Below are 144,179 nucleotides of genomic sequence, written 5' to 3' on the forward strand. Positions count from 1 at the left end.
CGCTTAATTAAAACACGAAGACAAGATTCTTTTATGAAATGAAATTCTAATGATTTGTAAGAAAGTTTAAGATCTATAGAAATTGCATTTTTTTACATGTTGGACTAAATTTCCTCAAACTATAATCTAATTACGATGTGTAAAAATATGAGCGATTAGCGCCGATATATGTGTATAATTTTTATATTTTTAGTGCACGCAAATGTACGAAGAATGCAAAAGAAGCAATTCATCAGCAATAATTCCTCTTCGATTCTTTTTGTTAGTACATATATATGTCTTTAAAATTTTTCTTTTTACAGACTAGTATGTTGAAAAAATTGAACGGATCGAATGCCATTTTAATTTCTCGATATAATTTTTTGACTATTCAAAAGAAATAGAAAAAAAGGCAATCACCCAAATAATTTGATAATTCGTTTAATTTTACGAATAATCAAATAACGTGAAACAATTTCAATTTATAAAGTCTACGAAGTGGTCTGACTTTCTTTCAATATTGTACGAACATGCCACATAATTATACAGTTTAAATCATTTCGCTAACAGAAACTTAACATGTCAATCCCATTATACAAAAGCAGCAATTTTGTGCGCGAGTACGTACATTAAAAATAGATATAATGAAGAATACTGGGTTGTCCAGAAAGTTGGTACCGATCTTTTAAACAAAATTAAAGATGAGTGAATGTGTTAAAGATATGTGAATGAGTGAAAGAAAAAACGAAAATAAGAAATAAAGAAAGAAAGAAAGAAAGAAACAAAGAAAGGTAGGGCGAAGGGAGATCTTTCTTATATATCTTTCTTCGATCATAAAACAATATCACATAATAATTGCCTAAAAAATACATCACCTTGTCCCTATGCTAAAAAGATACAACTTCTTTATCTCATAAAAATTTAGATAATACTATTTTATTACATTTCATTTGCCGAATTTTACTCATTAAAAGATTAAATACTACAAAAAAAAATACATTATCTAAATATCTGCGGAAGGCAAAAAATTTCTCCAATTTAATCCGAAAAAATCGCAGTATATATCCAAAATAATTATTATGAGGCATTATGTATACATAACGTGTCATTTCATAATGCTTTTATCCTTTTTTATCCTTTGCGCAATTTAAATTGAGTTGTACTACCGAATTTTTCTTTCGCTTTTTTTACTTATAATTCGGGAAATCTTTTGGAAATCGATTATTTAAAAAAATATTTAACGACAGTTATTAAATTCACTTCTAGTCTCAATAAAAAATAAAAGATCACAATATTTTAAAATCTTGCTCTCTCGTCGGCTTTTTTCATCTTCTTAAAGAAAATAAAAGTGCTTTCTAGAAGTGAAAGTGGGAAAGGAAAGAATCTCAATCAATAATTCGGTTTACACATAGGACGAGTGGAAGAAAGAATAAAGCATGGTACTGCATTTCGTGAGAAATGGATATCTATTGAAGGAATAATTCTCCAGACAACCCGATACACGTAGGAAAATTAGTGAAAAGTAATTAAATTGATAAGAGGCCAGAGACAGAAAGAGACTCAGCGGCAACGTTCAGCTGGTGGACGTGACTTGGGAAACAGTGAACGGCGTCACTTGGTATAAGAAACACCTGTTGCACACTCTGACGGGCTTCGTATGTCCATAACGCGGCAATGGAACATTGTTGCTGCTGCAACGGCCGCAAAACACTTTGCCACAGTTTCGGCAGTGATGCCTGCGTCGCACTACCGTAAATCCAGCTTGGCAGGCCATACATCTCGGAGCATCGTTGTCCGGTACCCAGGCGGGTGCCCTCTCCACACATTCCTCTCCTCTTTCGGTGACGGGAGAAACTGTAAAAGATAATAATAATAAAATAATAATAAGGTAATAACAAAAATATATTAAAATTTGAATTATATGTACATTATTATCACTATACCATACACTATCTAAAAATTTCCGTTTTAATAGTTTACTTAGACTTTGACAACTTTACTCGTTAAGTACGAGAATCTTAGATATATTGCTGGCTAATATATATTAAATCATATTTTATCTCGACATATGTTCACACATTTCTCGAAAAGAATTTAATAAATAAATTTACATACTTCGTTCATGCGTTGATATGGTTTCTTCCATATCCTCCTCGTATTCCGGTAAAGACTCTTGTTGCCGATCGTGATTATCTCCCGTCTCCATCGTCGTCTCGCTTAACGTATTGTCCATCGCCGGTTGATTCGTCGTGGCTGGACTCTGATCTTTCGCTTCTGAGTCTTCTATTATCTGACTACTGTTCATAAGAAAAACGCACTTTAAGATATTCCGCAGATCGGACGCGAAATTTGTTTGCAACTGATCCGCCACACCGGCTATGCAAACGAAAAGGCGGTGCACCAAATCTTCCGAGGACCTGGAGAAAACAAAGCACATTCATCATTTATTGTCATCGTCGCTTTTCTACAAATAACTGAAATATTAACTGAATAATACGCTAGCGTGAAACAACAAAATGTGTCTTACCGAAACTTTGCTCTGATCTGATTTCTATTTGCAATCTCGGCGGCCTGCATCGCTAGTGCAATCTCCTCATCGTCCTGGCAATCGCTGTGAAACTCACTGGTTTCCGAACTAGAGTCGCCGTAACAGCTCGAGCAGCTGGAGCTCGAAGCCACGTCGGTCTTATTGTAGTTCAGCGATTGTTCAGAATTTAAAGTTGTCACGCCGTGTGATATTGGGGGCGCGTTGACTAGTCTTGCGGATCGCGTAGATCTCCGTGAATTACTGCCCCGTGCAGAATTAGCAAACTCACGTCGAACATTCCGCGGTGGCGTAGTTGTGCAGGAAGCGGAAGTTTCCGTCACTAGACCGCTCTTGTCCGTTCTCGGACCCAATCCGTCGTTCATAAGATTATTATTAGAACTTGTATTCCCTAACTTTCTCTTCGTATGCGCGCTCACTCTTTCATATTTGTCTTTTTTCTCAACGACGTCCTTTCTCTTCATTTTAACGATCTGCTCGGACTTGGATCTTCTGTGATCTAACAACTTCTTGCTCTGAGGCGACGCGGAGCTCCTATTCACCTGTGTTCCGACGTTACAACAACGTTGCCCGGCTGCATTGCTACGCGGTGCCTCAAAGTGATGAAGTCTAGGACTCATGTGCGGACTGTGACTTCCGAAGTTTGGCATCTGTCTGGTGTTTTGACCAAGATGCAGGCTAGCGCCAAAGCTAGTTAATCGAGATGGATTCAAGCAACGATCTGTCGAATTTGACCTAGAACCAAGCACGAAAAGTATTCAACCTTTTGCCATGGAAAAGTCGACTTGAAATTATTTAAAAAAGCAGCCGTTCAAAAGATTGGAAATATTTTGGAGTCTGAGTTAGATTGAGGTTCATAAAGGGAAAATCGAAGTAATGTTTTGTTACTTTTTGTTTTGTAACCCAAAATCTAATCTAATTCAGATAGAAACACATATTTTCGGAAATATTTAATAGAGATTTCTAAAATCTCAGGTTTAATTAATCATTCTGAGAATCAAATGGAACTGAGAATTATGCAAATTTACTTTGATGAACTATGAAAAATTGTCCTTGCTATATCTCTCAGACTTCACAAGATTGTGTAATAATAAATGTTTTTATATTTGGTCCTTTGTTTTTAAATAACACGAGGCAACCACCTTCGGCGGGCCGTTGCAGGAATATGACACCCGATTGTCGATTATTTTCGGTTTCGAGGATTGGCAGCGTTGCGAAAATCCGACAAGTCTCTCACGAACAATTTAAAACAAACGATTTGCGACAAGAGATTCTCTATTTTCTAAGTCCCGTACTCAATGCTGCGTTATTGTAGGACTTGATATATCCCTAATAAATTAGATACATCTTTCACCCTCAATCATAATAATATTGAAGACAATTCGAACCTTTGTGGTGATATGTCATGATATTATCAGAGTTCGAAATTTCATATAATCAGAGTTCGAAATTCGAATATTTGATTGCTTCAAATGATATCTGAATATTCGGATAATATCCGCAAATTTGAGTACCAAATAGAATACCTGTGTATTAGGATATAGGAAACTTTCTGTTTCAAACTATCAGCATTATTTCATATAATACGATTGCTCAATGAAGGATTCTACAACGGGACTTTAAACGACTACTACCTAGAACTTTCAGTACTCGTAGCTGACCGCACGATCTGCACATTTTGCCTCTTTTCTCCTTGATGTCGGCTGTGATGAATTCTCTGTGCGTTTCGATCCAGCTTGTGCTGGTGGTGTCGCCGTCGCTGTCTCTCGTCTCTCGTTTTCTTCTTATCCTGCGCGTACTTCTCAATTGTATTGCCTATCTTGTCTATATTCTGCGAAGTAGACGGGCAGTTTTCGCACTTGAGGTCGCCCCAGAATTCTTTTCTCGAGCTCGATGCGTCGATGTTCAAATTGAGATTTTCCCAGTTCTCAGAGTAATTGATCTGAAAGGTAGACTGATTGGAGTCACAAAGCGTCACGTGGCCATTACCGTATGCCACGCCTATAAACTCTTCATTAGTGCCGTCGAAATTCGACGATATTCGTGGAATGTTCTTGTCGGGCGTCTCTCCGGCATTTGCATGCAAATTGGATACCTCGATCGAATGATCTAATGGCACGTTCGAGCTTTTGTTGTTGCCTCTCGTGCCGCAGACACATTTCTCTGAAACAGCAGTGGAGTTTCTCCGCTTAGTGGGCGAGTTCAGGTTCGAACACGAGTAGCTGGTGTTCTCCTGCGTGTCCTCCTCCTCGTCAGACACGCGTCCCCCTTCTTCATCTTGTTGAATCTCGTTGGCGAAAGTCTTCTTCTCTTCTGGACTTTTGTCGTACAGACTCGTGTTTTCAGACGAGATTACCGTACATATCCCGGAGTCCGTTTGCTCCGAGATCTCGTTCTGGCACTCGCCAGCGACGTCCAACAGAAAGTTCGAGAGAGTCTTATTCGCTTCCGAGATGAGTTTCTTGGAATCCAGATCGGGCAGAGAATTCTGCATGTGCGCAGTTGCGCTGTCATTCATGATGGATGTGTTATCGCGGGATACCTGATTAAGCAGATACTGAGTAGTTTGAGGAATTTCAATGTTGTTGGTGTCCTCGAACATCTGAGTCACGTTAGAAGTAATGAAGTTTTCCTCATTTTCTCGTACGTTGCTTATCGTATCTTGGATGATGTTTGGAACGTTATTTTCAGCTACGTCCAATCTTGTCACTATGTTACTATCATCTGCCGTTGAATCAAAACTCCTGTCACTGTTGTTGTTTTCGTATGTTACATCGCAATCGGAATCGCGATTACAGGGAAATTGTCTGTCGTTGCGCAAACAAATGGTCGGGAGTTTCTCGCGCCTATATGGTCCCTCCTCATCAACATTTTCTTCGTCACTTTGCGTCTTTTCGCTGCTATTACAGGTTATGTTATTATCACATCTGTCTAAGGATACATTTAAGTCTTCGTGCCTACTTTCTGTATCTGTGTTTTTTTCTTCTTTAGAATCCTCTTCTTCTTGTTCGCGATCCTCCATCGTCACTGGTTGATCGGTTATTTTACCGCTTCCTTCGCCTAACGACTGAACTGCGTCGCTCGCTATCTCATCCATATTGTTGCCTGCGTTTCTCGTTACGGTGTAAAAATCCACGATAAATTCTTTACAGTTCGGATAACCAGTATAAAAATTATGAACAAACTCCTCCAAATCAGGTATATCCTGACACGCCGATTTGCTTGACTGCGTAATCGAGCTTGATGGCTCCTCATTCGAGCACAATAACTTCTCCAACATGTACAATTCGCGATTGTTTAATGTCCACAGTAGTTCTCTTATCTTAAGGAGAAGGGTCTGAAAAGAAATCATTTGATACATTTATTATATATAGTATGTCGAAATTCGCGGTTAAAAATATTGCAACGGAAAATGTCGTTAGAAATCAAGTAGTAAAAAAGGCTCACATGATTTTAGGATTTCTGATATAATGAATTAAATTTTTAATAATTTACAAAATTTAATATATATAAGTTATTGTAGAAGATTATATGTGAAGAAGTATAAAGAAATGCATTGTGTATGTGTGTGCTATAGGATTTTTTCTCTTACCCTAAACGGCCTAAACATCTCGCTTATAGTATCAGGTGAATTGAGGCACAACGGTCCTCCAGGCGGTGCTAAAAGTCCGGAGACAATGGCCAGACGAGGAATGGTGAACATCAAAGCTGGCTCATAATTATCCACGTCCGCTTGGTCCAACAATCCACGCTCGAGCGCTCTTTGTAAAGTTTCCGAGAACAGTACACATACGAGCTCCTGCTGTTCATATTCCTTCGTTGATTTTACTGGTACCATAGCGCCGACATAGCATAGTTCAAAATCGGCGAAGAGTCGATCAAAGATCTTCAAAGATTCCACAAGCTTCTCCAGAGATGGTTCAAGCGGGTTTTGCGTCTGAAAAAGATACTGTTAATACACACAATTATTTACAAAGCTGTGAAATTTATAGCTTTTGTTGATATATCACATTCCCATACCTTCAAGTTCATGTGGCCTTTGAGCGCATGTTCTCTTAACAGATTCCTGACAATTTCCAGCGACTTGGTGAGAGCTTTTGCTAGCGGTCTCATAGCTAAGCTTTCAGCCTCTCTGTTCATAATTGATGAACCAGCAGCTAGACACTCCGCACCGAACCACAACTGTCCGGCCAGATTTTCCTGCATGACATCATCAGGAAACTTCACTCTGAAATCTCGGTTGGCTCTACTTTCTGGGATCAGATCGTCCATTATTTGATTACAGATTGTCAACACCTTGTCCTGACAGTGTCGCAACTGATTCACCAATGACGTGCATCTCTCTGGCTCCTGACGACCATCAAAGGAGTCCAACTCGCAGGCAACCGCGTTCAATGATTCATCGGCATAAAAGAATTGAGCCAGTAGACTTGTGTCATCCCTCTGTAACGAAAATTAAATATCCATTTATCCGAATGCGACTGATAAAATATTTTACATGTAGATCAAATATAAAGATCAAGATATGTATGAGTGTCAAAAATATTATTTTTTTCCTGACAATATAAATCTTCAAGAAATATTTTGGGGGTGTTCTGGAGATGTCCTTAGGATGTACGACGTCCTCTGTTTTTCGGACATCCCTTGGAGATTTATGCTGTCTGGGTTATTTCTTCGTCATAAAAATTAATTAATATTGTCTTAAAGTACAGTATTAAAGTAGTTAACTAAACTATTCAGGATAGAATATTGCGCGCGATTTTCTCAATCTTTAAAAAGGGTAAGTCTGTACACACGATATTTATAAACGAACGATAAAGCACTCGTATGTCTGAACAATGACACTGATAGCATCTACGTCATAATGAAAGGGGGCGATCACGTCACAATTAAAGGGTAGTGGTGATCAAATCTATCATATTCTTCCTCCCGAATGGGTCTGTTACTGTCAATACAGCCTTGAATGTAACGGTAAAAGGTGGAGTCTTTTTAATCGTTTGTGAAAGATCTAACTTTTTTCACCGGCTTGACGATCGCTTTATTCAAAGCGTGTTTTATAATATATATCATGCAACACATATATCACGATGTAAAATCAGTTCTTATCGATATTATAATTAAGACTATTTTCGTAAAGCATAATTTGTCAAGAAAGTATATCGTTTATTAAAATCACATATTGTTGAAGCGGTAATTATCGAATAGTTATATACTGATGAAAATATGAATATTATTAAATATTGATGAATTGTTAAATTAATTTCAACATAATTTATCTTGCCTTCTCTTTATTGATGAATTAAAAAAATTGCAACTATATATATATATATATACAGTATAATATTTTAAGAATTATTTTATATCGCAATTCCAAAAAAAGAAAAACAAGAATTTATTTAAGAAAGAAAAGTTGAACTAATCATGAGATCGCACGACATATTATTCACGGATCATCGATTGTGCAAAGTTCAAACATGGATATATTCTTATCTTATCGATGAAAAAGTACATTTTTTATCTTACAGAAAATGTTTATAATAAAAAAAATACTCATGCGTGTGTGATAATTTTTATATAAAATTAATGATGATATATATTTTAATATTATAAATCGTGCTTTATGCAAAAAAAGACTTTAAATATTGTTTCAGGTAGAAGTGATTCAACTCTTCAATATCCGATGCTACTAATATTTGAATATATCTTATTCAAGTGTCGGACTTTGAGATTGAAGTCATATTTCACACCAGTGATATCGGTACTCATAATAATAGATAAAAAATGTGTACACGGATTTTCTATTAATTACATATATATAACATGCTTTTCTAGTAATTCTAATTTTTTGCTTTCTATCAGGTTTTGACATTTCTTATCTCACTCTGTACCGTGTACACGCAATTGTGTAGTCTCTCACAACCGCAATGCATCGTGTGAAATTTTCACCAAACAAGTGGCAACAGCGCGTGAAGAGTTCACAGAGAGTGATGACGCAGGAGGAAGGAGGAAAGGAGGGAGAAAAAGAACAAGTGCACACGTTCGATTAGCACAGTGACGTGCGAGCAAAAAAAGAAGAAAATGGGATTTTTATAATTTATTTGCGACTTTGTTATGTTATTACAAAGGTATAAACATTTATATTTGGATTCAAGCTCAAACTGAAGAATTTGCTTTCAAACCGCCTTACATGCATATATTTAAAAAAATAGCAATATTATATACATGTGCTTGCGAGATTATAAGGAACTTTTTACAGCTCTGTACAATGTGTAATTTTTACGTAATTAAAAATAAATATTGTTGACGGCTTCAAAGTAAACTCCACAATTGGTATTTTATCCATCTTAGATTGAGTTCTCTCACCACATTAAGCGATTAGGGATCACCAGATTCATGAAAATCATAATCCTGATTAGAATATGAATGTATTATATATGTATTATTAGCAAGAAATTCTCCTTGGAAGTTATTGTTATCAGAGGTATTTTGCATTAAATATTAAATATACAGTTGGAATTTGCAGAGTGATATTCTCATGTTGTAATAAAGTTTTCTAAAGTTTTTGAATTAATTGATCAACCATCACCAACACCATCACCATCATTACTAATGCAGATGATCATGTAAGCTTTCTTTTTAGTAAATGTACGAGGTAAATATAGAGATTTTGTTTTTTCATACAAAACTTGAGATTTATGTCCAAAAATTAAAACCATTCATCATTACTCAATTTAATCTTACACTATTTTTCATAAGCAAGTTTCTTCGTGTTAAAAATTTAGTATCCTGAGGACAACAAAAACATCGGTAATTTTTATATTTGATCGTATTTGATAATATATAAGGAAAAAGTTTCGTAAATATATTCAGTGAACAAAATATTAGTAGTCTGCCGGCAGATTCAAGTAGAATCTGACAGGAGAATATTCGACATTTGTGTTCACATCTGATTCGTGTTTTGTCGACAGGCTCTATTAACAGAATCTGATAACAGATTGTCAGCAAAAAGCAAGCAGAATGTGCAGTATGTTCCACTCAAATACATTGGAACAATAGACCCTGATCAGTTTTTGCAGTTAGTCTGTTATCGTATTTTGTCATTAGATTCTATTATATTTCTGCTAACAAGCTACTGACAGGATTTATAGCAGATACTTTACTAAGTCAGCTTCTGCAGATTTGGTTATCTGCGTAACATTTTGATCTTTTTCTTCCTATCGTCTTTGTAATTTTACATATTCATATATTACATATTTATTACGTTACTTTGCATTACATACTCATAAAGTCCTAAAAGTTAGTATTAGGATTGAAAGGTATACAGAAAAATTATATATAGATCAGATAAAATTAGCAAAACAAAGGAACGGAGATGAGAAGAAATGGGGCTAAAAAGAACGGTAATGAAACAGATAAGGAAAAACAACGAGAGTGAACAAAGACAACAGAGCACCGAGAATAGGGGGAGTGTGAGCAACAGCGAAAAGAACAAAAAGCTCTTTGAGGAATATAAAACATACTCTAGTTTCGGTAAAGTATAAAAGAGAAAAGCGATAACTTTTGCTTTGTTGCTTCTTGGAACTTATAGTGGTATATAATTTCGAGTTCACTTATATTTTTAGCACTTTATACAAAGAATTAGAGGGAGGAAAAAGGGATGAGAGGGTCATAGAATGTACAGGGGCACAAGAATGCAAGAGCATTAAAAATAGTTATCTCTTTTTTCAACCATAATTAATGCAGTATTCTGATGCTGGATCTATAACCTGTATTTATTATAAATGAATATATGACGTGGGAAAAGATAATGTTTATAATGGAAAAACCTAAATATCTTTAAACTCGTGCTTGAGATTGAGTCGGAGAAGGAGGGCGTAAGCTAAACGGGAGACACACAGCAAAGCGTGAAGTATTATTCACCTTAGGTCTGTAAAACCATTTTCTGATGGACTCCATATCGTGAGACGGCAGCTGACGTCATCGATGGCGACGAAGCGTGTATGCTGCACTGACGAAATCGTCGTCACTGTGCCCGCCGCGATCGAACCACTACTCGCGGTGGCCACGATGACATGTCCTTTATTCTAAGGATTTATCAAATGACAACTAATTTAGTGTCGACAAGCAATGATGAAAACAACAAAAACGACAGCGGCGACGATGATGATTGCAATAACGATGTGACGATAAAGAGAACGACAAGGACGACGACGACGACTACGATGACGACGATGACAATCACAACGACAATGAAGACAATGATGATGATAATGATGGTAATGATGACGATGACAACTACGACAACAGTAACGACGACGTCGACGACGATGATGACAACGACGACGACGACGACGACGACGACGACGACGACGACGACGACGACGACGACGACGACGACGACGACGACGACGACGACGACGACGACGACGACGACGACGACGACGACGACGACGACGACGACGACGACGACGACGGCGGCGACGACGACGACGACGACGACGACGACGGCGGCGACGACGACGACGACGACGACGACGACGACGACGGCGGCGACGGCGACGACGACGACGGCGGCGGCGACGACGACGGCGACGACGACGACGACGACGACGACGGCGGCGACAGCGACGACGACGACGGCGACGACGACGACAACGACAACGACAACGACAACGACGACGACGACGAGGACAATACGACGTAAGTTGTGCTTACGTGCACCGCGATGGTCAAAAACGTTACGAACATCGACAACAATCTGCGATCTGTCTGCCTACGTTGCGTTACTCATTTCACTCGCGGAAACGCATGTTGACCGAATCACGCGTTCGTAAAAGTGAGCTGACAAGAGCCCAAGTCAATCTGGAAACGTAGTCATTCAATGCGCATGTGCGTACATTACAGTAATAGAACGCGACAAACTTGTTCTATTTAGATACAGCTTGTTAAACTTTCTATACGTTAAAATAAAACAGCAAATTTATATATAGTCGTTTATATTATTCTGCATTGATATGCGCACTATGGATTATTATAAACATGTAATTACATTTCTCAATGTTGTGTAACGTGATTTTTTAATAAAATATATTTATAATTTCACAATTAGATATTTTATCTATGCTAAGGTGTTTACATTATACTATGTTTTTGTGATTATGATATTTCGGGCTGGAGTACATTCAGAATATTTTATATATCACACATTAAATATATTTTTCAATAAAACCCATCAGTTATCTTAACCATATAAGTTAAGATAACTGATGAGCAAAGAACTAAAAAGGAAATTTCTAAGATCTCTATTTTCAACTGCACTTTCTGCACTTTCTTGCAAACTTTCATTTTCCTACTCCTTTTCTCAAGTTTTCTTGGACATATACACATTCCATTTTAACCTCAAGAAGTGTAACATAGTGCAGTAGGACAATTTCTAGGGAATATAGGAATACAATGTTTTCTTCCCATTTAAGAATATCTGATATCTTTACATTATTCAAAGAGAAACATGCGCGTTTAAAATCATACAAAAAATAATATTGCTTATATCTATAGAAATAAACTAAAGAAAAAATCAAAGGCATAATTCAATTCAATGTAAATTTAGGATCACGCAAATTCATGAAATAAGTCTTTATTGTTGCGCGCCTGTAATTGCCTAATAATTCAAAATAATTAACTTGGCCTAATAAGCCATGTAGCATAGATGCTCGCTTGTCCAACAAACTTGTATATAGAACCAATTTTCGCACAATATCAACTAATATTAATTGCTGGTAATAACCGGTTTTATCATCAACGCCGACGACTAAGAACATGGTCATGTCTCCTTCCCACATATACATTACTACAGAATAGTACCTCTTGAAGGATTATATAAAGCATCCCGTCGAATGACGAACCGTGGCATTTCATCGGTAGGACATTCTACAGAAACATACCGCTATCCAAGTAGCGTGAACGTAAACCCGGTGTGTTAAGGTGCGTACACATCATACTGTGCTTAAAGTTATACTTTCCTAACTCAATATAAAACACCAAAATTTGTGTGTACATGTGAATTATTAATCTTTTATTTAAAAAGGATAGAAAAATTTATCTTATTTAAACTTTTAATATTTTAATTGTATTATAAATGTATATTATGTATATAATACATTTGTATATAATATTACTTTTGATCTAATCTATTTTCTACTTCAAAAAACTAGAATGTCTTTTTTCTGCGGAAGATTTCAAGTCGATATTCTAATTTATCTACTACAGTTTATCGACTGTTAAAATTACGTGTCGCGTTAGAAATCTCTTCCTTACCGAATATTGATATAACAGTGCGGAATAGAGAAACTGCTAGAATACTAGGATAAGAGATGAAAATACGAACATCCAAAAGTGCACTATGTGTTAAAGATGGTGCGGTATTTGAGATCCTATTTTAAAGTTTAAGAACAATAAATATAGAGTCAAACTAATGAGAAGAAATTTGTTCAGAAAAGGTATACCTTTAGTAATTTATACAGTCCGATATAGAATATTTAAAATGTTTCTTGGAAAATTAAAATTTAAAATAATTTAGAAAAAAGAAAATATTATTACTCATTATTATTATGTACATTATGTGCATAAAAAAAGCAGCATTTGTATGTCTATTTGTAATAATTTTATATTAGAGACGAAAAATATTACTACACAAAGAATCATGTATATCAGATAGTAAAATATGTCCTAATATATATCTTAAAATCATTCTGGATATGTTTAGGATATTCTAAGTCTAGCGATGTTTCATTATACAAAAATATCTCATAAAATAATAGAATGTGCAAACACTTCTTATATTCGTTGGAGTTTCATTTTCTAATTGAAAAGTCAGTTTTATTTTGCAAACAAAATCATTTGATGAAAGAATTCAGCCAATCGCCACTATTACAAATTACAAATCCTTATGCCGTGGAAAATAATCATATGCACTAATCGAAATATCAATACAGACATCAATAATATATGATAGGCATAGACATAGATATGGACTTACGGGAAATGTAAAAACGGAACAATCCGGTTATAAAGCTAATGGATTACAAAACACGTAACAAATTGGTCGTCAACAATTGGTGATCAACAAAGTGTAAAATGGAAAATTCACGACCGTACATACATTCGACCGTAATATACATCGCGAGATAAATTGTTTCCCTGACATTTTTTAATCCCGTTTCACCAAACGGTATATGTATGTGTACATGCGCGCGTACACGTTTAAACGTACATTTTATACAGATAACAAAAGCTGAAAGATACATCGCGAACGCTTCAAAAGATTTAATTAATTAATTTTTAATATAATACTAATTTCATAAATACAATGATACGCTTCGCATGAATCAACGTATCTATTCAACATAAATTGCACTGCATATAATACAACGATACCTGTGCTTCCTTTTGTCTTAACTTAAATCCGAACGTTATCTTCCTCATTTCGCTACAAATTAAATAGCGATTGATATTATTGGCACACTCGGTGCACCGCGTGTTTGTTGGAGTTCCAGCGGCAACTCGAAGGCGAAGAGACGCTTCATCTCTATGCAACGGAGATGCCGGTCACGTCGCTTATCTGTTCGGACACTTAGTAGCACTTACCCTTATCTTAATGACCCGGAGGACGCTCGTAGCGTTAATGGTCCTCTTAAAATTAGCGCGCAGAACAGGCATGCCGAGAGCATACGCTGAAAATTGTCGAAAAATGTCATTCACTTTGTACAAATAATAGACGTGTTAACTGTATTCTTTCTTCACTTTTCAATAACTATCAAAATGTGGATACCCGAACGGATTAAAGGCTTGTGCAACTTGAATATGAATATAATAATTAGAAATATGAATATAATAATTAGAAAACGGGTTTTATATGCTTACAAGTTTATTATGAATTTTCTAAATATAATTTTTGTAACGCACTATTATTTTTTAAAACTATATATTTATAAAATATATATAATATTTATACACCATTACATTGTGAAATATTTTTGGCAAATTGATCACAAACAGTATATAATAGTACTATAAATGTAGCTCAGAATAACTTTACTTTCTCTATAAAATATTTATTTTTTGTAGATGACCAGTTGCAAATGTATCTTCGTCTTTTTGATCTTATCGTTGGTTATGAGTGCCGTTTTTGGCCAAACATTTCAATATAGCCGCGGATGGACCAACGGAAAAAGATCGGAGTTTCCAAACTCCGCGGAGATATCGAATTCAATCTCAGACGAGGGTTTCACCAGCAATGAGCTTAAAAGACTGAAGATGTTGGTACACGGAAATGTCGATGAACAAGTAAACTCTTTTACATATAAACACATACACGCACATCTATAATAATTGTCTCGTCTTATGTCTAATCTTGGTGATGATAGTCCTGCTTACTGCAGGAAGATGCAACAGATTTGAATGAGATGCCACTAAATATGTCAATATCTTCTTTCCAGCCGCTGCTGATCAATTGTGATTTTATGGATAGACTGAGAAAACTGGCTCATACGGGTAATTACGCTCCTCAGCTACGCCATGAAAAAGGACAAAATGATAATAATTACTGAAATAAATATTCGTCGTGATAATCGTCGCAAACTAATTCGTTCTATTGATGTAAACTACTTGGATAATGGATTTTGTTGTTTAGTTTCAGTCACACTAAAATAAATTATTATTGCCCCATGAATCTCTATTTTTCTATTTATACCCATAAATATGCCATGTAAACTATATCATATTATATCATTTCTTTTCCAAAAATGCTTAAATCGCAATTAGGCAATTTTACTATGTAGTATATGAAAACGGTTATATTAGTTTATTTGGAATTTTATGATTCAACCACTTAAATAATTTAAATTTTTTTTGCTTGAAAGTACATCTGAATATTTATTGACGTTATATATTATAAAAAAAAATACAAATAAAATCTGCTATTCTGCCAGAAATCTGCCAAAAATCAAGCATTAGCTTCATTTAAAATCGTTCAAATAAAATCTCCAACGTATTCCTGTTTCATACTATGTACACGCACAGTCTGATCGCACAATTCGTTCATCTATTTTTTGAACCTTAGTATCGACAGAATATTTTCGCAATTACTGACTGACTCACGATATAAGGACCCCCAACGACGAATATTACGCATCGTTTTATACATAGAAAATCGATCGAGGTCACGAGTCATGAGCAAGTCGCAAGCAGATACCAGTCGAAGAACGATTTAATGCTCAGCAAATGGAGGTCTTGGGAAATTGACGCCGCAGATACGATGAAACAACGTGAGATTGTGCAGAATGAAGCAAGTACAGGCAAGGGAAGGGCGATGGTAGGAGACAGACATAGACGAACATTATGATAATAGAAGAGGGAAAGGAAGGAATAGAACCCATGTCGTGATCAACTTGTTTTGTCTTTAAACGCCTCGTGAAAAAACAGCTGGACACGATTTACGTTTTGATTACAGCTCCGCGGAGCGTAGGTCAAAAGTCGTAGGAACGAAATGACTATCGATACCGATGGGAGCGATAGGACCAAGTGGAGAGATTATAGGTAACGACTAATAATGCAGTCTCGATCTCCGTCGGTATACATATAAGAACGAGCCACTCTTCTAAAGGCTGCTTGAAACACTCGATCACCATACCAGCTCTTCTCCTTCCTTTTGCCGCCCACCGCGCTATATTCGATTCCCGTTAATCCTTTCGTTTATGCGGATGTACCTTCTCACACGCACACATATTTGCGTACTCGTCCTTGTGCTCGTATACTTTATATACATCTATATATACATACATATTATATGTAAGAATTAATCCTAATTTCTCTTTTTCTCTCTTTCTCTCTCTCTCTCTCTCTCTCTCTCTCTCTCTCTCTCTCTCTCTCTCTCTCATATCCCTTTTTAAAATCCACAAACTAGGTCCTTTTCTGCTCAAATTTACGAAATATTGCAAAGTCAATATCAAATAAAAATGTACGGATACGAGTACAGTTAAAAATATAGCAAGAAAGGAAGAAAAGAAAAGAATGGAAAAAATAAAATACTATTCGAAAAAGAATAAGAGAGTGTGGGAGAGAAGGAAAAGATAGGAAGAAAAGAAGGGAGAGAGGATGACTGAGTGGAAAGAGGGAAAGAAAGAGAAGAGACGGGTGGGAGAATAAAGGAGAGAGAAAGAAGGAGAAAAAGGGAAGGCACTCGTACACGTTCAAATTGCCCAGCCATTAACGATACTATGTTATTACGCTTATCCTTTTTTGCTATCCACGGCCTCCATTCGCGCGCACGTTCACAAGCACTTGGCGTATAAGCGTCGGCCATCTTGGAATATGGAATTGAGAAAGGAAAAGGGCGAGAGAGAAAGAGGGGGAAGGGAGGGAGAGACGAACGAGAGCGTTGTCGTCACGCCGCACCGATGTTCTCTCATCGCACCGATGAAATTGATCCGACGACTACGATGCTGCGAATCGATCGATTAGCAAACCGCGGAAGGTAATATATGAGAACAGTTTATTTCAGGAATTGAAACAGATATAATTTCGGGTGTATTATTTTTTCGGCGCATACAATACGATACATGTGTAATATGAGGTATTTCGCGCCCAATTACCGCTTTATTTCACACTGTTATCAATAAACATAGTCATTATTGCCACGTATAAGCTTTAAATCAAAACTTTAGCTCATAAAAATTATGTGCAAGGAATTATGCACAATGAGTTTTGAAATTTGATTTATTTTCTAATACTACGAATTATTATTTTGATCAGATATTAAAGCGACAATTAATTAATCTTGAATTAATCATCAATTTTATTATAATAATCTTATAATGATTCCCACACACACAGTTTAAACTTATTACTAATTAATTTACTTTCGTCACTTGAAAAAGAATATTTTTTATTAACGGTATAAACGGTATAAACGGCATCTGCAACTGAAAGTATTCTACTATATGTTTTCTAAAGTTTTCTATGTGTAAATATGTTACGTAAATTTATCAAATATACGTGTTCACTTCTATAGCAGCAGAATTATTTTTATCGACTCGGAATTTGCGTTCTGTTAAAGAGAAAAAGAATAACACGCACATACACACATAGAAAGAGAGTCTAAAATTCGAATTGCTTTTATAAATGTATAATGAACAGTACGCATAATGTATGCATCGTGCCGCGTTCTGTTGCCGTGCTTTAAAACACAAAAAAAATACAATCGATACCCACCGCCGAATACGAATGGTCATAGAGATGTAAAAAAACCGTATTCTCCTCAATTATTCAGTTAAATCGTTAAATATTGGCAAATCAATGACTAGCGAGTGACCGAATTTCTTTTTGTTATTTGATCGGTGGCGCGTATTCGCGCGCATTTTCTCTCTTCGTGACAAACGCGAACGCAGTTATCGACATACGAGACACACAACGTACACTAGTACATTTTACGGGACGTCAAATATTTCGCCGTCCGTAAATTGGAAATGCAATTAACACCCGGCGCAGCATTAGTCGCGTTGCGAATCCGTTCTCGTGTTTTTTCATTATCTTTTATTTAGCACCAATGTGTAGTGTAACATATTTTGGGAACTTTGTACTGAGCGACAAAACAGACATTTCATGTACTGACTTTTTATGGTGAATTCATTTATTTACGTCAAATGTACGGCGCTTCGGCAAAATGAAAAAGTGATAAAATTAGCGATGGATACACATCGCTAGAAAATCGCAAAATCACATTTGTTAGCTTTGAACTTTTAGTCAATCTATTTCTGTATCGTTTTACTTTGTATACTTGGTACCTCAAATAGATTTATTAGTAACTCAATGATATCTTGTCAAACTTCATCTTTTCCTACAATTTCTCTTGAAAATCTGAAGCTTGCCAAAGTCGGACTAGAGAATCAATATTAAAAGTCCCTCAAATCTTGCTTCACTTGCTTTTCGAGTATTGACATCCATGAATCTCATTGGAGTACGGCAAGATTTAGTTGCGCAATCGAAAATCGTCAACAATGGACCGGTCTCAAGTTATTTCAGAGTACCGAAAATCCTCAATGTCGCCGCAGCGAGCTGTAAATTATACTCTTTGCCAAAGTTGTTAACTTCTAAATTATGACGGAAAGAATTCTGTATACATGTAATACTTGGGCGCGGTGCAGAGATTAAACGGTGCACTGCGCTTCAGTGCGCGATTACGATCCAGCAGTATGCGATTGGTCGGCGCTTCGTCGAACGGCAGGGGCGGAGCGACCGTAATGAGTTTCTAGCTTAGTACTCTCTCTCCAGCTTCGTATCGCACGCGTTGCAGCGCTTTTGCTGTCTGCTTTCATTCTAGTTTGCTTCGTTTCTTTCTCTCGCTTGTTCTTACACTCACATCCGCGCTGTCATAAGATCTACGTGTGCTCTCTCACTGCTTATATAATACAATATAATCTAATATTAATATATTTTCTTTGTATGCTACGCAGAATTTTGCACATTTCTTCTTTCTACTCTCCATCACTCTGCATGTTGCTCGTTCTGTCACGACACTTTGAGAGACCACCATTGTCGGAAGATTTCCTGATTGTTTAATTGCTCAAATGTCTTATTTTTATGAGAAGATGAAAAAATGTCCAATGTAAGAGATTCATATTTATATAGTGTCCTCGTTGAGATTGTACGTTATTCGAACTATAAGTGTTTGAAAACATGAGGTCGAATTTCTTTCAGGAAAAATGTCGAAATGTATGTAAAAGCGATTTATATAGTAATTTTGCAGTTTAACATTTATAAAAAATAAAATATTGCTTACTCAGTTTTTATACATATTTATTTATTCATACACACACATATACGCATCGCACTAGCTCATGTACGCCATCATCACAACAGATTGCATATGCGGAATAACGCAGCGTTAATTATGGTTGATTGCGAATCGTTGACTGCTATGATTTTACGAGATAAAACTTCAATCCTCGCCACTTACACCACAGCAATTTGTGAACCCGTGCATGAACATCGGGTTTGCTCATTTCTTGATATGCAGCCTACACGTAATCGGCCATGCTGTGCGTCGCTATTAAATCCTTCATTTGTTGTTCCTTTTATGATCTGCCGAGAGGGTTGCTGCTGGTCAAACCTTGCACGGAATAAACATCATATTTGTTTCATCGAACGAGGATGAATACAGCCTTCATTCTGGGATAATATGGGAAATAATTGTTAACAATGGATCGATATACACAAGAAGATAAATAAATATTACTCGCTTAAAATTAACTCTTGTTTCCTGTAAAATCTAACAAATTTAAAAAAAATTTTCCAGGTTAAATGGAAGTGGAGAAGGAGCATGTCAATCAAAGGTACTAGCCGAGAAACGGCTATTTTAAATTATGATTCGAGGACTAAATTCTGAAAAATTAATCCTGACTAATAAAAATATATTTTTTTAACATATCTTTCATTGTACGTTTATTCAATCCTCTTCAATTAACAAGTATTTCTCAATCATTTGCGAATTGTTTTATATAAAAAATAACATTTTATTCCGAATAGTCGTTTGCGCAAGTGACTTTCGAAAATCAATGTCGACACGACGAATTCTTGAAACATTGAGAAGTTCGTTGGTGCGCCTGCATCGTTGGCCTAATACGAATGCTAGTCAGTATCTTTGTCGACACTGCATTTTTCATGAGAAGAATAGTATTTCCTTCGAAACGAACGCAAACGTTCAATATTCTGCGTTAAAAATATTCAAGCCGAAGATGAGTGGCACTTTTTGTGTCCATAGGTTTCATTGAAATTTAAAAGAGCAGTATGTAGAAATCTTTTAAAAAATAATTATATATATATATATATATATATCAACTATAATTATATATAATATTATTAATATATAAAATTAATTACATACATACGTACACATCTATTTCCAGAAATAATCGTAAATATATTGGATAGTTCGTTAAATTCGTACGCACATTATTTCTGTGATATTTCTCAACTATTTGTAGGGAATATTGTATGTCTCTAAATTCGCAACCCTTCTTTTATTCGTCCTGTATCATTATGCGTCGTTATATGACTTATGAATCTGATTGAGTTTCGTGAATCTATTAACCCAAGCGTTAAGAGGAATCGGTAATTAGGGTAGTTGTAGAAGGGGATGCAAGCTCCCGCCAACTAAACCCATCCATCTATTTATAGCGATGCGACTGATTTTAGCTTAATAATTATTTCGACGATGCAAGCAATATGCATTAAAGTTGATTTGTTTTCCTCTGCCTTAAACCTCTTCTGTGGTGGCCCTCCGTGCTCGCAATGGTAGTGGTAGTATCGCATCCAATCTCGGACGACCGCGATCTTCCGAAGCAAAGCTCTCTCTTCTGCTCCCGACTGTTGTAAGAGAAAAGAAAACGTTAGGGGTCTAATCGCGTTAGGTGCTCGGCTCGCCATGTTGCTTTCTGGTCACGTATCGCCGTAAAACAAAGGAACATTGAGCGAGAAACCTCACGCAGGATACGCCTTAATATTTAATCCCTCATTATTGGGCGGAGGCTGAGCTTTTGAGACAATTGGCAGTTTTACTAGCCAATAAGGTATAGAGCGCGCGCGCCCAAATGTACCGATCCAGCGGAAACATTACGATCATGCGTGCTCATCACACCAATTTTTCCAGGCTGGTTCTAACTTCGAAGGGCGAAGAATAGCGATACTGTTGCTCTCTGCGGCTCTCTGCAGTTGCTATGGTAGGACATTACATCGAAACATCGTTCGATGAATAAATCGTTGATCTCGAAAATCAGCCCTCTTCGGGAAAAACGAGGAAATTGTTCTCCAATTTCGATTTATTGGAATCACCTACTTTTCTATTGTGTTCTAGATCTACGTATGGGTATGCCGGATACTACGCATCTTGGATACTGGGCATCTTACGCATGAACCTTGGAAATTAATTTCTAAAAGGCCAAAATCACTTTAACATGATATTAATTGGTTGGGAGCTAGCGTAATAATAATGGAGCTAGAAGCTGATTAGTTTTTCAATCTAAGGCGTCTCCTGAGCGAAAAGAAGTTGGAAGCATGAACCATAGGGGGCGACTACGTTATCCCCATAGCGCGGTTACTACAGCACTGTTCCTCACCCGAGAGACCTGCCATAATGAAATTAGAGTTCTCGTTGACTGAGGCGAGGCCCACAACACACCGAGAGCGCGCAGCTGTTGAAATATCACTGCTTTTGCAAAAGGTGGAGCAGCCACTCGAACTGTGCGGTCGGAGAAAGGGAGCTAGGAAGGTATAGACCGAGGAAGGGAAAAAGAGGAAACAGAAGAAAGAGGCAGAGAGAGAGAGAGAGAGAGAGAGAGAGAGAGAGAGAGAGAGAGAGAGAGAGAGAGAGAGAAAGGGGGAAGGCGAGGGGGCAGAATTCGCTAGGAGACACTGTGATCGAGCACCGGACATAGCGTGGTATAATGAAAACATGGCCGCCACCTGAAAATCCCGGATGGCTTTAAACGGAAGTCTGGTTTAAGTTTCTCCCTTAACAGCGTAAGCCGTCATTTCTTCAAGCAAACGCTTTGTTATTTTACAGTCTATTATCCATTTATAATCTCCATGACCATCTCCAACGGCCATCCGTCATTAAAACACAATATTGATTGAAAATTAGTGAATGGACAAACGACAACGTTTTTGGATCGGTAGTTGTCTACATTTTTCATCGTCGTAATAAACACAATATAAAAGATGTATATTTATATTATATACATATGGCAGAATGCGAATTTTACATGTTATATATTTACGACTAGTTCATCGATCAAGGTGAGAATTTCGCGAGTTGTTTCTCCAGCCGTCCTGGAGCATGTTTATCCGATTTTTCGCTTAGAAACGATGACTTGTTTCCGAAGCTCGAGCTCTATTTCGTATATAGAGTGCGAAATTAAGTAGAATTTAATCTCGGAACGCACATTCGTATAAGCCAGAATACACACACGAGTCTGCTTTACATCATCCGTAACCACTTAGCGTATTGGAGTTTGATTTATTTTCCAGGCCAAACTACTGTCTGGGGAGGGCAGCCACCCTCTCAAAGTAGTCTATTGTATTTCTATTAAGTTTCGGGTACATTCTTTCGCCCCGCGTGCACGATCGTGCCGCAGCGCAGTCGACGGTTCTCTCTCCTGATGTCTATTTCCACCCTCCTGTATGACGAGATCGTCGGTGCCACAACGGCACGTGTTTTTTAAACGCCTTTGCGTTCAGAATTGCGTTGCCAATTGAGGAGTCAAGGAAAGAAACCAAGTCAATCTGGGAACATAAATTCTTAGAATGAGACATGAACTGTTCTAGAATCAAAAAGAAATTATTAATGCCGCTGAATGAATTGATATTTTGTGCGACCATGAGTTGCGTATTAAAAAATAAAGAATTAAAGGGATTTATTCTAAAGAACTATACAGTATATTTATACGTGCTCGACCAATAAATGTGCGATACTTTACACATTTATACGAAACAATTTGCGCTTTGCATTCGACAACTGGGAGATTGTAAGTTTTTATACAACTGATTTCGCCGATGAAATCAACATGTATCAACTTTTTATAATTAATGAAGAATTTGCACATCGACAGTAACGAGCTTATCACCAACACTGAAGGTGAGGCTGAATAATTTTTTCTCGTTTACTTTTCATTTTCCTTATTTTTTTTATCTCTTAAAGGACATATACGACATTAAAACTCTTTTTACGAGGATACGTGAGACGAAGTTCGAGGTACTCCACACGAAATCGAGTGGACGTAATATTGAATTAAAACACAAGTAACTCTGAAAATGTTATACAAATTAGGAATTTAATTAATAAATTAATTAAATAACTTAATAACGGGTAGAACGCCAGTGAGGCTTTCGGACGGTAATCTAGATAAGAATGTCGCCACGCGACGCTTTGAGGGGGCCGACTGAGATATATTATAAATCCACCGGAACGGATTCATTACACCGTACCTTAAGAGCAATGTATACGTACTTAATGATACTTGTAACGTAATGCTAGTTGGGCATAATATTCACACGCTTCTTGATTTCATTCATGACACGAATAAGTTAACATAATAATGTATATAGTTTCCACGCACCTTGTAGCGTTAATAATCAAATTTCCGCGCCAGCGGAATTAATAAAATTGACAACGACGTAATTAATTTTAAACAATTACCGTTATCTTCGGTCTCTGCTATCAGTAATGATTAAAAATTGACGTTTGAATTGAATTGAAATGAAAATTTAATTGAAAATTTATCAAGACCGGTTTATTAGATACAATATTTTTTCCGAAGGTATGTAAGAATAATCTCGGTTGATGGACGAGCATTTCATAATGATTAAAGGGATGAATGTGAGGAATTTGTATTTAATCGATTTAGTCGCTCAGCTTTCTGCCAGTGGAAATTAAGCATTCTTTTATCTTCTCACAACGTTCTACGCTCGTCTCAGCTTGGAGTTGCTTTTAATCAATCAAAAAGACCATGAAGAAATGAATTAAGTGGCAACTCTTGGAAGGATATTCTGTGAAGAAAAACAAACTGACGGACTTCCTTCATTTTGTCTGATCTTCTGACCGGAAAAGTCTGGAACGCATTTCGACATACCGATTTCATTTCTCGTTTATCAAGATAGATATTACTTAATATGTAAGCAGCATTTAAAATTGATTATGTGACTCTTACACGTAGTCTGTCGCGCATAATCGTTATATCTAATCAACTGTTAAGTTGGTAATTACACATGAGATGAAAAACGTGTTGACGTTTTGTCGAACATTACCCGGTTAATGTCGAATGAATTGCGAAAGAAGGAAATTGGCACGCAGCACGCAAAGTCCCTTTTCTAACACGTGGAGAACGAAAATTCCTTGTCGATAACAATGGTTGGAAAAAACAAGTCGAGGACGGACAGAGGAAAGAGAATGCGCTCATGGTGATAAACTCCTCGGTAGACAGAATACAGATCGAAAGTCTGCCGGCTAACCGAGTTATCGTGGCCTCCGCCGAATTACTGCACACCCGCCGCTTTCCCTCCATTTGGAAAATCCCCTTGGTACTAAATAAATGTTTCACTCTGGCCGACTTGCTCGGTATATTTATATGCGGTGTTGCGGCGGCGGCGGCGGCGGCGGCGGCAGCGGCGGCAGCGGCGGCAACAACGACGGCGCGATGTTACCCTCTGCCACCCACTACACCTTCACCCTCTGCGCGTAACCATATGTACTTCCCGACGAGAGAAGGTCTCGGACCGGCATCGGTAGTTTCACGTAGCCGCAACAACGGCGGGAACAAGTGGGGTGGATATAGATGCTCGCAAGACGTATGGGACTATCGTTTTCCTCGCGTAAAACTTTTCCATCCTGGCGTGAATGTTTCAGGCAAACGAGCGTTGGTGATTCTCTCGCAAAAGGGGTAACACGCGGCTTCTCGTTTAGGTACTTTCCTCTCATATGTAGGCGATATAAATCCTTCATAAATATAGATATATATATATATATGTATATCATTTTCTTTTATTCTTCTCTATATTATTTTTCACATTGTATGGTGGATCGTGGAAAGAAGAAAACGCGATCGAGCAGTGAATCGGAGCAACACAATGGAAAAGAAATAATCCAAAGTTTTCTATTTGTTCTACTATGCTGGAGATATCGTGTTGGATATGTGTAACTAGAAAAAGAGAGAGAGAGAGAGAGAGAGAGAGAGAGAGAGGGGGGGAGGGAGCGGCAGATTTATTTTTCTATTCGTTTATGTCTATAAACTAATTCTTAAACATCGCAAATAACGATTGCCTTCATATTGCCTTTACATATCGACTCGAATCGATGGTTTATCACACCGTGATGGGCACAAACATTTTTCCCTTTTTCTTTAATGTTGCGGATACATATTCGCCGACCGTCGCCGTCGCAAACTCGTAGGATCTTTTCAGTGGCCCCTTCAGGGGCCGATTCTCGGTCGGCCACCGAAGTTTAAAGTTCCGCAGTCGCGCGCGCGCACTGCAGCGCAAATCGGGGAAAGCCCGTGGGGAGACAGAAAGTTTCGTTCCATCCGCCGCATCGTATAGTCTGCACCGAGGGTAATTCGGAGATACGTCGATTTTCCATTCCCGACTCTCCGGTGTCCGCGTGACTGTCCCGCGCATGAATGTTTTAGAGGAGATAAAGCTGTTCCAAAGTGACTTCCGATCGGTCCACTCGAAAGGCTCCGCGATCCGTCCTGCTGTTTCGCCGAATAAAATTAATTTCACTGTCTTGACAAATATTATAAAGTTTTATTATCGACTGCTATTTGATTGAGGCTATCTCGTTTATTTTCTTCTCGTGATAGGGTTATTTAAACTTCAAGTATTATCTCGTGGTTGTATCTGTACGTTTGTTATTTTGGTTTCACAAAATGTTTTCAGTAGTTTTATATTTCTGGCAGCATGTCATTGAATTTCGTATATAACTGCTCTTGTGCGGCTTCTAAACGAGTGTAGTTAGGAGTAAACATTCTCTAACAATTGTATGTTACTTCAGAAATAGATTGTCGAAAATATAAAAATGTTAGCAATGTTGTGCAATATTGATATGCATAACGAATGCAAAAAGCAACGCAAAAAACGAAGCAAAAAAGAACGAATACGCATTTTGACGCATTTTAACATAATAAAATTACCGGCTGTTGAAATTGATTTTGCCAAGTTATTCTGTATGTCAGGAAGTATGTGCTTATTGTCTAAGAAAGGAAACAATTTCTCGAACCTACTTCTTGCACTTTTATATCCGTCGTCAACGAACGTTGCTACCTAAGTAACGATAACCTCGTAAAAATGCGAACTTTAAAAATAGATTATCCGTAAAGCAAAAGTATCTATTAGCGGTGGAGTCTCCCTTTTTCTCTTTCCCTTAACCTTTCTCTCTCTCTCTCTCTCTCTGTCTCTCAACCTTTACAAATATCACCACGTACAACGAGAGATATTGCGTGTTGCTGCCCGTATAATGTCGACGTTTCCGCGAGTTTAGTGCACAAATTGCACCGGGCAGAAATTAAATTGCAGACATTTGAAATAGGGCGTAAATTGCTGTAAAGGCAATTTTATTTCCCTTTCAGGCAAAGTGCCTTTACAGCCTTCTCTTATTTTGCGGAAGAGTTTCCATCAGTAACCGTAAGCCAAGTACCAAATACCATCAACGGAGTGATGTTCGTTCAGATTACAATAAATTTCGAGAGTCAGTTGATCGATATAGTGTGTCGTCGCGGTAATAATTGGGATCCTAAAACAGAACGATAACCACTTGTTTGCGTATAAATATCCATGAATCGTCGGTTTCTCCATACGTACGGCATATGATCACGTATTAAGCTAATTGAGGTCAATCATCCCTTTGAAGCGAAGCTCCTTCGTTTCCTTCACATGAGAACCTAATAAAAAATTTGTATGGATGATGCGAATATGATAAATCGAATTATCTGGTATTATCATCAACGATAATTAGACATGTACAATTGTATTATGTATTTGTTTCACTTCTTTTTGACGTAGCGAGAGAGCCGAACGTAAGATTATAAACTCTTAAGAGGAGGAAGTAGGGGTTCAGATGCACCTTCCTAGGCTGTGATCGTGGGTACGATCCCTCGGCAACGAACTTCGCACACAAAAGACTCGGGGATCAATGGAGGAGGGGTTACGAGAGACCCCCCGTGGATACGCTCGCACGAGCCAGTTCCTCTGGGATATACAGGCCGGGGAATTATAACAATTTGGGGCACGGCACGTTGGGTAGGTGTCGCGTGGTCACGGTTCTCACATGGGTGCGCCGTATAACGAAATTGATGTCTCTGTTTCGTATCACGTTCCACTCGTGAGCCACGAACGTAGAATGCAGAGAAAAAGAAAGAGAGAGGGAAGGGCTAAGAGGGGACAGCATTTATTATTGTTCCAAGATAAATTTCCATTTATGCGCATGTGACTCTTTCGTGCAGATTATTATGGAATGAAGAGAACGCATGGATTACATAAATTTCTACTGTTATTTCTGTGCTCTCTCTCTCTCTCTCTCTCTCTCTCTCTCTCTCTCTAACACGCATTTGATGAAAAACAATGTTTCTTTATGGAATATTTACTAGCGAGATATAAAACACACGCAGGAGGACTTATCGTTTCGCCATGTCCAGCATGCACCACCAATGCCGGGAGTCGTTTTTCGTTGCTTTCCACCCCTTTCCGTCTCACCCCATAGAACGGTGGCGCTTGGTGTAACAACCCACCCCCTCTCCTTTGCTCTAATCAATTATTTAGCATTGCCACTGTGCTCTGTTACGAGATAAATATTCTGTCCGCGTAATGCGAAACTACTCGAACAGCGGCAGGGGGTTGATGCAACGAACGTTCCGACGATTGCGCGAGCGACAGTATCCAATCGCATCGCCAGAGACCAATCTCCAAACGACCGACACCGGATTGCCATTCGATTGACTCTTTTTACGAGGAAATTGTTGCCGTTTATTGCACACAGTGAGAAAGGACAAATTACCTTTGTGTCGATATTTTTTCACTAAGAAAAGATGTCGATGTTGATCGACGAGCGTGGCGCAATTCATTAACAACACATCTGGGCCGATTAAGTTCAGCTTGTTTTCTCGCGCGAAAGTCACTAAAAAGTAAGTTATTTTTTCAACGTGTCAGCGACATAACGATTTCGCAAGGCAGTCGCGAGATGCGAGTGCTGATAAAAGACAGAAAGTTTTAAATAAAAAATGTTCGCTACCTTTCGAGGACCACACTCATATGCTTGGCTTTTTCACGTCAGCGCGTCTTCCTTCCCCCCTGTTGCCCCATTTGTTGCCAGCGAACGGTCAACCCGGCTTTTTTCTTGTATATCGTACCTTTTTCCACCTCTTGTTTCTTGTCTTTCTCTCTTTTCCTCTCCTTCTCTTTCCCTTTTCCTCACCAGCACTTTATTCGTGCTCCTCGTGTGGGGTTTAGCACCAGTTCTCCAAAGGGTAGCATAAATTATTCGTGCGTCGGTGAAAACGTCTAAGTGACACATGGATGCCTGACACCCGAATTGATCCTCGATCGGGACGCACGGATCGCGTCGGAGAGGGCGGCCAATTTTACAGTTCCTGTTGCAGGAAGGACGGTGGAAGGAGGCATATGAACCTGGCTCGTTCAAGGGTAAGACCTCGTGCATAATTCCTCGAGTTCTTGTGGGATCATGTTAATATACGCTGAATGGATCATTTTGAGACGGAGAGTGCTTTAACTGTAACTCGGCCCGTAATATTTAGAAAGTGCTCATAACATAAAGCATAACTATTTCGAAAGGAAAATAAAATCCTTCGCCTAATCCAATCTGACTTCTTTGCTTCCAAACCGCGTGTATATTTTCCTACTGTTCACTTTTATAAATATTTTATATGTCTAAGGTAACTATTATATGAAACGTTAAAACTGAAGCAAATTTTATAAAATATAAATATATGTAAAATCTGGTCGAGTAATTCAATGACTATTCAATGAAAAAAGATTCTATTTGCGATAATTGCACGTTTAAGAACTAATGGAATTGGATCCAAGTGCCTTCGACGGCCGCACGTTCGAGAGAAAATGCGAACAAATGGCAGGAGCGACCATATAAGAGAGGGCTTTTTTTCCACGAAGTAAGTATTACTTTGCGGCATTAACGTCTGTGGTCGGTCTTACATGCCCGTGATGATATTTTTAACGTTCGCATTGCAGTAGCCATATCTCAGGTGTAACTACTGCAGGTTATCGGTTCCAAGTATGGACGTCAAAAAATACTTGTTTTCTTTCTTTTGTTTCTCCTTTTTTGTCGATGCACTTGGATCGAAAAGATATTTTTATAAGCATAGGAATCACACACATTTCGTAACTAGTTGAAAAAAGGGTCTTGAAAATCAGGCTAAGCCTGATGAACAGCCTGATGAAAGCAGTTGTAGCGGTCAACTATTACGATAATCAGTTTGAATATCTGTTGTATCATTTGCAACTACGTGATTGGAAGACAATTTGTATCTCACATAAAACTTTCGACACGCAACTATCAACTGTCACGAATAATAGTCGCCGAGGTATCGATCTTCTTTCCTGAGGCATCCAGTACTGCGTACACCATAATGCTCAGCGACTCGTCTAGAGCTTAAATCGCGCGTCTGGAGAACTGTGCAATAATACGTGCCTCGGCCATTAAAAAAGTCCGCGTGGCGGTATAATGCAAAAGGCGAAAGAACCTGAACCTGAATCGCGCCACTCGCCGTTCGCCGCTCACTACTCTACGTGTACGGCGAATCATTTTGCAGTTATTACGACAGCAGCAGCAGCAGCAGCAGATACCGCAATGTTTATTGCGCAAACACAGCACGGTAGATTGCTCTCAAATGAATCGACAATCGAAATATTCTTGCGCAATATGGCGCATAAGTTCCTGGTTTATTCGTTTCTCTGCCGAATCGAATATATCACGAGCAACAGCGAAGAACATGACAATTATTTTTCAATCTTTATAATGTGCCAAGGAATTCGTCCCTTCTACAAGTAATATACTGCAGTATTCCAGTTAGACACTTTTCTTCACTTGCAAATAATCAGAATCCTGAAATTGAAAACTAATCCCATATTTATATTATCAATATCATATTATTTATAATATCAAGAAATAAAAAAGCAGATGTTTAATTAAGTTCCAGAAACATCTTATTCATCCACTTCACCTTTAACCGAAGAGCTTCAGTATCAAATCATTTTAAATTCATGTTAAAAAGTAAAGATTAAATGTTGCGCCAAGCTATGGGAAACTGGTGATAAATTTATACGTGCAGTACAGTAAAATCCTTCATAACTTAGAGAACGCAGGAATAAACTATAAACACTACCTCGTTGAATTAAGGGAAAAGGAATATATGTCTTCCCGATAGGACGTGGAAAATGGCGGGTCGAGTCTGTCGACAGTCACCATTTTAAACTCATAGCTCGTATAAAAGGACGCGCCCGCGCATTTACGCGGTCGAGACAACCACCCCTAAAGGGGTGGTGCGACTAATCGATCGGTCATAAGGAATTTCCCGGCAAGAGATATCGATCCACTCCTCCCGAGAAGAATCACCAGTTAGTATCCGATTTGCACGATAATTAGATGAGGATGAGACAGTTGGACAATAATGGAACAACGAGGGAATTTATTAGATAATGGGTCATCATCATGACTTGTTGTCGGTTCTTAGAGCCCTTATTTTTGTTAAATTTAAGGTCAATATATATTGATTCTTAACTGAAACGGCAGAGACATATTGCACAACCGATGTCATTTATTCATTGCTTCAATCTAAGATTCATTTCATGTTTAAAATTGCAAATTTGTTACAAGTAAGTTTACGGAAGTTTATGACAGTTCACGACAACGATAAATATATTTTAGAGAAACAGAATCAGAGATATGTTTGCTAACAGAGCGGCATAATTGCCCTGACACATGAAGATATATTATTCTACAGTATAAATCTACACTACGCTCTGGAATTATATAATTTCATTTCTGTTAAGGCAATTATGCCAGTCAGAATGTTTCGAAAAGAAAAAAATAATACACATTTCTGCATTTTGCACAATTAAAGAAATCTGAAAATTTGCACAAATTTTGAAATTTGTGACAGACTTTTTCTAAGATCAATTGTTCACTTTTTAATTATAAAAATATTAGTTTTTTAAACCAATCAATATATTTTAGGAGTACGATCTCAAAATGTTTATTGTTAAAATTACTAAGATGTCCAAAAATTGGAAACACTATGTTATAAAAGTTAAATTTAACAAATTTCCGCTTAAGAATCAATGAACTAACGTTATATTTATTAATCGTTTCACTCATATGTTTAAAAGCTAGGAGAAAGGAAATAGCGCAGCTTCATGCATTTGTTCATACAGTACGATAACTTGGGAGGGTGAGTGGACGAACAAAACGAGAGAGAGAGAGAGAGAGAGAGAGAGAGAGAGAGAGAGAGAGAGAGAGAAGAGAAGGGGAAAGAGGCGGGGTGGAGAAGGGACAAGAAGGGGAGAGACCAGAGTGAGAATATTCTCCGTAATTAAGTCTCGTCGCTTCCTTGACTCAATGCGGCGCGACGCGACGATCGGCGTCGAAGAAAATAAGAAAGAGAGAGAAAGCCGAAAGAACAAGAGAGGACTGTATAAGGATAGCCAGAAGAAGAAACGGTGCAAAGAAAAAAATAACAGAGAAAGGGAGAAGGAGAAGGAGAGGGAGAGAGAGGGAGAGGGAGAGGGAGAGAGAGAGAGAGAGAGAGAGAGAGAGACAGACAGAGAGAGAGAGAGAGAGAAGAGAAGGAGGTGGAAAAGGAGGCAGGAGACGATCGAGCGATAAATAATACAGGGGAAAAAGCGAGCGATCGTGGCTGCAACATTCTGCTCAAATGTTAAATAGGTATCAATTTAACAAGCGGACCAATGCGCGCGCCCGTGGGCGTATAACGCCATGGTCGGATTGGTCGAACGGCGAACGGTGGGCTGGTTTTGAGGGCGTCTAGATGCTATGTGAATCGCTGGTTCTCATCGCTACGCGCCGCGTTGTACAGCGTTGAGTAGTTAGGTAGGGATGAACCACCTGGTTTCTTCGCCTGATACTTTCATATACGTCCCCGCCGTCTTTCTCGACGCGACCGATTCGGGATTCACGCACTCGCTGGTGGTGCTCAGATTAGTTAGTCGATGAAACTTGGAGTTTCGCCGGACCGGAGAACGTGGGTTCCCTATTGTCTACGAATGAATCTCCTTCGGAAATTGATTTTTGAAGACTGGTGGAATTAGTGCGATCGCGTGAGCGAGCAAGCAACCTGTTACGTTTTGCATGAGGTGCGGAATTTCCCTATCGTGCGCGCGTTCCTGCCCAGTGCTCTCATTAATCTGTAGTTTTAAACCTCGGCGCAACTGAGACCTAGTGTGAACAATAGAGTTTTTTGTGTTCGGAGTTTATAAGATTTCCTCAAAGAGATCGAAGGATATTTTCAATGGCAGTTTAAAACAATTGCACAGTGAAGTGGTCAGTTTGGTCCTCGAAGAAATCCAAAAATTCCAAAGCCCAAAATGACAATAAGACCAACCTCGAGAGACTGTTTATCCAAAGCCCTAATGTGCTCAATGGAACAGGCACAAAAGTCGAGAATGGATTCTCCGAAAGATCGTTTCTGAAGACAAAATTTATCTGACGAAATTTACGTTATAATAAGTAGAATTGTGTTGTTTCCATGCCAAAAAATCAATGACTGACTGAACCAATGAATGAAAGTGACAGAGTTCGCGTCAGAGAGTTGTTTTAGATTGGCTGAAGGCGTGGCGTAAATTCGTAAGATACTTTGCAGAAAAATGGATGTTCGGTGTGATTCTTGTCTGAGATAAAAATGATACCAGTTGTAGCGTACGCATATAGAAACAAAATGGCCGCCGCTCAGGGGGAAATTCATGAGGTGGTCGGTATGATAACCCTTATCGAATAGGTCGTGCAACAAATCAAGACACTGAGCGTATCGAAGTTGACTTCGTTATAATCCACAACCTAGTCCTTGTCTCTGCGACTTCATCGCTATTGATGTCTCTCTACCGGGATTAAACGTCCCCTTCGCAATGTCGCTTTGCGGATTATTAACAAGGATATCCGCAGTCTGAAGTGCATTGTTACGTGGAGATCGATTCCGAGCAGCGAGTTTTTGCGAGGAAAAAGTGGAGGTGGAGGTTAGATAGTACATTATGTCGGAGCACGGCGACAGCGACGTAGATGCGACGGAGGAGATCAATGTGGACGACTCCGACTCCCAAAGTTGCAGTCCACGGAATTACACGAGCCACGATGGCGGTGACCGTCACCACGTGTCTCAGGAGACCTCCGAATGCTCCACTTCGCCACCTCCCAGTCAGACCGCGAGTACGAGGACGCTACCGAATGATTCTCCTCGCAGCCACCCGTTCAGCATAAGCCGTTTATTGGGTGAGAGCGGCGTACAAAATCTCAAAAGCCCATCACCGTCGGAAGAGCCAGATAGCGACAGAGAGAGGAAGTGGTCTTGGGAGGAAGGTAACAACAACAACAATAACAACAACAACCGGAGCGGTGTTGCGGATGACGGCAGGCGATCTTGGGGAGACCACGACGTCGAAGAGAAGCTGTCGGAGAGGGATGATGACGATACCGGCGGCAGCACACCAGACACCCAACGTGCGAACTCCTCCTCTTCGTCCTCCGTTCACTGCGTCTCGGCGACGGCGGCGGCGGCGGCAGTGGCAGCGGCAGATCTACTCGCCCCCTTCAGACTCTTCCCTACCGGTACCACCGCTGGTCTTATCTACACCGGCGGTGGCGTTATACGGGTACCGGCACACAGACCACCACCGAATGGCGCGCCGACCGGCAGTGCCTTGACACAAGCTGCGCTTATGTCTGCACCCTGGAGTCTGCAAGCTCTTCAACATAGCCAACAGCAGCAGCAGCAAGCGGCGGCGGCAGCCGGTCTTCATCGGGCGAGTCTCCTGGCGAACCTCGCGGCACATCCACTGCAAGCGCATCCGCATCTCAAGGACAGACTAGCAGGTAGATATTTATTGTTACTCCCTCCCTCCCCATCTTTCACTCTGTCTGCCTTAATCGACTACTTATGATTAAAATCGTGATTTCGACATTACGTACGAGCACATCACAGATAAAATAAAATTGAATAATTTTATTCACAGATTTGTATATTTTAATACAACTAATTTCAATACAATTTACAATTTCTTTTGGCTCTCTCGCAGAGAAAAGAATTTTTCTTAAATTTTTATCTAAAGCGCAACATAATGATTCTTTGTTTCAATAAAATTTTATATCTTCACAATGTAATTATATGTAATACTTTTTTATATTGGGTTTCGTTAATTCATTAGGACAATAAAAATATTATAAAATACAATTCCATTTAAATGTAATTTTATGAAACACCTTTATTGAATTTTCGTTAGATAATTAAAAAAGAATCGAACATTGGATGGTTTAGAAATATAAGTTGGATGTGACCAATATCTAATAAAAGCAACATATCTCAGTATCAACAGTAGTCACTTAAATGTTGCGTCGCCACAATTTACATAATTATTTTTCTTCCGAAAAGAGGAAAAGAGCGTTATCTATTAAGCATTGCTTGAAATATTAATTACTCGTCCTTCTTGCCATCGCGGATCATTATTAGAGCATTTCTCTGCAGCGAGATAACAATCGTACATGAAAAGTATATGTTCCGTGTAAGACGATTAGATTATACGTGTCTCCGCATACTACTTAACGCTAACACGATGCAGGAAGAACAGATGATTCATGCAATTAGCGAGAGAGATTGTCAGATATTATTAATTCCACGTTATACCGGCGAAGATTGGAGCGACGACCGAGCGGCACGGCCGCGTTTGCTCGCTCGATAGAATCGAGTGACGAAATATAAAGCGAGTGTCGACGAGAGGTGTTCTCTTAGTGTAGGTCGGTGTCGGTGATCCTACCAGTATCACTGTCTCTAATTGGGATAGGTACATCTTTAGATGTCAACGATAATGGCAACCGTAACGCATGAGTGTTAAAATATCTGTCCCGAAAATTCTCGGATAATTAAGTTCATTCAGCAAGATAGACTTGTCAGATAGTAGATAGAAGATAGTCCTGGCAGTATAAGTAGAAGATGTTCCTATATTTAAATATATTGGTATCTACCATTTAAATAAGTACACTTACTTATACTACCCGAGTCCTCTCGAACAAAAGTCATGGAAACCAAGGACCAGCTATCTGTTCTTTTATCTTCAGCATCAGCTGATTTTGTCTTCCGTTTCTTTAAGGTATTATGTGTACCAACTGGAAGAATCCCTTTAACATGTAGTCTAATTGGGTTACTAATGTTTTATAATTGTATATATTTGTTTCTGGATATTAATGTAAAGATATCACAATAACAGTCTAACTTGATGCATTGTTTTCGCTCCTTTGAACAATCGATAAATAGTAAATCATATACAGTTAGAAAATCCTAATAATCTGGTTATGCGTGTCAAGTCTATCTTGCCGAGTGTAAGATAATTGGATATTGGAGAAATATTCCAATGACTCGGCATTTTTTTTATGCCTCGGACACATCAAAAATTTTCAAAATCGTCAAGATCTTCGAGATTTTGTTGAATCTCCGGTTTTTCAGTTTCAAGCAATAATCGAAACGCGACAAGATTTACATTATACATCCCGAATAATTTGATGCGCTTTCAGCTCGTCACTAGACGTGAATTTCTGTCTTGATGTTATCATTACTGCACTTTGCGACTACTGCAACGTCGCTGCTAACCGTATATAGTAGAGCATTGTCAATAATGTATTAGGAGCGAATTATTCACTCGCGCCGTCGTCGCGCGATCAGACCTGCACGTACGAAATCGTCGAAGACGGCGAGTGACACTTTAATGGTGTGCGGACAAGTCGAAGTCGTCACGTTACATTAGCTCGCCAGCTCGCGCCGTTCGCTCGATAACCCTTTTTGTTCTCTTAGACTTAGAAGCACGGTTCTTCACTCCCCTCTCCCCATTCCCTCTTTCTCTCCCTCTTTTGTTAAGAATGTACATGAAATGTGTGTCAAATACATCTTAATATTTTTTAAATACTCAACTATTGGGTGCTTTCAAGTTGCACGCATCATCAAATAGAGTGAGCAAAGAACGAAGTAGCCAGAGTATGTTCGAAATCTGTAGAAAAGTTTATAAACTTATTTCCATTTACTTATAAATTCTTATTCTTATATTATTTTATTTACTTATAAAACTTATAAATTCGTTTCCGGATGCATCGTTCCGAAATATTCATTCTGTTAGCCAGTGCCCGTTTGGCTTCATCGCCCGCCCGTCCGCGTTTCCTCAAAAGAAAAGTTTGTAAAAGCAATTCTGACACCATATTTGTCTCCTTTTCTGAGAAGGTATAATTTTAATTTGCTTTAATCGGGGGGAGATACAGGTACGAAAAATATTGCTGTTGTGAGGGATCATTACGGAACGTGGTCATCGTTGTGCGCGGGAAAAAGGACGTAAAGGCAAAACGTTAAAATACAGGTACGTGCAAAATACATAATTAACGTCCACGTACTGCTGCATTCCCGAAGAGCCGAAGAGCCAAGACTTTTTCGTGCGGGTAATGAAACCGGCTATTACTCGCGTGACGTGAGTGAAATGTATTTATGCGTACGAGCAATATTACTCCTTGTGATTATTTTGTTCGAAGTACGCTTAATGCCCCAAAGAGAAGAGCGCCGACACGCTATAGCTTCGATGAAACAAAGTAATCGTTAAAATGACCGATCGTTTCCATGTGACATTATTCCATGCAGCAATTGTCGATTGTAATATAATAAGACACATGAAGAAAGAATGTTCTTCAGATGTCGTGCACTTTCTCCTAATTGTAGATCTGAAGATCAATTGGTGTTATATTTAAAATGTCAATCAGAAAGCTGTATGCGTACGTGTGTCGAGTAATATGGCACTCGGTTAATGATTTATCGTTATTAAAGAGACACAGATGTTTTAAAATATATCTCAAGAAATTACAGCGGAGAGAAAACACGTGATGGATGTGTCTATAATGCATAATGCGAGTCAATTATTTTTTTCTACAATTGTATATTCTTACTCGCAGAAGAGAAAAGGTCACGTTGATACGTGAAGCATTGTAATTAACATAATGAGCGATATTTACTTTGCATAATTAAAGCACACACGACTATTTTCATTGTGATTATCGAGTGAACGGACGGGGCGGAAATGCAAATTGCGTTTGCTGCTATTTATTTAGCATATCACGGCAATTGGAACGGCCATCGTGCAGCATTAGTCGTATCGATTGCGCGACGCATTATCCGACAACAATTAAATTCGCATAAAACATATAAAACCGTAGCGACGCGTGTTGCTTGGCGAGCTTAGGTAGTAACCATTGTTATTTGTTTCGTATCTCTTTTGCTTATGTAACGCCGCCACCTGCCATCTTTGACAGCGATATGACAAGCGACATACTCGATTAGAGCCGAGGGCGCCGGCTCAACCGGAACCGAAAACGCCACCGCATTACGAAGACGAGTTCTTGCGATTGCATGCATAATTACTTTTACTTCGCCCGTGTTTCGATTTTTTTTTTAATTTTATTCCTTATATCACTACTTTCACACTTTTGAGGATAACCTGAACCTGAACGCTGTCGGTTATCGAGATAGAAATCACCCTCTTTACATCGTCAAAGTCAAACATGCATATACGACACGATATCGTCGGTGAGAAAAGAAGCAAACAGATTCATATACTTCCGCAACATCCTTACCACATTGGAATTTATACGAAATGCAATGAAAGCTATGTTCCTTACTGATAGTAATTTTTGTCAATATTCAAAGTTACGTTCGTAATCCCGGCATGTTGCAGACTAGTATCGAGGCTAGTAGAATATTAAGAAAGCTTTGAACGTCACAATACGCCACAGAATAGTTGGGAAATATTTGGATTTGGATTTGAGGTTATTTTTCATAAATATTGCATTTAAAAATCTGTTATTGTTTAATGACTCAAAGTTATTTGACGGTTCAAAATTCAGCGTGTGAAACAAGCGAAGGAAACCTACTGGAAAGCTTTCCAATCAATTAGATGTTACAAAACTAGCGCTATAAAATTCAGGCGTAACTACTATACGAAACTAGGCTGCAGTTTATGTTCAGAGAAACAATTTTGCCGATTCCGGTCACAATGGTCTCCCTCTGATCACAAGCCAAAACATTCTGACTCATTTAAGTCAATAGCGTAGGGAAGCGAAGTTTTAGGACATTCCTGTTATACAAATAAGGATGCAATCCATCTCTTCTCATGTCCAATATCTATCTCAATTTTCATAACTTTGGATGCTATATGTACAATTGCTGAAGCGAGAGGGGAGAACGTATTTGACACCCATCTTGATATTAAAGAATACTTGTTGATATCGGCATACACTTTTGTACATGATTGATCTCTGGAAAAAAAAGGGAATTGCTCTCATGGAACGCATAAAAAAGGGAACAGCATGCGATGCTACGCCAATGCGACTGGTAGAATGCGCTCGTCGTTAAAAGTGGGCTCGAACGATTCTACGAATGCTTTGAAACCTGCGACTAACACACTTTTCAATGTTTCTCGTCGTACACTCTGGTAGGAGAATGCATTTTGAAAATTACGATAGCTAAACAGAAGTCGTGAGGGAAAAGAGAAATCTTAAATTATAGCAACAAAATTTTCGATGATTTCTTCAACATTTATAAAGAAAGAATCTGGAATTAAAGCAAATTTTACTCTGCAACTATTTTATGTCGCCGATTCATTTTTATATACTAAAGTGACACTTACCGAGATCTTTTTAAAAATAGTTATTTTGAAAGAATGTGTCTATTTCCGGCAAATCGACATTTTATTCACTAGAAATCAATCGAAGCGAAAAGTCGAGAATAGATCGCGTGCTGTTAAGGAGTTTTATTAAAACTGAAACCAAATGTCAAAAATCAAGCTTATGAATTTCAACATTTTCTCTGAGGCACAATCATTCATTGCTTGTTATCGGTATTCTTTTTCCTATTATCGATCTTTTCTTCTTTTCCTTATTCTTTCTTTTTTTCTCACTTCTTTGTATCTTTTCGTTCTTCCAGTTATTATAGTGGGTATTTGTTACAGTCGCCTCTTTTTTCCGCGCGTATTCGTATGTGTGTGCGTGTCGTGCGCGTCCTATGTGCATGCGTGTGTGTGTGTGTGTGTGTAGGGGGGAGGATACTTCTAGGAATAATAAAGCCGAGTGATTGGATAGTTTTACAATGACACCAGCTCGTCTCAGCGAATGCGAGCTAGCAGATCCTACTATTGTTTTCGTCTTCACAATTGTTTAGCTCTCGGCACTTGGACCGACCGGTTTCTAATTGAACTGTTTCAATTGTACCACGCAACACGCGGCGAAGAACGGGTCCAATGATCCTCGGGCGATGCGCCGGGACGAGAGTCTGAAGGCCCCCGCTTCGAGAACGTTATTGAGCCGCAACAGTAATTTTCTACAATGTACGCTCCTCTCGCGGAGGTATTCAATAATAATTAGGCCTTCGCACTTTTACGTCCGCATATTACTCCTTTGATTTGCGCCCTTCTGGGAAACGGCGGTTACGACACAAACGGCATATGGGAGCAACGTTGCACGAAAGCTAAACGATTCGTTAATTTGCGTCATTTCTGTCGAACGCATTACGAGTACGTATCTAACTTCTAGATCCCAGACAAAGGATCTGAACGAGATATACGTCGGACAGCTCGAAATGTCGGAGTATGTTTTTGAAATATTCCTCGAGTAATTCAGACAGAGTTCCAAGATTTGTTCCTAAAAATTAGAAATATCCGAATTGTTTAACCTGAAAATGTTCCACAATATCAACGTTATGAAAGATATTCGAGACAACGTGACATCAGGAGAAACGGATATTCATTATGTCGTCTTGCAAAGCGGAGGGGCACATAAGATGAAATAATAATTTATATATTTCTTGTAGAAAAGAAAACTTATCTTCTAACTGCCTAAGTGTGACGTTCATACATAGCCCTACTATACTTGACTTATATTTACTTGCGCGAGAATCCTATAGTCGTTTGCACCACTGACTTCCCTTTGCGTACGATTCATTATTTTAAGGTTGCACACATTATTTCGAAATGCAAGTTGATCAGCAGAGTAATCGCTAAGCGAACATAAAACTCGCAGTATCAGCAGCTCCTCCACAGTACGATTACAATTCTCCTGAACTGCGCGATCTGTGAGTTAAATATAATAAATATAATAAATCCGAGTCGTTCGATTTTTCTGTGAAGAGTCGCGATCAACTCGAATCCATCTAGATCTCGGCGCAGCGCAGTGGAAAGCGTTATCGAGGGAAGGACGAGCTTTCCGAGTTAACTTATTTACAGCCAGCAGCACGAAAAAGGTACGGAAACAGAACGGTGCGGCTATGTGTCGATGCGCCGCGCTGAAACGCCTTGGGCCCAAAGATAACCGGGTACCGGGAACAGAGAAAAAAGGCATCGCGTGACCGAAAGCTGAAAAAACCAGAATCCGCTGTAGCTGGCGCCGCCGCCGCTACCTCGCCAATGAAATTGTCCACGTGTATATGTACTCGTATGTATCTCGACGTGCGTCAGCATACATACAAATGGTTAAATGTGCCATCCAACCCGCAATTTGTATTATTTCAGTTTGGCCCGTGGCCATACTCGCCAAACTGCTCACAGGTTTTCCTCGTTTGAATGAAATATCAGAAATTACGGGGTAGGCACCTGTGGCATGACTTAACCAGTCGTTTTGCTTTGATTTGCTAATCCAGTGGCCGCAAACGGTAGCGCGGTGGGATACGTCGAATTACGGTGTCTTTTCAGCTACCGAATCGGAAATTTAAGGGTCGGATATCGGGACACCGCGGGAAGGCGGGTTCAAGGTCAGATTGCCAATTGTAGGGGTCGAGACCGAGAATCTTCTTGCCTTGAGACATGAATAGTGGAAAGTACATCGCAAGACAAGCTATGTCTAACATCGTGAGACAAAAGCTGTATTCCCGTTGTGAAGCAGAATGAAGAGCGATGGTCGCGATGTGGTTTAATGTGTAAGATGGAATGAATTTTAGGGTAGGTGTGTTGCCGCGCGTCTCACTAATTTACCTATAAAACGCAACCAACTATATATAACAAATTAGACATATAGCCGACAGAAAAACGAGCTAACAATGCACCGCGAATTGCATTTATCTGTCGTACCTTTGGTCATTTAAATTTGACTCGATCAAGTTATACATCTAAAATACATTTTAGTAGCATCAGTTTGCAAGCCAGTCTCTCTCCCATAATTTTTACCATACATATAATCTCATAATTTTTCACATGACCGCTTACGACAGTTGCCCCTATTTGAAATTTCTTGCGCCAATATCCCGTGAACGACTGAAATAAAGCGAAGCGAGTAAAGTGAGGTGAGACCAGGCGAGGCGAGGCGAAGTGCGGGAAAACGTTTCTCGGTATCCGCGGCGTGTGTAATTTGCACTTGTAGCTCTGGTTACGCCATGTTATTAGTGTTAGACTAGCGCATTTCATTTTTCAGATCGCTTGGCGGAAATGCAATTGAGAGGCGATTGACCCACACGTACTATAGTAGTACCAATACTCAGGTGCCTCAGATATTACCGAGATATTCAAGTCTCTCGGGTACTTTCCCGGGTATTATCTGCATGCCCTGGTACAATGGCTAATGTATATAGTACGCGAAACAAACGAGAGACAAAATCAGTCGATGTAAATTCAACTGCTGGGAAAATCAACCAGCACATGTCAGCCTGGTGCTGCCGGCAATTTTTGTTTCCCATTGCTCAGGTACTACTTCGCGTAGACATATTTACCTGGCTACAAATAATGCATGTAAATTCAAGACGGATATAAATTTGAGTGGAAGATATCCTTTGGTGCGGAGATTATCATGTTTATACCGACGATAACTAATATTATTAGGGGTACTGGAAAGTCTTTTCGTTTTTCCGTGTTCTTCACTTGGTTCCAACGCTGCCGTTCTCCAAGAGTAAGCTCGATCTTAATGAAAGCGGATGTACACAATAAAGAAATGTTGCTAACCTGGAATTTAAATTAATTCTAAATTAAGTGAGGAAGAGAACATAGAAGGGAAATTGGTTAGAAGAGAGAAGGAAGTTCAAAGGCAAATAGAGGAAGAGCAAATAAAAGAGGCGAGGTATAATAGAAAATATAAAGAAATAAACGAAACAGGGGAATGGCCGAAATATTTAGAGGGGAGGGGACGAAATAGAAAGGAAAGAAGGAATGGCAATTAGGGCAATGATGAGGTTAAGGTGTGGAAATATGGAGGAGGAGAATAAATATTGGGTAAAGAAAGAGGATAGGAAGTGCGTGTTTTGTAAGCAAGGTAGGGATAATATAGATCATTTTATAGGAGAATGTGAAATTACGAAAGAATGGTTTAAGGAATTAGATAACAGTAAGGAGGAAAGAGTGAAAAAGTTATGGAAAGATGATTTAAATAAGGTGAAAACAGAAATTTTGAAGAAGTTATGGAAGGAAAAAGAAAAAAAGGAAAAAGAAAGAAGAGAAGAAAAGGCAGGTTGTGATATAGACTGTGATATAGGCTGTGTGACAGAAACTAGTAGGTAAGATAGTCGATAGGTAATAGGTTATAGATATTAAGATAGTTAAGATAAGGTAGGATAGGAGTAAGGTAGAGGGTAGAGTAGAGTGTGTAGAGTGTGCAAGTGAATGTAGGAATGAGTGAAATAAGGATTATTGTAAACCAAGTCCCGCTTCTTGGCAATGTATGCTGAAGTGAATAAAGTTTATATATATATTAATTAATTCTGAATTAAAATTAAGAATCCGTACTATAATCACGGAAATTGGAAGCTTTAAAATACGAAAAGACTTTCCGGTGACACATGATGTATAGAATCATCATGTATAGAAGCACATGCGATCGTCATAACAATAAACCTAATGCGGAGTTGAAAAATATCACCATTGGCTCACCCATTCGCTCGCTCATAACTGTCCGGATCAAATAGAATGTAATATAATTAACTCTCAGGTGTGTACGTACAGATGTTTATGCGGAGGAGATGAGAGGAGGAAGAGTAACAGAAGCACAGAAATGCCGCAACCACTCACGTGTGCGAATATATCAGGGGCGCGGGCGGGTTTCCGTAGAAACGATAATTATTCAGACTGGCATTACGTAGTAATTAATCTGGAGGCAGATTAGAGCCGAGCTACGTGGCGTTGCGGGCCACGGTGGGCGTTGACTGATTGAGTTAACGTTAAGTTAGGGATTTCACTGGGCGAGCTTGGCAGCCCCCGTAAGGTCAGGCGCGCTCGTCCATCATCACCCTGTTGTTGCTCGCGTTTGGTGCTGGCACAGGCCGTACAACGTAGCCCTGTGCCGAACAATGGCGCGAGCGATGCAGAGAGTTGTATTATTAACGTAACTTTCATTACACAGTCAACCGTGTTTGATTTTTCTCACGACGAAGCTACAAAGTCGCAGATCTTGTCACGACAGTCCGTTGATCTCGACGCGATCGCTCGCTACGATTGTTGCAAAATACCGCAGCCGAGGAGCAAATTGCGCGGGTTGTACATACGATATTCTCGCGAGCTGGTCAATCGACTGGCCGGCGATCACTCGAAATGAGTGTTCTCGCTCGTGTGAGATACACGAGAAATCGGTCGAATCCACCACCCCTATCTCACACCGATCGAATATCCCCCCGAGACTATGGAAAAACACGGGGGCGCGCGGCGAATCTTTTGACCGGCGGGGCGTACGGTCGACGTCGCATGTCGAAAAAACGCAGAGCTGCCACGATGACGATATTTTATCGCGCGTTGGAACGTTATATGGTTTCCAGCATATCATTCGCGATTTTTTTCGGGTCCCCGGAGAAATCGGCGGGATTTGCCGGGGCGGCTGGTCTTCGGCACGGACGTCAGGGCAAATTTCGCTAGACCTTGATCGCGCCGCGCTCTCTCCCTCTCTCCCTCTCTCTCTCTCTCTCTCTCTCTCTCTCTCTCTCTCTCTCTCTCTCTCTCATCATAACGTATGGATGACTGGGTGAATCTGCTGCCGGACGAATCTGGTATTTCCTCGAGTGGCAAGTCGTTGTGATAGCACATACCACAATACATTACGTAGCACAGTACATTAGTTACGATTAACGCTGGAACGCATTGGTACATTATGTACACCTGTCACGTTTGAAATAGTTTTGTGTGAGGAGTGCTTGGAAAATACACATTTCTTATCTATCCTCTTCTTGTATCGTCTCTGAAAGCTAAACTTGGAAGAGGGAACGTATATATTGCGATTTACGATGCATTTAGAATACATACGATGAACGTACGTTTCGAGGGGATAATATTGACTGATGCAGCGAGTTCGGTCACACTCGAAGCGGCAATGAAAACGAAAGTAGCTATTCGTCGTTCGCATATGATAATGAGAAAAAAGATCCTTGTCGATAAAAGGAATACAAATAGAATGATAAACGTGTCTTTGAGAGCTAGGCAGCTTTAAGATAAGCTAAGAATTTTAAGGAGAAAATATTTTATCGTCTTGCATTTCATGGCTTAAAGAAAACGAGTTTAAGCGATTAAAGGTTAATTCTGCTTCGATGGTTTAATTTGTCGTGCGATGCGCTTGGCTATATAGCAGTATCGCTGTTAAAGCTCGTAACGACGCTCTAAAGATATTTGCCGACGCGATTAAACGCTCGTTAATCGCGGAAAAGCGAGAACATGAGAACCACTGTCGCGGGAACCCACTAGGCTAAAGGTATTGAATTTTATCGTGAACACGTGCGAACTTGCTTAATTTTATGCGATTTTTTATCGACGCCTCGTAATATCGATAATGTAAGACACCGCTGCTTCACCTCGTCTTGCTGCCCCCTTCCCCCTCTTCCTTTACCCGCAAGACAGCGCCCAGGTCGCGAGGGTCTATATCGAGTTATGAAGTTTGAGAAATGATCGCTGCTCGCGACTCTCACATTTCCCTCTCTTACTCTCTCGATCGACTTAGATGCGAGAAATGCCCTTCTCCCTATTGGGTTCTTCGATCGTTCGTATGCTTTAAAGTTTTTGATATTAACGCAACACGATGGGTTAAATTAAATATTAAAATACTCTACTACTAGCAAGTAGAATGTCTTTTATAAGCACTATATATACACACAGATCATATAATTCATGCGTCAGTATAAAAAGATTAAAAATTATTGATTAAAAATAATGTTACAGAATTAATTATCATGTACTACGCTATAAATATTAGCCATAATGGACGACTACACCGCTTAAGCACGTGTTGTTATTTTGTTACGTAGATTTGTTAAAATAATTGGTAAAGTGGTATCGAGGTGTTGCTAATGATCATGTTAATATTCTGGTACTCGAATATTTGAGTTTCCTCGGGTACTCGGATATCATAAATAATGTACTTCCAAGAGACCAAAGAGATCAAATCAGTTGACGTGAAATCAGTTGCTGTGGAAATCAATAACAGATAACAGATTGGTATTATTTGAACATTAGCCGTGATTTTTGGCTTCGGGTGCTCGAATGCTCAGTTGTGACTCCGTGAATTTGGGTACCAGGCTCGAAATACTCGAGTATCGGGAGGTTGTAGACATTATACTTGCGTTATTTTAAAGTAACAACATAGTAGTTGCTAAAGGCAGGTTGTTTCGCTAGGATTACGTGAGATGAAAAATCCAGCGGGCTGATCGTTGAAGTTTCTTCGTCAATCTCACGATTAGTTGGCTACAATCGGCAGGAAACAAGCCACACCTTTTATAATTTTTCTTTCCATGAAATTCATTTCTTTAATTTTCTCGGAAGAGAGTCAAAGTAAAATTTAAGGACTGTAACACTCCCGCTTTCCTTACGACTTGAGGCTTGAGCAATTTTCTCGATTGGAACTGCATCGGCTTTACATTCCTGGAAACATTTAGTTTTCATTTCCCTAGTTAAGTACTAACAAAGCACCATCCAACTGCCATTATCGTAACAACACGAAGCGCAGTTATCCTTGCACGTTTGTATCTAATGTAATGTACACCCGCGTACGGGTGTAACGCTCCGTCGCGATTCCTCGAAATACTTTAATTACAGGAAAGATGATCAATTTTAAGTGAGTTACGGTAATACACGCAACCTATTACATCTTACTTATTCTCTCAGTCTCTCTCAGTCTGTTTTTACATAACATACAAATTGTGAAAGGGAATAGCATATTTTACAAAAAAATTCAATAATAGAGAAGGAGTAAGTTGTAAGTTTTAGTGATCGACGAAAATTATAAAAAGTGACCAAAGAGTCGTTAATTTTGTTACGTTTACCGCTAAAAAACACAACTTGGTATAGTGATCGAACTTGTATCGATATGTATTAACCGCAAAAGAGGATATTTCCAAGGAAAAAGAAGGATCAACCGAGAAGTATTGAACGAAGATTAAAGCTGCTGGCAAACGTTTCGGCTGTGCCGAATATACGGAACATACCTAAGCGTGAACATACGGAAAGCGTGCCTAAGATGACGAAATTAGAGGCGAAGAGTAGCGGGCTAGAGAACGTAATTTTATAGAAAGGTATATGCTTTCTACGAATCCATTTAGTGGCATTTAACTGTCTGCCTATGTCGGTTCAATTGCACCGTAGAGAAATACATGAGCGTGTGTATGCGTTTGGCAATTATGTTGGCGTTACTAGGTGTTATTTTCTAAATAAGTCCATAAATCTGAGATGATGAGAGGTGGGTAATTTTTTTTAGCGTACGGTTTCTTGTAAGAATTTAGCTACAAATAGTATTACACGGCTTTGAAATTGAGTTTCCAGAAGCATTAATGTAACAGAGTACCTCAGTGTAATATTGTTCGAGTTAACAACTCATCCTGACGACCTCAATATATTTTCACTGAGGATATATGGCTCGAAATAACGAGTACTTTGAATTAGAAAAATGATTATCTTATTTTTTTCCTATAATTGAACATTACCTCACTACTTTATTTCTTTTCCTTTAATCGGGCATGCCATATCGATACAAATCGGGACAGAAAATTTAAAAATCAAGGTCGACAGTTTTCCACAACGGCTGGGTGTTGGTTTCGTCCTCGGTGACCTACTGAGCTTGAAACGTAACCTTTGCAGCGGTGCGATGATGATGACGATTCTTCCCCCTCGACCGAGAGAACGAGTCAGGCTAGAATCATCTGGTGACGCAACATCGCCAACTAGCTGCGACAGCAGCGCACACTCTGCTAGAGAAAGTCATTACTTTGAGCACGTTCCACGTGGTAATGGAGTTTGTGGCCTTCAAAGTAAATTGTTTTCTGCGCACAGTGAATTCCTCGACGACGACAACCGCCGGCATAACCGCGGTCGTTGAATAGTCGAGGGAGAAGATTCACGCGGTTTCTTTCTAAATTTCGCACTCCGCCTCTTATGTTCGTTCGTGGCGCAGAACAAACGTCCTGTTCACACTAAATCGTTTCTGAAATTTCTCAAAATATGAATGAAAACTTAAAAGAACTTGAAGCTAAAAGAACTTGTAGGGTTGTAGGGTCTAAGTGGACAGCAAAAATAATAACTGAGATATCCATAACTAAGATGGATCAAGAGGGAAGAAAAGTTTAATACGTCACAATGTAACATATAAGTGCTTTTCCAACTGATATACCGTTATGATTTATTTCGCCATTAGTGGAAAATAAACACGTACAAATATTGCTCTAATATATTAAAACCTTTTATCAACAGATAGTCGTACATAAATTTTAACTAAAGTAGAAAATAAAAGTCGACGGCTTTTGCTTAAGACGAGACTGTGCGCGCGCGTTGGACCGTTTATTTACGTCGACCATTTTGTGGCGACGACGTGCGGCCATGTTGTTTTTACGATCATTCCACAAGCATACCCTTGCCGTGGTCTTTTGTGGCGAACAAACTTTCTCGTTTGTACTCCAACTCGGCGAGGTGAATCTTCACTGATGTTGGATATTTCTGTTATGTTACTGAGAATACGTCCAACCCTTAAAATCTAAAACTTCCCTGAAAAGAAATCGATCGTAAATTTTATCTTTCAGTCATTTAGATATTAGTAGATCATTGTAAATAACATGATATACATGTTATATCTTGGAATATCTACAAATTTCATGATTTTATAATTGGGGACTAAAGAAAGGAAATATTAACTTTCTTCTTGTACAAACAGATATTAGCTCTTTTTCTCGCAGGATAGCGATATTTGCATCTTTTTCAGATATCTCTACGATAGTGATTCTTAGCGTTACGTCGAGGATTGTTGATGGAGTTAAACGCTTCGACCACAAAGACTCGCGACCGAAGTATCCTGACCGAAATGGCGCGCGGTAACGACCTCTTCCACAATGCCGAAGTCGCTTTAACCATCCGGCACATCACGGCGACTAAACTGTTGTTAAACACGCTAGCGACACTAACGATGGCAACCAAGCTGCCATACAACGATCATACTTTCTGGACACGAAAGTTTGATAGAGCACAAACTAACTTCATCTAGACAAATGGATATGCACAAATGGATATCGCGAAAGATCACACGAGGAAGAACAAAAAATGTTAGAAGAAAGAAAAGGATACTTTAAATTTCTCTCTTAATTATTATGATGTTTCGTTACATGACGATCTAAAGTGACACTAGGCTACTGCGATTTATTTAATCTATTCCCTCGGCAAGTAGGAAATTAATTTTGAATATGATGTGAGCTTTTTCGTTACAATGTGTAGGCTAATTATGCTTACATCCTCGTTTAAATATCAGACCAGGGAAATAACCGGCATCTTGGGCGCAGTTAATTAACAGAAATCAAGAGCGTTATCGTCGAACGCTGAGTTATGGCTGGCAACCCAAACCCTAATTGGTCTTACGACTATCCTTTCCCTTTCCCTTTCTGGGTATCAAAAGCTCTGGTCACAGTTTGGCCGTCGGGAATTGTCTCGCTTCATCTCACATAACACCGATAATTTGCTATCGAGGCTACTTGAGATATTACTGTTGATTTATCTTGATTTTACATGCTTTTCACTTATTAAAGCTTATATATTGAAAATTCGGTCATGAGTTTTGCAAAGTCCGGATCCTTGTTTTGCGTATATGTGTGTGTGTGTGTGTGTGTGTATGTCTGACCATTCCGCGAAGGTAATTACGCGGCGGATTACAAGAGAAAGAAACCACGTAGGTCGGTAGAGGCGGTACAGTTGCTAGAGTAGTACGCCGCGACAATATAACGAAGTATAATAGCTACGCTACGCGATTATCGTCCTAATAAGTACAACGCGCACACGATGATGCAAGAACGCGTCTCTCTCACGAGCGAAAACGGAATAAGAATGTGAGAGACCGACGTAAAGCCCAAGCTCGCGCAAATTACGCGATTGGTCGAAGACCACAAACGGGAATTGGCGAAATATGGTGCTTGGTTTGTCCTTTCACGATGTTTGTCCTCTCTCTCTCTCTCTCTCTCTCTCTCTCTCTCTCTCTCTCTCTCTCTCTCTCTCTCTCTCTCTCTGCCTCCCCCCCTTTCTCTCTTAGTTGGGTCCCATAATGATGCACCACTCTGTGTCATTCGACATCGCTGTTTCGTCAGTGTTGCGCATTGCACTTGTAAGAGATCAATCGTGATTATTTGCACAGTGTAATGTCATTTAAGCATCGTCGTAGGAATTATATACCGGCACCCGTGCAATCAGTTGTTAATTACGAGTATTTTTGGCACAAGATATTGCGGTTCACTCAATACACATTTTGACATTTATGGATTACGGATAAGGAATCGCAAATGAACGCGTAATGCGATTATTATTTGGATCGCTCGCGATTACCGCGGACGATGGGATCTATTTCTGGACGCGAGGTGAAGCGATAAAGGACGGGCGTTTGGGATGGGAAAAAGGGGGTGCGTAATGGGATAATATCCGCTCGCGATGGCCCTTTTACCCTTTAACGATGATTCCTCGGTTTCCAGCAAATTGCGCGGGAGAGGGGCCCGACTGATGGGCGACGAGACGAAGAGTTACTCGGTCCAATCTCATTTCGGGTAGAAATACATCAGATCATTCTTTAGTACATTCACGATAAATGAAGAGGATTGACTTGTGTTTCTGATTCTTTCTTCTATACGAGGAGATGACCAACTGAAACCGAACTTATATCTACCGCAATAACCAGTTTCACCGATTGAACACATATTTCAGACATTTTGTCCTAAATCTGGCAGATAATAGTGATGATAAACATAGATCTCGCATAAATCTCACATATATAAATTTGCGTGTTTCGACTATAAGTGCTCCCTCCGTTCCTTTAGTGAATTTTCATGCTATTTTCTATACGGAGAAACTGTGTCTCGGCCGGTGTAACCGACGTACACGTTGCACGACGTCCGTGCGTTCGTGCAAACATCGCTCAAATACACGCGATCCTTCAATCGGATTCATGCGAGGCGTAATAAGAGGGCCCCTCGTAAATGTATTACTCGCGTTATTTAACAGTGAATCAAAGTTAGAAATGTAGACGATTATTATAAGCTTGTAATATATCTCTCCATCGCTTATTTCAAAATTGCGTATGTTCGAACAAAGATTCGCGTTGGATTACGCTAATAAGTAAGTCGACTATTATGCTTCTCGTATTTATCCGCAGGCTTGCCATGATGTAGTTCCACGATTCATGAAGGAAAGGGAAAGTTAGGTAATCTGGTCGAGATTAAATTAATCAGAAATGAATCTTGAAAAATGCGCAACCACGTTGAGACCACAAATACACACACACACACGATTGGAAGAGCAAGGTTCGCGGCGATTTGTTGTCGCTAGACGCAAGACCGCAAAGGGTTAGTTAATCCATTAGCGAAATCGTCGCATGAGAGTTGAGGGCGGCGCGGTTTGCTTTTGCGATACTTACCCGCTATACAGGTTGCGTATCTAGCGGCCGGTTCTCTCTCTGCTCCTTTATTGGTCTCGTGAAATTGATAATATCGTGTACTTTCTCGTTACATATGCAAATCAATGCTCGTATGCGGCATTTAGTGTGATTTTGTGTTACTTGCGCGCTATTACTACGCGCAGATAAATGCTTAATGACTCTGATAGCCGCCGATCGACCGTAATAGAAGGCGGAACAACGAAGGGTATCGAGCGGATGGATATGAAACGATGTCCGACGAGCATAAATTACATACAAATTACGAGATATCGTCCTTCGAAAACTTTAGCCATCTGTCGCGGGTTCCGATTATGTCATTAACGTTACAGCGACACGGATACATGAATAATGAAGATCGATGAAATTTAACTACCACCACCACCACCACTCTTCTTTGGATTTCGCATGTATTATAGATTTCACGCGATGGTCATCGCGGTGCTATTGCGGTATTATGTATTAAACAAAATAATTTAATTGGCATGTCGAAATCGATTCTTACAATAGTGAAGTAATAAGTCAAAATAGTATATACAACGGTTTGCTCCACATAAAGCAAGCTTCGAGTCCCCGGCGATGTACAGAGTGCGTTCTATTTTTTATACATATTTAGCTACGATGTTAATAATGTCAGTACTTTATTTAATTTAATCGCTCCTACCTTCGGAATACGTACAATGGGTGATGCGTTAACGTGGTGCGCGACAGAATGTTCAAAAGTGTCGGCAGTGTCTGAAGCATCATTTATCAGTGTTCCTCTATTTGTCTATCGTCTTCTTCTTTTTCTATGCAGTGGCTGGAGCATTTCCGAGGAGGATCGGTCATCCTTATCAGAACCGGACACCACCGAAGAGAAAGAAGCCGAGGACAAGTTTCACGAGGCTGCAAATCGCGGAGTTGGAAAAGCGCTTTCATAAACAGAAATACTTAGCCTCCGCCGAACGGGCGGCGTTGGCGAAGTCGTTGAAGATGACAGATGCCCAAGTGAAGACTTGGTTTCAAAACAGGCGGACGAAATGGAGGTGAGCTTATTAAAGATATCTCAGTATTGAATTAGAGCAGTGAGATGCTACTGATATGGCCAGAGTGTCTAGTTATTCAGTCGTCCTGATGTATATATCATACATCATTAGCAGCGGTGTTGCTAAACAGTGGTAGCGTTTATAAAAGGACAACGACTCGTCGTCGTCGGAAATCGTTGTCTCTTCAGGGCAACTCATTTCTCGAAAGAAGGGAAGAAAATGTAAGCTAGAAACTGCGCCCGGAATGTTAATAGCGGGTTAGTCGCAGGCTGACGCGTATATCTGTAAACTCATTGGCAGTCAAATGTATTGGAGTCTCTTCAAGATAAGAAAGGACGAAAACACGTCATTTAGATAAAAAGGGGGGGGCTCGTTCTCCGTGGCGCGCGGAATCCCCCGATATCGCGGCGTCTCGACGGCGACGAGACGGACTCTGGCGACGACATTCTCCAAGGAGTGTACGATATACACACTTGCCGTACCCTGTCCTCGCCACTCTTCTTTTCCGTTCCACTTTACGTTCCTCAAAGTTTTTAAAATCGTCGTCGCGTTATATGGAGTCCTTGGATTCGTTCTACGAAGCATCGCGATAGAGCGATAAACTCGCGAAGGAGTTTGGGATGGAACGATGATAGTTTCGGGACGAAACAAGCGATCGGTCGGCAGCCTCGTGTCCGAAGTTGTGCTCGTTCTGTGCGCCTCCAATTCGCTTCTCTGCATCAGCGAAGAAACGATTTATCGAAGGTTATTCCTTGATTCGGTATCAATACATTGTAGATTTATCGTTTGTACAGCAAATTATCCAATTTTGCGGTCGACGCAGAGTATTCGTGTGGATTTTGGAGAAACCACCTATATAAATATAAATATATAAATATAAATATTTGTTTGTTGAAGTTGCCTCGCACACCTATAGAGATTACCGAGCAGCTTCTCGTCGTCGCGAAAAAGAGCAGATGGAAAATTCAATTTGCTATCCGACGACACGCGTTATCTATCTCGCGATATGCTTGGAAATGTTATCGCTCTGACAGATACATTTGTCTCTAGAACGTTCCGACGAGTTAACTTCATGCCGGAGTGACAAGTACATCATTTTTAATTAAAGATACACGCACGACAGGGTAATCATGTGCGCGATCAATAACGCGTCACCGCGCGCGCGACAAACTTTTTCTTTTTCGAGTTACGGTACACGCTACGAGGAAATAGGAATCGGGAATGAACGAAGAGCTTCCATTCTTTCGGGATTTTGTCCACCGATAAGTTTCACTCGAGCGTAACGTCTCTCGCATTCTTTCAATATATCACCACTTTAGATTCAAACGGTTCAAGTTTCGGACGAGTTTCAACCTTGAAAATATTCGAATCTCCACAGGACTTCGAACTGTATTCAATTAACATTGTTTGAACCGCGAACCTCCCTCATTCGAGTCTAAGCAAATTCGACGTAACAAAGTATCACGTATGGACGAGCACGCGAATTGGAGCATGTATAATCGTCGTAACGTACACTCGTGTGTGTATGACGCAGTGCGGTCCACCCGCGTGCAGCTGCGTTTAAAATAACGAGATGACTGGTAGGCACAGATGAGATAACTCGGACTCAATAATTCAGGTACCTAACAGCTTAGCTCTGTCCCCGTACATAATGTAGTCTCTACCCAACCGTCGCCCGCGTACCCATCCCCGCCTCTCTCGGTCCCCAACTACCCTCTGCTTTGACTGCCAATCCTCCGCGCCCCGTCACCTCTTTCAGTCTCTAAACCTTCTCCTTCGCAAGAGAGAGCTTCTTGGCTTTTAAACTGTCAAACGTTCGAATCCGTTGGCTGAATCGTTCCGATCTCTGCCGTCGAGGCCGGGTCGGGCCAACCCCACCGATTCGCCTCGTTAAACATTCATCTGTTACAGTGTGTAGGACCAAGTGGGTAACCGTTCGAACACGATTCGGCAGGCAAACGATATATCGCGCGGGGGCGCGTAATATAGCAGCGGATAGTATAAAAAATCAATCGGTATTACGCGGTACCACACGAGTCGCAAATTGGTTAGAGTTTCATCGAGGATCGAATGCTAACAATGAATACACACCATTGTGACCAGCAGAGACGTGACGTTGGTGCAAGTAAACATTTGGGTTACATAAATAAATAAACAGGAACGATATATTAAATACTCGGAACGTTTGAAATGACGTTAAAGAAGAGACGTACTCTCTGCAATTCAACGATTGGTACATAAAGTGTCCCATAATAATTGGAATGTAGAAACCAATCACCGTATCGAACTAATAGAGTACCCGAATCAAAACTTTTATAACTTTTTTCGTTTCGTAGAAATTGAGATGACGCATCGTTCTTGAATTATACAATGTTGTAGCAGACGAAATTCGGCTAATGAGAGATGATCAGATCGGAACATGTATGCGTTGGTCCAGCGAAACGATGCATGTATCCCGATCGCCTCGATTATTGGTCGAATTTCCTTCGCTAAAAAATTTCGTAACTCAAAAATGGCGTGTCGTCTAAATTTGTGCAAAAGCAAAAATTGCTCCGGTTGGTCCAGAAAGACCGTGTGGCGGAACTTTCAAGTGATCGTTACAAGATTCTCCGTGTACATAGAGCAGCTACCGCAAACAAATTTCGTTGGTAAACGAAATATAACGGATTAATTAAACAGAAAGAGTCACAATTTTCGCTCTTACTCCTGGGCCGGACGAACTCTATACCGAGATGTAAAGCGTGCGCTAAAGTATAAAGATAAGAGTAATGTGTCCCAGGTTGCGAGAGAATATGGTTATATGCCGGCCGCAGCGAATGGGGCGAGGCTGGCTGCGTCGGGGCTGCAAAATGTAATCGGCACGGTGTCGTCAATTATTAATCGCTAACCGCGTTAATTACTTGCAACGGCGTAGGTGCACCTGTCACTGGCGCAATGGCGTAGCCGCAGTGGATTTCAGAGCGGTGGGGGAACGTGAGTGAAATTCAATTGCGCGGTGCTAATAAAAGCGTCGTCAACGCGCGCTAAATCTTGCCCGTTTCACTTTGGATAGTGTTGCTCTTTCGAACTGGTGCTTGTTGATAAACGATTCATGCTGTGCAGACGACGTAATTTAACTTAGAACTTATTCAGAATTCTGTCTGTGATTTGTATACGAAATGCGTTACAGTAACGCACGATAATCAACTGACCCAAACTGGTTAGATTAAACCTTGATTATCAGACCAAGCTTCTTCTTAAAAAGGAAAAGAAAAGAAAGAGAAGGTAAACGCCGATATGAATTATATTTTTGTTCATCGCACCCATGTCGTTTTGACGTTGCAAAAGTTGCATTACGTATTAGTACAGTGTGTCTAGAAAAACGTATGAAAGTTGAAGAGACAAAACGGTGGGAATTACGGTGAAGTAGGTCAAAGTTGTTCACTAAAAGGTGACTTTTGGGAATCAGAAAGTAAATTTCGAAGGCAGCGAGTAGTTGTCGCTGTCGGTACCATTGGGTACAATCGTTCTCTCGTTATGTCCAGGTATTGAGTGAAGAAAATTACAGGAAGTTCGAATCAAATCGTCTTGCTCAACTCGTAACCAAAAAGGTAGGCAAAAAGAGGGTCAACGGGATGGTACCTGCGTCGCGATAGGCCGGAACGCGGTGTAATTCGTGAGGAGACACGAGACGAGCGCCACCGGTCTTTAGAGAGACGTTCACAGGAGATATACAGAGAAAAACCAGTTTCAGGAAATTATAACAATCACCGCCGTTATCGGGAAAGGTCAGAATCAACTGCGTCCAATTTCTTTAGTTCTTGCTGGTCGCGAGATTCGTCGACGAAATAAGTAGCAGAAAAATAACTCTGATAAATTCAGACCTTGCAATATTTATTCTTTCTCTGGATACTGACATTTTGTTTTGTTAGCTACGATACAACTTTTTTCCTTCTTCCAGATTATTGTTAGGAGAATTCTCAATTATTTTTCGAATAAATTCAAATTTATCGAAATTAATTTTCCTCAACTTTTCATCGACCTTCATTATTAGGCTACGTCCAAATATTAAAACAATTGTCTTAATGAATGATGACATATAAAACCAAACTTTGTCGCGTGTTTGCTGTGCGGTCGTGCGCGCAAGCTCTATCGACCTAACCAACCAACCAACGAGAGTCGGCCATTTTGCGGCACCCTAATAGACTTAGCGCTAGAAAACAGACGTCGCGCGAGCCACCCTGTGGCAAACTGGTGGCTCCGGTTTAGTGACGAATTGAATTAACTTTATTACATCCGTCTTCTCCCTCCTCCCTCTAACTTTCTATCTCCCTCTCTCTTTCTCTCTCTGTCTCTCTCTCTCTCTCTCTCTCTCTCTTCCGTTTTCCGCCCAACGACTGCTATTCTATTTTTGTCATCTTTTATTTCATCTTGTTTCCACTGTGCCGTTTTAAGTTGATCCCGATCAACGAGCACAGATCGTTCGTAGCGTAAATATTTCGGGTGAATAAACAATTCAGTTGCAGCAGTTTGAAATATAAAATTAGATAATACAATAAATATTATTTTGCCTTCATGTCTCTCCTTAATGTCTAAACTGATCGGAAAGTCCACAGGTATTGCAAATCGGTCGAACAGTTCAATTACCAGTTACATTTAAACTGTAAAAATTTAAATGCGAGCTCAAAGTGTTGCAACAAAGTATTCAACTTACTTCTTGTACGAGAAGATGTTTAACAGAACAACGGGCGCTCAATTCTGTTCCAGGCGGCAGACAGCAGAGGAAAGGGAGGCCGAGAGGCAAGCCGCGAATCGGCTGATGTTGTCTCTGCAGGCCGAGGCTCTCACCAAGGTGACATATCCAACGACAGGTATATCTGGACATCCAGGAAGCGCACCGGTGTCCAGTTTAGATACAAGGCAACAGACGTCGACAGCTCTGACCCATCCGGCGGTGGGCCAATGGGCTTCCCCTTATGGGCCACCGCAGCCACTCGCCGAACCAATCTGCTGAAGCGTTCGTGACGATCCACGGCACGACTTGAGAGACTCTCGCCGAATTAATCGTCTTCAGCGTGCATCTTTGTTACGTGTCCTTTCTTATGAAAAGATCTCGCATCGAAAATCACGTTGCCGAATGCATTGCAATCGCAAGAATGCATGCCTTTTCCCTCCCTTCGCTTCGCGCGATTTAAGGCGCAGAAATGAATCGTGAGTCGCAAAACAATTTTGATCCCTTTCGAAGTTTATCTTCGCACGACGCTATAGAGTAGACGCATCCCAATGTGAGCGCGACCGATTAAGGAATATCGTTAAATGATTCAACATCTGTGCTGAATAGAGACGTTGATTTTGTTACACATACACACACGAATGTGCGCACGGGCATTTGTGTTTCTAGATACCACCGAGTGAAATTATTCTTTAAGGGAATTATCAATCGGCAAGTTTACCGTTGTTAACACGAAAATTTATGATTTATTTTCGTAGATACCGACTAGTCTCGTAAGACGAGCGAAATAACAGCTTTCTCAGTGCGAATTGTTTTCGACTTGATATTTCACGCTCAGCACTTTTATGATGAATGCCCCGACAGTTCCGTCATATCACGAAAATCCGTTCATTGTGAAAAGTATTAGTCTTTTAAATCTGCGCAATACACACGCTTACAATTATATTAACCGTCGAGCACTGATTTCAACGTAACTTCCTTTTAATTTGCTTCGCAAACTAGAGAACAAAGAACACTTACATACGAATCGGTCATAAGATAATATTATAGTGAACAGATTTTTTAGAATAATAATTACGAATCGTAGGCTACTAGTATTGCCTTCTTTCTGCCTTATGATATTCAGGCTATCACCATCATCACGAACACGAACGTCCTAAAGGAAAAAAAAAGGAGCACCGCGAAATCAATTATAAATTGCCTTACACAGCACGTACTCCCACAATTGTATTTATTAGCCAACGGCTCAAGGTTTTATTGCCATATGATCGTAACGTTTAAAAAGAGTGATTAACGTGCGACCAAGCGGTATCACACGACGCTAATAATAGTCGTGAATTTATCATGTACGAATAATCGAGGGCGCATTAAAAGCGTCCGATTTTTCTTCTCGAAATGGGGATAATCATCGCCGATTAGCTCCGGTTGACGCGACATTATCGACACGTACGTGTCGATCTTTCAATCGTGACGGAATAGAGTCCCGGAGATAAGAGAGGCTCTCCGAACGTTATTTCCAGATCTCGCCTTAATAGGTCGGTTGTTCGATAATGTCTCTTCGCAACTGACATACTCGATCTTTTCTACCAAATCGAAGAGACGGACGCACGAGAGAAGTTCGATTCAATTCGATCATAAATGTTACTCCTGCGGTGTGGCATAGGTGCACATTTCTATCCGTTTGAAGAGTGAGCCAGTGTACATATTTCTTCAGTTTCCAATTTTAGAAGTTTTGGAATATATACATGTTCTAAAATCCAAAAACCCCCGCAAAACCCTCGACTGTATATTTTATCCTTTCGTCGTTGATATATCGGTTAATCGATGTAGTTAATGTGCCATTTTTAAATATTTACATATTCTCTAACTTTTATAACTAAAAGCTAAAGAAATAGATATTGGCTCTTATTCCTCCATTAAGTATAAATATTATTTCGTTAAAACTTAATCTCTCTTTTGCTCTTTCTCTCTATAAATTATCTAATATTTTTCTTTAAATACTTATTAAATAGAGAAAAAACTCAAAGTCATGATTTTATACATGTCTTTGTTACAACAATGTTTCTAAAAGTACTTATTACATTATTCGCGAGAGAAATCGCATTCGCGTCAAATACAGCGTCGCTAATTTTACCGATACTAAAATATGTGAACATCTTTCGACACCAACCGTCTTCCGAAATAGAAAATACAATTTACTGGTTTAAAAATAATCGCACAGCACCGACATATGGTTGACCACGCGCTTCTAAATATTCGATATGTTTTGTCGAATCACTAATGCGTTCCTGAATTTGGCGAAGATCGTACGCGAACATCGCAGGATTAACTCGAAGAAATGAAGAAATAATTTATCATCGTAAGTACGAAAACACAGACCCGTATTGACGTCTTAAATGAGCCTAACGGAGAGAATACAAGCAACGCGACATATCTGTGTACATATTAGGCGTTAGAGTATTGTAATTAGGCTGTACTTGTACGATACGAAATAATGGTATACGCAAAAGTGCTGTCGTGCCAACGCACATATCGACGGCGTACGTTCCCTTTAATTGTTACGAATACGTCCTGTATATACATGTGTGTGTCTATATGCATGTATATGTGTATATACATGTATATATACATGTATATTTCTTCGTGCGAGCTGCAACACGGAAAAATGCAATCAAGATTATATTATCCCGGAATATTATTATATACAAGGTGCCTCATAATGCTCGTCTAAATGTATACCACTGTATTCCTCAACCAAAATGGAGCAACTGTTCTTTTTCATAAAAATTATGATAATGCACCATTTTCTTAGCTATTTAATTCTTTAACAAACAGGAGTCGAGACCGAATCACACACCGAATCGCCTCGATACTCATTAGGTGTACGCTTATACGCAAATTCCGACCGTCTCTCATTGGTCTTCGCTCGTTTGCTAAAAAATTGAATGGCTAAGGAATTATCTGAATTTCTGCAAAACCGAAATGTTGCTCCAGTTTGGCCTAGAAAGGACGTGGTATACTTTTTAAGCAATTATTACGAGACACTCCGTATGTATGTGTGTGCGTGTGTGTATGTATATTGCTATCGCACACACTACAATCGTCGTCATCGTCGTTATCATCACCACAAGTATGAAATTTTAAATATAATTTTAAGTTACATTAAGTTATAATTATTATTAATAGTAAACGATGTGATGTTATGTAAGTATATACGTGTAACACGTTGTATATACGGAGAAAAGAATCGAAATGCATATAAAATAATTTAACTGCTATACACACACATTTCTCGATTTGAAACTACGTGATTTCCTTGCGGGTGTGATTCCTGCTGATGGATCACTCATGTGAGAAGAAATAGGACTTGCGTCAGTCACGGCAAGAACTATTAATCACATCAACATTATTAATTGTCGATCTTAATAATTTCTTTAAGCATCGTAATTTCGAATGTTTTATCATGTCAACTACAATGAACTTTATTTGAGATAAAGGCATAAAACGACAGAACATTCCTATTACAATTTCTTTATTACATCTTCATCTTCATTATTATAATTTAAATTATTACACATATTCCTGTGTATTATAATGAAAATACGTTTAGCTTCTTCCGACGCTGTCGGTTACACTTGTGCAATTGATTTACTTAAGAAATATCATATTTGTGTTTGCAACGAGAATTTATTACGTCGGGAAAAAACTCCGAGGTCTCCTTTGAAAGTTCGGTTTCTCGTTATTTTTATTTTATCGTCGTTACTTGAAACGACGAGTATTTTGTCGCATGAACGCAGGATCTCGGTTCTTTGCGCATCCGCATACACACAAGTAACCAACCAATTTCCCGTTTTCTTTTCTTTTCTTTTCCTACCCGCTCTGTCTCTCGATCGCTCGTTTGCCCGCTCTCGCTCTTCCTCTTTCATTTCTTCCCTCTAACAACGTCCGTCAAAGACGCGCGAGTCCTTTTTCTCTCCGATCCCCTTAATCGGTGTGTCTTTTCTCGTGGAATTATCCCGTCGCTTCACCTAGGAGCTCCCTATATACCGGATGTGGCCGCGTTTACTGCCTATAATTGCAGTGGAGATGCGGCGCGCCGTCCCGCCCAATTATTTGGAGACAAACACCAATACTATCATCACCAACACTACCATCGTTGCCAGGAAGGAAGGCCCCAAAAACGTCGCGCATAACGTCTCCGTAGATCATGATTGCATACTCGAGATTAAAATACACAATCTGCATGAGACGCTAGAGGTATCAGTGAGTAGTTAAAGGGGGTTGTTAAGACGTCTTGATCTTTTGACTAGCGTGATTAATATTTAGAAATACATTACAGCTAACTATTACGTGCGTATAAAAAAATACGAAGCGTTTTTCGAGAAAACTATACATACAATTGTGTATAATTATATGAAATACAGAACTGTATATATTTTTTTAATCGGTATAGATTAGTGATTAATTCGCTAATGGCTAATTTTATTTACTGATAGTGATCTAGGGGAGAGACAATCGATTTTTTAAGGCTAATGTGTTTAAGGGAAGTCTGTATATTCATGTGCTAACCGGATTTCAAATACTTCCGCCGTTTAGAAGTAGAAAGCTGGGAAGAAAGAATCGTTTTCGACTACTACTGGGCTTCTATGTACCGACCACCGAGTGGCGCGTCATCGGTGCCCTCTAATCTTGTCCCGAACCTTTTTACGGTTTTTCTAGTTTTTGACGTAAACGCCACATTGTGGTGATCAATTAGGAGATCCCCGAATATCAAGACATCCGACACATCTGTGAAATCCACACATAAACCACCAATGCAATAGCGCGCATCTAGCGAGTTGTTGGCTGTAACTTGAATACGAAGAAAAAAGGACTGGAGAAATGAAAAGTTTACTTTCATGGAAATCCAGTTTTAAATGTAACATTGTATTTTGCTTAAACGCATTTTATTTGTTAATAATCATACGTAAAGCTATAATTATTTTCTAATCGATGATAACTGTATATCGCGATATATCGCACAATTGCTCGAGCGAAATACTTTCTTGTAGTATTTGTGCGTATCGCGTGCGTGAATCACCGTGTAATTTCACGAGTCGCGCGCGAAATTATGCAAATTATTGACGTTCACTACCCGATACTCATTGTCCTCAGTTCCGTCCGTTATTGGTGCACACCCTCGAAATTAATCTATGCTCATACACGCTCGGCACGCATGCTGCTGCTTCACCCCATTTCATCTCTCGCGATCGCCGCCGCCGAAGAGGGATAGCTCGTTGAATTAAAAAGTAATCTAATATTAGGCTGGCTCTCTAGTTAGCTAATATTGAAAGAGCAGTACGATGCTTAACAATACATCCTCCTTCTCCCTTTATCGTGGTTCCGCGTTTCATATAATTATACCGTACACACCAGAAAATAATCTTCGCAAAATAGAGAAATTATATTCCGGCTCAAATACTGCTCTATAAATATGTTCTATCATGGAAATACTTGCGATATATTCGGACACGCTGACACAAATGGCATGTGTGACTACAAAATGCAACATATATAATTGTTCCTAACATTATTATCTTGTTCATAACATTATTATCAGATTCGTCTGATTTCGAATAAGTGGCGAGCGATGTAGTAAAGTTACTTGATATCCATTATTCATAATAATTGGAGTCAATCTCTTTACAGTCCAGCAAAATACGCTTAAGTAGAAATTCTCAAGAAAATTTATTCAGTGAGGGAGTAATATAATACATAAAACGAGTCTATAGAAAATATAGGAGCTGTGTTAGTAACACGTCGTTCCTTTTGATCGCTATTCCTAAAACTTTACTGCACGATACATATGCAGTGTGCCATATATATGCACATGCATGCACATGCACACATAGTAGCACGTACAAACGTACACGTGAGATACGTGGAGGAACACGTTTATAAAATCATGAGCAGCGCGCTGCGTGCCATATTTACACCGAGCGTAGGAAATTTATTGTGATTGCGCTTCACAAACGCGCGTAAAGCGCTAGCTATGCTTTTTCCTCGCGCCATCGCATCGCTCGCCGCCGAATGGCAGCTCAATTTCGCGACAGCAACGAGTTGCGCTTATGGAAATTGATAGTTGGGATGAAAAATAAATCGAGCGAACGCGTGCGACGCGCTTGTCCAGATATCCGTATAGGGATATTTCCGACAATGGTAGTTACACTTTGATTCATCAACGGCGTCGATTCTCATTAAGGATACGTCTAAATATGCGAATACACACAAGCGTTATTCCGAGGAGGATAAAAGAATAGCCGGCGATCTGTTGCAACAAGCAAATACTTTTCCACGCTATTTCGGGAGAGAATCCGGCACAGCACATCTGATTGGGTGGCACTTTTTTTTTATCGGCTACAAGAAGGAGACCGGCTAATTTTTCCATAGCTGTCTGTTAAATGCCTCGTGTGCGTTTCCTAAAACACAATGTCGAAGCACCATTCATTTCCTGCCCTACCCGTAAAACAACTCCCTTCGCAGCAGCTATCTTGTGAAGCAGTTTCTCTATTTCCGATCATTTGCGGTTTCACTGCGGTGGCGGGAAGGATCGGAGCCGCGTTAAAATCGAAACCACTCGTTTTTCTCTCTTTTCAATAGACTGCGCCAAATGATGACCTCATCGTGACGTCGGTTCTATTCTCTCGTAGATTATCGACGACGCCGAAGAGTTATTAAAAGTAATCTTATTCTACGAACCGGAGAATGTCAATATGCCGATGCCAGGGTCGGTATTTCACGAATACCAGGATACCTGTTGCAAAAATTACCTGGTTACGTGGGCGCTGTGAGGTGTAGTGTAAATAATCCAAGGGAAACGAGAAACAAAAGCAGTCAATGCAAACTCAACTACTATGGAATATACTGACCGTACTATTACCAACGACATATTAAAGTGATAACTGTAATGAGTAGCGTAATGAAAAAGATATTTAGAGAAAAGGTGGAGATAAAACAGAGATTGGGTGAGTGATAAGTGAGTGAATGAAAGTATGTGTGTGAGAAAGAAAAAATGATATTAATTACAAAGTACTCGAATTGCTTTTTTCTACACGTAGGAATAATCTAACGGTAAAAGTGCGCATACAGTAAAAAGCAATACAATATGAACGTTAACGTGTCTTCTCAGGAAGAGAAGTGAAGGGCGAAAGAAGTTCGAGCTCGAAAGTAATAAAAGCAGCGAGCGCGACGTGCCCCGAGACGGAAATTGTGCTTGTCAAACGCTTTTCCTACGTCGTTCCACGCTTTTTCGTTTTCACTACTACTATAGCGTACTCACGTTGGAACTACGTACTCCCTTGTCGCGCGACAAACGACAGGCGACAGACGACAGCGCGAAAAAGGCGACAGGCAGACGCTTCTGATCCAGCGAGCGAGCGAGGCGCCCATTTAGGATGATTGCCTGATTTTATGTATTTATACAGGGCGAAGAGAGGGAGGTTAAACCGCTTTTCACACCAATGTTTCCATTGCTAATAGAAATTCGTTTCACAGTTTACGTCCATGTCACGTGTACTAAATGTGTGCAAAAAAGTAACATCCAATTTTATATAAACAAATAGAATTTTTATCGTTTATGTGTATATATATATATATATATATAATTATTTACTTAATATATATATATATATAATTCTCATTCACTTTTATTCTTAAACATACATCACAATGATTATTTCACGATATGTCGTGAAACATGAAGACATCATGTTAGATGAGAGATCATAGCTAAATATTTACAAATAAAGAAATGTGTTTTATTTATAAAACAAGAATGCTCTTGATCTCTTTTACATCATATGCGCGTATCACGAAGATTCAAGTTTAACCCAGTTAATATCTTGACTTTCCTCGCTGATTTTCATTAGATCGACTGTTTATTTCTTCACAAGTGATTGTTTCTTTTTTAGTTGTACCACCAATTGTAATATTTGACGTATAATTTAAAGCTTAGTTATCATTGTTCTTGATAAATGTTTGTTAATATCGTGGGCTACCAGAAATTTGATTGCTGCGATTACTTGGACCGCCCATTCCGCATCAACAAGCTTCGATGCAAAGTATTTGTAGCACAGAGGGGACGGTTGTTCTCGTCTGTTATTCCCATGAGTATTAAGACGGGAAGAAAATAGCTGAAGCCGGTGGCACGTGCACACTACCCTGACTAGTGTGATGACTGACTCGTGTACGCGACACAAAGATACTCAGACAAGTACGCGAGCACGCGGCAGTATCGTCAGAATGTTTTAATATTTAATGCGATTAAACTCATTTCGTTCCGCCTCCCGTAATTGGTTTCTGATTAACTGCTAAGTTTTAAGTGCATTAGCTGTGTGCAATAGTTACATGCGATGTATATCATATCCCGATGTCTATCGTCAACTAATAATCCTAAGTGTGTTGCAAGCAGCACACTTAGGACCTCAAGAGTGATTTTGTTAATCAAAGATTTAAAGCACTGCAATTTTGTCATCGAATCAACATTTTGAATCTTTTTGAGCATATACAATAATTAGTCTAGATAACTCTAATTTTAGCGATTTGGATCATTCGGATATTGAAACGAGATAGGAGTAAAAAATGAGATTAATATATTTAATCGTTCCATTATACATCACTTAATATTACAGTTTCTACCTTCAAACTCAGACCATCTAAACCACATTGAAGGTTCGATTCTGCGTCTTCAATTGTTTAAATTGTTCAATCGTCTAAAAATACCGGGTATTTGTACAATAGTAACTTCGGAATTATGCGTCCAAACTAAACGCCCTGACTGAATGACTCGTCGTAGTAAGGATCGATCAAAAATTAATCTGTTATTTTGCTCAAACGACCCTTATCGCTAACATCTGATATACCGGGGTTCTCTCGGCCAGTTCAAGTGCCGAGTGTTGCAGTGGGAGATAAGTTGTCCGTAGGGATAATCCGTGGACTCAGCGGGTGTCTCTAGTCGGCATGGTTTCACTCCATCTTCTGTTGACAGACCAAATCCCCCGTGTCAAGTGTCTCTATCTACCAACGAGACGATCGCCGCGATCTATTCTATCGGCTGTATATCCAATTAAAAGAGCAAAATTTAATTAGCTGTTACGAACCAATTGGATGAGATAGACAAACGCGAAGAGACACTTGCAATATAAATCTATACATATGTTTGAGACAATGGGTGCATTCAGTACTACAACCGCTCACTGAGCGCTAAGTGAGCTCTTGCATCTGATTGGTGTATATTTTTAAATCTAAAAGAATATACCAATCAAATGTAAAAGCTCATTGAGCGCTCAGTGAGCGGTTGTAATACTGAATGCACCCAATAACAAGTATCATAAGAACAACAAATAAGTATGTGCGATAAACGCTTGAACAAACGTTTAATTCGTTTAATCGAATTCATCAATTGTTCTGTGTTAACACAGATCTACTTTCCATGACTCGGAAGGTAGAACGAGATCTTTTCCACGATTCTCGCACCAAATTATCATCGGCTTTAAGCTGAAGCCGTAAACCTTGATTTAAATTTCAAATGCAGCTGTATATTCAATTACGCCGAAATCCACGAAGTATCGACAGAACTCAAAGAGAACGTGTGGTTCAAGCAAAATTCTTTTACCGCACCGTCCACCTTGATGTTTTCGAGTAAAAAGCGATATGCGTATGTTCCAATATTAATCTCGATAATTGAAAAAATATAATATCAATCCTTTTTTTCAGTTCAAATGATCTTTTATCATTTTGTATCGTATGATTTCGCTCAACTTGACAATAATAGTTATTATATCTTGAGAGAGGCGAAATGTTTTATCCGTAAGAAACGGATTAGTTTTATATATAATAATTTGTCATTGTTGTTTCAGTGTCCATAGAGTATGAATATTAAAATACGTTGTCAAATAAGTAAATTACGAAGATAGGTAGAACATGCTGCGCGCGCGCAGCCTGATTTCTCGGAGATCTTAAATTAAACCACGTTTCTCTCGCGTTGTTTTGCGATCGGAAAAGAATTCTGATCGGTGGCGGGAAGTTGAGAGCGTTCCGGTGTCGCTCGCAATCGGGGCATAAAGTGTCCACATAAAGCAAAGTCCTGGTAGGCAGGCCAAGATGCCGAGAAAGGACCCAGGTGCGATGCGAAATACGTCGGAACCTGCCGCCTCGTCTGCTACTCCACTCAACCGTTTATCTTTTTCTATCAGCTAAACAGAAAAGTCCGTGGTTTTATTAGAAATATATAGGGTGTCTCGTGATGGTTATGCGATTGAAAAGAAAATTATTTCTTTTTCAAAGGTAAGAGTTGAAAATATAGGATAAAATGTTTCCGTACTATACTTCTCTGCTATACTCGAACAAATTGATTTGCTCATTGAAAAATCAATAATATATTATATATACTTTATATATTTTATATATAGTATTAAAAAAGTAACTAAAGTTAGAAGTTAGAAAAATCATTAAAAGACAGCACTAAACAAAACATATTCGTAAATACAATAATTTTAAATATTATAAAAAAATATATATATAACTTACTTATTGATTATAATAAATTAACAGTAAACGACTAAATGACAATTCGGATTAACAAATATTTGCGCATAATTTAATTCATTAATTAAAAATGTTCTAAAACCTGATTTCTATGTACTGGAAACATATTTTTAAATTATTTTATTGTTCGTTCCACATATAATCTTTTATAATAAATTTTACAGAAACATTGTGCTATATATAAAATAAGAAACAGTTTAATTACAAAAATTTTGATACTAAAAAAGACAATTCTACTAATGAGACATCTATAAACTTAAATGGACAGTGGCGCAATCTATTGTAGTAATCTGCCAATAACACTCATGATACTACAGTGTAGCATCATACAATAGTAGTAATCGATCGAGCAACTCAGTTAGCCGAGTACTATTTCTTTCAAATGATTATTGAGTAATAATTATTTATCACTGGCCATCTTATTACAGTCAATAATATCTCTTTTCCTGTCAGCAAGCTTTGATATCTTTTTGGTGGTACTTTGGCAATATAATCTGATGTAACAAATCCTGTGTTGGATTTGTTGCCTTTATGACATCAAAAGTTTAGTCAACGCGATAAACTTATTATAGTAATGATATGTTTACACAATATTTTTGTATCATCGGTAATTTGTATCGTCAAAGTAATCGAATATAATGGTATAAATGTCTGTGTTATCTTCAACATAGCTAAAACAGTCGGTATTATTATCGCTCTTTAATTATCTCTAGACCCCTCGAGGCCCCTTTATACGAACGAATACGAAAATTTAAGCGGGAAGCACACACTCTTATATAAAGGCATAATGCACAACGCATAAAGAAATAAACCAATCAGAATCTTCATTTCTATTGCCACGCTTGAAATGAAAGACTCTGATTGGTTCATTTCCTTATGCGTTGTGCATTATGCCTTTATGTAAAGGCCAAAGCACAGACTTCTGCATAACGCATAATACACAACGCATAAAAGAATCAACAAATCAGAGTTCTTCATTTCTGTCCTGAGGAGGGAAATGAAGAAAACTAATTGGTTTATTCTCTTATGCGTTGTGTATTATCCTCGTCGATAACCCAGAATGGGTTAATAAAATGCGATTAAGATGTCGGACCGCTTCATTGCACCCTATTACACCCGATTTTGCTGTAAATAAAATTATGTGCAGAGAGAAACTTGAGAACGGCCACCGGGTCGATTATGCTGGGACGCTTTTTCCGCCGAATTCCGTCACGCCCCCTGAGAAAATGTGTGCACACTACATCCGTCCTGACGGTAATGGCAAAGCGTGCACGGTTCTTCTTCACTACTTTCCTTAAGGAAAATAGTAAGTTAGAAAAGCACAGACGATCAATCGTTCTCTGTCTTTGTCACATCACCGATGAGCATACGCGCAGCAAGAGGAGGCAGCGGCAGATCTTATCGCTAAACTAGAATTTCTCTCGCGTCTTGCCCCTTCATCTTCTCATTTTTCACGCAACGCACTACCCGCAATTCGAGAAGAAATAATTTGAGACCGCGCGGACAACTTCTGACAATGATGCAAAATGATCCTAATTAACTAAATAATAATTGCAATATTTTTTGCAACTATTTTAACTTCTTGTGCGCTATGTATTATGTATTGTCAGTGATGAATCCTGTGACAAAGAGAACAATCTTTAAGTTAATTCGCTTGTATAGCCATGTCGCAAACAATAAATCTGCTAACTTGATTCGAAAGGAGTTTTTAGATTATTTTGCAAAAGATCTAAAACACAGTATTATTCGTTCTAGTCCTGTTTCTCCAATTACTGACCAGTCGCTCGCATTTACCAACGCTGGTATGAATCAAGTATGTTTTTCTACCATGATAAGTTTATGTATTTATTTGTGTATATAAATGAATTTAAAAAATATTGTTTAAAACATACAACATTTTCAGTTTAAAGGAATTTTTTTGAACTACTATGAGCCACCTGCGACAAAAGTTGTAAATTCACAAAAGTGTATTAGAGTTGGTGGAAAACACAATGATCTAAGTGTTGTTGGTAATGATAATTATCATCATACATTTTTTGAGATGCTTGGAAACTGGTCTTTTGGAGATTATTTTAAGGTACAGTACAATATATATATGTACATACTATGTGTTTATCCTCCATTTAAGAAATATAGATTGTATACAAAATCTTTTATTTTTTAACATAGGAAGATGCTTGTGTATATGCTTGGAATTTTTTAACAAATATATGTGACATACCCCAAAAATATTTATATGTAACATATTTTGGTGGTAATAAAGAATTGGGTATTGCTCCTGATCTAGAATGTAAAAATATTTGGTTAAAACTTGGTCTTCCAGAAGGTAAAATTCTACCTTTTGATATACAAGACAATTTTTGGGAAATGGGTCCATCAGGTCCTTGCGGACCTTGTACAGAGATACATGTTGATTATATGAAACGACCTACCAATCAAGCTGCACGAGTAAATAAAGGATATGCAGATCTTATGGAATTATGGAATATAGTTTTTATACAATACGAAAGGTAAGTTATATGAATTATTGTTGATTATTATACATATTACTTTAAAGCTTGTATTTGGTTACTTGACTTTTGTCAATTTTGAGACAAAGTGTGTTGAATTTATAAAAGGAAAGGTTATAAATATTTATGTTTAAAAAAATACATTGCAATTTAAAAATTGAAATCAATCTTGATTGACCTTGATGCCGTTACCTAAAGTCAAATTCTTTTTTATGAAAATGTGCCTTTCTCAATACTGTATACCTTCATAAAAAAAGGATTTCGATATATTGCATGATTTCTGAATCGGAGAAATCCAAAAACCAATTGGTTGATTAAAATAAGATACCCTGTATATATATCATATGATATGCATCACAATATAAATGTAATATAAAAGAATATAGTTTATTCAATATTCTGATATTTTATGTTAGGCTTGAGAATGGATGTATAGTACCTTTACCAAAACATCATGTTGATACAGGCATGGGACTTGAACGATTAGTTACATTACTACAAGGAAAAACATCTAATTATGATACAGACATTTTCCAACCAATATTTTGTGCAATACAAAAATATACAAAAGCCCCAGAATATAAGGGAACATTTAATAATGATGATACAGGCAAGATTGATTATGGTTATAGAATTCTAGCAGATCATGCTAGAATGATTACTGTTGCATTGGCTGATAATATGTTACCTGAGCAACAGTATGTGGTTTTAATATTTAGATTTATGTTATTTGATAATATATGTACATACATGGATATACATATATATTATAGATTATAATAAAATGAAAAATAATTAAAATTATCATATGTGCTTTTCAGCCCAAAGCTACGGAAAGTATTACGAAATGCAATAGACACAGGAGAAAAAATATTTAGAAAAACTGACATACTTGCCCAACTAGTTTGCGATGTAGCCGATAACTTGGGAGAGGTTTACACAGAACTACACAATAATCTTAAACAGGTAACATGAAATAATACTATAATATTATTCTCTTGTTGAAACATATTTTATATAGTTTTAATATTAATGGATACACCATTAGGTAAAAAGAATAATAAAGTTTGAGGAAGATTTATTTAATAGATTGCGTAATGCTTCTAATAAAAGATGGAATGAAATGATTAAAATTCGTCCTGAATTAGCATCAATCACTGATTGGACAGCCCCTGGTTTAGTTGACGGCTATAAAAATCTACAGACTATGTTGAAAGAGTTGTAAGATATCTGTATAGATATAATAATTTTATAGATAAGAATATTACCATTTAGCAAACGAAAAAAATATATATTATATATAATATTAATTTATCTCATGATTGTTACAGGTGTAAAACTAACCTATTACCTGGATCTGTTGCATTTAAACTGTATGATACATATGGGCTTAATTTAGAAACAATAACAGAGTTAGCACAAATTGAATCATTACACTTTGATGAAGCTGGCTTTCAGAAACAACTAGATATTTCCAGATATCAGTCAAGAATTGGTTTCAACAAAAATAATATTGTATTTACTGAGAAGTCTTTAAGAATACTTGAAAAAAATCATATGCCTAAAACGGATGATTCATTTAAATATAATTATACATATGATGGAAATGACTATAAGTTTCCAATGCTCAATAGTAAACTTATTGGCATTATCATCAATGGTAATATTATGGTAGATCTGCTTAGATATTTCTTCTCTCTCTCTCTCTCTCTCTATATATATATATATATATCCCTGTATACATATATGCATGTATAGGGAGTTGATTATAAAATTATTACATATAACTTGGTAGAAAACTATATTCATTTTATATGTTATAGGGCAACTAGTTACGGATACAAATTCCCATATTGCAAATCTTAATGATGTCAATAACAAAATATCTATAAATGTCAGTGACATATTAAATAGCAAAGATGAAATTGGCATTATATTGGATAAAACTATATGTTATTCATTGGAAGGTGGTCAAGTTTCAGATCAAGGAAATATACATATCAAAAATCTATTTTTTAACATTCATAATGTTAGAAAAATAAATGGCTATGTAATTCATTTCGGAAAATTTGAAAAAACAGATATACCGTAAGTAATCTTATTTTAAACTTCCATAAAATATATTGTAACTTACGTATAATGTGTGCAAAGATCAACGTATGTACTTTGTAGACCATCGGAAATGTATTTGGAAATAGGAGATGATTGCTTAGTTAATATAGATTCACAAATTCGAGTTGATACTATGAAACATCATACAGCAGCCCATTTATTAAATGCAGCCATGAAAGAAGTTATGCATACTGTTTATCAACGTGCTTGTACAGTTGATATGAACAACCTAAAATTTCAATTCAATCCGTTTGGCGAAAAACTTACATTGGAACAAATGAGAATGATAGAAAATCGCATCAATAATGTTATACAGTCTCATGTTGCAGTAACAGTACAAACATTAAACTCACTTCAACTATTAGGACAAGATGATATTACATTGGTGCCTGGAGAAATATATCCTTATACCGATATCAGAATTGTAGAGATTAATGCTGAAGACTTGAAAGCAAAGTTAGTGAGTTTAAAGTTTAGATTATTAACGAATTCATCGAACTCAGATTTAACCAATATATTTAATTAGCCGTTTAATCAAGCGTTTAATTAGTGATTATATATGTTTAGGGAAGCATGTTGTGGCACACATGTACACAACACAGGCGTATTGCAACATTTTTATTTTGTGACATATACCTCAAAGGGAGCAGCAAAATGCGATGTTAAAGCTGTCGTGGGCCCATGGGCTTTACGTATAAAACAAGCTAGTGAAAAAATACAACATGAAGTTGCAAAACTAGAAAATATTTTACAAAATGACAAATTTATTACATATGAAACTTTTGATGCCAAAGTGAATCAAATACAACAGGAAATTAATGAACAAACTGAACCAATATCACTACCTTACTTATTTAAAGTGGAATGCCTGACACATTTAAAAAACTTGAGCAAAGCAAAATGGCTAAAAGAGAAAGAAATTGAGAGGTACGCGATATATTATTTTGTGTATATATACCCAAATATATAATTTATCTTAATTTAATTTAATTCTTAATCAACATTTTTTATAGAACTTCAATAGATTGTGAAATTACTACTGTTACTGATTCATCTCATTTTATTGTACATTGTTTAAATAAAAATCCTACATATTTGTCGTTGCATGAAGTTGTATCCCTCTTTTCTGGGATACCAGTATTGATTCTATCTCATAATAATGGATTTATGAAGGCACGATGTTCTGTACCACAGGTATTGTATTTATATATAATAAACCACAATGCAATATATAATACATATTTAAATTAATATTTTAATTAATACATATTTAAATTAACAAATCTTTTTTTTTTTTTTTTTTTTAAGAAAATAATTTTTATAATTTGCAGAAAATGGTTTCTGAAGTATTTAATGCACAAACTTGGATGAACATTGTACTTAAAATTTTTAATGCAGAGTATGGCCCTATTAAAGGATTTGCACCCATGTTAATTGCAAGTATGAAATCCAAACAAGTATCACATGATTATATTGAAATATATGTGAAAAAAGCTATTATAGAGGCTACTAAGTTTGCATCAATACATGTAAAAAAAAGTTAAATCTATTAATAGCAAAGTTATGTATAACGAGTATTTATAATTATAAATTCATCATTAATACTAAGATATTGATAACAATAAATTTATACACATAATTTTAATTCCCACCTTTCTCCTTACACTTGCAGCCTTCCTTTACCTTATAATAAATACAGGAAAATTTCGGTAGGTAAGTTCGATACTTTTAGGACTAAGAGTTTTTATTTTTCTGACGGGTCCGCAAGATGTTAAGATAATTTTAAGTACCATGTACACAAAAAAATCGGTGGAATATAGGTAACGAATCAAATCAGTAATATTTAACAGAAAGAGCTGGATAACAGGATTGTAGTAAACGTAATATTAATTGCAAATTGACTCAGACAATATTACTTTTATTTATATAATAATATATAATATATTAAATAATCTTAATTAACTTGTTAATTATTACTCTATAGCTGCACATGTTTCTCGTAAAAAAGTTTTAGTGCATCCCATTGTGCTGTATGAAGCAATATATGCGGCCTTTTGGTTCGCATATAATCTACTGCTTGCTCGGGTGTCCAATTGTTTTTCTATATAAACAAAATATAGAAAGAAGATATTTTATCTTCAGTATGATCTAAATTATTTTATGTTTAACGATATAAATGATCTCACTATCATCAAGTAGCATCCAACTAACGTCGCACTTCTCGTTCTTCCTGCTTTACAATGAACGTAGACTGTGCCATATTGATGATAATCATCAACAGTACCTGGACTATTTAGTTTCCGTACTGATATGTTACAGAATTTATTAATAAAGTTTACGCCATTTTGCAGTTTTTCTTGACAAGGTGCTTGAAAAATATCTGTTGTGGCTAGTTGCAGAAACTCCACATTGTGTTTGTTCCATTCCTGAGGGATGTGAAAATTATTTACTTATGAATATAAAAATATTTTTAATGAATTGTTTCATGAATTTATACTTTTCTACTGCGTACCTTCTTTGTATTAGATAACAAAGATAATTCATAATCTTCGTTCATAGATACAACAGCTTTAATATTTTCATCGTCGATTAACTAAAATAGAAAAAAAAAGAATAACGCAAAGATCAAAATATATAAAAAATATGTAAACATTGTAATTTATTTATGTTAATTAATTGCATGCAAGATAATATCTGACGCTAATATCCAAATCCGATTTAATATTCGGATATTTCTTGATATATACGTATGACGCATATATGCACATACATTTATAATTAGATAATATCTGTATAATTTGCAATGTAATTAGATCTCAAAAGTACCTCAAAAAAACAAATTTAGTTACTACGGAAATCAATAACGCATGGCAAATATTATTCGAGTATCGTCCATGATTTTGGATTCTAGACATCCGAGATCCGACATTCGAATATCCGTATATTTATATGTCCGTATAACAAAGAAAGATACCCGGACACAGACATTAGTAACGATATAATATATAATAATATTTACTGTTGTATACTAATATCTCTTTATGTTATGTTTTATCTAATATTTACAAAAAGAGATATAAACTACGTTTTCTACGTTTAGAATCGTATTTAGTTTCAAATTTGTCTCATGTTCTATCAAAGCTGTATTACAAATGGTAAAATAAAACACAATTTTATTTTACATATATATATATTTATACATTTTTTTATAGAATTATATTTGATATGTATTAAATCGAAATTTTCAATGACATTTTTAAAAATAACAAAGATAAAATTGTTTTTGTACCAAACATACCTGTTTTGTCATCCATCGAAACGGTAAGGCACCTAATATGACAGTTTCGTCTATTCTATCATACCAATTTCGTGTTGTAATTTTTTCCATGACGATGTTGTAAAACAAGGTAGGATAAAACGTTACTCTCGCAAACATGTTCACTAAAAAATAATTCTGAGATACGTTATATTGTATGATTTAAAACAGTGCTCGGAATTATACTTTCATTTTTTAAACGATTTCCGAAAGTTTTTCTCTACTTATTTTCCTTTACTTTCTTCTTACTGCACCCGCATATTCGGCGGCCATAGATCTGATAGTCGCCCTCTTCGCTTCAAGGTCGTTAATATGATAATATCTAAGAAGCGTTTATCAATAGTTATAATTATAGCTCATTTTATAGCTATTAATATTTCTGATGAAGAGTGCGAATGTCATCTATGGTCCCTAAAAATGCAGATGAAATAAAGGAAAATGAAAGAAAACTCCCGAAAATCGCCCAAAAAGTGAAAGTAATTGCGAGCACTGATTTAGTTCTCAAGATACATTGCAGTTTTCATATTGAAATTTAACACGTTTACTAACATACGTTCTAACATATGTTAGAACATATATTAAAACAAATATATAATTTCTTAATCTTTCGAATAAATTAATTTTACTTAATTTTCGTGTTTCACTTTTCAATTCCTCGATTTTTTACAAAATGATACTCTAATGCGGTCGTGATATGTGCACAGTTATCTCGAAAATGCGGTCTTCACAACGTGGAAACGTCTTTCATAGCAGTAGTAAGTTGACACAGATGTTGACCTACTCTCACATCACCGTAAGGTGAAGGTAACAGAACAAGAAAACTATGGTGGGAGAAAAAACTTTTGACGTAATAAAAGCATATCATAAAAGATATCTAGCCTTTGAACTGGTGGTTTCCATATATTTTTACATTCAAATAAGTACATTATACACTATGATGTACTAGCAATTTTACCAAATATATTTTTAGTTTAACTAATATATATGATAATAAATTCAAATAATTTATAATATTAGAGAAACATATACATGCATATTATATATATGTATATGTGTATATATATATATTATTAGGTTATATATATATATATGTATATATATATAACCTACATATGCATATATGCGCACACGCGCGTATGTTGATATCTAGAATATGTTAAAAGTATAAAAATTATTAACAAGATGTGAGAACTAATAAAATTTTTTCTCATGGTCCTTTTCCTTTATACAATAAAATATATTAAAGTTTAAAGGATATATCATCAATGAACTATACACATATAAAACTATATTCAATAATTTTATATAACAAACATATTTACATATATAGTACATTGGTTATTATTAATTAAATTGATCTAACACTGCAACCTTAAGGTGATTTTAAGTAATTTTTATCTAAGCAATAAAATCCCAATTCTCCTTTCCTAAATAAACTAATGAAATAATCTGCTGCAAATTGTAAATTTGGTTTAACTTCTAGCCCAAAAGGTCCCTTTATTTGTATTGTTTTTTTAAACTTTGCAGCAATAAATGTAAGCACATACTGCACATTATCATTTGGTTCAGACAAACCTAGTTCTTGGGTGTATTCATATCGGCTTTCTTTATTCAGCCAGTATAGCAAGTAATCAGCAAGTGTATATGATCCTACCACATGATCTTGCAAACATCCAACTAAAGCCAATTTGAGACCACTATGAATATCTTTAATGGTAGGAATTAAAATACCTGGTGTATCAATCAGATACACAGTTGGTTCTTCCGATATTTTTATATGGGTTAAAACAGAGCGTGTAATACCAGCTTCTGCACCAACAGAAGTGGCTTTACCCAACGAAAGGTTATTACTCCTTAAACGATTAATCAAAGAAGACTTCCCAACATTAGGTACCCCTATAACCATCATAGTATAAGATAGTTCTCCTGATCTATTGTAACGGTTTGAATTTAATATTAATTTTTTGGCTAAAGGCACAATTTTCTTGGTCTCTTTACAATGTTGATTTTTCAAATTTGTAAATAATATATTGGATAGTCCTTTTCTATTTAATGTAGAGACTATACTTTCTGAATAACTTGTATCAGCTAGATCTTTTTTATTCAGTATAAATATATGTGGTTTCAAACTTGTCAGAGTTCTTGAAAAATCTGCATAATGCCCAGAAATTGGTACTCGTGCATCATGGACCTCAAGAATACAATCAATACTTCTTAGTCGTTGTTGCATCTGTCTCAAACCTTTCGTCATATGCCCAGGGAACCATCTTATTGCTTTTTGAGGATCAATTACAAATTTTTCTCGCAAATTAGCAACTACTTTACCTCTCAAGTTTGGCATTTTGCGAGTTTGACAAATTTGTTATATTTTTCAAATAATTGTCCTGTTGCTTTTAAAATCCTAAAATATTAATATTTGATTTCATGAAAAAGTAATTGTGAAAAATACGGACCTCCTTACCAATTTCGCTGAAACTTTCCACAATTGTGTATTTTAATGCGTAAAATGCGATTTTGAAAGAAAAAAGTATCGCTTTCAAACAGATCAAACGTTATAAAAATCTGAAAAATGACACATATAGAGTTAGGGAATCTGTCATGCCGATAATACAGACTAACTGAGAAACATATACAATGCGTCAAAGTGTAAAATAGTACATATAAGCGGGGAAGGGTTCCGCCCTTCCCCCATATCCCCTCCCCAAAGAAATCCTAACCTAACTTTTTGCATCTTTATATATTGTTGGGCGTTGATTTTAAATATTTTAATATTTTCAACAATGCCTAACAACGTATAAAGATACAATAAGTTTGGTATGGTTAGGATTTCTTTGTAGAGGGGATGTGGGCGAAGTACCTCCCCCACTATACGTACTTTCCTACACTTTCCGACTAAACGAACTAAAAAGAACGGAACATAAGTCTTCATATTACCGGCATGACAGATTTCCTAACCTCTCGTGCATCATTTTTTATCCCTTTATAACTTTTGATCCATTTAAGAGCGACACTTTTTTCTTTCAAAATCGTGTTCTACGCACCAAAATACATAATTGTGCAGTTTCAATGGAGTAAAGTTTCATTGGTTTCATTCAAATTGATGAGGAGGCCCATATTCTTCACAATTATCCATGAAAATTAAAGAGGTTCATCTATTTATATTTATGTAAATATAAAAAATATAAACGTAAAAATATATTTTATACACATATTTACATAAAAAACAACCAAGGCCTGGTCTACAATGTTCGATTATTACAAAAATAATCGGCTATAATTGGTCAGTTCTTACGGCTTATAGCTTACAACACCTATTGTAGACCAGGCCTAAGTTTCAAAAGATATACATGACAAATTATTTAAATTGTGGAAGACATAACTTACAATACTGAAACAAACGCTACAATATCACCGTTATCAATCAATCTATAGCTTGGGCGATATACTTAATTCACATAATGGAGTTACACAAATTCTGAAAAAAGAACTGCCATCAAAACAGCAAATTCGTTTAACAAATATGACAAACGAACTGCTGCCTCAAATTGACTTTAGTGGCCTCATGTGGCAAGAATGTGAAAAAGCATTTCTATGCTAGGTCACCGATGGTCACCGATGAGATACTGTAAAGCCCGTATCAGACTACGGATTGAGATTGAGTATTGGATAGAAATTTAACTAATCAGGGCTAAGTTTACTATATTTGAGATCATTTTTTTTTACAATTGGTCAAATTTCAATCCAATCTCAATCCCAATCCGTCTGATACGGGCCTTAAGCCCGGGATTGAGATTGGATTGAAATTTAACCAATTGTAAAAAAGAAAATAATCTCAAATATAGTAAACAAATATAGTAAATGACGACGTAATGTTCGTCGTCGCCGCGACGAAGACGACCGACGATGGAATGTTTGTCGTCGCCGCGATGAAGACGACGACGGAATGTTCGTCAATGGTTCACTTATTTCCCTTAAACAAGTTCATTGGATTAACAGTTGCGCTGTTCGACACTGCACTGAAAAAACATGGGAAAACCGTTTTGCAAACGAGTGAGAACATTCGAAGATATTATAATAAGTAAATAAATTACCTTTTTACTAGACCATATTTATTAATGCATTGCATATCATTTTAAATATAACATTGTTCTGAGGGTGTTCTCATTCAGTACGGCGAAACAGACATATTTTATGAATTTCTTTTTCGCGCAGATAGAAGATTTCACGGATGTAATTATTTTTGGGGATTGTTTAATACTGTTTAAAAAATATTTGTTAATTTAGATATTGTAGTGAAAGCAACTCAGACAACACATGTTCTCTTAAGGACGTTCTGAGGATGAAGAAATGTCCCCAGGACGTCCTCAAGACGTACTCTGGACATCCTTTGGACATCTATACTGTTAGGGAAGATGGTTTCAGTTCGTACATTCTTGATTTTGTTACAATATCTTTTTATATTTCATTCTATAACCTTGTACAACTTAAAATTCTTCATATATTATTAAACAGTTCCCAACAACGAACAAAACTATAAAAGTATAAACCTGTCCGCTTCCACAAAATTATTACTGAAATATATTTCATTTTCTCTGCACGGGACATTATTAATATTATTATTTATAATATTAATATTATTATTTAGAATAATATTCGTGTGACATAGATAGACCGAGCCGGCTGTGTGCATGCGTGGTGAGGGAAATCAGTAAAGAATTATGGACACTGGCATCGTTAGTTCATGCACGGTTGTATAGAGAGCGCTTCGCACTTGGTTCGGCTAAAAGCTACCCATGACCCTTCTCCTTCTTCTCTCTGTTCGAAGCATTTCTCTTTCTTGTTCTATTTTTCGGATTCGAATGAAGGGAGAGAAGTAAAAACGCTTCGGGGCATTTGTAGCGGTGACTGCACCCTAAGTATAATATATGTTTAACCCTATAGGGAATAATATGTAAAAGTTTTAAGAAGCAAAAAAAAATCGACACGTCCGACGCAAACGCCAAACATCTAATGGAAGAGCGAAAAAAATGTCACTAGGTAATAACTGTGATAAATCGAAGCTGAGTGGATTCGTTATCAGATGTTAAAGAATATCCCAAGATGAACTTGTGACCTAAGATATAAGTTCGATGGGCAGCAAAGTTGATGACTAAAAGATATCCTTTGATGCGACAAGAAAGAACCAATAGTTCCTTGACAGAATATGAAAATTGTGGTTAAAAAGGACAATCCTTCCCAAAGGAAGACCTCTGGCAACCTTAGATCTAGGTAACAGAAAGCTGGAAAGGAGACCTACCGCTATAATTACTATTATTATTACTATATTACTACACTATGCTTACACATATATATGCTGCTATATTTGCTATGTTGCACTACACATGCGCGATAAAGATGTTCATCCAATATTGGCATAAAATGGCGCAACTACTACATATAGCATACGCGTCATATGAATAATAATTTGAGTATAAAGGTATGTCTTCATGTAAGCTTAAAAACATCGTATCGGGCGTTTGCGATTGGTTAATTATCTACTGTCGCAGTTACAAACAACAGGAAAGTGACCAATCGAGAACAATCGTGGACGCGATTGGCGTGTGATTGCGTAACCAAGCGCAGCCTTTCGCATTGGGCTTGCGCAGCCTGCGCTCGCGGCCGTGCGAAAGTCCACATGAGCCTGTTGCCAGTTATTGATCCTAGCGCGATTGAACAACACTGCATTGCCGTCAACTACGAAAACAATTCTCGCCACGTCTCAGTCGTATTCGCACTCAATAAATCGTTAACGCAAAGATTGATAAACGCCCTTATCATACGCGTGTTATACGCGCTCGTCTGTTACTGTTTCTATTAGTACGTGACACCGGTGCGCGACGCAAGACGTGAGCACACGTTGCGTTACCGAGGCTCTCCATCGACACGTCTGCTAACGTGCTGTCAAAATGTAAAGGAATTCCCAGCGTTAGTAGCAGGTAGTGTTTGCTGCGTTTGAAGAGTCTACGACGACGGAGCTATCATGTCATCGGATTTCCGCGAATGGGCTTAAACTTAAATAAAAGATACAACTTAATTTTTCAATTTTACCTTTGAAAAGAACGAACGAGGAAAACGCGAGACGGACGGACAGGTACACGAATAAAAGGCGCGGTTGCACATGTGATTCCTCCGTGTAGCCGACCTTATTTGGCAGACGCGATGAAGAAGTTCACGATCAAGGGTGTACTCGACGGATTCCGGTCGTCAGTTCCGCAGCCTGTTAAGCCCGACCAGGAAATCATTGAAAATCTGAGACCGGAGCACTTTCAAGTTAAGAGGGTCAGTACCGATACGCCAAGTGTAAAATGCACATATTCGTTCGCTCGGAGTAAAGTGGACCTGCCAATGCTTGTTAAACTTGTTCCAAGTACCTAGCGGCTTTCCCATTGTAGTTAGGAGAACTTTTCAAAAGCCTGCCGATGCGCAATTTACGTCGGTTCGCAATGTTGCGCGGAATGCGAAATCTGCTTTCTATGATTCTAACTACCTATCCAACATAACCTGCATTGTTTTCTTTTGTTTTCCGTCGGAATTATTTATCGATTGAGTTGACACAATTAAGCATTCGATAATTTAGCTACAAAATAAACAATTAAGAGATCTTTTCTTAGAGTTAAAACAGCTAGAAAAAAGAAAACACTTCCCGAGAAATCTTCAAACACAGTATTTAACCAAAATTGATATAAAATCGACTAAAATTAATTACTGCTAAATAATTGGTTGTTTTTATCTTCAAGTAAAAAATAATATTTTTGCAGAAATATATTTCATTTAAAATAATATTTTAATAATTATACAGTCGATCTTTGCTATTAAAAGCATTATACCTAATTTCTATCATTTGTGTAATTGCGCTTTTCTCGAAACGACATGTGCTTAGAGAGTTTGCGACCAGTGTGTATCTCAACAATTATTTTACTGATTTGACCACAGTTGTATAGTAATATTTTTAAACATTTTATTAGTTTTCTAACATACTAATTGTGTAAAATTGTTTTTCTTATTAACAAAAATAAATCAATATTTTTTAAAAGACAATTCTATTTCCTTTGTAAACAATCACCATTTTGTTAATGATCTAAAACAGAAAATATCGTATAACATACAGGAAGTATTTTATTTTATTTATTTTATTGTAGAAGAGACATTACTCTTGATATTATAATTTATAAGCCTGCCAACACTTTGGTCTTAGACTATCCAATTGAACATTGTAGTAGTCATTATGCAGCATTTTGAAAGCCAGAGCATGAATGTCAAAAGTGAAGAAAATGGGTTAAATTTTGGACATTGTTGTTATTTCTTGAATTAATCAACAGATATGATGCATGAAGGTTCGAAAAATATAGACATGATGTGTACGCTGTGAAAATGTTTAGTAACCTCAAATTTAGGAAGACATTCATGCTTGATGCCTGGCACGTAAACCTCGTGATAACTGTCGATACTTGTATATTGAAATTGCATTCGCTAAATTAGTATGTCAAAACTGTCTCGTCTATTTACTCTAGCAAGTCGTTCGCAACTATCGGCCAAGTTGATATCGACTATCGTGCGTCGATATACGTTCCTGTGAATATCCGTTATGTGGTTAACAGAAACAGATAACGATACGTAAATATTACGACGCATACACACCTCTGACAAATGTACTACCGATTAAAACGTTTGCATTATGTGTTATGCGTTATGTATTTTATTTTATTAGATGTGTATAAAAATTCTTTTATTTTATTAGATGTATGTAAAAATTCTTCCTATTAAAATTTGGGAGTTAATTTTTGCTCTAAGTTCAAATATTCCCAAATATTTTTAAACATTTGTTGCGCTGTCATTTGTCCTATTGTATTAAATCGAACTCGAAATGCATCAATTTTCTATTGAAATTATCGAAGTCTCGTTGTCTTTTTTCTGTGACATTGTGATTGGTCTTCTCGATGCGCGCAATAGGCAATAGCATTTGCTTCATTCGCGAGCAGCTGCCGTCCACGTACGGAGATCGTGTTATGACAGATTGGACGATAAGGATGTTACTATTTGCGTGTGATTTTATTTTCAAAAAGCATATAATGTCATTTTAAATATAAATATCAGAAAAAATGCGATAAGAGTAAATAAAAATTTAAGACTATCTATTCCTATTTGCTTCCTTCTATTTTGTTTATTTTTCTTACAATATAGTTTTTTTCAGCACAAATACGAAATCGGTGTATATTACAAGTGCATTTGAAGTTATTAAAATCTATTATAGTAAATATTTTTGAAAATAACGTCTACGAATAATAAAATAAAAAGTGGAATCAATAATCGAAAATAGAATCAAATAATAAGAGAAAAGGTCAAGAATCAATAGTATTCGTGATAAAGAAAATTTATAGAAGATGCGTGTGACAGATCTGTCAATACACTGGAAGTTATGATGACCTGCTCTTATGGGAGCATTTATAGCTATAGACAATACTGCCAATAAGGAACTGCATTTTGCGCTATATATTTAGAACTAACCTAACATAACCTAACCTAACCTAACTTTAACTAATGCGCTACTTTCAGCGCATTAATTTCGAAATTTAGTATAGACGAGTTAAATCTTAATAATTAGTCAATTGCAAAAATTAAAATTTGATTAATTATCTATTTTTTATCTATAGCGAGTTTTAACGCAGTAAATGAAGTAAATAAATGATTTTATAGGAAATACAAATTTATAAACTTATAAGATGATTAGTTTTTAATTATTGGTCATGTAATTTCTAATGTACTTTTTTTTGTAAGTGAATATAATAGAAAATAGTGATGTTAATATTCAACTATTCAAATATAGAAATTATTTTATTTGTATTGAGGACATTAATAAAAAATAATATATGGATTCTGTATATATAATCTACATTAAAAAAAAAAGAAATTATAAAATACGAGAAGATGCGAGAATCTGACGGAAAATTAGATATTATTTCGCAATATACATTCATTTTAAAATATGCACTGTAGGAGCTGCTAACAAAATGGAAAATAAAGTTTGCGGCAGCGTCGCAGCTGCGTTAATAATATTATGATATAATACAAAAATGAATAAATATGATTTCTGCATTGGTATTGTAGGGTAGGTTATATATATATGCAATATTTTCTTCAGTTGTACTTATTGGGTTAAATTATTTATATTATTAGTGCTCTCTTTCTCTCTCTCTCTCTCTCTCTCTCTCTCTTTTGATAGAAATATTTAATTTTTACCTAATTGAATATAACATAATTTAATCTAACAAATTCAAATAATTTCTATATTAGTAATCCTGTATTAAAATCCTAAATTAAAATATACATTTTGATATATATATGATATATATAATTGATATAAAGAGAGGAATACTGTTAATATGTTAAACAAAGTACGTAACAATTCCTTACAGACATCTTATATTATATATAACTTATAAAAATATACCCGTAGGAAAAAGCACCTATAAAAAGAATAGAGTAGAAGCTAACGCACGCGCGGCAGTTTTTACTAGTGGGAAATTGACACTAACCTTGATATTGAGTCGATGCTATACGCTACTTGTGTATGTTTTGTTGTACCTATCATTTCACTACATCACCTATATACGCATTGTTGTAACTTCTGAACCAAATCAGACATCAATTTTGTCCTTGTCCTATTCCATTTTCATCACATCTCGAAAATGGCATTGGTTGTTGCCAAACGTGTAAACTCAAGCGAATTATTATTTAATGAATAACAAATAATTTGATATGTTAACATAAGCCAATAATACAATTAATTATTAGTAATGACAAAAAGTCAGGTAAAAAAAAGATCAATATCCTCTTTTAAATATTTAAAAATATGCGATAATGTACACTAGCGAGTTAGTTCTCATTTGCTCTTTGTTGTGATTGGTTAATTATTTTAAATCTTGATGTGATGAAATAATTATTATTTCAAAAGTGATTACATTAGTGAAATTTGCAAATTATACATCGCACACGCAAACTTTACAGGTTCATATACGTTGCTTAATATGTTTTATATATATTGCCGTAATTTAATTATAGTGTAATAACACAATTGAATATAAAACGCTTTCTACTCAACGTTAGTTCAAATTCATCGTTGCCATTATTGCAGCCATTACCATTATAAAACGAATTAATTTCTACGACCGCAAAAGTGCATTCTCTGCAATGAAATTTTACGACAAACTGTTTAAATGAAACGTGATTTTTTTCGAATTTTTAAACAAGCGATTTAATTGTCGTTGGATTTCATTAAATATAATATACTATAAATATACTATAAATCAGTATCTTGTAACTTAATTGTAATATATTTAAAAAATCAATATTCTCATGCAAAATATTATTTTCTATTTTGTATTTGGAATATATTTTATTATTGTCACAATGCAATGTTTTTACCTCAAAATTATGTCTTGCAATATTAATAATGAGTAACCAGTGTCATACACTGGTCCAGCAGAAATTACTAAAGAGTGCCTTCGGGGATTCAAAATCGGGCATTGGAGTAGGGCAGGTGCTGCTGGGTGCTCTCGTAACTTTCCTATCATCGTATTTTAACCTACTTCTCTAGCGGTGGTGGTGGCCGGTGAAATGGAACGAGGGCAGTTTTCACGAACAGCGAAAAGCAGTAGTCTAGTCTCGCTGCACCAAAATCGATCTCGAAGCATATATTCGTCAGTCGACGCTCTTCTCCCTTTCAGCTAGTTACCAATAACTTTAAATCAAGTTCCTTTGTTCATCTATGCGACCATCGATCGTTCACTTATCGGACTTCATATTTTTTACATTTTCTTTTGTATCACAAGCGCACATCGGAATCTTTTTATCGGAGCCTTAGTTCATGTATTGCGTTCTTAATTTTGCGAGTATAATATGACAATGACTCGAGAGTAAGTTTGTTTTACTCCCTGTTTTGCATTTTTTAAATACTTCTTATGCCGTCTAGATAAGTGTTATCTTGCAAGTGTATTGCGTATGGTGAATTTACGAGCCTTGCCGTTTTCGCAAACACATTATTATTATTTTATGTGTGTGACATAAATCTTATTCATATAAAAATAAATATGTCTTTTAAGATAAAGGAATGTACGTTTTTAGAAATCGGAGGAAAGTTGCGTTTAGTTTTATTTCTTCCATGTCATTTTCTCTTAACGAAGATCTTTATCGAACATTAAGATACATATAAGACTGCTGATAAAATAAATTACTGACTTTAAAATCTACGACGAATAATATATATCACTAACATTTATGTATCATAACGTATCATAACAAAAGTATAGAATTAACAGCAGCTAGATTGTCCACGGAGTACACAATAGAAGCTCGTGAAACAATACTGTCCCTCGTTTGATATATCTCCGCAACCCCTTGCAGGAATGAATAGTCTTTCAGACGACCAAAGCAGGAAAGATGGCATGAAACAGATGCCTTTTATGTTGCAGACATTCAGACATGGCTTCCCGCATCAACCGACAGCGTTGGCATTCGACCCAGTTCAAAGGCTCCTAGCCATTGGCACTAAGTCAGGATCCCTCAGGATGTATCCTTTGACGTTATCGTTGATACGAACATACCGTTATTAAGTATATATATATATATATATCCCTCTTTCTGTTCATCTTCATCATATTCTCCTGTAAACGATTATATTAATTCAGAAGCACAATTGCTGTAAAATGTATACAATTACTTGAAACTCTGCATTTTGTCAAACATGAAGACTATAATTAATTATATTCTTTAACGCGCTTTTATGTTACCTAAAAAAAGAAAATTCGGTGATGAACGGTTTGTACAATTTTAGCGAATTAATTACACGGTCCTGTCGGCTTGTGGTTCTTCGACCGTGTGTTTTTCACGTCAGTGGTTTTATCGATCTATCACGGTTAAAGTGTAGCGATAGATGCTCATCGCAGTTCGATGGGCGCACTAACTACCGCAATAAACGCGATCACTATATGTGGAAAAATTCTAACAAGCGCACTATCAACTTTTATACAAGTAAAATTTGTGTGTTTCACATTTTAAAAGAGTTTATTTTTCTTCTCGAATAATAGTTAATAAATTAATAAATGTTTCAGCTACCAGTAAAATATTTTTTACATTAAAAACCTTCAACATTTGATATTTTTATTTTTGTGATATCTCGAGTATTATTACGGTATTGCGACGAGGAAAAATAAAAAGAGGATATTTATGTTTCATTATAAATACATCAAATTGTTACATTGCTAACATATTACATACTACATATAGCTCTTGTAGTGATTTTGCAATGTATTTGATATATGGTTTTTATTTTCCTCAATAAATTTGATATTTGGGAAAAACAGTTTAGGTAGACCGGGTGTAGATGTGCATGTTAAGCATGAAGGATGTAGCGCTGTGATACAACTACAGTTTTTGATCAATGAAGGAGCATTAGTATCTGCAACAGCAGACGATACTTTACATTTATGGAACTTTCGTCAGAAGATACCGCAGGTCGTACAAAGTCTAAAATTTCAAAGAGACAGGTTGGTCATTAGTATGCGTTACTGATGACTTTTTCAATATTTTATACTTTGAATTTCTTTCTATTATTTTTACATACATATTTAAATTAAATGTTGAATTTTCTGGTGGTGATATTGGCGATTTAAATGATATAATTTATTCTCGACAGAATTACTTGTATTCATCTACCGCTTCAAAGTAAATGGTTGTACGTCGGAACAGAACGAGGAAACATCCACATACTGCACATTGAGACATTTGTTTTATCCGGATATGTAATTAATTGGAACAAGGCTATTGAAGTGTAAGTCTATATATCTTTATTAATTGCATTTAAGTAATTAATATGCGTGTAAAGTAGTAGATACACTTAAATATGTATCCGTAAGATGGCCGATGTGATAAAAACAAATTATATCTATATTTAATAATATTATGCTGTTGATAAACGCATGTGGTAAATGAATTCCATATGCTAATATTTCTTCAATATTTTTAATTTCATTAATGGTGTGTGTGTATGTGTGTATGCTCGTGCGCGCGCGTGCATACACACACGCACACACACATATGTTTAAGATTTTATAAGCTTCAAGGTAAGTAATTGGAAGTAGGTGACTATTAAGGCTCAATGTAATTAGTTTCAACGACAAAAGAATTTCTTAATTAAAATATGAAGTATTGCATAGTATGTCACTAGTAAAAAATATAAGAAATGTGCTCAGAGTTTTTATTAACGCTTGATTTATTAGGTACCGTTTTAATGAAATTTGCTGCAAGTTGATGAACAGGTTGAACAGGTTGCTCTTTGCCTCGAATTTCTTTTAGGAATATATCTGAAAAGATGAGTGAAGTGCATTTTCAGATCCCGTTTCCACTAATTCCTATAATTTCTGTTATCCTAAAATGTTATTGTCACGATCTCTTCGTGTATATTGATAAAGTTTATTCTTCTGCATTTAATTTATCGATATCATTGAATAAATATATTGTAATAAATAAGTTAAAATACAGAGACACATGAGATGAAGTTATAATGAAACATAGTAATTAAAGTTTGCACAGGCAAGTTTTATATATGCTTTGCAATAACACACGCAATAATAATTCCACAGATATGTGTGTGTATATACATATATATGTATATATATATGTATTTTTCAGATCTAGAAAGACCCATCCTGGTGCTGTAGTACACTTGAGTGATAATCCTTTAGATTTGAGCAAGGTACGCGTGTTTTTTAGTATGTTTTTTTCATTGTTATTCCATCCTTTTCATAATTTCACGATAAACGTACAATTTTGTCGTGACATATGTAAGAGAGACGTATTACGTGACATTGACGTTTCTTCGATATTTTTTACAAACTCGTATTATTTTTTGACATTCAAACAAATAAATGCAAGTGTGTGCTTGCATGTGTACGTGTGCATGCATGCATGCTATCACTATTGCATATAAAAATGAATCTCGATAACGTCCATTTTATAAAAAATGAATGAAAAAGAAGAGAGAAGGGGAAGAGTGGGGAAAATCTATATTCTTTATCAATTAACATGTTTATTATCATAGTCGGCATCATGACCAGTAAAAATGGATATAAACTGGTTCTATGAGTTGATTGTGATACGAATAAAAGTCATGCCGCGAACATAATCACTCATCTTTTTACACATTTTATGTCCTTTAGTTGAAGGTTTATATAATAACATTTCTATTACAGCCTTCATAGAGATATATCTTATATTTACGTACTGATTGTGAAATCATGAGTATATGATAAAACATTAGACAGGCTACACACGGGTTGTGTTTGCAACCTCCCTTTATTTTTGATGTTGCATATTTGATTTATAATGTAACATCCATATAATATACGAATTATTAAAGAATTTTTAATCATAAACTTTTAATTTTAGTAAATGATAATTTAATTATATTATAATTTTTTACAGTTCACATTGTGTCGACTACGAAGTAAATGTGCAACATAAATATCTGCCTCAGTTCTTCTAATTTTGTCTCCAATTACGGAGGTCTTTGTCTACGTGATTCGTTCTTCCTCAATAATCCATACATATCATACGATTATATTATCTTCTGAGTTGTACCCTCCTCATAAATATTACAAACAATATCGATATATTACCGTGTTCTTTATATTCAATCTCTTTATGTATATCTCTTTATGTATACGCTAAATGCATTATTGTGATGCCCACATGTTTCTTGTTCCAAGTAATGTATAAACTTTTAATAACAGTATGTGCATTTCATACGTGTGGATATGTTTTGTTTTCAGATGCTCATAGGATATGAGACTGGACAAATTGTTTTTTGGGATTTAAAAACAAAGAATGCTGACTACAGGTGTCAGACCGACGAGCCGTTAAAATCGATAACATGGCATCATGAAGGTAAACAATTTATGTGTAGTCACACGGATGGTTCTCTTTCAACTTGGACTATTCGACAATTAAAGCCAACTAACGTAACGTTCCCACATGGTGAGATTCCAATAACAATATAATTCTATTATATATTATCATTATTTACAAGAATTGCACATTAATGGCTATTTTATAGCAAAGTCCACTAAAGACGGAGAGCCTGAATCTTGCAAACCCATTCAAAAAGTAGAATGGAAATTATCAAGAGCCGGGTAACATATATTTAAATTATTCATTTATCTATATATATTGTTATTATATAATACAATAATTAATAATAAATAATCATATATGTGTGTATATATATATATATATATGTGCACGTGCGCATATATGTATGTGGAAATTGTTTATTCAATGATCAAAATAAGTTTACTAAATATAACCGGCCATTAATTTCAAAGCATTATTAACAAGTTAAATGTAAATTTTTATTAGGGAAGCATATGTAATATTTTCTGGTGGGTTGGCATGTGATACTACTGGGAGAATACCGAGCATTACAGTGATACATGGGAAAACTACTACGGTACTCGAAATGGAACATAATGTTGTAGACTTTGTAACGCTGTGTGATAGTCCATGGGCTAGTGGTACAGTAAAACACGCACTTTAACAATTATTATATAATGATTATTGTGTTGCTTTTTTCAAATTTATTATTTTTTATTATTTTTCAGATTTTCAAGATCCTTACGCTGTTGTTGTTCTATTACAAAATGACTTGGTTGTGATAGATTTGTTAACTCCCGGATTCCCTTGTTTTGAGAATCCATATCCTATGGATATTCATGAATCTCCTGTAACATGTTGTGCATATTTTGCGGATTGTCCTTCAGACTTAGTACCAGCATTTTATTCAGTTGGATCTAAGTCGCAAAAGAAAACTGGTTTTAGCGAGAAAGAGTGGCCTATTTCCGGCGGAGAATGGAGTTCTAGTTCTAGTAGCTATAACGAGATTATCCTCACTGGGTAATATTATCATAGATATATATTTATAGTAACAGATGATAAATTTATTCTTTTCATTATTTATAGTTGCATTTAAAACTACATATATAGATATATGTTTCTTTCTATTATAAGTTAGATAATGATCAGAATATTTCTTAAATTTTTACATTTATATATGATCACAGGCATGCCGATGGCAGTATAAAATTTTGGGACGCTTCAGCGGGAACGCTGCAAGTTCTTTATAAACTAAAAACAGCAAAACTTTTCGAAAAGAGCAGAACACGTAGTATAGATTCCGAGGAAGATCCTTTAGCGATTCAACTTATTTTTCTTTGTCCCGAAAGTCGGAAATTAGCTATTGCAGGAAGCGGCAAACACGTCATATTGTTTAAGTTTAAGAAGGTTGAAAGTATGTCCGAAGTAGTGGTAAGTTATCCTACTCTTTATTTCGTACGCTATTACTAATAAATTTAAATTGTACAATAAAATGATGGGAACGGTCGTAACAACTATTTTTCGATGTTTTCCTTATTCGGATATTTAACCATATTAAATCTTCATTATATTAAATCTTATCTAAACTTATTGCATTTACTTCACACCAATTTTATTTTTCACATTTTTTAAATATTGCAGACCTTGGAGATATGTTTAACGGCAGATCCAGGGAGAGAAGATTCACCGGACCATGAATCGCCAGCGACTGGGAACATCGTGGGAAATGTGGAATCAAGAAATACAGATTTTAATCATCCACTCAAAATCAAGACGGGTTTGCAGAAGAGAGCTGCTGGTTTTCAAGCAACATTGATTTGTTTGACAACAGCACCCAGTGGAGAACAACCTGAGAATATAACGTCGCTTAGTTTAAATTCTTCATATGGCTTGTAAGTGTGCAACATAATCCACATATATACACATACACGCACACAATGAATAAAAAAGAACTTACTTAGCAACCATTGTATATGTGTCATAAAAAATACCAAAGTTGAATATTCTAATATTTAGATTGGCCTATGGAAACGAGTCCGGTTTAGTGATAGTGGATATCGTGCAGAAGATTTCTTTGATTGTATTGAACACTAGTGATCTTGGAGGTGGTGCTGATCCTTACCAACGTGTCTTGCGTAGTCCCAAACGGCAGGATGAATCCAAACGGGAAAATGAGGACAAAGCAAGAAGCCCGAGTACCGATCAGGTAAAATGCATTTCTTTTGTTACTAGAACCATGTATATTTTGACATATATATATTTCCCAGAGAACCATTTCCCCAAATTTCTACTCCTTTATTTCATTTAGGGAAACCTCTCTTGGAATCTTTATATCCTAGCGTCTTGCATTTTGCTTTGTTCAAATACCAACATTATTCTTCATTGCATGATTATAAGATATTTATATAATTTAATTGCTGTGGTTATGAGAGAGTCATGTTTGTGCAGAGAATATCATAATTTAAAATTTCATAATTCAATGGAACATCCTGTTTTTCCAACGCTAGAAATATAAAGTCTTAACGAAACAATTATATTGTGTTTCGAGAAAAATGATTATTAGCGTATTATATGAGCGCATGGGTACGTGTGCATATATAAAACCTGAAGCGGAGCTAATGACTTCTTAGATGAAAATATTTTTATCTATGTAATATTTTTTAATAATTTCTAACAGAGGAGATCGTCGTCATAACATTTAATAATTGATCAGAAACATTCTATAAATTAGTTAATACAATGATGTACAGTAACAAACGTAATTTGCCCAATTTTATTGACATCAAAGCACATTAAAACTATAAACATAATTATGGACATCATTAGATTTCAGATTCAATATTTTTCAGCATGAAAAAATTAAATTATATCATTTAGTTTATTAATCACTTATTTTTTTATTACTACAACCATAAATATAACATATTTTTTTAAATAGATAGAAAATGTTACTTATTAAATTATTTATATTGCAATCAAATTTGGATAGTAAGAAAATATTACTAAGATATCAATATAAGATATCAAGTAACATATGCATTCAGAATACAACTGTATGTGAAATATTAAATACTTATTGCATTATATATTTCTATTATTTTTATCTGAATAGTATCATTTATATACATATCTGGAAGGAATTAAAATACAGTTGTATCTTGGGCAAAATAATCCGTACTTTTAGTTTATTTTTATTAAGAAAATTAATGTTTGGTTTAATAATGCATTTAATCTTATTTTTTTATTTGTTAAGTTGGATGAAAATACGCGATTAAATAAATGTATTATAAAGTATTTTTAATTGCAAAGAATAATTTTATTGAAAACTATTGGTCAAACTTGTCATTTTCCATGTGCTGAAAATTTATAAAAATTTTGTATAAAAATATAAATTTTTAAAAATATAAATTTATAAATTATGTTTTCATAATTTTCTTACCTTGCATATTATGTGCCAAAAAAATAAAAACTTATCACAAACATAGATTACATAACACCAATATATCTAAGATGCTAGATATTAAGGTAATAAAAATATTAATATTATATTTCATTTCATTTCATTGTTAAAAACTTTTCTAATTATAATGAATAAATTCAGCTATGTGAAAGTCAGCTGTGTGATTAACATATAATTAATGTTAAATATTTTTTCTTTTTCACAATTTTACAACTTTGTATACATGAAGAAGCAATGGTCTTTTTTGTTATACTTAATATATATTTTGCATTTAATATTTAGCTAACTATGTGTCTACCATTGAAACAAGTAAGATCATATATATTTTTGTTGAAAAAAATTGTTATAGTTTCTTTGTTTGTGCAATGTTGTTCTATTAAAAACATTAATCTTATTTGAGTAGGTAGAAATCGATAGTATAATATTTGGTTTTTATTAATAAATATGTAATTAAAATGTGATAAAACATTGAATGTAGAAATTGAATACTGATTGAAAAATGAAGGAGTAGGAAAAATATAGTTAAAAGCAGTGCTAGATATGTAGTTATTTAATAGATAATAAGGATAACAAATGGTTCTCACATAAACGTTTGATGAAATCTATGCATGTGCATAGATTTTATATAATAAATGTAAATGCAAAATTTACAAACGTATCATCAAAGTAATAAAGTAACATAAAGTAAGTAATTAAAGTAATCAAAGTAATAAGTATGTAAGTATTATTACATAAGTTGACGTTATAACTTATAATTAATTTTCCTTGAGAATATATATATATATATGTGTATATGTATTTGTGTGTGTGGTGTATAATATGTATATATGCGTATGTGCGTGTACACATACACAAACAAACAAACACATACATCTATATATGTGTAGTAATGATATACGATGATATGATTTATAATATTTTCATATCATCAAAAATTATTATTGATATACATAATAATGCATGAGAAGAAATATATTCAGAACCTAAATTATTCATCAAACACTTTCCATGTTCAAGTAATTTAATATATATGTATCATATATAAAATTATGAAAAGTTTGTCAACAAATCTGAAATCAAAAATGAGCTGAAAAAGCACCATTTATCAAGAGTAATTATGCTTGAAGATGATACCAAGGAAACGTTAAAAATAGAATATTATTACCGAATAATATTCTTATGCGGGAACTCTGTATATACACACGTTTCGATTTATATTAGTTAAAATTAATTAATGTTGTATTTTTGGTAAAGTAACATTTGATTGCTAGTATTATATATTGTGGTACTATGTTAGAGAAAAATGGAAAAGTTATCAGAACGTATATTTAACAAGTAATAACATTAAAAAAAATCTAACTAAAAAAAAGTATCTTAAATGTACAATGATTTTACAACATAATCAAAATGTATTTATGTAATGATAATTACATGTTTCAGCTGTATATGTACATCACATCAGTAAATATCAGCATTACTCAATTATTGGTGAGAATTCTAACAGGTGATTAAAAGTACACCCGTATACACAAATGTTACAAGTAAAATTATTTGATTTCATCAAATATTCTGTATCTTTTTTTATTAGATATAATAATATAATATATATTTTATGTTTTAATTAGAAGTTTACAAGCAAAATAAGTATTGGTTTTAGAAATATTGACATTTGATATACGAGGTCTGTCCCAAAAGTATCCGACCTCTGCATATATCTTTGTCCTTGGCTATCCTATTGTGGAAAATAGATATTCAGTATTTAAGGTGGATCTTTAGGAATATCCCCACCAAGCGGCACGACCCAACAACTGTTCAGTCGGCAACGGTATGCAGTTGTGTGAGCGTCGAAAACTCCGAGCGTCGCATTTCACAATGACTGAACGAGTCGAGCAGAGAATTTGTATTAAATTTTGCCAAAAACTTGGCTACACATGTTCCGAGATAATCGGCATGATCCGTAAAATTTATGGTAATGACTCTATGAGTGACACACAAATAAAAGAATGGTTTAGACGGTTCAAAAATGGCCGTGTCTCACAATCAGTGGACAGTGATCCTTGTTCCGGCAGATTTTCAACGTCGAAAACAGCGGAAAAAACGTGAAACGTGTGCGATCCGCAATCAACAAAAATCGTCGTTTGACTGTGTAAGAGTTAGAAAAAGACCTTGGAATCCCAAAAACTATTGTTTCTCGAATATTGACTGAAGATCTGGGAATGAGTCGCGTGATTGCAAAATTCATTCCACGAGTGCTTACGGAAGATGAAAAGAATTCTCGAGTTGAAATTGCCGAAGACATCCTGAAATCCATCAACAAAGATCCAGAGTTGCTTAAAAGAATTATTACTGGCGATGAAACATGGGTTTATGGCTCGACCCTGAAACAAAAGCACAATCTTCGCAATGCCTCGACCCAAGAAAGCGCGTCAAAGTCGGAGCAACGTGAAAGCAATACTCACTGTTTTCTTCGATCAGGAAGGTGTTGTACACTATGTAGTACACCATGAATATGTTTCACATATTCACAAAGTCGCACAATAAACAAGGAGTATTACTTGGAAGTTCTTAAACGATTGCGTGACGCAGTGAGAAGGAAACGTCTGCATTTGTGGAAAAGTGAGAACTGGTTTCTGCACCACGATAACGCACCTGTTCATTCATCTCACCTGATCCAGGAGTTTAACTAAACACGACATTGTCTAACTTCGTCAATCTCCGTACAGTCCAGATATAGCCCTGTGTGACTTTTGGTTATTTCCTGAGTTGAAACATCCGTTGAAGGGCAAAAGATTTGACGATGTCGAGAAAATAAAGCGAAATGCGACGAGGGAGCTGTTGGCAGAAGGTCATTGCTTTAGAAGGAAACTATTTTGAAGGCGACGTTGTTCATATCACTCCGGAATAGCTCTTTCTCATGATGCCGGCAAAGGTCGGATATTTTTAAGACAGACCTCGTATTACTGTGTATAATTATTTTTTAGTTTGGTTTCAGTTAGATTATGTACATATGTAATGGTTAATAAAAAAAAACAAATTAGATCAGTTGCTAATAAAACTGTTCCAGAAATAATTTAATGTATATTTTGTTTTGTGGCACAAAATTTTGTGAATGTTTGTAAAAATTATAATTTTATTTCGCTTTATTATAATTGTCAAGTGAATTTGTCAAATGGTGCAGTATCTATATTTGTATTATTGCTTTTGCTAATTAATTATATAAACATGTAACATTTTTGTATATGCCTCTATATATGCTCGTTTTATTTGTATCATTATTTGGTACTGCCATCTTACTGATGTAATGCATACATTATATAAAGTGTCACTTAAGTTCATCTCTTACATTTCATTTATCTTTAAAATAAGTGAGGTGAAAGTTACTAATAAAAAATAGTTCAACTACTTACTGAATACTTACTAAATTCTGTTCTGTAAAGAAGGTGACCGATTATTTTTGCAATATTTATATTCGCGTATAGGCTCAGTAAATATAAATGTTAATAACATGTGTATGTATAGAATATATATGTATAATATATACTATATATACTACGTGAGTGTGCACGTATGCGTGCGTGTGTGCGTGATTTGTTATTCAGCGAAGTTGCAAATACAGAAGTCTACGTTTCTATGAGCATCTTAGGCATTTAGTTTATAGGCAGACGAATTCATTTGTATCAAAATTGAATGTCATTTTAGCCTGTCTGCACTCTTCAAAACAAGATTTTCACATTCATCTTGAGCCTAGGAAAGTGACAAGTGACCACATACACATCAGAATAATTTTTTGTTGAAATTTAATATTGCTCTTCGTCTTAGGCATATTACAATTTAACGTGTTTGCTTACACATACGGCAGATCATGTAATAGCACGATGTAAGGGATTAGTCTACACCACTTGGTGAACACTTACGGAACACAAGCGCAAAAATTGCACAGAAACATCTTTAGAGTTCTTAGAGATAGGTCAAATATATATGTTACTTCTTTTTGTCTGCGAACTGATTGACCGTACAAAGTCCAACATCTTAAATTCATCAGAGTCAACGAGAATCCACAATGGAATCCGAGCCAACAATCACAAGGATAGCAGATTCTACACAACAAGTACAACAGCAACAATGTCTTCGTAATGAAAGTCAGACAAAGATCAATAAGGATAAACCAAGTGGAGAGGAATCCATAAACGAACCTAATAAGACAGGGAATCTTCCTAATGGCGACGAATGTCAGAAAAGTCAAGGTTGGAAGAGATTTAGTCTCAAGAGACAACTAAGCAAGGTTGATTTGAAGATAAAAAATACTTTTACACCATCCTTGGTATCTTCTCAAAATGGGGTACTTGTATGCTTTATTTATCGTTCTTTATGTTAAAGCAAATAACTTTGCGAGTCTATGTCGACACGCAAAATTCAGTAATCTTAAATTTTTTGTATTTCTATTACTATTCGATTACGTCTTCGCGAAATGTTTATTGTATATGCTTGATTAACACCATGACGCGTTTAAATAATGAAAGTCTTACTACATTTCATCTACTATATTTTATCAGCTATGCTTATACATATTAACATATTGCTGTATATATTAAAGTACGGCCATCACACATCGCTATATATACGCATTTCATAATATTTATGATATGTATTCACAACTGTAGCATAATAATGACATAAAATCATCGAACATCTTTCTTTTTCAGCTTATAACTTTATCAAAAATATGTTTTATCTTATAAACTCGAAGCGCTTGCCGAATACCGGAAACCAGTTTCCATACTCGATAGTAGCACGTCCTTTTGTTTCGTAGATTTAATGTCGTTTATAATTTACAACATATGTTTTTATTTTTTTCGAAAGAGCTCATCATCGGGGCTCATGCAAGTACCCCAGTGCCAACAAATAAGCAGCGATACTGGCAGCCAAAAGTCTTCTGTATTTTACTGCAACATGAATGAAGCAGCCAGCACAAGTCGTTCACTATCGCCGGTTGAAAGTATTGATTCTGAATCCTCCTTATCGCCGGAAAATCAGTCCTCTGGAAGTGACAATCCACAGATACACGATGGAAAGCGAGACATTCAAGATACCAGAAGCCCAATAGAAAGCACAGATGCAAAGACAATAATGACAACAGCGACGATTATGACAATAATAACGACGACAACAACAATGACAACGACGACAATGTCAACGACGATGACAACGATGACGACGACGATAACGACACCAACAACAACAATGACGATGAACAACGACAATATTAATATGAAAACTGAGGCAGTGAGGCCAATGAATTTATCTTTACCTGAGCACGAAGTAAAACCACCAAGACTGAGACGTATCGCCAAGATGAAACAAACGAAAAGAGACAATCGCTTGCTCTCAGTGCCAAATTTGAAATTTTCCAAGAATGAGATGACTATTTGCGACCTAAGGTGCGAAGAGAACGTTACCTCCGAATCGTTCACCTGCAATCTTATGAGAAGATTCAGTAAGTGTTTGTAATTAATGTAGAAGAGCGCTATGTGTCGTCCGTGTGTCCTTAGAGATATGACTTAATTAGATTTTCACGTTAAGTGTGAATGTGTGCGTAAAATTAATCTCATTAACGGTCAAAATCTTTCTTGATCGAGAAGTGTGCGATTTAACAATGAAACTCTGCATCTATATTTGTGACTGCGAACATGTGGTGGGTGTAGACTAACCATAGAGAGAGCTCGGCTGGTCCTGGACGTGCTTCTGCCTCTTATTTCTTTCTTTTTTTTTTTTTATTAATAAAAGGCCTAGGATGCTCTTAGATGCGTACAAGATTATTTTCAGAAGAAATATTTACATGATTCATTCTAATCACATCTCCGCCAAGATTGGGTAAATTATTGTAATTGGTTGATCAAACACAAATCTCCAGTTTTCAACATATAACTTCATACATTTGAAACTTAATGAGATTTAATGTTGACCTATTTATATAGCTAATCACAAAAGTTGGATACTTAACTGCATATGTAACAATAAAGTATAAAATGATTTTCATTTATTTACTCAATATTGGATCTCATTATAACATGTCATCATCAAAGGTTTATGTGAAACACACATCAGTCAATTTAGTTAATAACAAGCACTTCTATCGCGTGAGTTCTTATAAAAGAATCATGATAAACTTTAAGAAAATGCTAAACATTATGAACAATAGATTATATAAATAGATATATATATTATATATTAATAGCTTTTCTTTCTTTCTTTTTCTATAAAACGATATGTATATATATATATATATATATATATCTCACATAAATCAAAACGATATATTTATATATATAAAACTAAATGAAATAATCCGCAAATTTTCATATTATAGTTATTCATTATTAGTATATTTTATTTATTGCATGTCTAATAGAATTCATCAGACTAGTAATGCTATTAAAATGCAATTTAAATATTGTTGATACATATCCCTATATTTTATTAAAAGTCTGAACAGTAGCAATTTATTTCATGTTCATCATGTATTTCAAGGGCATGTGTTACATGTGTTTGAATATGCAGTATGAAAGTAATTACTTACATATATATACTACGTATTTATTTATTGTCTCATTTATATAATTTTTATTTAAATATAAATATAATTTCCGCGATCATCTTATTTCTTGTACTATTAGATATTAATGGAATAAAAGAGATGATTATTTATAATTATCGCTTTTTTTTAAACAAAGCTTTGCATACAAGAACTCGATAATAGAAGCTTTGTAAAACTCCATTGATTACAAGATTTACTAAAATATAACGTAATTGGTTAATGGATACTTTTTTTATAATTCCATATAGTTATGTGGAATAAGAGATTGCTGTAAGATCTGGTCACGCAAAATGTAGAGTCTAATATAATGGTCAGTCAATAAATTTATTCATAATTACGATAAAAACTCATCAAGATTGTGGGAAGTGTGTCGATGTTCCTTCGATAATGAAGAAACAATCTCAAAATTTGTAGAAGAGTGCAGACATTTCTCTATTAGAGGGTAATGCGCGATATATGCTGAAAACGATAATTCCATAAAACATAGCCCTGATTTCGGCCAGAAAATGCCTACATGCACTATGAGTTCACGCATAAGCAAGAAATTTTCAAATTTATAAACTATTAGTTAAGCGACAAGGTCAGTGTTACGCCTTAGTATAATAGATACAAGTTCCGTTGTTCTTCATACAAAAACCAAGATACAAATTTGTAAGACTATTGGGCAGACTGCGATGAATTATGTTGTAAAATGTGCAAACAGAAATTTTGCCGCAAACATCTCTGCGTTGTTACATGTTGAATTTGCATTCACAGATATGGTGTTTCTGGTACTATTTTCCGAAAAATCCATATTAAACGAAAATATGTCAACGTTTCTTACGTATTTATTAAATCGCATCGATTGTGTTCCCTTAAGGAATTATCTTATCGCTCTTATCTAAACCAGCTCTTATCTAAACAATTCTTAGTTTACAACTCATTTATTCTAATGATCGATTAATAGGTCAACAAACAGATACACGCCATCATACTTAAGATTTCTAGTATTCTCTTACCCTTAGGTTACCAGTACCTGGAATGCATAGTAGATACTTTGAGAGTGCATTACTCCCGTTTGATCCTTGGTATCCATTGGTGTCAACCTCGTTTCAAGTTTTATGGCTACGTTTATTCCTTGCAAACATTGATCTTATGCTCGCAAATTTTGGGAAATATTCCCACGGGAATATCAACAGGAAGTAACTCGACCCTGTTCGTACCAGCGACAAGTCTTTCATCCACACTTTACACTGCAATGCGAATTTGAAAAGATTCTACTTTAACACTTTTTCAGGTTCAAATCAATTTTGCGGTCTTCCCTGACAGCAAGCTCGATTCAGGTAAAAATAAGGTTTTTCATATTTTGGCAGTTGTCTTACAACCGAGAGAAAAGTACACTCCTTGATACTAAGGTCTCAGTCAAGATATACAGTTACACATTACAAATTGACAGACAGTATTTTTTTGTCATGTAGCTCGGTGACAATAATGCGAAAAACGCGGATTATTTATTTATTCCTGAAGAAGATGGGATCGATATTAAACATATTTTCATTTGTTTTTAAATTTATACATACAACCAACGCGTATGACTTCTCTCTTATATTTCCAATAATTACTCTTGTATATTATCCACAGACACCTTTCTCTCGGTACAACATTGCTTTTAAAGCTTTTGGAGATTTTTCGATGGTTTGCACGCAAATAGCAATAGTAATAATAATAACACTGATGGTCGTGGCATCATCAATGACAACAAGACAAAGTCATCTCTACATTTTTCTTTACTGAGGAAAGTTATATATATATATATATATATATATATATACGTGTGTGTGTGTATGTGTGTATATATATATGTGTATATATATTAATGCGTGTCGTAGGCAGTTACTCTTTACAGGACGCTTTGCAAGTCCCCACATTCTTTCTATTTCGACATTGACTGACTGCTATAGAGGACTCTGCATAATATGCTGATATTCCACATAGCGAACTAGTATAAGATATATACAAAAGCAGGCGTTTTGCAATATTTATCATTACAACGTGTCTCTTTTACGATATCTTCCATAACGTCATCCTTAATATAGACAATATACAGACAACAACAATGACTATTATTCCGTACAAAATTTGTTCGACTTTTCGAATAGTCGAAAAAATAATCGAAATTGTTCTTTTAAGCAAAAGGAAATTTCGATTTGTTCTTATGAAGGGATCTCTATTGTTTATGTCCGTGCAACGTGATAAAGATACGAGATAAAAGGAAAAGATCTAATTTTTTTGAAGATTTTGCTTAATGAAACTTCCAATAATTTTATAAGTATTTATTCCTTAAGGCAAATTTTCGCATATACATATATGCGTGCATATATTATTTAATAATGAATAATATTTATATAGAATAGTCTTTTTTACATATAAGTATTATGAAACAATCAACAGCTAAAATAACCACATTGTTAAACATTTTTATTCTAGTTCAAATATATATCTAAGTTATCATTTCAGCTTCATTATTATATTTAATAATATCTTTGATTTTTGGGGTGGGAATTTATTTTATATATATATATCACACAACGTGTATGTATACGTGCGTGTTTACACGCACGCGTGAATGTAGCGTGAATGTATGTATGGGTGTGTGTTGATATATACACCGACAAAACTTTTATGAAAACGTTTATATAATCCAGAATTTGTCGTAATGATATATTTTATCTTGATGTGTACATCAGCATCTATTTATGATTATTTACGATACAATTTTATCTGACTTTGTTAATGATATTATTACGAATTATAATACGTACACAGATGTGTGTTACTTCATTTGATAAAACTTTCATTGAGCATAAATAATAAAAAGATTATAATTCAATTTATTTCACCGTAACTAATTAATATTATAATAAAGAAGGGAATCTTTATACTTTTCTTTTTCTCTCTATATATATATGTATCTTTCTTTAAAATATGGAAAAAAGTTGAAATAGCTTCGTGTACACATTTTACTACTATTGAATAAACGATAACATCTTATGTATCGCGTAAGATGCGTAAGTACAATATAACAATCGTCATCGAAAATGAGAGTGGAAATGGCTTCTCCACGCACTTCTGCTACTTCGTTTCAGTGGAAGTTTCACAGAAGCCCGCGTTCTATCTCCTTGAAACATTTTCACGCAAAAAAACTCAGTCCGCACATAATTTTATTTTATAATCGAAAGCAGCGATATCGCGTCGTATGCTTCTTCTACGTTTGACTTGTCACTGATTTGTAGATGAACGGGATGTGCGTATTGCCGATGACAGGAAGAAGTACAGTGGGTGTTGTTGGTGAGAGAAGTGACATTCGTGATAATAGTGATGGTTGTAGCACCGGTGGCGGTGGCAGTGGCGGCGGCGGCAGCAACGACGTCTACAACAGTGACGGTGTTGGAGGATGTAGTGCTGGTGTTAGCATAACTCGCTCGGGTATTCGTAGTGCTGTTGGCATGATTAGCGGTACGGATGAAGATATTAACACGGTGTCTCGCAAGGGTGTCGCGTTAGATCCACGTCACCCACGCACACAAGGCATAAGGAAGCTCCAGAAGTGTCTGAGTACTGCTACTAGTCACTTCGAAGTGGATTCTGTCCCGGGCGCTGCCGCCGTTTCTCAAACGTCTTTGAACTACCAGAATATCCTCACCAACACCAGACAGTATAGCAGCTTCGGTAGTATTATCGACAGCCAACTGTAACTTTAATTATTTATGCTGTATGAACTACGTAGACCACCAACTATCTCTGTAACACCGAATGAGAAAGCTACTCTTCTCTCTGACCGCTTGACTTTCAGTTTCTTTCGTTATGAATAGAATGATTCTTCTCAAAAAAGTTTTTCAAACTCGAAGAGTGCTGGATTTCTCGCGCAGCGTTGTTACTTACAGTATGGTACTTACAGTCTGTATTTCGTTTTCCTCCATCTTTTTTTGTTCCAAGCAGCGTCTAATTACACATATATATGAACAATAATATAAAATAAAGCAATAATTAGAATTTTTTTAAATTTTGTCACGTACATATTTCTTTTCGAGCTTAACTTTTCCTGATACTTTATTAATATAAGGTATTTTTATTTCTATATTTTATTCTTTAAAATCAACTTTTATCAGATTTTATTTGAAAACTTCACACGATTTTCAGTAATAATTTTAGTAATAAAATTCAGTAATAATTGATATCACATCCATGGTATTTGTTAAAATAACATTATTATAGTATGCCATGCGCGTTTCAGATTATTCGTAAAGTCTCTAACATTATTGTAAACAACGTTGTTCTTGAAATCCTCTCGGCACGACATACATATTTTTTTTTGTTAGAATCAATAGATACTGTCTGGTCTTTATTGATCTGAATGTGAAAATTACTTCGGTAGCTCTTACTACAATGCATCTCTTTCTTTCTAACTTGTACGTGCTCTCTAGCGGATCTTTTCTGAATAAACACAAAATGGCACATCGTCTGGATTGCGTGATCTCTAGTTGTCACACTGCACCCTCGAAGAGATACTCTTCCCTACTGTTTGCGTTTTCGCCTATGTGGCAAACTTTTGAGTTTTGCTTCTTTTTATAGATGTGGTCTAACGTTGCATCTGAAATAATTACTTCTAAGCACATTTAAAAAATGCACACTATACGACATATCGATAATAAAATGGACTGTGCAAGATAAATGTGCAAACAATTGTACATCGCGAAGAGACCATATATTAACATTTATATCTTACAACCTTGACTAAAAAGGAAGAAAAAAACAAATATTTTTATCGTCAAGATTTTTATCGTTAAGATAAGTTCTGTCGTATTTACAAACCGATTGCTTTATACATTAATGTTATATTTTTAATTTGTGTGTTTAATTGTGTTATGTTACGCGAAAATTACGTCAATTATTCAACTCTTTTAAAATTTCAAACTTTGTTAGAGCCTATTTTTTACGTTTTACTCTTTACGTTTATTAACATGTAATCTTTTTAAAATATTTTATGCATATAAAATCGGAATCTCCAGTCTTCTACAAATAGACTTATTTCAGTTTTATTGAGTTCTTTCACGTTGCGTTCCAGTTTTTATTTTATTTGGAACGTATTCATCTTGCAATATGTATACTATATGGTGTTAAGCAGTATACTGAATGTTACTTATGTTCAACAACTGATACGTTACTTAACAAGAAATACTCGACTGTGTATTTCAGTTACTACTGTGCAAAACTATTTATGGTTTGAAAACATACACATCAGATCAAGAGCAACTTACAGATCTTCTCTTGAAATTTCACCACAGGCTTACATTGGTATAAGTTGTATCAAATGTATAGATTTGATCCGACTTACATTTACATTACAAGATCAGTTTTATCGGCGATATTTTCGCCCACAGAAATTACTTAAATATTTGACACGTGCATGCAAGAGTGGTTCCTTATACCACTCATCTATTTAACATACCTCAATTAAAATAATTAGGTCTGTAAACGCTACTCTCTGCGCGCTAATTTGGTATGACACTTTATGCGTGCGTGTGTGCGTACGTGTAGGTGCGAATGTGTCTGCGTCTTTGTGCGTTGTGTGTAAGTTTATGACTTTGACTTGATATTCATAAGTTCCGATAAGTATAAAATGTATGAAAGATATTCATATTGGAACTGCTCAGTCAAGGAATCTTAATTCGTGATAGTTGTTGTTGTTGCTGTCGCTGTTATTATTATTATTATTGTCATCATCATTATCATCATCATTATCATCATCGCCATAATCAGCATTTTCATTCTCAGTCACAAACATTATTATTACTGTCCTCTTGAAGCTGCTATTTCTGATAAATGTTCTGACTTCGCTAGTTACACTCTGCGATATACACTATGTAAAGATGATGTGCAAACGTGTAAAAAATAATCTCAATGGTCATTATGCATGCTTTTTAGTAATCGAGAAAATGAGAAAGTTTTTTATTCTATTAATAATCGGTAATTTTTTGTTTGGATTGCTGGTCGGGTAGATAAATTTGATGGCTCTTTCCAACGATCAAGGAGCTCGAGCATGTCGTCTCTCGAGAATATCACTACAGAAACCATAAGCTGCCTTACATTTGCGGATTCTTATACGAAAAAAAATGGTACGTGATTGTCCAATATATATTCCATTTTTAAAAACCTTAAATTATTTTAATATATTTAAGATATTCGAGGAGCTCCTTCTACACAACACTCCGTACATATTATTTATATTAATATAATTATTTCTTTAAGATACAAGCGGTTTGCCAACTTTATGGATTGGCACGTCTCTGGGATCTGTACAAACTGTTGTATTCAATACACCTGCTCATGGAGAACGTCATGCTCATCCAGTGGTTGTGTCTACTTGTAGTAAGTAAATTTTTTTCATACTACATTCGATATTTAGCACAGTTGTCAAATATCATATTTTATCCATCTATATTTTAATGATTAAGATTATATCATGTAGTATGGAATTTCAAATGTCTTTCATTTTATGCAGATGGATCTACTTTCAAACTCAAGGGTTGTATCCTATCCATGTCGTTCTTAGATTGCAATGGTGCTCTGATTCCATATTCCTACGAGTCTTGGAAAGACGAAAATGTGGACGGCAAAGAACGCAACAGTAAGTGTTATTTCTTTTGCTATAATTATTAATATCCGTGAAAATAAAAATCGGCGTATAAACGTAAATCAAACTTCTCCGCGATTTCTTATCTTAATTTTGAGATATTTTATTAAAAACAATTGTCCATTAGTCAATTTAGTTTAATCACGCTTCTGATCCTTTTATGTGTTTCTTTGGGAAATTTTATGTAAAATTTTGTGTTAATATATGGGTGCTAATAACATAAATTTTTATTAAAGAAAGCCAAGGGAAATGCACAAATAGCCGAACGCCACCGCCGACAAATACACAAGTTAGTGGAGATAGTTTTGAAGATAGACAATTCGTCGTGCTCGCATCAGAGAAACAAGCGAGAGTCGTAGCATTACCCTCTCAGAATTGTGTATATAGGCAACAGTTGGCGGAGACTCATATTGTAATTAAGGCGGAGGTTACGACTTTGAAAGGTATTGTCTATTAGCTACGTAATTAAAACGAAGACATAACTTTCATGCTGATGCAATTCTTACGCCGTCGTATTATCCTTACTTTATTAATATAATTTATTATCAAAATATTTCTGTCCAGATAATGTCTGCCTCGTATGTTATGTTTCTAATGGTCACGTAACAACGTATAGCCTGCCCAGTCTTAGACCGCTGATAGACGTCGATTTTCTACCTCTTATAGATTTGAGGTAAGAAAAGTAATATTTTCCTAGTATTTTGTTATCGAAACAACGTGTACTTGCACATGATGCGTTGCACTATATGCTATAGTAAAAATGCAAAATTTTTTACACTTATACATATATACATATATATATATATATATATATATATATGTGTGTACGTATACGTATGTGTGTGTGTATGTATATATAAAGCATCGAACACAAAATATCCTAAATTCAGAATGATAACATTAGCGATAATATATGTATATTAAAACAATATATTTGACGTATATCTATCTACACATACTAATGGTCATATACATAATCTGATCTGTTAATAATACCAACACTTTCGATAATTTCTTTGAACATTTTCAAAAGCATTAATTAGATTTTCAAGAGAAATTGATTAGTTTTGTACAGAAATCGCTTTACTGTAATGCTGCATTACAATTAGTTTTCGTTGCTAAAGAATATTTAAAAGATTATAAAAAATGAGAAAAGAAGATCTTTCGTATATACATCACGGTTAATAAAGTTATTTCTGACGTTAAAAAGATCTTCCGTATACATATCATGGTTAATAAAGTTATTTCTGATGTTAATACTTTGCACGCAGAAACTATGATTGTTAAGTCGAAAATACGATTAATGCATCGTATTATATTAAATTTAAATTTGTAAATACGGTGTGTGTGCGTGTGTGTGTGTGTGTGTGTAATTATTAGAAATCTTTCTATTAGAAAACGGAAAATAGAAGGTAATTTTTAATAAAAAGAAAAATAATGTCTAAAGTAACTCCAAAATTTTTAAAAATCTATTTAAGTCAAATAATAGCCGTGATCTATTGTTTATAAACGAGTTACTTGCTCTTTAAGAAATTTTTCATAAACTTATATCTTTACAGCTTTTATAGTAAAGTTGGTATCCTCTATTTACATAGTTGATCACTATAAATATATTTTTCTAATATTTTATTACTATGTCGACGCATGAAATTGGCTAATCTCATTAAAATTTCGCTTATTCTTATTATCGTTCAAATTTCAGTTTTCTTCAAAGCAGAAAAATATTAAAGAACACGAGTTTGAAATTTAACAAACTTACTACAATAGTTATTAACTATTCATTTTGAAGAGAATATTTTATTCTACAAATTGTTTTCTATATTTTTGACAATATATGAACCAATGATAATGCCAATTTTTTATTGCGAGGCATTTCTATTTTTTTTTTTATAACGACAATTTTTCTAGTTCAACTGAGAAATTTAACTATTTCAATAGAGAATTAAAAAAAAAACAAAATTGCAACAATAAACACAGAGTGTATCATCATTTTAGAGAAATATGCCTATAGAGTTATAGATATACTTAATTAGCTAAACGTTTACTAATGTTAATCATACTGAGACTTTAAACTATATTTGCGAACGATTCAATATAAGACGTGAAAAAATAAATTAATTCTTCTTGATACGCGATCCTGTGCGTGTCTGTGTTCTTTTTCAATTCAAAGTACGATGCTGCAATCCTACATCGCAATAGATTAAGTCTTTATCTACAATATTGGAACACTCTGTATAAATACTATTCCACACTTATACGTGTGAATGTTTACTGATAAACAAATTATTAACCATTATCGATATTGTTGGCATGGCTTCTCTCGGCAATAATAAAAACACTCGTTAACCCTTAACACAATTAGAGCATGCTTAATTCGTAGCATTTCTTATGAGCACTTATACTGCACTCCTTCTGTTTCTTGGAGCATACATGCTAGACTTAAAAAGAGTGGTGTAGCATTGTAAAACAAACCGAGCGGATTCGGTTTCTAAACAAGATTTGCACCATATTAAAATGTGGCTACATGAAAAATGACTTGCACGTTCGATTTTGATTATCTTTCTCGCACGTTTTGAAACTATGTAATTATAAAATGTAAAATGATTATTTTTATGGGAATTTCTTCATCCGTAAGTTCTATTATTCTATCTCTCACTTTGAGACGTCTCATTACGTGTATACCATATATATACAATTTCGACTTGCAAAATCTTGCACTACACAAACTTTCAGGCAACATTTATCATTATCGTCTATTTCACTTACAAATGTTCCACATGTGCAGAGAATAAGATATATCGTACGAAACGTACAAAGAATCTTTTTGAAAATGATTGAGCTGGCTGTTTTAAGGGTTAATGTTAATTATACGAAATGACATAAATCTTATATTAATCGGTATATGGTCGAGCGTTCACTTTCCTCCTGTCTCTGTAATCTCTCACAGTTTTCAGACTACAAAACAGGGCATTGTAGACCCCATGTTGTCCATATGGGGTCATCAACTCTTTGTTAATGGCGATACCGATCAGTAAGTCATCTATGAAATACAGCTCACAATAAAAAACCTTTACACAACACACAGTGTCTTGCGCGCAACATACAACACGTCAATATATACGGTTATACTACAGGCTACATAATAATTACAAGTAGGAAAGTGTTTGTCGCGCCATTTAAACCCTCGATAACTATCGAACTGATTTTCATCATCTACTAATCAGAGCTTTACGCGCTATGTATATAAAAACGCACACTAAACACTCTTTTACAGTTGTACCCTCGTATTGTCATTTGAACGTGCAATCTGTAACTTGTAAAATGACATATTGTAGTAACATTGTTTCGCATATTTTTTTCCAGGATTGCAAAGACGCTTTGCTTCAGTAACCGAGGTCATGGTTTATATCTATCGTCACCTATGGAGATTCAGAAGTTTTCCATCTCAAGCGAATTCTGGTATTATTTTCTTTCTTAGTCTTTTCTCAGTCTAATTGATTAGAAGAAGAAAAGAAGAAAATTTCATGCATATCAAATTGGATACATCTTGCACAAAACATTGAATTTAATACAATCTATAAATATATATTTGTTTTTTTTTACCAGTGGTGAATTGACAGAGATGATGGGTGATTTGTTTATCGGTCACGATATGCCAGAACCGCCCAAAGAGAGTTTCTTCAAAGGTTTATTCGGCGGTGGTTCGAGGAGTCTCGATCGAGAAGAGTTGTGTAAGTAGATATGTTTCTATCGAATTATAGAAATTGTACGGTAAACGTTAAAATGAAAAAAAGTGGAGTTAGTTAGCAAAATCATGCTGAATTTATTGATTATAGTCGGCGAATCCAGCGGCCGTGCGTCGCGCACAGTAGCGAAACACATTCCAGGACCAAATGAAGCTCTTCGAGAACGAGTTTCTAGCGCAACGGGAGAAGTGAATATGGCGCATCAAATGGTTGTAGAGCGCGGTGAGAAGCTATCGCATCTTGAGGAACGGACAGCGCGCATGATGTCGGAGGCTGAGAATTTTTCACAATCCGCTCATGGACTGATGCTCAAATACAAAGACAAGAAATGGTATCAGCTATGAGAACACAACTTGGTTCGAGTTCCATAAAAAATGACACACGTTTCTTTAATTACCTAGCTTGTTATATAGTTTGTGTTTTGTTTTTGAGTTTCATCGTATTAAGAAAATAAAGATTAGACGTATTATGATCTTCACACACGCACATATGGGAAACATCTATATGAAAAACAGAGATAAGGAGATATATTATATAAATGCGATCACATCTATGCGGCGCACATAGTACACACGCACATTCCGTAATAAGATAAACGTGGGGGACGTGCGATTAGAAATTTACATTGGGATGAACAAAAAGAATGCCGGCAAAAACAGAAGCATAGGCATCGTCGCGATATATTTGTGCATGCGTATATAAGAGACGTACGTATAATTATTATTATATAAAATATATAAAAGGTACATATACACACACTTATACAAAAATGTGACAAATGATTGATGATATACACGAGTCAATATGAACAGTTATATGATAATTCGCCTTTTAACCGATGGCACTCGTTGATTCATTCGGACGTCCTGTGAACGATATTTGACGACGCCTTGCCTTGTTTGCTTCTCAGCGAAGAAGATACGTTTATTGTTCAAATGAATTCTAATTGATCGAACTTTGTCAAGAATCGAAGGATTGTCAATAGGTATTTACGAACGTCACGTTGTTGCAGAGGTATAAGCTCTTTCGAATATATAAAATCGAATGAAATGCTAAGAATCGCATTAGTTTTAAATTGACGTAACTTATTAACTTACATATGCGCGCGCGCGCATATGTATGTGTGAGTGACTGAATATATGTATGTGTGGTATAAATTGCGTGCGTAAGTGCGCGCGTGCGCGTGTGTGTATCACATATAAGGGTATATTATTGGAATGAGATAAAATATATATGGCTATTCATATAATATATTGAATAACACTATTGAAATTTGCAGCGTAGTAAATATTTCATGTAGAGAAGAGTTGTTATTGACTACTAATTAACTTCTTATTCCACAGTGTAAATTTTATAATCGTGTACATTATATAGGCTGATTTAAGTATTTATCATATTTAAGTATTTATTGCTATGCGATCGTAAATAATTTCATAAAGATAAGTTAAGATATGGGATAAAAAAAATGACCAATGCGATTCTTGTAACTTCATCGAGTTGTACGAATGCAGATGGAAAATTTGTTGGGCCCGAAAGACACAATTTTACTTGTATCTTAAGAAAATTATGAACGCAGGCAAGACGGCACAGTGACATTATTCCGAATGTATTGACAATAAATGTAGCTAATTAGTCGGTGATGATGAAAATTGAATAAAAGTTGAGTGCAATGAAATATATTTTATTCAGGATGGCGGGTTGTATGTGCAGGTCGCAGGAACTGTTATACTCGCCACACTGATAAGAATGTATTGGTTGTTATCGATTGTAGTTACCGCTAGATATGCTATGTATATATAACGGGATGAATACAGTAGGACAGATTCCGCGTTATAAATCTGTTTATATAATAATACGTTATAAATTATGCTATTTCGATGCTGACGATAAGTTCAATCGGATTTATGATATATTTGAATGACATGAAATTAATTAACTACTGTAATTTAACACTATGCATAGCTTAGATTAATTAAAGACAATATAAAACACAACACATATACACACACACACACACACATACACTCACACGCACACACACATACACACATACATACACATGTACACACGAGTTTGTTTAAATTTATTCGAGCTCTGAATCGTCGTACTGCTTCCATAGCAATAACTGTATAGTTGATGTTAATGGTACTAATCACTCGTATACTTAATAATGTTCCCACAAAAAAGTTAACTGAAATGCATTTTTTCGGATTGATTCGAGCTCATGGTATAATTTATCTTGGACAATATACACATTTAGAAATTCGTTGTCCCATTACACTCTTATCACAGGATGTCTTCACTATCGATTACTAGTACAAAAGAGCGCGAGCTCATTCGTCAAGGTGTGCAAACTGTAGTTGAGGTCCATATTAATGCTGAATTTGTAATACGTCCGTGAGAGTACGCAGATTAGCAATAATTCTGAATTTCGGTGCTGTCTTAGCTAAACTGCTAACTCTGACGGACGTTTCACTTACGTCTAGAATCTTATGTCTAGAATTATTATTCTTCGGATACCCGACACTCAGTATGTAAGCAGTTCAATGGTAGACAAGATACATTAAAAATAAAATATGAAGTATCCTGAACAGATATTGCTCTCTTAATACCCAAATTACAAATTTGGATACGATCATCTTAGTCATCATCATTGTCGTCGTCGTCGTCTTCGCCGTTGACGTAATTTCACCACCATTATTATTATTATTGAAATGTTAAAATAATATTCTAACACTTGTATAAAAATTTTCTTTGTTAGACAAACTGTATTTTGGCTTTAAATAATAAATAAATTTCATTCAAAAGAAAGATGTGTCATCGACATATTTTTCTATGCTAGAGTAGTAAGGGAATAACACGGAGTCATATAATTGACATATATAGTTGTTACTCTCTTTGTTTGCAAGACTTCTTCATACTGAAATTCCCAGTCAGCACAGACCTCCTGAGGACCTCCTGAGGACGTCCCAACGTCCTAAAAATGTGCCCGGGACGTCCTTTGGAGGTTTTGTTCTGTCTGGATTGTTTAGATTTTTTTATATATTCCATTGTAAATAGATAATGATTTTGTGGTTAATTTAATATAGACTTAAAAAAAAGTTTTTAATTTTGAGCCTTGCAATCAAAATATATATAACACGGGGGATGAAAATACTTTTGTCAATTTTAAAAATCTTTCGTCAATTTAAAACGGTAAGTCTTTTTCCCTCGATAAATATTCGATAAAAAAAATTATGCGTGTAAGTCAAAGCTCTCGATAGCTCAGCCTTTTCGTATGCTGTTTAACCGAAGAATACGGTGACTGCTATCGACACCCGACCCGTAATTAAATTAATTTCTGCGTCTCTCCTTCGCCGTTATAGGCACCGGCGTGGAATAATGCACTGGCGCGACGCATTTCGACGCGGTTGCGACGCGACTCGCCGTCGACGAAGATGCTCTCAACCACACTCGTGCACACTTCTCATTTCCAATTTAAAAATAATGAGAATTTACTGCGAATAGGTGAGGCTGTCGCGCACAGATACCCATTGACTACACCAACGTCTCGGCCGCGCGCGAAGTGGAATGAATTGAAAAAATTCAATTTAGCTTCGTGGTACACCACCCCCCATGGTATAGCCGCCAACCCATCGCGACGCGTCCTTTTCCCAACATAAAGGGAACAATAGATCGAAATTTATTTATCCCAGCTATTTATTCATCGTATTTCTTCGAACGAACGAACTTACAAGATATCGACGGTATCGTGCGATAATTTTAACGCCACCTGCAAATTATTAGCATATCAGAATAAGTTGCCCACCTCTTATGATTATTTTATACGAGCAGATTGAAGAGAATTCAAAGTGTCGAGATTCGAGTGTATTTAAATGTTACCGCGGCTCTTGAGATGGGAACGGCGAAAGTGTCACTGAATCCCTCGAAGCGCATTTCATCTTTTCATCCGATTCTGTTGAGGGTTGTCGTTTCTCTTTTCGATTTCATACACTAATCGGTATCTCGTAAATTGAGGATAGTTGTTGCGCGTCTCAAGTGCCATTACTCGTGAATACGCGTCGGTGTTGAACGACATATAGGCAATGTAGTAAATAGGAAACAAATAAAGATCCGAGCGCGTAGCCGGCAGTCTGTCTCGGGTGCGCGCAATAAAATGTAAATTCGCGGCAATTCGCCCCGATATCGGAACCCAAGTGCCTCTCTCCGTTCGTTTCAGAGATCTCCGTGTAACGGTGAGTAAGTAGCGAGTGCTGCGTTTGGGGCCCGCGGGCTCTGCCGTCATTTGCATGAGTAACGGTGGAGAGCGCCCGGAACGGTGTGGCGCGAAGCCTAGGGTAGTGAGACGCGCGCGCGAGTAATTTATAGTCAATAATTCTTAGCGAGGCAATTTTCGCATCGAGCGTGAACGTTTCCTCGGAACGACGACGACGACGACGGCGAAGGAGGCGAAACGGTGGGAAATGAGGCGGAATGTTAAATAGCCCGCCGTTGCACCGTCTTTTAGGCACATCCTACATAGGCACGGGATCATTTGCGAAATAATTTCGCATTCCTCGGAAATATTCGCGCGTATGACGCTACGACTTTTCCATTTGATTCTATCGCAGATGCATTTTGTACTTCCGACATAAGATTTATTATTATTTTGATATTTGCTGTTACTTTGTTCTTTGAGATCTTAAGATTAATTAATTAATTAATCCTTAATTTTGTATCGCGCTTTTCGCATCGCGTTGTATGTTTTTGTCTTAGTGTTTCGCGATTTGAACCATGTTTTTAACCATTTCGGAATATCCTGTGTCGTTTGTTAGGGTCGTTACCCTATACCGTTGCTTTCTCTGCTCTTATTTACCGCACCGCGCGCTACTTACGTGTGAAGGGTTTAGTCACGATGTTAAGAGAGGCGAAGATTACCTGGGTAACATAAACCGATACCGACAATGTAAAGGTGCGCGGCTGATATTAAATATCAAACCGTCGGCCCTAACTTCCCTCCGGCCTTGGAGTATCCCAGCGAGAGCTATCAGACTGATAGAATATGTTCGATGTCGCTATCGCGACGCTATTAACTCCTCTTTCCAAATTCTATATCGGACCACTATACGCGATTACCATACATATGCCGCTTTATTTAGAGCAGCCTTTATCGCGCGTGTAAGCTCGACTTATGTTCTGAATACAACCCGTTGTTTTCGCAGTGCCAAGATACTTCGATGACGTAAATATGAAATACTGTGTGCGCTAAGCACGAGATACGAAAGATTCTTGTTAGTCGTAAAAGAGTCCCGAACATGCGCATGGGCAAACATTTCCATGGGCTGTGTGGAGAAAATAATCGTGATTAACCGGAAGAAGTAAAGCGTATTTAGTTCTGGTACTTTAATATAATAAGCTGAGGATTTTTCAGTCGACTTCAACTTTGGCGAATCATTCCGGCAGACTATTGTTCAGCCGCGCCTCTCGAAACAAAGCATGCAGCAAACGGATTAAGCCTATTATTTTGCTGTTTATTATAACAATTACCTGTTGATGGTGGGACGACGAGGTGAGGTATGCAGGGAGACCGGTGAGAGAGTAATGATTGAAAATAACAGGAATCAGATAAACGTGCAATCATGCAACGCCGAGGCACTCCGCGGGTTGTCGGAAATGATCACAGATTTCAGGGCAGTGTGATCCGAAGACAAGCATTATGGTAATGATCCCCATTACATATGAGATCAGATTATAGATCATAGAATTATAAGCCTGTTATGATAAATCAGTTGTCTCGCCGTAGTCATTTTTCTTTGCACGATTCAATGGCCGTGTTTCAATATTCGTCGGACTCGATGTAAAAGTTTCATTAAATATTCGTGAAAAAACGTCGACACAGACACGTTGCGCACGTTGCGTCGGACAATAGCGTGGCATAAATATGAAATTATATGGTATTTTCATCGGCGACAGTCTGAGATTGTATGAAAAATTCAATAATGCACAAAGTACACGGCGAACAAAGAGATCAAAGGACAGTTAGCGTTCTCAAGCGATTCTGTATGTATGTTATCGGCTTTACTGTTCGTTTGTCGCCGTTGTCGCGAGCCAATTTTCGCTCTAACCGAGTCAAGCTTCCTGAAGCTTCTACGATCGTTATGGGTATTTGTACAACACAATTTATCTCAGCCCGGGGCTACAAGTCACAATGGCGGTCGCGCGACGGCTCCATCAAATCGATTCGAAGGAAATATCCGCCATAACAATCGATTACCGGCGAGTGAAAGGATGAGGAACTATCAGATTCGAAAGATTCAGCACGTACACACCTACACGTAGCCCGGCATATTCTCCAAAAACATCGGGGTGCTTTGTCAAATGTGTGATCATTAATTTCGTGCTTTATGTCAAAATAATGATCCGTTTTCTGCTTCAACAATTTCTTTGTTTGCGATCGGGAATTCGGCCCGGGGCTTGCCAGTCCCGAGGGTACGCAATCCCACTATACCGTCACAGTTGGCTATTCACATCCACTTTCGTGTTTACACATTTCCCGGAGGCCATAAATAAGCCCGTGCCACACGGCTGCCGGACACGAGCGAGGTCGCTCGCGCACGGAAAACTTGACTAATTGCGAGAAACCTCTCTGACGCGTTGCTCGTTTCTTTCCGCCGAGATATCTCCTTCGCAGATGCACTAAGCTACTACCACTTCTAACGGCGATGTGCAGCAGTTGGAGCATATCGCGCGTGGTTTTTCTGTTTAGCTGTCCATCATCCCGAAATTAATTTCTTCTATTTGGATTTGGACCGTTTCTATCACGTTGACGTCATTGTTCGTCTTGTTATCGTCGACGTAGACACGTAAGAAGGGTCGCGCATGACGTGGAGTTAACTAGGTTTGACATAATTTGACCTAACTTCTAGGAGTAATTCCACTATTTGTGAGGTAGTTTTCGGGGGAAGTCCGGAAAAGGAGAGTGCGAAACGACGAAATCTCCGGTCGCGTAATTTAATTTCGTAAAGGGTAATTGCTCCCTAATCGCTTGTGATCAATCAACCTAATCGTGTTACGAAGTCTAATTCGCTTATGCCACGACGTCGTCCACTGGCCGGCCCAATCTCCTCTCGATGTCAATTGAAGTACTGGATTACTTGGCTTTTTCTCCACACACAGTACCTATTCCACGATGATATGATAGGATGTTTGTTTCTTTTTTCACGCTTTTTACTTGCTCTTCAATTTCCCTGCATTTAATTAACCCCGATTGTTAATTCTCACAAATTTGAACCTTGATTTCGCAAAATATGCTCGCTCAAGATAGAGTTGAGTGAAATAGTAGAACTATATTGTACGAAAATAACTTTACTGGCAAGAAAAGACGCGCACATGTAGAAACGTATAGGAAAGACAATATAAGAGGCATGATGAAGCCGGTTTGTCGACCAACGAACGAAAACCATTGAATTCACTGGCGCCAACTAATCCGCCTGAAGTACTCTTCAGTAAGTACCGCTGCTTTCTTTTACCGCCGTCGATGCCTTCCATGATGCAAAGCATTGCCGGAAGAGGATTCTTGACGTGGTACTTGACGCCCGACTTCCCTGTGACGGCGAAGAACAGCATGTTACACATCGTATTAACTGCGATCATTCGACGCATAAACATTATGCACGTATGATGTTATGAGTGTTGGTACATGAAAAGAAACACACTTGGTGGACTCTGCTGCACAATCAACTTCGGCAAGCAAGTGAAATTTTTACTTATTCTAAACTTTATTTTCTTTTTTCTAATACGCAGCAAAGGGATGGAAAGGAAAAGAACACTTTAAGAAGTTCTTAAGGAAAATCTAACGACGCGCCTATGAGCAGAAATATAATCACAACTCAAAGCAAAAATAGCTTCGATGGCAGCTATCCTATATATTTGGTTTGGTAGTATACGGTTCGATAGAAACTAACTCAACTGAGGTTGGCCACTCATGAATACATTATCCTTTCTAACAAGGTGAATAGGTCAAGTAGATGGAATCGCAACGTCTGTCTATAAATCACTCAAAGGGCAAGTAAGATCACCCCATGTGGAAGTGCCGTTCAATGCTGCTCGAGTTCTCATGCATCTGTTTCCTCTTTTTGTTCTAGCATCGTTTCACCTTCCTTGTGGAGAAAGAGCACCTTATTATTTTATTCAACTGTAAAATTATCGTCGATCCTATGCTTTTCATTATATCTTCGCGTGAGATGCATCGCTATTAGTGTTTCTACAACGGAGTAATAATTTTAAGTGACGTTAGAATGGAGAACACGTCATTTATATCACATTTTTCATAACATTTTCTTGAAAACTTATCGTAAATTTTTACGTTTTGCGAAAGAATTCCTAAATAATTTGTGAAGTATTCTTGGGACAGATAACAGTGGTGTATTTAATAAATACAAAAATGTTTCTTTTGTAAGAAATGTTTTGCTGTATTTCGAATCTAAAAAGAATGAAGCTGCCTCGGATAACATAGATTAACAATTATAAGATAACGAGAATTGACGTAGAAAATGACACTGTAACGCGTGTCAGAAAAATACAAAACATTAATTCAACGACACACATATATACATATCATGTATATATCTATAACACAAAGATCAAGCATCCTGTCTGCGGAGTAAATCCGGAAATTGATTGATAATTTAAAATAACGAGTTATTGTTTCTTTTTATTCTTTTTCTATTTTATCGTACAACTACATTCGATGTATTTCAATTTTCGGTTTTATCCATTGGCATAGTCAAAATATGCAAATGCTTGCTTTATGTATATATGTCGTTGTTTTAACTATACATAAAAATCCGAGATATAGAAAGTCAACATAAGAATTACAATCGTGAGCAAATTTGTTGATATTTTCAATATTTTTCAACCATATATAACTATAATGTTATGCTATAATAAAGCTATTTACAACTTACAATATTTTTTTAATAATCATTCCTTTCGTTTCTCAGTACATGTTATCGTGTATACACGTAAAGTTCGATGCGATGTATAATATCGATAGTTACTAAAACTTTGGTTACGCAAAAATAGACGCAGATGTGTATATATATATATATATATACACATATATATACATATGTATATATATATGTGTGTGTATATATATATATATATTATGTATGTATATATGCATGTAAATATATACACATGTATATATATATATATATATGTATGTATAACAGAACTATTCATCGCCTCACTAGAGATTTGTTAAACTTACACGTTTATAAACAAATGTACAATAATTACAATGGAAATAGGATATGGATATAATTTATAAATAGTACATATATAGTGATTACATTATATCAATTATTTTTCATAGTCGCAAAAACGGAGTAGTATGCTTCAGTCGAAAACCTTTGATATGAATTTTCAACAAAATAATAAAAAATAGCTTACTTTTATGTTGTTACTACGCTTTTGCTCAGCGTTTAAATATCTGTGAAAGACACACAAGTGACTTTGCCCATAACTTTTAAAGATTCTAAATCAAGCATAGTCAGTATATATCTGAAATAATTATACGTAATATTTTAATAAAGTGAGAAAAGCAGGCGATAAAGCATTACACTGTGCATATTTGTCCATCAGAGAAAGTATAGTCCATGAAACGATGGTATATTAAGATCTTTTAATACAATGAATTTGACCTATTACCTCACACATATCGTATGTATTTCGTTTATATATAATCGCATATTTCATTCCACATAACGCAATGATACACGGAATGTATATCTTAATTTATTTCTCTTTTAAACGTAAACACGTAAAAATACATTTTAGTACTGTTCCATAAAGTATACTGTTTCATAAAAGTAACTTTTATATAATATATTACCATTGCAGAGTAATTAAAGTCTTCATAATAGCACATAGCAAATTCTTTATATCGCCGAGTAATTGCTTAATAAAATATTTATTCGTCCAATTACGATTACTTTCGTCCGAAATAAAATTGCCGTAATTGCGTTTGTTAATAAATTCTAATCATGCACACACATACACGCGCGCGCATACATACAAATCTTTCATTTGGGAGCATGCGTTTCCCCTTCCTCTCTTTATCAACTTTCTCACTCAAAAATCACAGTTAAACATTGGTTTTTCGACCACGTTTGCTGTAGCACTCGTCATTCGGTACTGAATTGTACGCCGGATGCAGCAGATGGACAGATCAAGTAAAGCATCAAGATTTACTCGCGTGTCACATAATTTTTTACCTGAATAAAAATCTTGTCAGTTTATTAATTGGACAGTACACTACACGTATTGTAAATTTTGTCTTTCCGACATGCGATGCTTTTTGCAGACTTATGTCATTTAAAGTTCTTCGTTCCTGTTTTACACTGTCCTAAATATGAATTTCGATGCCCTAAAGTATACATAAAATAGTTGGTTGCTATCTTGACTGATTGAATTGATGACAATTTAAAATTACGCATAAATTAACAGATTGTTACGGACGTACGTAGCCTCAACTTTGCGTTGTCTCCGTAATTAAGATAGTTGTCTCGTGAAATAAGTTTGTTATGAACTTATTGAAATCTGCATTAGAGATATCTGCTGAAATATCACCTGATTGTTCACTAAGTAAAATAAAAAATGACTATTCGAAAGATATTTGAAACCAAAGTAGACACTTTTTACAATTATTTCTTAAGGCTTAGCATTCTATTTTTAATTTTTCTGAGTTATACTTAAAGCTTAAAAGATTTTGATGAAAATTACCATGACACATTTCTTTTATCATTTTTTATTAAAAAAAAAAACTTCAAAATTATACATACATATAGACTATTTTATTTTGAAAATGCAACAGTAGAAAGTTCATCATTTATAATAATATTCGAGGTATATGCACATACACATATATCTAAATATTTAATTTTTCTTCATTGTTTATATATACCTCTATCACTTCAACTGACGTATAAATAAAGATTTAACAAAAAGAATATAGAAAATAAATATTTTTGTATTTATTATATCGTGCATTTATGTATCTTAATTTCCTTTCGAATTAACATTAGTATTTAGATATTTAAATAAATGTATATACAAAAATAATTTTGATCAATTACATAATAATATGCTTATGAGAAGTGCCTTTGCTGCGAATGAAAATTCATTACCGCACGGAACAACTACCTTGATCAAGTTCAACGCCATTCGATAGTCGCTTGCCTCGATATATCGCAGCACTTGTGGCAAATATGAGAAAACTACAAATCTAAGAGACTATGCTGAGTAGCAGGCGAAGGTAGCCAATAGTTTAGCGAAGTGATACATCAAGTTTTCCTTTCTGAATGCAATTCATAGGCATTCGCACCTGATAGGCATTATTCCGCACGAACCAGTTATACAGAAATGTAACCTTCTTCCCTCAACGATGTTGGTGATGTCAAGTTAGGTTAGGTTAGGTTAGGTTAAGTTAGATTAAGTTAGATTAGGTTTGGTTAGGTTATTGATATATAGCTGAGGTAGGGATTCATTTTATTTTGATAAGAACAGTAAGGCTGTTCATACGTGTATGATTGAGAGCACTTTTTATCACCGATAGCGGTACTCGAGGAGTAGAGCCCTCAGAAAGTCAATATTTATTGAAAGTTAGCTTTAACTTTGTATTTGTTAAAGCATTTTATGTATAGTGTGTATGATACAACAAACCTATTTGCATTAACATCGAGACAGTAGCGTTTCGCGCCTAGGTAAGAAGTGTTGTTTAATAGTTGCGCAAGTTTGCAGTTGTTTCAATTCTATGTTAAATCTTTAATATAAGATGGAAAACTTTGCAGAAAATTTGCGGAAGACCAACCGAGCATATTATCGCGATAGTATCGAGAGAAACATATTCTGTCGTACTGAGATCGTGTAGCTCGATAACGCGAGATTTCATCTTCGGACGATCGGCTAGTCGCGCGACAAGTATCTCGCGTTAAAACCAATATTCTCTGCTTACGTATTCAGTAACTCGTTACAGAAATCACAGTTCGCCGGTTGATTCGCCTCGCTAACCATTGGTTTACAAGCACCCGCTACCGAGAACTCATTGATGCATACCGGAGGATGTACCTAGACGGGGCCCGTAGAGGGAATACGGCGAAAAATACGTTGGCAGTCCGGCAGCTGCGTGTGGATGCGGCGGCGGCGGTGGCGGCGGCGGCGGCGGCAATGGCGGCAGCGGCAGGCCCAACGACGGTAGAGACGGTGGTATCAGCGGCGAAGGTTTCCCGTACGGATGGTAGCGCGCGGTCGCGAGTGGGCTCAAGGGCGGCGTGGGGTAAGTTCTGGCGAACAAGGGATGAGTCGGAGGCAACCCGACCGAGGGCGACAGCAGAGACAGAGCGGCAGCGGCGGCGGCCGCGCTTGTGGGATCGGTCGCGCCGCCGCCCGTCGACACGCTCGTGTGACTCCTGAGGTGTTGCAACAGCTCCTCTGACGTGGCGAATCTTTTGCCGCAATATGCAGTGTCGCCGGCAATCCAGTTACATACGTAAGGTAACTGCGAGACCGCAGCTAGTGCGGCTAACTGTGCATGCGCGTAGGCTGCGCTCGCTGCACCGAGCGGCCCATAAGGCGAAGCGCTGCCAGGTTTGTGATCACATTGGACACACCCAGCCGGACAAGAGTTCGGGCTCACATTTGTACCTGACGGCAATTTTCCATTGACGACGTTGGCAACGGCCGTGACGGCGGTCGCCGAGTTTGATAGCAGGTGCGAGTTCAATTGGCAGCCGGTGCAATAGGGATCGCGGCATATCGCCATCAAACTGTCCGCCGGTCCAGCGTTGCTTTTCAACCTCGTGTAGCCGAGATAAGGATTGGTGGCGACGAGACCGTTCTTTAGAACAGCATGATGCTGAGACATTAGTGAGCTGGCCATTACATCTATGGGTAACTGACCGGGACTATAGCCTAAATAGGCAGCGGTGGAAGTTGGGAGACTGACGCCTGGTTTAAACGTGCCTAAGGGGAGATCTTTGATGGATGGGTCGGTCATTGCCAGCACCCCCGCGGGACTGTAGGCAGGTTTGACTTGTAACGAGGGACTACTGACGGTTGGTTGATTCGAGGTAGTTTCTGTCGCGCTCGTTGGTACCAAAGGCGCCGAACTTCTAGAAGCCGGCGACTCCCGCGTGACCTCACCATTTGGCGTTTTCCTGCCTTGTGGCGTGACCGCGCGTACCGATGTAGCACTTTGATTGCTGGGACATCGTTTGCCACCGCTACCGGGAGTCCTGGATCGACCAGATGTCGAATGGCTCGATGCCGATCTTGGTTCGTCCGGACTAGATGCTTTCTCGCGTCCGAGGCAGGATTCGTACGGCTTGAAACTAGTTTTTGTGGGTTCAACCGTCGACGTCGAGACCACAATCACTGCCGGCGAGGACTTTTCGCGTGATTGATCCGCGGTTTTAGATGATCTGTTGCTCGACGATTTGTCCAAGGAACTTAATAGCGATTTGTTGGACGGGGGATCCGCTCCTATCTGGCTGCAGGTCTGAGCGAGTAGCGCGAGTGGACTTTTCTTCGCATCTAACTGAAATCAGAATATGGGAAGAGAGTGCAATGAGATTCGCGTTTTTGTAATATTGAGTGGGACGATTAAAAAACCACACTTGTGTCTCTCCTAAGCATAAACTAATCAATGACTTCCGCGATACAGTGGATACAGTGTACAAGATTAGGCGATTCGAAATTTTCTGTGTAAGACGTTTACGGAGCCAATACGGAGCCAAGTCTAATTAATGACACGCAAACTGCAATCTGTAGCTCGCCATTTGCTCGCCAAATGAATAGCGTATAAAGGGTACGTCGGACACAGACCTATTCACTGGAATGCTAACCCTTTTAATTCGGTTGCCGAGAAACTTCCCACACGAGAGATATATATATATATCTTCTCAGATTTTTTCCAACGGACGTTGGAACGAAATTATTTCAAGAAGCAGCAATGATCAATTTGATGTAATATAATGTAATGTCAGGAGGAGGGTACTTCTAAAATTACAATCAATAATACTTATGTGCGTAATTTATTGTTTTTATCGAAAAAGACATCTGCATCAGCACATAATTGTAATTAGTCAAGAGCTCGAAGTGTGATACGTCAGTGACATGGAACGTCGTTGACGATTAACTGTGCCGGATTTTTTTCTTCATTGCGAACGAGTCGCACCGCAAAATATAATCAATACGAAATTGCCCGATACAGACGTCATTAGCGTATAAGTGCGGGAATTTAATATCGGCGCCTTCGTATATCTCCGGTCACTCGAAGTGGTCACGATGATGCACTCGGTATAATTAACGTATAGAGGAACGATATTTCTCGTCGACTGATACGTCCACCGAACAGATGTTCCGTCGTAATTAAAATGCAACGATCATGCAATACTAACCCGCCACGCTCACGGTCGGTCGTACTAATGGCGCGACGCCGACAGATATTAATGCCGTGAATTGCAACAGGCCATTACGGCAACGCGAGGCTATATATTAATTGCGCTCGTGAAAGTTAACGGGAACGTTCGAACGTAATATTTTAATCCGCTAATGCCGCCCGCCGGCTTTTAATTGCCGAGGCTAATTTATGCTCCTTGTGACGAACGTCTTTCCTCTGCTTGCGCATTGCGCGACTCCTCTTGCTTCATAAATCCTTTGAATTCTTCTTGTGTACACCGTCGAATATTTTTACGTTCATAAATCTGCTTCTCGGGAATAGCGCAGAATAATCTGAGCTTTCTTGCGACGGTTGCTCTACTCGGGCAGGCTTCTAATAATCGCAAGAGATTGCAAAAACTTCTAACGAACGACCGAAGGGAGAAATAAGAGAAAACATTTTGCCTAAGTATTCAGTCGAAAAAATCATCGGCGCTTTGTCTCTCTATCAGATAGCATAAAGTCGCGATCGACCGCTCTATTCCGCACGCTTTTTCATCTATCCCGTTGCCCGCGTTCAACAATCAGCATTGTATTACCAAATCGCGCTTTGATTTACGACGCGCGTAAATCAGCAGTCCGACGCACACACGCACGTACACACACCGAGACTTTGCCAACACTCTCTGTCCCCAAAATAGTTTACAGGAGTTCGGAGCATAAAACGCGGCGCGCGCGTGTTTCCGTCGGGATTAACGAAACGACGACGGACGACGTTAATGGGCCGTTGGGAAAGATATTTTCAAGTGAGACTTACGCAGCGCGACTATAAAATTCCCGGGCTGGTTTTATTTTAATTTACGAAAAGAAATATATAAACACATTTGTCCAATGTAATGTTGTAGGGTAACACAGTCGCCTCTTAACGTTCTATTTTTCTTGGGTCGGTAAAGATCAGTAAAGGAATTAGAAAGCTCCTCCTCCGAAATCCTTCTCCTGGAACTTCTTCTTGAATTATCTCGGTTACACCTTTCTGGATGACGTCCACGTTTTCAAGCTTTCCCCTTACAATCGCAATCTCATTTTGTGCACGAGAAAATAGTCGACGGGGGTTAAATCTGGCGAGTAGGGGCGGTATTGTAGTATTGCCTTCTGGGATCTGCTTATCACAGTTTTTGAGAAAGAGTCTAGACACACCTTTCAAACAATCTACACAACTTTCTCTCGCTCAGTGTTAATTATTTTGACGTTCGTACTGCGTTCGTTTTTATGGGTCCAACATTTCGTGAACATTTCAGTTTATCTCATCAAGAAGAGCAGTAAACACACACGCTGATACTGGCCGCTCATCGGCAGATACTTCCCTCATGAATAAATAGAGGTCTTTTTGTCAATATCATTCTGCAGAATATTATGAGTAACTTCTTTATCGATATTTAGTTCTTTATTTATCACTTTGAATCGTCGATTTTGTGAGATTAATATTTGCACGGCCACGATCTTCTCATCTCTGACTAGTGGGAAGGTGGTCACTTAGTGGATCGTCATTATCGGATTTCCCATTTTTTCCAAATCTCCTCTTAAACCACTTATAGATCATAACAGTGAGGTATCAATACAAACGACAGCTATCAGGATACTTGTGTTCCCACTCAGTTCTTTCAATACGTATTTTAAAAGTGGAGAAATACATATTTCTACGAATCGATAAATTGCGGTGCGAAGCAGCAACTGACATAAGACATAATAAATGGTAGGGTCTGTAATTCGCGATGTAGGAAAAGACGATAAAAGTGGACAATGCGAAACTAACCGTAGTAGGTAACGGTGTGAGATATTCAGGACGGAGATACTGATTCGCATTGGACGTCAGCATCTTAAAACCTTCGCGGTCGATCCTCGCTCACACCGTCGGTTGTACTAAACGAAAGCACCACTTTTTTTTTTACCACACTCCTCGGCTCATCAGTGTATCAACTTAGGACTCCCGTTTGTCACTTTTCTCTTCTCCTATATCCGTCGCAATAACGAAACAACTATAGTATCACTCCCGAACGTAGCCATGCACGAAGCTGGCATTCGATAACGAACGACACTTTCTCGCGCACACAATACGCTCCCTCCCAGCGGGCATAAAACAAAAAGGTGAGAACTCGTCGGAGCACACTGCGACAATATGCATCCGTTTGAACAGGTGAAAAGGAGGTGATTCACGTTGAGACAACCGTGCAGTACAATGCGACAAATCGACGTGACGAGGCTTGACTCTCGACTGGAGCCGCTTCGCGCGGTCGACGTGGAGCGCGGTCACCCTCCTCGCCGCTCACCCCTACCGATCCACTGTTCAGCTGACTTCTCCCACCACACACCGCAGACTCGCTCCCCTGGGGAGCCGCACTCCTCCTTTGCGTCTCAGCGACAACATCGTAGGTGCCTCCTCCTCGACACCAGACGGTGTATCGCGACTACAACGCGCACGGAACGACACGAAACACTACGAGCTGCAGCGGAGTAACCAATGTGGTGGGCGAAAGAGAGGCGAACGCAAAGGCAACGGCTACGGCAGCGACGACGGTGGCGGCAGCAGCAACAGCAGCAGCGGCGGCGGCGGCGGCGGCGGCGGCCGTAGCGACACGGTGGTCGTTGTCGGTTAGCGCTACGCCGACACTTTCGCCGGGTGCGAGCGACCTGGACAACGACGTGTCAACTGGCGCAGGGTGCCCTCTCACGACTCCCGCCACGACTTGCGCGTTCAGGGAGTCTCGTGTATTATTAGTTCGCACTGATACTGTTACTTTCAACGTACGCTGGTGTCGTGGCGTTGTCAACGGAGCGCGTTGATGCTGCGCGTCCAACAATCGACATTTGGACATTTTTATTACGACATGTTCTAGCGTGCGAACGTGTCAACGTGTTAAGATTTGCAGAAGACTAGAGGTTACTGTGTGAGTCGAGCTCAATGTAGTTCATGTATGCATCGAAACGTTCGTATTCGTAAATTTTGCACGAATTGAAAAGATTTTGCTGATTGTGCGCGCTCTTTGCCAACTTGGTTTTTTACGCAGTTTGCGAGATGCAATTTATCGAATTTGTTGATGTTAAGTTTAACGCACTTATCGGTCTTGAATTGTACACATTTGTTTTTTTTTTTTTTTCATAAGTCGCTATAAAGTATCCATTTTTCTTTTTGTGACGAATGCTTCGTTTCAACATAGAATTCTGATGTTTTTAGATAAGGCAATAAAATACTGAACAATATAACATATAAACAAATAGAGCGTGAAAGAATATAACGATCGGCCTGTGTTTGCCCTTAATGCAGCCTTTGTTCGTGCGTTTACGACGATGCACTCACGCTTGAGTTCCAATATACGGCATTAAATCGCTTTATAAATTTCTATCGGCAGTGAAAAAGTGCTCAAACAGGTATAAATTGTGGAAAATTTTTCTGCCACGTTTTTTAAACGTGGTTATAAACACCTTTAGATTGAGCAGCGATAATAAATTCGATTGTCCTTAGTAAATAAATTGCATCGGCCAAGAAAAGTAATTAAGTAATATAAATGTGCAAACTCTGTTAGCCTGACAGTTTGCAGCTTTATAGCGACTACAAAAAATAATTATGTTTTATTGCTTTATTCCCAACACAATTACTTTGAACCCGCCGTCTGCCGCCGGAGAGGAGAATAAACATTTCGTAATAAAAATTTTGTCTCTTACCTGAACAAGACGAGTTGTTTGAAGCTACCATTTAATGTATTTTAATAACTTCTTCTGTGTCTTGCATCTTATTAAATCTTATTAAAATTGATTATAACGCAATTTTGATTAGATATATAGACAAAACGTATATTTGCTGCTTATCCGCACAGCATAGAAGTTGCAGCAACATTGAAACAATATCGCAATGTTGCAGCAACGTTTCTTCAACTCTGTGTGATGTATGAGTTACTAAAAAAAAAAATTGCGCCTTATATCGCTTGATTCGATAATTTTTCTCATAATCTAATTGGAAAAATTCGAATTGAAAAAAAAATTGCTGATATAATTATCGGATATTTGTCTTTTTGCAAATGTGATACATTCTGCTTTTGGCAAACATATTGAGGTAGCTTTTTATATTCACGACACGCATGTGAAATTTAATATTGAAATAAATTTAATGCGAAAACGTTTAAAACGCGTGCACGGCACAAGGGTTTACATACATATTGTAGCAATTAATGAATTCAACTAAAGTGGATTGAAGTAGTAATGGCAATGGTGTATGTCGGCGGATACGGATGTGCTAGTGATGCATCGAAATGCATATCAATTGTTTCATGGAAATTCGAATGTCAGTTCCTCTCATTGCTATTCGCAAAATTATAGGATTTTGTTACGTGTACATGTGCCACACAGGCAATTGGTGATTTACGTAATTCGCATTGATTATTGAATCATACATTACCATGTAACCTGATTTAATTCGACACTTTAATTAAACATATAATAAATATATATACACACACACACACACACACACACACACACACACACATATACGCTCGTTCCCTACCGCTGATGTACATATTATAATTGTACATTAAACGGAGGATATAACACGCACGAGACATCGTTAAATTCGTAACATCTCGAGAGCAGTTGCTACGCGCAAGAAATGCTAGATTACTTGTCACTCATTTCAACTCGCTACCCTCCTTCAACGATTCGTCGCTGTCGGTAGACCTCTAATGTCGTAGATAATACAAGACATTCTCTGCCAGGTTCCTTCGGTCGGCGCCACATAAACACGTCGCGCCCTCGTCTGTTCAACTGGGAGAAGAGGTTCGGATAATTATACACCGCTCTCATCTCTCACCAAAGCGTATCCTCTAACTAGCGCTAATAACGCCGCTAATGCTCTTCCGTGGAAACTGTTCGTATCTAACAACCGGCCGGAACGTCGCCTGACAGAAAGATAAGATAGAAATAGTGTCGGGAGATTGTTTTCGAGTTTCTTTCGGACGAGAAAACATTGGCCGAGGATTGTGAAATACGTGTCTATTAGTGCACCATTAACCCGTTAACTTTCCTCAACATTGCTTTGAGGAGATTAAATGGGATACGTAATAAAACTCTCAGAAACTTTTGTCAATCGGCGGGTTAAGTGTGTTACATCTATCGTTGAACAGCTTCTTCGCATAACGTTGAAAGCATATATTTTCCGAGAAACACGTAGGCTCGATACTTTATCGCGATATTTCGAGATTTGATGGTATGTGCATTTTTAATTTTCTTCATACGCGAAGTGATGTAAACAAAATTTATACATGACGTTCATACGTTCAGAGAGCTATAGTTAGGGTATACGGCACATGGTTCGCGCGAACATTATCGTTATCGGTCTTCGGTAATAACATACTATACAGCGCGTTGCGCGCAATTACATGAGCGATTTATAGGTTTTCGTCACGCAGTTCTACTTCCTTCGACTTCTTAACGAGTGTACCGGGCTTTCCAAGTGTGTTATTCCGGCGGGAAGTTTTCATTATTTTCCATCATCTCGTAATAAATCATCGCAACGCTAATTATGTTTGAGGGTAATAATTATCGCAATGTTTCGATATCGCAAGTATCGAATGACTTTTTCTTAATGTCGGCAGATAACACGTCCATGGCATGGCCTTCCTTTTTGACTTCTGTCCTCGTTGAAAAATTCCCCGAGTTGTGATATCAGTGTGACTTCGGCGAATGGAATAGTATCTTGTCCTACTAGCCTCCAGCGCGTCTTCAGCTAGTCCATGTTTTCTCACGCATTACCGTGTCTCACTCGTAGCGAGTTACTCGGCGACGGATAATCACCCTCCGCTCACCGCACATCGATCAGGCGAAGCGTAAACACGATTAGTATAACGCACGGGTAATGAACTAATCCCGCCACGTCGTCAACGAGCACGAACGCGGTACGAACGTGCGTCGCTCGGTTGACGACGCTCGCGTGACGTCGCTGACGTTTCTCCCTCCCTCCCTCCCTCCCTCCTTCGTCGCTGTCGTCCGCCTTCCACTTCTCGCTTCAGTCCTTTTTTTCTTCTCCCTCCTTCCTCGCGCGCGCTCCAGAAACGAGCGCGTTATTTATGGGTAGTCGGTTGCAACTCCACTGGCGCATTCTGCACAAGGGCTGCACGAAATCGACAGCTGTCGCCTCGTTCGGCAGCTCCGTATATCCATCTCCCCTCCCCTTTCTCTGCCGTGCCGCCATCTCGGACTTTTCCACCGATGTGGCAGCTTCTGCCGTATATCCTACTCCTTTGCCCGGAGGTTAAGTTTGTCATCCTATTCACGTACGTTCGTATCCATACATTATGTACGAGCGGACTTATGAAGCGTCATGTTATAGTCGCGCGACATGATTTCTGCTAAAAATGCTTAACTGTCATTATTGTACTGGCGTCGATTGGACAAGGGGAAAGATTTTCGACGAAGCACCTTTCAAATTCGATTTGCAGGTGTTCCGTACGAGTGAATTCAAAAAGGCCGCGTAAGAGTATTGATAATACGCGCGAGAGTTTTATATATATATATATATATAAATATATACGTAATTTATACGATGCACGTGTAATAATTTTCTCGCAAGATTCGAGATCTTTCTCGAGACACCACACATCACCTTCTACTCTAGACCTCTCTGTTTATAGCGAAATCACGGACAACGACCACGACAATTATTGCGTCAACGCACATCGCGTTTCTCCGTTTCCTCGATTTAATGCGAGGCGAGACTCTACGCTAAGAGGGCGGTGCGCGTCAGTGCATCGATAATGGATCGCTGCTTTGCTAAGAATCATCCGTCTGATGCGCGAATAACGGGAGAACATACACACGCATGCATACCAATATGAGCATAGAGAACGTGTACTAGCGCAAAAGGCGTTATTTATGTCCTCTTTGTCGGGCTATCGATAACCGCTGCGGAGAACTGCGGCATGGCATAGTGTGGCATGGCGTGGCATGGCGTGGCGTAGCGTGGCATAGCGTAGCGTAGCGTGGCGTGGCCTAGTGCGCGGCTCGTGTCGGTGTATACGCACATAAATAATGCGAGCGCAATTTCCCATGTAATTGATGGGGCACCCCTTCCCCCCCTCTACCATTCTCGTTCCATAATGGTGAGTGAACTGAGCTCTGGATGTTAGCCGGAGAGAGCACCCCGCGGGGCGTAAACTCGACAATGCCTTCGTCACGCCGCGCATTGTTTGCTACCGCCGAGAGTTCACTCTCGGAGCTTGATTTACTGTCTCCGGCTGTGCTCACGAGCCGCGGACGGCCCCGCAAAGAGCGTGTACCGAAATTTTCGCCGAAAGATCCGCCTGGCTCCTCTATTCGCTGTCACCTTACCGCGATTTCACGCTGCAAGACGGAGACAATAGCCGGAGGAAGATCGTGTATTGTTTTTCTGGGCCTTCGTTTCGAACCATTATTCGCTCGAACCATTATTTTACTTACCATTAGTTACCTCGCGTATTACGCGGAAAGGAGATTGGAAGCAAAAAGATTTACGGTATCGCTCGAAATAAGAGTTAGGTTCTCTTTCTTTCTCTTGCAGAGGCAACTTGCAGCGCGGAATGCATTTCTTCCGCTTCTGTATATATACGTAGATACACGTTATCTCGTTACGTCTTACCGGCAACCCGATCGGACATCAGACGACTGGTCCAGACGGGCACAGTAGATTAGGAAGGGTTAACCAACGCGCCGGTGATTTAAATCAATGACGGCGGCACATCTGCTGGCAGAGATTAATGATTAGACGCACGAGAATGAAGCCCGGGACTCAGCGCTTTCAGAGATCGGACAGATTAGAAACTAATTTAACGAGCAGCTTTCATCTTGCAATCCAATATCCATCCCGATCCCCCTCACTGTATCACGTGGGCAGCCACTACTACTGGGTATATTGATTGATCGACGTCGGCGATGCGGCAAACGCGATGTAGCGTTTCACTGCCTAGATCCGTCCTCGTTTTCCATTTCTGAAACACAGTTTTCAACATCCTCGTCTCACTTAAAACGTTATCATCGTGTCTATTGTCGAACTCCATTCTAAATTTGCACTGGCGATGAAATAAACGTTTACTAGACTTAACCTTCCTTAAACAGCAGATCTCTAAGAGAGAAGTGCACAGTTTCTACAAAATTCTACAAAATAAAATGTTCTGACATACTGATATAAGGAACTACTAATTAGGAAGATTACTTTTTGTTTCAGATATAGCAAAGCTTATGACCCACCCGGTGAGTGTGATTCTCGAGGGTGCAATTTGTACCGCACACGGATGCCGTATCGGAAAATTCGATTTGGGTAGAGCAGAATCGACTCAAGAAGATAGCTTTACAAACTTCTTGTATTTTTGTAATTCAACTTTTTGTGATCGAAAAGTGGGACATATTTCAGGTAAAAATCGTAGAGTTACTAATAATCGCAAAAGGGTTGACAGATTCTCATCTATTTTTCTGGTTCTGGCGTCATAAATCTTCACATTTAATCGGCAAATATTTTTTATTTAATATTTGCAACAGAAGACATGGTTGGCCTTGAATTTCTGATATTTAATAATTAATAACACAGAGACAAGGGTGAAAAGTAAAAGAAAACAAGTTTATAGATAAGGGATAAATTTATAAAATCTAATTGAAATCAATACGATTTACTCTACTTGTAAATCTGTGCTCGCTAGATCTCCTATGTGTACCTATGGTATACGTTTGTGTTATTTACCGAAATACTCTAATCAAAGTAATCAGAGGATCTTCGTTTCTTCGAATATCCGAGATATTACTTCAAATAGGTAGTTGAACCAAGATTGCTTGCTCTGCCCGCGCGTTATGGTCAATTTTAAAAAATTGGTCAGTTGTTAAAAGTGTCGCGATTTTCAACCCCCGATTTGCGATTTTCAACACCGATTTGTGATTCATCACTCGCAAATATATTCCCGAAGTATCGGGATTTATCGCGTGCTTTTTATTAAACCATTAATCGCCGTTAAAATGATCGCAATCGCGAGTGCAGTGCAGTGGAGCGAGTGAAGAGCGATCGACGTGTGACGACGGCTGAACGCTACTGAAGCTGGACGCTGAACGGATGCGGAGCGACACAGTTGGGATGCAACGGTGAGTTTCATTGGTAGACCTGGACGGCTTGACATCGCTGGATATCAACGCAAAATGGTAAGCGAACAATTTGAACGTTTACACATCATCGTTATATTATGTGACGCATGTTTAGATCGTATTGATTTTCAACAAGAAAACACAAGGCTAGTTACATATTGCTATTTAAGATCATGAAGACATCCAGATAATTTAATATATGCGCGAATAAAAAATAGTACTTAAATATAGTTAACATATATAAACTGCTTGAAAAGCGTTTAGGGATTAATGGCACCCGGCCACCCAGTAGTGTCTAGTTAACCCTAAACCTTAAACTTGGCGAAAATAATAATAATCAACACAAGGAATATAAGATAGACAAATACGGAGAAGGACCCAAGTCTCCTCAAAAGACGCTATCTGCGCTATCTGCGTTACTGTCGAATGTTTAGAATATTATGCGAATTGATGTACATCAAAGCGAGACATCGAGTCGACGCGCGTCGCGGGAACACGATAAGCACGTCTGGTCGGTTGTTTACGAGAATGCGGGAACCGTGTAACGGCATAGACCGCGTAAGGCAACGGCCGGGTAGCTCGGCCCGAAACACCCTTGGAACACCCCCCCTGATGGCTATAAAACTTCCGGAAAACCATGCGCGCCTGTCCGCCCGCTGTCACATACGCTCTTTCCCGCTTACCGGGAGTTACGAGGCTGTAATTTCAGAGAGGGAGGGCACCTCTTTTACCCTCTCCCTGCTTTATCTCCTCGTGCCCTATACCTTTCCCTTTCCATGGATCCGCCGTCGCCGACCCCTTTGTGCACGACTGTAATCCCTCTGCCGCACCGGTACCGGCACCGGCACCGGCGTACAGGTCTGGTCGTCTCCTGTCCCAGGGTGGAAACACCGTCGACGACAAAGTTGAAGTTACGACCACGGTGAACTCACAAAAGCTTTTTACAAAACTGTTAGTCGGTTCCGGTGGAGATGGTGGATACGAATAATTTGTGGTCGCAAATGTTCATATTCGAACATCTCAGCGCCTCGTGTCTACTTCTATCCTCTGATGGCCAATATCTCGTGATTCTGATGCTGTTTCGATAGCGTCGATAGGGATGCATCGGCAGAACCTACTTGGAGGTGTATCCGTAATAAATATCGTGGCTGGATCGCTAGCGAGTAATTGTGGTTTCCTTTCAGTTACCACAATAATCATTAGTGGTTCTTATTTTTTAGCGGTTTTCATATTTTTATAAAACCAAGTGGAAACCAGGTGAGACGTTAGCAATGGGAAATTCGTGCTGGACATTTCGAGACGAGACCTGTCCAAACAGAACGTTCCAAGGTATAAAAGCGACGGAACGCAGTTTGTATATAATGACTCTGGACGTAGGGCGCGAACAGCTGCCTGTCACAGTGTAAGGAAGAAAAAAGGCTGAGAAGCGTGCACGGTGTGTCGCTTGAATGAATACGGTGCTACTGTGGATGGGCATAAGACCCTGACGAATAGAGTTAATGTTGAAAGTGCCAACATGAAATATGAGTGTCGAATGTGGCAGATAGGCGTGATCCCACTCGGGTTGTGAGAGTATCTTTGTATTTGCCGTTTATGTAAAGAAGCTTTCTATTTCTCCTGAATTTATTGAAGCTTTCTATTTCTCCTGAATTTATTGAAGCGTTACCACAATTGTCCGAGTTACCTCGGCGACATTGCCGAGCACGAATAACTATATAATTTGGAAATTATCGCAAATCCTGGTATCATTAGACGCAAAATTCGTTAGCTTCTGCAACAATTCCAAAGATTCTGAAATGATGAAATTGTGTAAGCGTTGTTGCTTCCAGTAAAAAGATATTTGCCTAGTACGTACGTGCCAACCAATCGAGGATCCTTTCGAAAGCATCAAACGGTTAAAGTTGTTTCTGTAAACAGACCATACAGTAGCACCGACATTTCAACTGACAAGAGTATCATGACGTCAGTTTAGCGGGGACCAACCGCAATCGCGAAGAGCAGTGGGACCATCCACAAACATGAACTGTGGAGACAGTGTTTGCACAGTCGGTTAGCATCGAGTGCTACTGTATGCATAGGCTTGTCGTTGCCATCGCGGTCGACGTGTGCGTCGGATAGCGTAAATAAAGTAGCCACGGGCGCTAAGTCTGCTAAGTGTCTCCCCTCAAACTATATACGCTCCCCATTAGCGTTTTTGGTAGGAGTAGGAGACTCGGCGTTCGCCTTGCGAGCACACTACAGAAGCTGAAGTTAATACACGCTTGGTCCTAAACAAGCAATGCCGTTTTGTCCTTATCCACTGTCGAAAACACCATTAAGCAACGGGGTGTCTTCGTTTTTTATTGCCTCTGTTAAAAGATCTGGACTGGTAATTTTTATTGCTAAACAGACTGATATCGCATCGTGTAGAACCAACTTAATTTATACGGAAAACAGACGGAGAGTGCATAGTGTTAAGTGCTAAATTTTTTTAATTCTCTTTTAATTTAAATATCTTCTTCTCTTTCTGAGAAGTGTTGCCATTTGTGAGTTCAAAATACCACCGTGACGTCGTGACATAAATAAATATATTTTTAGTAAACACAATGGCTACAGAGATAAAGTTCATAATAGATAGTATATATTCTGCTTGAAATGTACGTAGCTATATCTGCAAATTGAATATCATGATACAATAATGTAATTCTCGATTCTCAGTTAAAGATGATTCGTATCATACGTTCAAGGATTCTTCAAAGACGAAACTTTATAACTACAATGTAACCGGATAAGATTGTCCTCGACGTACGATTATGCATACAATACGATCCTTCTATGCAATTATCTATCTGGGATGACACTTATCTGCAACGTGTGCAGGTATAAATTGCCCGTCAAGTCTGGCAATTACATTCTGCGCGTTTTGTTTCGATATACGTTGATGACATTACCAAAGATGACTCGTCGTATACAGACCGGTTGTTCAGCATTCAAAGCCTTTTTTCGAAGGAAATGAAAGAACTAACGTTTATATGATCCTACAAGTTTATTTTTGTTGCATCCATAATCTTAAGTTTCAAATCTTTCGACGTCCACCACATATCAACATTCAATCCAGAAGTACTAACCGTCGTTAATATATTCCGTTGTTTAAATAATATCTATCCAGCGAGGTTATATTTACGTTTGGTAACAGACATTACTCGCATGCACTTATTGCGTAACTTGGTCATTCAGCGAATCCTGAAAAGGCATCCCTTTACGAAACACCCAAAGTCATTAAGCGTGTAATATTGTTCCTCGGACAGTCGGGTAAAAAGTGGCTTTCAGATACTGCCATTATCGCCACCATGACGTGGCACTTCTCTGACCTCCCTCCCTCCTACCCTTTCGTTCCATCTTCTTTAAGCTATAGTCTCGCCACCAACGGTAAATCTGTGGGTTGTCAGGGCCGAAAGGTGCGACATATCTTATCGTAAATGTCTCATAACGGCGTTGCGGCAGTAACGATGCGTGACACATGACGACGTAAAGCCGTGGCCCTCGTCAGAAGACTCTCCCAGCTCGTAAACCTCGGCTAACTCACCCTTTCGTTGAAGCATCACGTTAACTACAATCGGAATCGTCATACGCCGCCATCGTCCGAAGGTCTTGTCATCTTTTCATCGGTAGTGTACATCGGGATAGTCTATCGCCTCGGCCACATTACTTATTAATGTGTTTGCAACGTTCCCGTTTTCTTCCGACAAGTGTTTCTCTCTTGTGTATCAACTTACCCACATAATACGAGTTGTTGAAAATATATTATCTATCAAGAGAAATCAGAATCATCATTTCTCTCCAAATATTGTGTATTAAATATTTGAGCTGTTCTGTGTGGAAGCATATACGCATGTAGCAAAGTATATTTACATGTATTGAACTACATCGCACAGCATCGGCAAACATATCGTGTACCATTCTTGTCGTGCGGCATTTAGATAGTATATGTGAGTAACTTAAGAAAAATATATAACTATTATAAATAGATTTGCGTGTCTCTCTTTGCGCGCACGATGTGTATATAGTATCAAGCGATTATTACACAACATTGACGGTCCGTGAGGGGTTGCATGGTCGAGAGATTGCAAGCGTTTGTGGATTATGTGATGAAGTGGAAGGAGGGAGAGTGGGGGAGGTCAAGTTAGGTATAGCGTAGTGTGGGTTAGCCTCTTGGAGTACGAGAGGAGGGAGCACCTCATTTATGACGTCACAGGCCCTTCGGTACAGTCCGACGATGTCACAATCATGCCCTGGCCATAAAGTAAACATCCGACATCAAAGAGCCGCCCGGGTAACAGCGTTTCCTGTCTCGCTCCTGCCCCACCCGTCACTCTTCTTGTTGTGTCTCCCTTTGGGGCACGTAACGTGCTCACACTCATGGGATTTCCGTAATCTGTACGGTAGTGTATCATCGTTGTCAGAAAATGTTCGAATATATAGGGTGTCGCTAGAATACTTGGGCAAATTTCAGAAATCAATACTTCACATCAAGATAAAGAAAGTGTGCTGCATAAATACATATCTGGAAGTAAGTGATTCTTAGATTACCGTCGAAAGAAGATACTTCATGATGAGATATTTCAGCTATGTAATATTTCCTTGAACATGGCGTATCTTTTAAATATCAACTTACGGTTTATATATCAAATGTTTTAAGATTTGCGCTAGGTTAGGTCAGATTATTCCTTTGTGAATAGTAAGACTGTGAAGGATGAAGATTCGTTGGCGGCTGATTATCAGGATCACGCAGGTCATCAGGCGAACGTGACGAGAGTGGCGGTTAACATGGTGCATCGGCGCCGCCAAGAAGTAAATTAGACAGTCCTTTGTAACCTTCGGCGTTCGTCCAAAATAATGGGCCGGGTCTTATACTATTTAAGAGATCCGCTGTATCCATTTATTAGACACAGGATGACAGGCGGTTTGGAAATCATCTGCGGCAATTAGACACGGCGGACTCAATTGTTTACATGGCGGCACTTTGACAGAATATTTCCCAAATTGTATAGAGTCAAGTTGCCTCTAGCATTTTTTGATGCCATTATTAAATAAAAAGAAGTTCTTTTTTATGAAAATAATGTGAACTACGCGCCATGATTTTCATCATGGGACTGCTATCGAAGCTACGGTGAACAGCGCAGACTTAAAATATTATCTTCAGAGATTTCATATCTAATGCTTCCTGAAGAATAAGATCACATGTCCATTCATATTTTAATAGATATTGGATCAGTGGGGACAATAATATTCGAGTGTCAGATAATATCGCAAAATCCAATTAATTAGTAGAGCACGACACAATGAAATTTTCACCAATGTCAAACCGACAAGCTTCGGCAGCATAATGCAATTTTCTCCTTTCCCCTCTCCGCTCCCCCGTCCAACTCTTTGCGTTCGCGTGAACGTACGCACACGTGTTGTGACTCAGGAATGATAACCGATGATTTATCCATGACAGGCTGCAGGTATCGCGGATGGATTATCGTTCTGATTGCAAAGTATGAAATAATTAGGGAGCGGGACCGTCGGCCATCCATCATCGGGCAACGATGGCCGCTTGTCAGGCGCCGTTCATTTATCATACTCGCTCAGCCATCGCCCTCTTCCTATTCCCATCGCATCGCCGATGTTCCATTGTTCGTATATCGGACGTAACCGTCCGTTACTGCTAATTACCTCCTGCCCCTGCGAAAGATTACGCGGTCAAGGTATCGGACGTATTAACGGGCAGGTTATGCGTATACCAACGTGTTGTTTCTGGGCGAACATGGACCGAACAATGACTCCATTAGGTACATACTTCGGTCGAAGATCTCGAGTAGCTAACTAAATCGCCGATTCTGAATTAATTTACCGCATTTTCGGAAGATGGCGCTTTTGTCATCGGCTATTGTGGTTAACCTAGGTTTGGATTGGGATAGTTTTGGTTAGGGTTAGGTTAGGTTAGGTTTGGTATGGTATGGTATGGTTAGATTAAGTTAGGTTAGCTTATAGAATTTATAGCTTTATAGCTTTAAAAAAATAATATATTCGATAAAATGTCTTATTTTTGAAATTGGAATCGAGAAATAATATCGTATAGCACTATATATTATATAGCACTAATATATATAGCACTATGTTGGGAAATAAATATATGATATTAGAACTTAATTGAATTAAGATACGATTATATACCTGCTATATAAGTATTGGTTAAGCAGGGAGTGTATTTCTAAAATTTATTGTCCATTGTAAATTCTTTCATTTTTTCATCATCATCGAGCGACAGCTTGTCTAAATATTTTGGATATCTTTTCTTCTCTCAGCTTTGGATCGGCTTTTGTTTTCTTTTCTGTTCACTGGCTTTGTGCACAACCCGTTCGTCATTTGGTTTCACGTACATACAATAAGACGAGAAATCTTTTTACAAATTGTGTTTTGACAACGTATCCTACAATTTGGTAGTGCTGCCGGGGTCGCAAAGGTCGAAGGGGCTCGTTTCTACTTGCATCTTGATTTTGACATCGATATATTATCTATTCTGAAAAGTCTAGTTTTATACAAATAATATCGTAACACTACGTTCGGAAATAAATATCACATAATCACATTAGAATTTAATTGAATCAAGATACGTTTATATACCTGCTATATAAATACTAGCCGAGCAAGGAATATATTTCTAAAATTTATAGTCTACTGTAAATTTTTCCATTTTTTTTGTTGTCGTTTGAAAGCTTGTCTATTGTCATTTTGAGTATCTTCTCTTCTCTCAACGTTGGGTCGATTTGTGTTTTCTTTTCTATTCACTGACTTTGTAACCCATCCGTCTTTTGAATTTGTGTACAATAAGACGAGAAATCGTCTTGCAAATCGTGTCTCGACAACGCATCTCACAATTTGAAAGTACTGTTGTATTGAGGGTCGTAAAAATCAAGAGAGAGCTTGTTTCTATCTGCTTCTTGATTTCAACGTCAATGTGTTGCCTATTCTGAAGCCTTGTTTTACACAGAACATATTGAAGATCGTTTTTCTTGATTGTTATTTTTTGCCTGCGATAAAAACTGTAGCGCTCTTCTCAAGATGATATATTTAGAAGTTGACTATCTATCTTTTTCGGTGGAAAATATTTGGAAATAGTCGGAATACAATATGCCGTAGAAAATGCAACGAAAATGTGACGAAAATAGTGAGCTGAAACGATTGTGCCGAACGATAATTTTTTTATTGTGCACGTGATGTCTCCTCTTCTCTCTCTTTCTCTCTCTCTCTCTCTCTCTCTCTCTCTCTCTTTCTCACTCACTCACTGTATGTCCGCGGTCAAGCTCAATACGGTAGTGTCTACCTACTCTCGATTTATAGTTTTATACCTGTAGCGAGAAAGAAGTGATACCTAATAGACAAGATTTACTGCGGCACGCCCGTCTCAATTGCGGAACAAATTTATCTTCTCTGCGGTCAGCAGCCTCCCCATCGCTTCCTAGCCTCAATCTTGGTTCCGCTGTTCCTGAAATATTGGCTCACCCCCGGACTCGAAAGTTACTTGACAAACGAATCGATGTACGGTCGAAGAGGGAGAGAAGAAGAGGGACGGTCCCTACGGGGTTAGCAGGCCTGTAAACTTTCTCGCGCTACGACGAACAACAGAAAACACACATACGCTCTTTCTTTCGATCTCCACACGTCAGTCCCTTTAATCGTTCCTACGTCCCAAGTCACAGGAAGTCCCTTTGATACGTAATCGTGTTTTTATTCAATTTAGCACAGTCTGTGACCTCGAATGTGCCTATATATACGTTTACATTCGTGCGACTGCGGCTACGCGTATTTCGCAATTTGAATATCTTGCTCGTTAAAATTTAGAGAGTGATTAAGAACAAAAATTGACGAGAAATACGAATCAAAGTTTGATCACAGGATTAATAAAATTACAATTTGTCGCAGGCATATAATGCAAAATTCAATACGTTGCTGATGTCTCGAGAACACTTGTTTAGACTTTAGTATAAAATACTTGTTCCGCTATGTCTCTCCTCATTTCATTCCCCTTCTATCTGTCTCTTTCGCTCGTTTACTCTCCTTATTCTTCTTGCGCGATGAAACGACGACTGGCGGTTCGCGCCTGTAAATTGTGCTCTGGACGTGCAATTAGCGCGACAACATCAGCCTCTACCAGCAAGAACACCGAAGGAGTGTCGTAAAGAGCTCGAAAAACGCAACGAAAAAGCGATCTTATATTTCAGCGTGCGAATATGTTTTGACACGGCAGGAACGCGCTATTCATGCATTCGAATGCGGAAGAAGGGTGTGACGTAACGAAATGAATGGAAGATATTTTCCGACACATCAGATCGTTAGAATTTATCGTAGGTTTATCGGACTTCCAAATCAGGCACAGCCTAGCATTTTTTTCGCTACGGATGTAGAAATATCAAGACAGGTTCACCTACATTCCAAGTAGGTAATTCGATGTATAAACTCAGTGCAGAGTTGAATGCGTATATCGCGTCATTCTGTGTATGCGTGTAGGAACGTGTGGGAGCGAGTAGAACGCAGGGCTGCGTGTCTGCCTGTAATCACGCGCCGGGATAAAGTTATTCCGGGGCATAAATAACCGACATGTCTGGAATAAGGCATTAATTTGTGTTATTTATCGGCCATTACGCGGCAAAGAAACATTCGCATGGGAAATAATGTATCATTCTCAACACGCGTCCGCGGTGAACGCGGACGGGGAATCGAGGATGATTCGGAATACCAACGAACAAGGCGGACGTATAACGAAAGCTTCGTTGAACACAGTTGCGTAATTTGGTGTAAAGATGGCTCGTTTCGGGAAGAACAAAAACAAATGGCTACGTCGAAATAACATTTGATATCTTCGTATGAATCGTGCGTTCATTATTAATTCGGCTATTCTGAGCAATCCTGCAATGAGATTCGAGTGGAAACTCTCTTCAACGATTATACATAAATCATCTGTTCTAAAATTGACAATGAATAAGAAATGCCACGCGTGGTGTTCTCCGTTGTAATGAATGATTTTAATCGTCTTGTTCTATCGCACACGTGAACTAATTTACAAAGATGATGTACATTGGTATCGCTGTCTCATTTTCCAGCTCTAAGATTGTATACGAATGTCTAATCGAAAGATAGTATATGATGTCATGTAAATTTGTCATTATTTTGATACGCGTATTAAAAAAGTTTGGGGAATTAAAAGAAATTCGAAACTCCGATTACTATAGTTGATAGAAGATAACTTTAGATTTACCTTTGGCGGTAAATACATGATCGAGTCCACTGTTGGTAAAAGCATTATCTTCTGTTATCTGATTGTCCATACACATAACTAATCCTTGAATCTTTCCAGAAATACATAGAGTTACACTGTCGTTTTCTGTTGCTTTTTACGCAAATTTCTATGTAAACACTCAGATTGCTAGCTACAAAAGATAAAAATGAAGCCAAATAATTCAGGAAAGAGGATAGCGGCCATTTTTAACGAACCTGAAATCTTTACTAACAAATTATAACATTTTAGAAGATAAACAATTTAACACAACGTAAGAGATTAGCACAAGACATTGGTGTTAATTGCTATTATCGTGAGTGAAAATAAAACATGTACACTTATTGCATTTCCGTATATTCGTCCCTGTGTCGAAGA

General features: G+C 37.4%; 7 protein-coding genes and 1 pseudogene across 24 annotated transcripts; 5 read left to right on the plus strand and 3 right to left on the minus strand.

The window, feature by feature from the left end:
* Positions 1 to 1,426: 1,426 nt before the first annotated feature.
* LOC105191953 (lateral signaling target protein 2 homolog) lies at positions 1,427 to 11,394 on the minus strand. Of its 5 annotated transcripts, XM_011155749.3 has the most exons (9): positions 11,240 to 11,394; positions 10,445 to 10,608; positions 6,545 to 6,967; positions 6,117 to 6,473; positions 4,620 to 5,861; positions 4,159 to 4,466; positions 2,507 to 3,259; positions 2,095 to 2,396; positions 1,427 to 1,833 (listed from the first exon to the last, which is right to left on the minus strand). In XM_011155749.3, exons 2-9 carry the CDS (start codon positions 10,478 to 10,480, stop codon positions 1,553 to 1,555), a joined length of 3,702 nt encoding a protein of 1,233 aa, XP_011154051.1. In that variant the 5' UTR covers positions 10,481 to 10,608; positions 11,240 to 11,394; the 3' UTR covers positions 1,427 to 1,552. The 5 variants fall into 5 exon arrangements, with proteins under 5 accessions (XP_011154051.1, XP_011154049.1, XP_011154050.1 ...); XM_011155747.3 differs by having other exon boundaries at positions 4,159 to 5,861; positions 11,271 to 11,394; XM_011155748.3 differs by having other exon boundaries at positions 4,159 to 5,861; positions 6,117 to 6,461.
* A 1,021-nt stretch (positions 11,395 to 12,415) lies between these two features.
* Crz (corazonin) lies at positions 12,416 to 15,251 on the plus strand. Its single transcript, XM_011155750.2, has 3 exons — positions 12,416 to 12,505; positions 14,648 to 14,866; positions 15,019 to 15,251. Exons 2-3 carry the CDS (start codon positions 14,648 to 14,650, stop codon positions 15,127 to 15,129), a joined length of 330 nt encoding a protein of 109 aa, XP_011154052.1. The 5' UTR covers positions 12,416 to 12,505; the 3' UTR covers positions 15,130 to 15,251.
* Positions 15,252 to 32,947: 17,696 nt separating this feature from the next.
* Positions 32,948 to 58,747, plus strand: C15 (homeobox protein C15). The gene is made up of 3 exons (XM_019845472.2): positions 32,948 to 34,196; positions 52,033 to 52,261; positions 57,008 to 58,747. The coding sequence occupies exons 1-3, from the start codon at positions 33,359 to 33,361 to the stop codon at positions 57,252 to 57,254; spliced, it is 1,314 nt and encodes a 437-aa protein (XP_019701031.1). The 5' UTR covers positions 32,948 to 33,358; the 3' UTR covers positions 57,255 to 58,747.
* A 10,137-nt stretch (positions 58,748 to 68,884) lies between these two features.
* Positions 68,885 to 73,804, plus strand: AlaRS-m (alanine--tRNA ligase, mitochondrial). Of its 3 annotated transcripts, none has more exons than XM_011155751.3 (12): positions 68,885 to 69,369; positions 69,460 to 69,633; positions 69,726 to 70,066; positions 70,483 to 70,764; positions 70,888 to 71,032; positions 71,115 to 71,287; positions 71,398 to 71,726; positions 71,890 to 72,154; positions 72,239 to 72,634; positions 72,746 to 73,105; positions 73,192 to 73,372; positions 73,510 to 73,804. In XM_011155751.3, the coding sequence occupies exons 1-12, from the start codon at positions 69,148 to 69,150 to the stop codon at positions 73,720 to 73,722; spliced, it is 3,081 nt and encodes a 1,026-aa protein (XP_011154053.1). In that variant the 5' UTR covers positions 68,885 to 69,147; the 3' UTR covers positions 73,723 to 73,804. The 3 variants fall into 3 exon arrangements, with proteins under 3 accessions (XP_011154053.1, XP_025153698.1, XP_011154055.1); XM_025297913.1 differs by having other exon boundaries at positions 68,885 to 69,358; XM_011155753.3 differs by having other exon boundaries at positions 73,487 to 73,702.
* Positions 73,805 to 74,103: 299 nt separating this feature from the next.
* On the minus strand, positions 74,104 to 80,930 carry PTPMT1 (protein tyrosine phosphatase, mitochondrial 1). Of its 5 annotated transcripts, XM_025297914.1 has the most exons (6): positions 77,956 to 78,514; positions 77,226 to 77,895; positions 75,477 to 75,619; positions 74,691 to 74,771; positions 74,365 to 74,604; positions 74,104 to 74,279 (listed from the first exon to the last, which is right to left on the minus strand). In XM_025297914.1, the coding sequence occupies exons 2-6, from the start codon at positions 77,833 to 77,835 to the stop codon at positions 74,157 to 74,159; spliced, it is 1,197 nt and encodes a 398-aa protein (XP_025153699.1). In that variant the 5' UTR covers positions 77,836 to 77,895; positions 77,956 to 78,514; the 3' UTR covers positions 74,104 to 74,156. The 5 variants fall into 5 exon arrangements, with proteins under 5 accessions (XP_025153699.1, XP_011154060.2, XP_011154061.1 ...); XM_011155758.3 differs by lacking the exons at positions 77,226 to 77,895; positions 77,956 to 78,514 and adding an exon at positions 80,837 to 80,930 and having other exon boundaries at positions 74,113 to 74,279; XM_011155759.3 differs by lacking the exons at positions 77,226 to 77,895; positions 77,956 to 78,514 and adding an exon at positions 76,121 to 76,427 and having other exon boundaries at positions 74,113 to 74,279.
* Positions 80,931 to 81,097: 167 nt separating this feature from the next.
* On the plus strand, positions 81,098 to 113,501 carry Tomosyn (syntaxin-binding protein tomosyn). Of its 8 annotated transcripts, XM_011155761.3 has the most exons (24): positions 81,099 to 81,469; positions 81,592 to 81,812; positions 87,002 to 87,099; positions 87,893 to 88,075; positions 88,225 to 88,359; positions 89,220 to 89,283; positions 90,359 to 90,563; positions 90,643 to 90,718; positions 90,945 to 91,099; positions 91,187 to 91,478; positions 91,646 to 91,889; positions 92,100 to 92,350; positions 92,475 to 92,664; positions 97,961 to 98,257; positions 98,779 to 99,412; positions 106,543 to 106,668; positions 106,802 to 106,921; positions 107,055 to 107,180; positions 107,423 to 107,629; positions 107,751 to 107,859; positions 110,134 to 110,217; positions 110,550 to 110,645; positions 110,793 to 110,917; positions 111,023 to 113,501. In XM_011155761.3, exons 2-24 carry the CDS (start codon positions 81,693 to 81,695, stop codon positions 111,274 to 111,276), a joined length of 4,191 nt encoding a protein of 1,396 aa, XP_011154063.1. In that variant the 5' UTR covers positions 81,099 to 81,469; positions 81,592 to 81,692; the 3' UTR covers positions 111,277 to 113,501. The 8 variants fall into 8 exon arrangements, with proteins under 8 accessions (XP_011154065.1, XP_011154063.1, XP_011154064.1 ...); XM_011155762.3 differs by having other exon boundaries at positions 81,099 to 81,812; positions 106,552 to 106,668; XM_025297910.1 differs by lacking the exons at positions 97,961 to 98,257; positions 98,779 to 99,412 and adding exons at positions 94,201 to 94,227; positions 101,790 to 101,835 and having other exon boundaries at positions 81,108 to 81,812.
* LOC109504681 (putative uncharacterized protein FLJ37770) lies at positions 95,532 to 97,070 on the plus strand (annotated as a pseudogene).
* Positions 113,502 to 121,945: 8,444 nt separating the features above from the next.
* LOC105191961 (zinc finger protein Elbow) lies at positions 121,946 to 127,675 on the minus strand. Its single transcript, XM_011155767.3, has 2 exons — positions 127,167 to 127,675; positions 121,946 to 124,511 (listed from the first exon to the last, which is right to left on the minus strand). The coding sequence occupies exons 1-2, from the start codon at positions 127,227 to 127,229 to the stop codon at positions 123,018 to 123,020; spliced, it is 1,557 nt and encodes a 518-aa protein (XP_011154069.1). The 5' UTR covers positions 127,230 to 127,675; the 3' UTR covers positions 121,946 to 123,017.
* Positions 127,676 to 144,179: the final 16,504 nt, after the last annotated feature.

The sequence above is a fragment of the Harpegnathos saltator genome, unplaced genomic scaffold (genome assembly GCF_003227715.2).
Source record: "Harpegnathos saltator strain DR-91 unplaced genomic scaffold, Hsal_v8.6 scaffold192, whole genome shotgun sequence".
Lineage (NCBI taxonomy): Eukaryota > Metazoa > Arthropoda > Insecta > Hymenoptera > Formicidae > Harpegnathos > Harpegnathos saltator.

Excerpts from the sequence above, each read along its gene's own strand:
- LOC105191961 (XM_011155767.3), bottom strand. The coding sequence starts at position 127,229 with ATGCTGACGTCCAATGCGAATCAGTATCTCCGTCCTGAATATCTCACA. Across the intron at positions 124,512-127,166 it reads TCACACCGTTACCTACTACG|TTAGATGCGAAGAAAAGTCC; the intron begins GTTAGTTTCGCA and ends TTCTGATTTCAG.
- LOC105191953 (XM_011155747.3), bottom strand. The coding sequence starts at position 10,480 with ATGGAGTCCATCAGAAAATGGTTTTACAGACCTAAG. Across the intron at positions 6,474-6,544 it reads AAGGCCACATGAACTTGAAG|TATCTTTTTCAGACGCAAAA; the intron begins GTATGGGAATGT and ends GTGTATTAACAG. Across the intron at positions 2,397-2,506 it reads CAGATCAGAGCAAAGTTTCG|GTCCTCGGAAGATTTGGTGC; the intron begins GTAAGACACATT and ends TGTTTTCTCCAG.
- Crz (XM_011155750.2), top strand. The coding sequence starts at position 14,648 with ATGACCAGTTGCAAATGTATCTTCGTCTTTTTGATCTTATCGTTGGTT. Across the intron at positions 14,867-15,018 it reads ACGGAAATGTCGATGAACAA|CCGCTGCTGATCAATTGTGA; the intron begins GTAAACTCTTTT and ends TCTTCTTTCCAG.
- Tomosyn (XM_011155761.3), top strand. The coding sequence starts at position 81,693 with ATGAAGAAGTTCACGATCAAGGGTGTACTCGACGGATTCCGGTCGTCA. Across the intron at positions 91,479-91,645 it reads AACGAGATTATCCTCACTGG|GCATGCCGATGGCAGTATAA; the intron begins GTAATATTATCA and ends ATATGATCACAG. Across the intron at positions 110,218-110,549 it reads GTTAATGGCGATACCGATCA|GATTGCAAAGACGCTTTGCT; the intron begins GTAAGTCATCTA and ends ATTTTTTTCCAG.
- AlaRS-m (XM_011155751.3), top strand. The coding sequence starts at position 69,148 with ATGTATTATGTATTGTCAGTGATGAATCCTGTGACAAAGAGAACAATC. Across the intron at positions 69,370-69,459 it reads CCAACGCTGGTATGAATCAA|TTTAAAGGAATTTTTTTGAA; the intron begins GTATGTTTTTCT and ends CAACATTTTCAG. Across the intron at positions 72,155-72,238 it reads TTTGAAAAAACAGATATACC|ACCATCGGAAATGTATTTGG; the intron begins GTAAGTAATCTT and ends TGTACTTTGTAG.
- C15 (XM_019845472.2), top strand. The coding sequence starts at position 33,359 with ATGTCGGAGCACGGCGACAGCGACGTAGATGCGACGGAGGAGATCAAT. Across the intron at positions 34,197-52,032 it reads TCTCAAGGACAGACTAGCAG|TGGCTGGAGCATTTCCGAGG; the intron begins GTAGATATTTAT and ends TTTTCTATGCAG. Across the intron at positions 52,262-57,007 it reads AACAGGCGGACGAAATGGAG|GCGGCAGACAGCAGAGGAAA; the intron begins GTGAGCTTATTA and ends ATTCTGTTCCAG.
- PTPMT1 (XM_025297914.1), bottom strand. The coding sequence starts at position 77,835 with ATGCCAAACTTGAGAGGTAAAGTAGTTGCTAATTTGCGAGAAAAATTT. Across the intron at positions 74,772-75,476 it reads TTCGATGGATGACAAAACAG|TTAATCGACGATGAAAATAT; the intron begins GTATGTTTGGTA and ends TTTCTATTTTAG. Across the intron at positions 74,605-74,690 it reads TGTTATCTAATACAAAGAAG|GAATGGAACAAACACAATGT; the intron begins GTACGCAGTAGA and ends CACATCCCTCAG.